The sequence below is a fragment of the Linepithema humile genome, chromosome 4 (assembly GCF_040581485.1).
Source record: "Linepithema humile isolate Giens D197 chromosome 4, Lhum_UNIL_v1.0, whole genome shotgun sequence".
NCBI classification, from domain to species: domain Eukaryota; kingdom Metazoa; phylum Arthropoda; class Insecta; order Hymenoptera; family Formicidae; genus Linepithema; species Linepithema humile.
In genome coordinates, this window is record NC_090131.1 from 10,699,577 (window position 1) to 10,816,470 (window position 116,894).

Here is a 116,894-nt window from a genome sequence, read left to right on the forward strand (position 1 = left end):
ATGTCAATATGTTGATTGAATATGGAAGAGCCGGAGAAAATGCTCGGCTAGCGGCTAATTTTTACGCCGAACGATTTCCCGAACGCGAACGACATCCGGATCATAAAGTGATTTTGAGGTGTGTTCAACGGGCTAAAGAGACAGGCAGTCTCTTATTAAATCGGCGGAACGCCGGTACAGCGGTAAACATCCGGGTAAATGAAGAGGAGAGAATTCTTCAAGAATTTGAAGAAAACCCCGGAACCAGCATTCGAAGTGTGGCTCGATTGCTCGAACTTTCGCGATACGCGGTGCACCGTACTCTGCGTCAAAACGAATTGCACCCGTATCACTATCAGAGAGTGCAACAGCTTTTGCCGAAAGATGCGGAACAACGAATCTACTTCTGTGAAGGTATTTTTATTATCTTTATTTAGTGTTTTCACCTTAAAACATGTAGCTAGATATTAATTATTAACTCGGCAAAACACACAGGATTTCTCGCTCAGTGTCGGCGGAATAATTTTTTCCCCGACCGCATATTATGGACTGATGAAGCAACATTCACACCGAATGGTGTATTCAACAGCCATAATTTTTTATATTGGGCAAAAGAAAATCCGCACGCCGTTCGAGAATGTAGATTCCAATATCGCTGGGCGATAAATGTATGGGCAGGAGTATTTGGGAACCGAATTGTAAGTAATAAACTTTTACTTATTGTTAGTAAAAGCTAAAGAAAATTTTCTTTCTTTAATCATTTATTTTGATAATTTTTTCAGATCGGTCCTTATTTCCTACCGCCTCGTCTAAATGGAGAAACATATAATAATTTTCTCCAAAATCAATTGCCTGCTCTTCTTGAAGATGTTCCTGTTCAAGTAAGAGCAGACATGATTTTCCAACACGACGGAGCTCCAGCGCATTTCTCTCGGCAAGTACGCGAATTTTTAAACGCGCATTATCTGGACAGATGGATGGGTCGAGGTGGCCCAATCATTTGGCCGGCGCGATCGCCAGACTTAAATGTTTTGGACTACTTTTTATGAGGTCACATAAAAAGTTTAGTCGATCACAGGCGTGATGGTACGGAAGCTGAAGTAGAAGCAGCAATTCGCGCTGCTTTTAATACCATCACGCCAGATATGGCGTATCATGCATCGCGCAATATTATTCGAAGAGCCGAACTCTGCTTACGAGAACGAGGAAGGCACTTTGAACAATTTTTGCATTAAAAAATATGAGAGTGGATTAGACCTACTGGGGATACCACTATAAAAAAAATGCGCCGTATTATCTACCGCAAGGTGGTGTGGAAACGATAATATTTTCCATATCATGATACAGAAAGAAGAAAGAAAAAAGTATGGCACACCCGTTTTAATAGCAATTAAAAATATTCCATTTAATATAAAAGTAATAATTTTTTTTGTCAAGAAATAATTGTTTTAACAAAAATTCGATAACACACATTATGTCGCGATGTAATAGTAATTCGATAATTTAAAATTATGTCTAGATCATAATAAATGTATGAATTAAAATTATGTTTCGACATAATTTTAATTTATTAATAAGATTTGAATTTTTCTTTACATATTTTTCTGAAAACATGTATTTTTTTGAAACTTTTGTATTAAAAATGGAATTTTATTTTTTATTATAAAGTAAAACGGAGTGTCATACAGAAGAAAATGAGAGAGAGAGAGAGAGAGAGAGAGAGAGAGAGAGAGAGAGAGAGAGAGAGAGAGAGAGAGCGTGTGAGAAAATTCAAGAAAATATTCGACGCCGTGCTGTAAGATTACGCGCCGCTCATTATTGATAGCCGCTCGCCGCTCCTCCCACTGCTTCATCGCGCGCCTAGCGACCGCGTAGCGCTGGGACGTCCTTCTCGCCGCGCGCGCTTTACTCGCACGGATTCGCTGATTCTTTTTCGTTAATATCTCCGTTATTATTTCGTAAATCAAAAAATGGTAGAGGACTTTTCTACTCGGTTTGATCTGCCCTACCTGCGTATGAGCGGTGGGGCGATTATTACCAGACACCCTGTATATAGTATTATATGTATATTTTTATTTATTATTTTGTCATATTTAGTTTATATTTATTTGACACCTTGAATACGCCTATGTTTTCTCGGACATTATATTGCAGCCTTGCGACGAAATTTCAGTCGAGGAAACAAGCGCAAGCATCGTTTGTTTACAAACTTCCGATGACACACGTACACAGACCACACGTCAGTGTAGTGAGTTACCACTACAAACAAATGCGTACACACGGACCTACACGGCGTAGGCTACGCCGATAATGTCATTTCATTTTTAGTACCATCGAAATGATGGCGCTTTCGCGTCGGAGTTTGCCCGTCACTTTAGGGGAAATCCTCTTAAGGGGATGCTGGAGTTACCGGCCGGACATTATATTTTTTCGAACAAGAATATCTTTTTATTGGTTGCATAGAATTGTAAATCCTTTTGCAGGAGTAAAGTGTACACAAAAACGGAATTCGGGCTGCTCGACTTTATTTGGAAAAAAAAGAATTAATAACAAAATTTGTTTCTATTCATTAATTTCTATTCTGCTCTTAGGATAACATATTGTATAGAGCTATCTATTTTTGTTTTTTATAAAAGTTTAACAGTTTTAAGACGCTGAATAAGAGCAGCCCGAATTGCGGACTGCAGAATAGAATGTTACGGAACCATTAAAATTGGGCTGAAAAGTCTAATGTAAAAAATATTCTTGTCCGACTATTTTTACATACGTGTGCGTCTAATATCGGTATAACAGATGAAAAAATAACAGAAGATTAGTTCCAGGATAATATCAGAGAGGCGCTATACAATAATATGCGAATATATACACGCACCACACATACGCATACACAATACATTCATACTTAGATTATGACTTATGCCGATAATATCACTCTAATTTTTAGTTCCATCGAAATGATGGCGCTTTCGCGTCGGAGTTCGTCAGGCACTCCAGCATCCTCTTAATAAAATTATTTGGAAGTAAAGTCACAAATGTGATTGCGAGATAGTCTTGTTTATGTAGGTGTTAACAGAATGTCACCACCCATACAGCACAAAACATCCTCAGGATATGCTCAGGACATCGAGGATATTTTGGTGTCCCAAGGATGTTCTGAGGATATCGAGGATATCTCCCCAAGATGTCCTAAGGATATGTAGGATATTTTGTGCTGTATAGGCATGTTCTCGACTGTCTCACAGTTCTCGACTGTCTCACAGTCGTGACATTCTGTTAACACCTACATAAACAAGACTATCTCGCAATCATATTTGTGACTTTACTTCCAAATAATTTTATTAATGATGAATTGAAACTACAATCAATCAAAGCTCTATGAAATATCTATGGAACATCTATGATTGCTCCATATTGTAAGAGGCAGAGAGGGAGAGGCAAAGAGATTGGTCAGCACGGGGTGCCGCCAGTATTGAGAACGGGCCTCAAAAGTGCGAATCAGGCTTGAGGGGCCTATGAATATCGAGAGCACGAGACGGAGAGCAGAGTTCGCGGGAAATTTTTGGAGAAGCGTAAAAAGGGACATTAGTAATCTCTTCTACGAAGTAGCGTGGGCGTAGATAGATAGAGATAGAAACTGTCGCCGGAATAGCGGGGAAATTGTGATTCGAGCAAGTATCGGGTATAACGATAGCTTGTATAGAGAACTCTGTAAAATAGACTGACTCGCCTGACGTTATAAAATTGTATTTTATTAGAACATTATATTAAGTTTTTTTTTCAAGTGATTTATTTTATTCTTAATTGCCGTCAAATAGTTAATATACAATCCTTACAACTGCGTTAAAACCTCAGAAGTGGGATTCGGTAAGAAATAAAAGTAAAAGAAAAACGTTAGAATCGGTTGAAACGAACGATAATAAAAATTTAGTAAACATAGACCGAGATATAAACTGTGTCGTGGAAGGACAGAGAGAATACGTTAAGAGGATGCTGAAGTGACGGGCGAACTCCGACGCGAAAGCGCCATCATTTCGATGGTACTAAAAATGAAATGACATTATCGGCGTAGCCTACGCCGTGTAGGTCCGTGTGTACGCATTTGTTTGTAGTGGTAACTCACTACACTGACGTGTGGTCTGTGTACGTGTGTCATCGGAAGTTTGTAAACAAACGATGCTTGCGCTTGTTTCCTCGACTGAAATTTCGTCGCAAGGCTGCAATATAATGTCCGAGAAAACATAAGCGTATACAAGGTGTCAAATAAATACAAACTAAATATGACAAAATAATAAATGAAAAATATACATATAATACTATATATATCATTGAAGAAAAATGTCATATACTTTTCTTACTTTTATCCTTATGTAGTAAATACTAAATAACTAATTAATCAATTAATTAATATATACATATACACATATATTCAATAAATAGTTATCTTTATTTTGTATTTTATATGATAATGACTGAAATAATGAAAGTATATATTATTTCAGTTATATAAAATACAAAATAAAGATAACTATATTCAATATGTATATGTATGTATTCAATAATTAATTAACTTATTTATTTATTTTGTATTTATTACATAAGAATAAAAATAGGAAAAGCATATAATATTTTTTTCCAATTAGATATATAGTATTATACATACATTTTTCAAATAAAATATTTTATCATACCTAACTTATATCTATTAGACACCTTGTATAAGTCTATTTTGTCTCGTATGTACATCATTCAGCCATACGATAGAATTTCATTTGCGAGAAAAAAGGTTAAATGACCTTATAAATTATCTGATAAAATATAAACAGACCACACGTGCAGTAAATTGCTAACTAAAATAAATACGTATTTCTTAAAATCTGTCAGCTGACGTTAGATCGCCTATGACAATATTTCTTAAAATCTGCCAGTTCACGAATAAATCGTCTTTAGCTCTCTTTTTTCTAAACTGTCAGCTGACGTTAGATCGCCTCTGACTATATTTATTAAAAATTGTCAGCTCACAATAGATCGCCTCTGACAATATTTCTTACAATTTGCCAGTTCACGAATAAATCGTCTATAGCTCTCTTTTTTCTAAACTGTCAGCTGACGTTAGATCATCTGTGACAATATTTATTTAAAATTGTCAGCTCACAATAGATCGCCTCTGACAATATTTCTTACAATTTGTCAGTTCACGAATAAATCGCCTTTAGCTCTCTTTCTTCTAAACTGTCAGCTGACGTTAGATCGCCTTTGACTATATTTATTAAAAATTGTCAGCTCACAATAGATTGCCTCTGACAATATTTCTTACAATTTGCCAGTTCACGAATAAATCGCCTTTAGCTCTCTTTCTTCTAAACTGTCAGCTGACGTTAGATTGCTTCTGACTATATTTATTAAAAATTGTCAGCTCACAATAGATCGCCTCTGACAATATTTCTTACAATTTGCCAGTTCACGAATAAATCGTCTTTAGCTCTCTTTCTTCTAAACTGTCAGCTGACGTTAGATCGCCTCTGACTATATTTATTAAAAATTGTCAGCTCACAATAGATCGCCTCTGACAATATTTCTTACAATTTGCCAGTTCACGAATAAATCGTCTTTAGCTCTCTTTTTTCTAAACTGTCAGCTGACGTTAGATCGCCTGTGACAATATTTATTAAAAATTGTCAGCTCACGATAGATCGCCTCTGACAATATTTCTTACAATTTGCCAGTTCACGAATAAATCGCCTTTAGCTCTCTGTTTTCTAAACTGTCAGCTAACGTTAGATCGTCTGTGACAATATTTATTTAAAATTGTCAGCTCACGATAGATCGCCTCTGACAATATTTCTTACAATTTGCCAGTTCACGAATAAATCGCCTTTAGCTCTCTTTCTTCTAAACTGTCAGCTGACGTTAGATTGCTTCTGACTATATTTATTTAAAATTGTCAGCTCACGAAAGATCGCCTCTGGCTTGTCTTATTCTATATTGCCAGTCCACGACAAAGCCGCCTCTGGCTTGAAGACAAGAATAAGAATTTTCTTCTAATACCAGTCTACGAGAAAACCGCCTCTGGCTTGTCTTATTCTATATTGCCAGTCCACGAGAAAACCGCCTTTGGCTTGTCTTATTTTATACTGCCAGTCCACGAGGAAACCGCCTCTGGCTTGAAGACAAGAATAAGAATTTTCTAATGCCAGTCCACGAGAAAACCGTTTCTGGCTTGTCTTATTCTATATTGCCAGTCCACGAGAAAACCGCCTCTGGCTTGTCTTATTCTATATTGCCAGTCCACGAGGAAACCGCCTCTGGCTTGAAGACAAGAATAAGAGTTTTCTAATGCCAGTCCACGAGAAAACCGCCTCTGGCTTGTCTTATTCTATATTGCCAGTCCACGAGGAAACCGCCTCTGGCTTGTCTTATTCTTTATTGTAAGATACTTTTATTACGTCATATGCTTTATGTATATATATATATAATGTATATTATATGCTCCACATTATCTATATTTATATCAAAATATTTTTCTAAGAAATTGACATCATTTTGTATACTCTTTTTACAATAAAAGTATATGATATATGCCATATTTTTTATTTCTAAAGCATGAAATATAAAGATATTTTTATTTTTTTGTGTCTATCATTTGTAAAAAAATCTTGATAAAAGAAACAACATTGATTTGCGACTTGCAATAATCTGTTTCATTATATGCTTCTTTTAAATACTTACAATTAGCCTTATTTTATGTGATTAACTTGGTATTTAAAATACGTATCAAAATCGAAAATGTATTTCTATTACAGTAGAAAAGAAACATTCTTGTCTTACAACAGAGAGAAATGGCAAAATATAATATTGTCTAAAGTACAGTCCAATAAAAACGGTTAAAATTGAACATTTTATAAAACCACTGTGATTCATGAAAAATCAGAATTATTTTTTCAAAAATATAGACATATTTCGACTGTGTGTTTTAAACTGCACTACACATTCTGTTAGGTGTATTTGTAATTTCGCGGACAATTTGTACTCTTCGCCATCTCGCGGTGAAGTGCTGTTATCGATTATCGATGTAATTCGATTCGCTTGTATGTGGCGCCCTTATCAGTTTGTTCTGATATTACGGACTGTATCTCTCTCTGTCTAAGCTATCGTCGCCCAAATTTTTGTGTGCCTCGTGTCTGAGTTACTCAGTAATAAATAAGCAAGGTTCTTTATCCTCAATAATTTCGAGTGCATTTAATCAGTCGCACCCTTAACAGGAGATTCCCCACTGCTCATCCTCGCATCAAAATAATTTTAACCAACAGGTTATGGGCCCAGGCGGTGCAAATTGAGCGAATTTCCATCGTGAGGTTAAGTTGCCTCGTGGCTGCGTACGGTTAATGAAAGTTAAAGAATATTGCATCGTAGCTGTGTTAGACAATCCGAGAGCATGTCGGGCGGAACGATGATTAATTCTACAAGAATTGAAGCTTTGTCAAAAGACAACTATGACACGTGGAAGATGCAAGTTGAGGCATTAATGATCAAAAATGATCTATGGGAGTACGTGTCCGGCGAAACCGTGTGTCCTGTGGCTCCCGACAATGCCTCCGCGAGTCAGTTGACAGTCCTAGAGCTAACAATAAAAGAGTGGAAGCGCTTAGACAGGAAAGCAAGGTCAGATCTAATTCTTTCCATACATTCTTCTCAGCTTGCTCAGGTGCGAAATCTCGAGAGCTCGCGCGAAGTGTGGCTCAAATTGGAGTCTATTTATGCTTCTAAAGGTCCTGCTCGGAAGGCCACCTTGTTAAAGCAGCTGATTTTGCAGAGAATGTCGGAAGGAGGTGACGTGCGTGACCACATGAGCCGTTTCTTTGATGCGGTCGACAAACTGGCAGCAATGGAAGTTGAGATCAACGGTGATCTTCTCTCTATAATGCTTCTTTATAGTCTCCCTTCCAGTTTTGACAATTTTCGTGTGGCGATCGAGTCCAGAGATGAGCTACCAAATGTGGAGGCCTTGAAGGTGAAGATACTCGAAGAGTATGATGTGCGAGTACAGAACCCAATCGCCGATGTCACAGGAGCTCTGGCAGCGAGGCCTACTTCGAGGGGCAAGTCAAATTTCAAGAGGAGCAAGAGCAAAAAACGTGGAGAGGCAACTTCGCAGAACCAGCCGAGAGTTTGGTGCTTCAGATGTCGTAAACCTGGACACAAAAGGCCTGATTGTCCGGAGTTAAAAAAGGATGAGTCGACGAAGCAATCTAACAAATCTAATCAGAAATCTTCGCCTGAGAAACCTAGCGCGTTGGCTGTCGACGATACGTATTTGACGTGCACTGACGCTATACCCTCCAGTCATCAAGCTTTGTGCGCTGGTGTGAAACCGTCGGCGTGGATACTGGATAGTGGATGCACTGCTCATCTATGTGGATGCAAGGATCTATTCGAATGGGTCGATGATTCTAGCAAGGGAAGGCTCAATCTTGCGAATCGAGCATCAACTGATGTCGAGGGTAAGGGGGCCGTAAGAGTCCCCATTACTTGCAATGAAGGTCGTAAGATCATTGAGCTTCAGAATACCCTATTTGTGCCAGACCTCAGAGCTAACCTTATTTCTGTTTCCAGAATTACGGATAAAGGTAATACGGTGACTTTTCAGAGAGAATCTGCTGTTGTCAAGGACAGAGATGGAGCTGTAAAAATGAGAGCTGTGCGTCAGGGTGATTTATACCTAATTCTTGAGGCTGTCGGGTACGCTGGAGTTACACACGTTTCTTCCATGAGCTTGAGTATAATGGAATGGCATGGAAGGTTAGGCCATCTTAATTCAAAGGATCTGATGAAGATGGTTGGAAATCTAATCAAGCCTGTACCCTCGGATGAGGAACTTCAGGCTGTAAAGAACTGTGAAGTATGCTTGGTAGGAAAAATGTCCGCTTTACCGTTTCCTAAAGGGAATCCACCCTGTGAAGAGGTACTTAGAATTATACATTCAGACGTGGTTGGACCGTTCCGCACACCATCGCCCAGTGGAGCTCGTTATTTTGTCACGTTCATTGACGATTGCTCCCGGATGTGTCAAGTATATTTCCTCAAGAAAAAGAGCGGAGTTCCAGAAGCCTTCAGACTCTACAAGAATAATGTAGAATGTCAAATCGGAAGCAAAGTGAAGATGCTTCAATCAGATAAGGGGACAGAATATTGTAATTCTGAGATGGCTAAGATTTGTGAGGAGAGTGGCATGGAGCAGCGCCTGACAGTCGCGCGGACGCCGCAACAAAATGGTGTCTCTGAGCGTATGAATCGGACGTTACTCAACATGGCGAGATGCCTCCTTCTTCAGTCTGGACTTTCTCGAATGTTCTGGGCTGATGCTGTTGCGACAGCATGTTACATTAGAAATCGCTGTCCTTCAAGCAGCCTTGGAGGAGTTACTCCCTTCGAAAAATGGACCGGGGAATTACCGGATTTGTCAAATCTCAGGATGTTCGGTGCTGAGGTATTCGTCGTCGACAAGGATCCGGCCAAGGATAAGTTGGCACCGAGATCGATCAAAGGAGTTTTCATTGGGTATCCGCGTGCAACGAAGGGCTACCGAGTATGGGTGCCTGAGAGACGTAAGGCAATTATTGCTCGAGACGTACGTTTCATGGATTCGGCGCGAGATACTGTCATGGATAGCCAGAAGATCTATGATCTGCTGCCAGACAAATATGGTCGGGCGTCCACAATTCCATCTTCCCCTTTTGTCCCAGGTGAGTTAGCTGAGGTGGGTCGACGATCGTCTCCACGGGCGCTTAATTTTCCATTGCAAAATGTTTCTGGTGGAACACCAATGTTATCAACTCCTCAGAATTCCCGACCGCCTCAGACATGTGATACGAGTCGGCGTGGACGAGGAAGGCCGAGAATATTGCGTACTGGTTCAAGAGGACGTCCAAGAAAATTGTATCAATCGACATGTGAAAGTTCTGGTAGTGAACAGGATAAACCGTCTGTTATGATTGAAACGGAACAAGACGATGGCGTGTTCGTGGATGCAACAGGTCTTACGAAAGAAGATACAATGGACGCTTGCGACAACCTTGACCCAGGAGCTGCTTTTGCAGGTACATCAGAAATATCTCTTCGTGAGGCAATGAGAAGCAGAAGCTCTGAAGAATGGAGGAGTGCCATTCTATCGGAGATTGAGAGTCTCGTTAGGAATGAGACTTGGAAGATTGTGAGGGCACCTCCTGGACAACGCAGTGTTGGTTGTAGGATGGTACTCACAAATAAATTCAATCCGGACGGTTCAATCCTTCGAAGAAAGGCTCGACTAGTGGCTAAGGGATACAGTCAAATTTATGGAATTGATTTCCATGATACATTTGCGCCTGTCGCTCGACTCGAGTCGCTCCGTTTGATGTTGGCTATCGCGGCTGAATTGGAGATTACAATTTATCAGCTAGATGTAGTGACTGCCTACCTCAATGGTTCTTTGGAGGAAGAGGTGTACATGGATGTTCCGGAGATGCTCGAAGAAATGCTTGAGTGGATGGTGCTTAAAGGGGCGGATCTAGAGCTAAAGGTTCAAGCTTAGAGCATGCTAGACAGTTTAAGATCAGGTGGAAATGCCTGTTTATTGCAGAAGTCTATTTACGGTCTACGACAGGCTGGTCGCCAGTGGAACAAGAAAATAACAGAGAAGCTGAAGAAGATGGAACTCATGCCGACGCAAGGGGACCCATGTTTATTTTACGCTCACCGTCATGGAAGGGTTTTGTTACTACTTGTTTACGTGGACGACATCCTTGTGGCTTCAGAAGACACTGATTGGGTTAATGAAATCAAGCAGAAGCTCATGGGTGACTTCGATATCAAGGACTTGGGAGTTGCAAGTTACTGTCTTGGGCTTGAAATTCACCAGGGAAATGGTGAAATCACCCTCTCACAGAGTGGATATATTAAAGATATTCTCGTTAAATATGGCATGGAGGGGTGTAACCCGGTTTCTACTCCTTCAGAGGTTGGATCGAACAGACCTGCCGATTATAAAGTAGGCAACGAATCGAAACAATGGCCATATCGTGAGCTCATTGGGTCACTCTTGTACTTAGTGGTTGGTTCACGACCGGATCTAGCGAATACGGTCTCTAGATTGGCTCAGTTCATTAACGATCCGCGTGCGGAACATTGGGCTGCAGCCAAGCGAGTGCTCAGATACCTAGCGGGGACAGTGGACCTCGGACTGGCTTATTCCAAGACTGGAGACTCAATGTTTGGATACTCCGACGCTGATTGGGGGGGGGGGGGGGTCCTATCGATAGACGGTCGTACTCAGGGTATGCTTTTATTCTCGGAAGGGCCGTTGTGTCCTGGAAATCGCAAAAGCAGCGGGTCGTGGCACTCTCCTCCACGGAGTCCGAATACATAAGTATAACGGAGGCGTCGAAGGAAGCCATTTATCTACAAGGCCTTCTTGAAGAGATGGAATTATCGGGCATGGGTGGCATCACTCTATACGTGGATAACCGTGGCGCTCAGCTTCTTGCTGGTAACAGTATGTTTCACTCACGTACGAAACATATGGATATCAGATACCATTTCATCAGAGATGTTGTGTCTGATAACAAAGTGGTTCTGGAACACATCTCTACAACTCAGATGGCAGCGGATGTGCTCACGAAGTCGCTCCCCAATTCTACTCACTGGAGATGCTTGGAGGAGTTGGGAGTTGTTTGGATCAAGCATAAGAAAGAGAGAGAACTCTTGTCGGAGTGCAAATTGAGGCGGAGTGTTAGGTGTATTTGTAATTTCGCGGACAATTTGTACTCTTCGCCATCTCGCGGTGAAGTGCTGTTATCGATTATCGATGTAATTCGATTCGCTTGTATGTGGCGCCCTTATCAGTTTGTTCTGATATTACGGACTGTATCTCTCTCTGTCTAAGCTATCGTCGCCCAAATTTTTGTGTGCCTCGTGTCTGAGTTACTCAGTAATAAATAAGCAAGGTTCTTTATCCTCAATAATTTCGAGTGCATTTAATCAGTCGCACCCTTAACAGGAGATTCCCCACTGCTCATCCTCGCATCAAAATAGTTTCAACCAACACATTCAAAATTCACAGAATAAATTTATTTCTGCAAAGTTGTGTATAATGTCAGTGGAAAAGTGATTTATTTGTTATTACATATACATGATATTTTCCCATTCCTCTTTGGTGTAAGACTACAATGTTTTTTTTCTATTGAACTAGAAATTAATTTTATATTTTGATGTGTATTTTAGATACCAAGGTAAACGCATAAAATAAGGCTAGTTGTAAATATTTAAAAGAAGTATATATTGAAACAGATAATTGCAAGTCACAAAATTAATGTTTTTTTTATCAAGATTTTTTTACAAAAGATGCATACAAGAAACTAAAAATACCTTTATATTTCATGCTTTATAAATAAGTTATATGACATATACATTTATTATAAAAATATATACAATATACAAATTGATATTAACTTTTTACATAGATACTTTGATGTGAATATACATAATATGGAGCACATAATATACATAATATATACACATAAAGCACATGAATAAAAGTATTTTGTAGAAATTAGAATATGAATGTATGTAATTAAATAATATAAATGTTTGCAAAAATGTTGCAAAATTTATGTATAATACATACACTTTTTTATCCTTCAGAGTGCTTTCAACCCATTTTTTTCAGCCGGGTTTCGTAGCACATAACACAAACACACACATACGCACAACTAACACACACATAACTAACCTAAAAGATTCTGTATATGACAGATAGCACTGAGAACTGTATAGCGCCTCTATCCCAAAATCTCGGAACTAATCTATAGCTCTTTTTTACCTTATTCTTTCTATATTGCACACATGCTTTACATAAATCTGGAAAAGGGTGGCGTTTTGAAAATAAGTCTCTAAGCTCTATTTTTTTGGTTTTCCATTATTGTTTCATACGCTCTTCTTCGGCACATGGTCTTGTTTTGCAGATTGAAGCAGTATAATTTTGATATAAAAGATATAATTCTTTGAGGTGACATTGTCGGTAAATTTTCAAAAAATTTTTTTTATTTTTTGGTTTAAATTTGACCAACTGCCGAAAGCATATGTACTTTATTTACACCAAAGGATTTGTAATTCTATTAAAGCAATAAAAAACGCCACTCTTTTTAGAAAATTGAAGTTTCGGTTGGTAACAATATGACTTCAGCATCCTCTTAAACTTTTAAAATTTCACGAGTGAATTTGCGAGTGCTGCAATTGCAAGAATGGAGCAAAGCATTTTGGAGAGGATGAAGTTGGAAGAATTGCGGAAGCAAGCGGAGGCCTTGAATTTGGAGGTCGCGGGAACGAGAGGCGTATTAATCGACCGAATTATGGATCGATTTGAGCAGCGGTTACAGAGAGGTAGTGATACGGTTGAAATTATGAACGAGCCGAGGCAGGAGGGTGCAGCATCCCCAACTGCGAGCGGTGTCGAACCTCTGCGTGATCCAGAAAGGTCAGTACAAAGTTCGATTAACGATCAAATGTTAACAATGATGCGACAGCAATGGGAGCTATCGCAGCGGCTTATGCAGACGCAGGAAATATTAGCGCAACAGCTCGCTTATATGGTCGCGTCAGGGCCAGGAACGCGGCAAAATTCGCGAGATAACGAACTGAGAGAAGCAGTAAGCGAAAGACCGCGACTGAATTCTAGCCAGTCAAATGCAATTGCCGGTGGAAATACAATTAGACTATTGGCTTCTCAGATACCGATTTTCGAGGGATCGGAAAAAGAGAACGTGAATCGTTGGCTCAGCAGAGTAGCGCACGTCGGAAATTTATACGAAGTGTCGGACGACATTCTTTTGCTGGCCGCAACGAGTCGTTTCGCGGGCGAGGCGTGTAAATGGTACGCTCGTCAGACTAACGAGACTATTTCTTCGTGGACGGCTATCAAAGATAAATTAATTAGATTTTTCGGTCACAGAACTCCCTTTATGGTAACGATGCAAAAAATAACGTCGAGAAATTGGGAATCGGGAAAAGAGAAATTTATCGAATGTGTTAACGATAAGCTCGATATGATGCAGACCTTGGATTTGCCCAAAAAAGATCAAATAAACATGCTAGCAACGGACGTGCGAGATTTGAATCTTAGGGCCGTAGCATTAACGGTGGTGGACGAATCGCTGGAGCAATTCATCGAAAGAATGCGTACGATTACCGAAAAAGTAGGAAATAGTGCAAATCGATTTTCGCAGAACAACGCGACTAGACTAAATACGCACAGATTTGGTGGAGGGGTCGTTAGATGCAACATCTGCCAAAGGAAAGGACATTTCGCGAAGGATTGTCGCAACAAAGCAATCATTTGCTACAAATGCCATCAAGAAGGGCATATCAGTACGCAGTGTCCACTGAGAGCACCGACCACGAACACGAGGGCCCCAAGGTCAGGGACGGAGGTAGCAGTAATAGAGGTGAGAGAGCTGGCGCATCAAATACCGCAGGTACATATTAACGCGATAAACGGACTGAAATGTAACATAAGGGCAGTGATGGACTCGGGCAGTCCGATTAATCTAATAAAAGAAGCTACTTTTACAAAGTACCTCGCGACAGTGAAAGCGAATCCGTGGAAAGACGAATTAGCGTTTAAGGGCGTAAACGATTCGAAGATCGAGATTCTCGGATGGATTCAAGTACCTATTGAATTGGATCAGAATTTCGATTATGCGTTAAATATCAAATTGTTTATCGTTCCGGATAACACCAGTGTGCGAAATATTGTTAGGCCAAGACTTTTTATACAAAAACGAGCTTAGTGTGGAAATTTCGCGTTCAGCGGTGCAATTTAGGAAAAACGACACTAGAACGGAGGAAAAATTAGAAATTTTAAGTATTGACGCAGTAAACGAGAAAAATAAATACGATGTAATTAAAGATAACGTAGAAGCAGATACCGATTTTCGTATTCGAGACAAGTTAATTGAAACATTTATAGAAGTCGCTAACTGTAAGGTCGAACCGATAGAAGACGGTCACAAAGTAAAAGTCTATTTGAAAACAGACAGCTACTTTTTCGTATGGGTCAAAAAGATTTTCATATAACGAGCGAATCAAATTAAAAGAGATTACGGATGATTTGCTAGAGCGTGGAATTATTAAATCAAGTATCTCACCATATTGCTCGCGGGTGGTATTAGTGAACAAACGGAATGGAGAAAAGCGAATGTGCATCGATTTAAGACCGTTAAATAGAATTGTGCAAAAACAAAGATACACATTTCCGGTTATTGAAGACCATCTCAATAAATTACACGGAAAGAAAGTGTTTACGAGTTTGGATTTGAAGGACGGGTTCCATCAGATAGACCTTGATTCGGAGAGCACGAAATATTTTGCTTTTTCTACACTTCACGGACAATTTGAGCTTATAAAATTACCGTTTGGTTATTCCGAAGCCCCTGCAGAGTTTCAAAAGCGTATTTTTCAAATTTTTGATAAATTAGTACGAGAGGAGAAAATTTTAATTTATATTGACGACATAATGATAGCAACGGAAACAATTGAACAAAATATAGAAATTCTGAAAGAAGTATTAATTACCTTAAAACAATATGGTTTAGAACTACGGTTATCGAAATGTTATTTTTTTAAAAAATCAATTGATTATTTAGGATATAAAGTCTCGAACACGGGTATCACAATGAGTGAACGGCACATTAAAGCCATAGCAGATTATCCAGCGCCGAAAACTGTAAAACAGTTACAAAGTTTTTTAGGATTAGCTAGCTACTTTAGAAAGTTTATTAAAGATTTTTCGTTGAAAGCTTATCCTTTACATCAACTCACACGTAAAGATGCGAAGTTCATGTGGGACGAAAAATTAGACCAAACGTTTATTAATTTGAAAAAAGAGCTAACTTCCTATCCAGTTTTAAGATTGTACAATTATAATGCGGAGATTGAATTACACACCAATGCGAGCGCGCTCGGATTCGGAGCAGTATTACTGCAAAAGCAGGAAAATAAAGCATTCGCGCCTATTGCTTATTTTAGTCAAGCGACGACAGATGCGGAAAAAAATATCACAGTTATGAGTTAGAGACTCTAGCTATTGTAAAAGCGATCGAGCGATTCCATATATATTTACAAGGCCTAAATTTTAAGGTAATAACTGATTGTAACGCTCTTGTACATGCATTCAAAAAAGTTGAAATAAATCCACGAATCGCGAGATGGAGCTTAGCTCTACAGAATTATACTTTTGAATTGGTACATCGGCCAGCGGGAAAAATGACGTATGTGGACGCATTGAGTCGCCACATAATGGCTGCGTTCCATAAAGCATATATGCGCGCACATGCGCGCAGGATATCATTTACGTATCGTACATATGCACGCATATGTGCATTTATATGCTTCACGGAACGCAATCTGTGAACAAAAATGCGCGCATAACTGCTTCAAGTCTGGGTCAAGAGCAGCTAATGCGTACATTGGCGTACACTGGCATCCTCGCTAACAAAAGTAAGACTTTTTTTTTGTGACATTTTGGATAAAATAATTTTGGATAAAATGGATTTAGTGGATTTTGATGTATTTATAAATGAAGATTTAACAATAACGATACAAACCGATCGGAAATCGGCCGAAAGAGCTTTTACAAGTTAGTTTATATATATATACATATATATCTATATATATATTATTTATATTATTTATTTATTGCACAAATTTTTTTACATTTTTATTTTTTAGATAGTGCCTATTTACAAGAAATAACTAATCAAGAATTGAATAAATTAAATATAAAAACAATAAATAGAATAATAGATTTGCCACAAAGTAAATCGAAGGACAAAAATAAAAATGAAAATTATTCTGTTCAACAAAATAAAAATAATTCTATTAAACAAAATGAAAATAATTCTGTAGAACAAAATGAAAAAAATTCTGTTGAACAAAATGAAAATGATTCTGTTGAACAATCACAATGTGAAAATGAAGGTATCGTAATATTTAAAATATTTATAAAAAAGATCTCTCTATTATTACCGCTTATAACTCTAAATTAACGCTTTACATTTTATGAAAAACTTTTTTATTTTTTAGAAAGAAGTATTTTGTTATGGGCGCAGAACGACACACATCTTCTTATTACATTATACAAAGAAAAGGAAGATGATTTAAAAAATGGACGATTAAGACAAGGGCAATTTTGGGAAATTATTGCCAAAGAAATAAGCAGAATCAACCCCAAGATTAAAAAAACTGCAATTCAGTGCAGTAATAAAATGTATTGTTTAAAACGTACTTATAAGAACATCAAAGACCAGATTAATAAATCTGGAAACGATAGAAAAACTTGGTCATTTTACGAGGTATTTAAAAAAAATTTATTTGTTTTATTTATAAGCCGAAAATAATATTATACTTAAAAGTTTTATGAGAAAATTTTTTTTAATAGGAGATGGATAAAATTTTTGGTAATCGAGCATGGGTCAACCTAAAAAGTCTGGCTTCAGAAGCTGGTCCAAGCCGATTTTCATCATCCAGTTCAACATCATCATCACCAACTTTTACAAAATCATGTAAGAGAAAAAGGGAGAATTTTTTAGAAGAATTAATAAACCAAAGTAAAATACAGCAAAAAGAAAAAAATACACGAGAAGAGAAAAAACTTGAAATGTTTGATAAATTTAGAGAAGAAAGACTTAAGATGCACGAAGAAAAAATAAGCATGCAACAAAAGTTATTGGACGTAATGACAAAATTATGTTCAGCAAATAAAAACAATTAATTTTAAGTTATTTTAAGTATTCATCAGTTTTATTATATATATATATATATATATTTTTTTTTCTCAGATTTACAATATATATTTTCTTTGAAAAAATTTGATTTGATTTTTAGATTTCATTAAAAGACAATATTGATTTATTTTTAATTAAAGCAATGTAATTGCATTTATTTTCAATATTATGTTGTGTTAATATCTGAAAGTATCTACTTATCAATATAATTGAAAGATAAAAAAAATCTTTTTGTTTAAGTAGTCTGAGATTAGACTGAGTTTAAACTGCAAGACTGTGATTAATGTGATGATGTGCAAAATATTTTTAATTTGTTATTTTAACTTTGCAGTTTATTATTTGTTAAAACTATAATTAACTATAATGCTATAAAATAAATATGTACACCAAAACTGTATAGCAATTTCATGAAAATGCATAATCTGCTTAAAATATTTTTATATTAAAAATTATAAAAAATTTTAAAATGTTTCTATGTAAGTTGCAAAAAATAAGTTATTCTAATAAAATGACATATACAAAATTTATTTATTTATTTTAATTAATGCTACAATATTGATATTATAATATTATAATTTATTTAATATAATTTATATTTTTAAATATATAGAAAAAATTTCAAATTTTTTTTTACGCAAAATGTAAGTACAAATGTCAATACAAAATTCTTAATAATAAAGATATTTTATTAAATATTTTTTAATATTACAGTAAAGTCGTTAAATAAAATTAAAAATTTTAATCTTATATTGAATTTTTTTCTTATATCAAATAAAAATTATGCATAAATATCACAAATGGTAACAAAGTATACAATATTGACAATACACATTTACATAAATATCTTTGTAATCATTTGTTAATATAAAATATCTCTGCAATTCTCTTCTTCAGCAATTATGCATTGTAAATTACAAGATAAAGTCATCCACCCTCAGTATTCTTTTGGGAATCATAATAGACGTCTTTGTAAATTTTTTGCCACATGGCATATCTTTCCGCAGTATGTCATCCGTAAATTCTTGGTTTAAGTATTTGTTGTATCAGTTATCTCCCTTTCTTCGAGATCCTTCATTTTTTTACGTGTGTTTCTTGTATTTTATTTTTTCTCACTCTACTATCTTCCTGATTTCTTTTTGAATTAACAGCAGAATTCAAATTTTGTTTTTTTAATAGCAACTTTTCAACTTTAGAGCAATTCTTCTCCGATATATTTTTTTTATTACTTCGTTGTATAAAGATCCCAATATTGTCAGTTTCTTGTATCGATATAATTCGTGGCTTTTTTGAATTTTCAGAACTTTTACAGTTTTCCTAATCCATATTTTCATATTTACCAGTATTAGTGAACTTACATGTAATTAAATTAAAATCGCATTTTTAAATTATTCATTATTGCGTTACGTTTTGCTTTAGCAGCCTCAATATTTGCATTTTGCACATTTTGTACCCGTGCAGGGCAAGGTTGATTATTTATATTTTCTATTTCATTCATTAAATCATTATGTAAAATGCAAATATTGTGCAATACACAAGTAGCAATTACATACTCAGGAATTCTTTCTACGTCTACCAGAGATAATCTATCAAATATTCTTCTCCATCTTGTTTTTAATACTCCAAACGCTCTTTCAATTGCTATGCGAGCTGCCGACTGACAATAATTAAAATGTACTTGTTTTCTTGTAAGATAACCATTGTTTTTAAATGGTACCATTAAATTTAAATGAATAGGATATGCAGCGTCTCCCACAAGATAACTTTCATTAGAAAAGTAGATATCTGGTTGTTTCATGTAATCACTTATTTGTGAATTACGCAATACCCTAGCATCATGTACACTCCCAGCATGGCCTACTAATACACTTGTAAATAATAATTTGTGAGTGCAAACTCCCTGCAAAATAAGTTAATTATTAAAAATTATACAATATATACAATATATATATATATATATATATATATATATATATATATATATATATATATATATAATTATCAATATGTAATACATAAATTTATATAAAGAAATGTATAAACTATGAAATTGTGGATGTGTGTGCATATGTGCTGTGTGTGGATTTGTATGTAAAAAATAACTAATTTACCTAAAGATTAATAGCGGAATATCTTTTGCGGCATATGTAATCATCACCATTTTCTATGGGCTTATTGATTTCAATAAGGGTTCCGTCAATAGCTCCAATAACACCACGTAATCCACTTACATTATAAAATTCATCCATTACTTCAACAGCTTTTTGTCCTGTTGGCCATTTAATGAATTGATGTGCAATTGTGAAAAGAGCAGATATCACTCTCCTCAATGCTCGAAAACAAGTTGCTTTGCCAACCCCAAATCTATCACTCACTGATCTGAAAGCAAAAATAAATCTTTATATCCATTAAGCAATGTAAGTAACCAATTTTTATAGTTAATATAAATAAATGTCAATGAATTATTAAAGAAATGTACCGAAAACTTTCAGGTGTAGCCATAAACCCCCTAACAGCACATGACATCATTCGAATATTCTGTACTCATACTGTGAATATACGTAATATATGTAAAATACTGAAAATATCCTTATAATATCTATCACAGTATATATTATTTCTCGTACATTTTCGTATATTCTCAGGATATACTTTTAATATCTCTTATAATATATTATTTTTCGTATATTTTCGTATATTTTCAGAATATACTTTTGAAATACGCGCGAATTGACTTATTAGCGGATATGAATAGCAATGCCATCTTGGATATGTAATTGCCGGCACATGTCTCTTTCCTGCGATCTCTGCGGTCTCTTGCCACATGTCGACGTAAGTATGCATATAATTTTATAATCGCAAGTAATCCTTTTTTCCTCCTTTGTTAAAACACATGAGAATAAATTTATATAAAATATATTTACACACATGAAAGATATTTTTCATAATATTCTTTCTATTTCACAATAAGATAAATCACAAGCGCAAGTTAACCTTCAAATTGGTTATCGGTTAAACTTGTGATTTATTTTATCGTGATCTAATATATTTGATGTAAAATTTATTTGTATTTGTATTTGAAGTTTTTATTGAAGCGTTGCCAAAGAAAAGCCGTAAATTATCTTCTATAAAGTACGTCTGTTTTTTGAACGCATAGACTATCGAAGTACATACGCTAATGGGACACAAAATAAGGAGTAAGTATAATTAGGCAACAATTTATATTAAGTCTTTTTAATTTAATTTGATTTTTGCTTGTTTGAAACCTTTGATTAATTATTTTTTTATAGTTGCATTACATTGATATGGATGGCATCCGATTGATCACATTGCATATATCAACGTAATGCAAATATAAAAGAATAATTTATCAAAGTATATTTCGAACAAGCAAAAATCAAAGTAAATTAAAAAAACTTAATATAAATTGTTGTCCAATTATACTTGCTCGTTATTTTGTGTCCCACTAGCTGTGACAAAATTGTCTGATATGCACTAGCGTATGTATCTCTACATGTATATTTACCTCTATATAGCTTTACCTCTATATAGCTTTTCGCAAAGGTGGTACTCTCGATTGACCATAGGCCATTCACAGCAACCATCTAGTGGAAAAATTCCAGGCACTGATAGCTGTGATCAATTGCAATGTGGTCAATTGGGTGCCACCCTATTGATATATATCAAAGATATGTATTTGTTCATATTCTTACTTGAAATTAATATTTTGTTATAGCGTTGCCACAAGGAAACGTTGCCAAAAGGAAACTGCTAAAAGAAAACATTGCCAAAAGGAAATATTGGCTTTCACTTTTAAAAAGGAATATATTGCTGGAATCTGCTGGAACATAGAGGTATACCTATACATATCTGTATACATACGCATCAGTTTCATCACAGCTAGTGGGACACAAAGTAAGTACATAATGTTGCTTGTGTGTTTTGGTACAGTACTTTTTACGTACAGTACACAGATTGATTGTTTAATTGTATAAGCATTTATGTACAAATTATATATGTGTTCATTATTGAGTAGATTTATGTTAATGTGTGTATAGGAGGAACAGATAGAGGGTATATGTATCTGTATGTGTATTTGTGCCCATAGTTATTCCAATTAATATGTTTAATATTATTATGTTCAAAAAGTATGTGAGTGAATGAGTGTGTATGTGTGTGTGTGTGTGTTCAACTACAGACAGAAAGAATGTACAATCAGGCCAGTTGCTATCTACTCGGATATACAGATACACACATATACACACATACTATTTAGACATACTAATAGAATAATATAAATGGAAATAAAATAATATCAGACATACCAATGAAATAGCCAAACACAAATACATACATACACTCACATCATCCTTATCTACTCCCTCAGCATACACACACTAATAGTACATCTGCTCAATAATGGACATGTAGTTATAGGGCGTTTGGAAACTCTCTTACACTTCTTGAAGTGATTCGGAACTCAAAAAGAAGGGAAAAAAGCTATAAACATAGGTCCCGAAATGAGTTGTTTCCAAATTATAGCCACTTTTATGTCAAAAAAATTAATTTTTATAATTATAATAATCATAATTTATTTTATAGTCTTTTAATATAAAGAGCTTTATTTTGGACTATTTTAGCGTTAAGGCCGGAGCACAGACTTTTACATAAAGCATAACGCATAAGCATAAGGAAATTGATTGGTCTATATATAAGCATAAGCAAATGCATAAGGAAATGGACCAATCAATTTCCTTATGCTTATGCGTTATGCTTTATGCAAAAGTCTGTGCTCCGGCCATTACCCAGGATGCACCACGTAGAGGTACAGTCCGCTTAGCATCCCTCTTAAAAAAATTTTTGTACATTTTTTAAAATTAATTTTTTTCCAATTTTTAATTTTTTTCAATTTTCCGGTATTTGTAAACACGATAATTAATTATTTTCAAAATTAAAGATAAACATAACTAGGTATTTAAATAGAATTAAATAAGATGTTTTAAATGACAAAAGTAACTATAACTCAGATCTATAACTCAGAAACAACTAATTTCCAGATCTATGTTTATATAGCTTTCTTTCCTTCTTTGTGAGTTCCGAATCACTTCAAGAAGTAGTGCGGGCGAATTTCCGTATACCCTGTGTGAATGTCTATACAGTTAAAAGATCAATATGTGTACTGTACGTAAAGATCCAATTACACCTAAAATAGCAACTTTTAAATAGTGCTAGAGCAAAATCTTTCTATTTTTTATAATTATGCTTGGAGACTTTTGATCAATAAGTCTCATAAGCTACAAAATATCAGTTTCAAAATATCAATTTTTGATGGTTTGTATCCTTTCTTTTTTAAAATTTTTTCAAATTATTTTGACTTTTGCAAACTATTATATTTCGGCTAAAGATGGTTCAAAAATAGATCGAAATGTTCCGGAATTTATTAAATAATATTTTAAACTAATATTACTGTGCTGGCTTATAATTACCTTTTTAATTTTGTTCTGATAAGCTTGTTTTGTGTTTTAATTTTTTTATATACAGTAATTTTAATCTAACAGATAATTATGTTGGAAAAGAAGTAAAAGAAAAAAATTTCAGATAAAAGTCATAGGATTGTAACATAATACAGTAATTACAACATTATACAATTTGTAACATGCAGCTACATACTTTTTCTGAAAAATAACTATGCGTTTTCTTTGGACTAATAGATTTATCATTAGTCTGTGTATAAAGATATAGTAAAATGATCGAAAAGTAAATAATCAATTTTTTGCTATTTTATCTTTATAACTTTTTATGCAGATGTTACAAGAAATTGATTTATATATAAAACAATTAAGATAGTTTCATTTTAAAAAATTGAGTTGACTTTTAAACTCCGAAACCTTTTTATCTAGGAGAATTTCGTTCAATTCATTTTATAATTTCTTGAAATAATTGTTATCTTAAAAATTTTTTTCATAAATGCTTCTTTTCCGAAATAATTGCCTGTTAATATTAAAATGATTCACTCGTAAGCCCGTATCAGACTACGCATTGAAGATTGAGATTAAAGATTAAATATTGAAATTTGACCAATCAGCACAAAAATTTATCTCCTTTTGTTTTTATTGGCCAAAATTTAATATTTAATCTTCAATCTTCAATGCGTAGCCTGATAGGGCTTATAGCTTTACACTCTTACTGAATATATATAATTGTAAATATATATAACATAATAAATACATATATAAATAAATATAATACACGTATATAATAAATATATAAATATATAAATAATAAATATATATATAATATAAAAAATATATAAAATACATAATTTTCTACTATTTGACTAATATACTAATCTGGTTTGCATTTATAATCATAAATATTATATCTTATACAGATATAACATTTGTTTAAAAATGGAAGTACATGAAAAACGTAAAAGAAACGATACGCCATACGTATCAAGGAGACACTTAAAGAGAGTGGCTGCACAAGAATCTGAAATTGTTTCTAGCGTTTTGATGCATGAAAGCTCGTCATATAATACGAACAATGAATGTGCAACAGATTTAAACAATGATTGTCCGATGAATTCTAAAATAATAAATATCGAACATAATACAGAATGGAATGAAAATAATGAAATATTTGAATATGAAAATGATAATGCATTCCAACAATCGGATGAACATAATAATACATCGGATGAACACAATAATACATCGGATAAACACAATAATACATCAGATTCACAACAATTTGTTAATATTTCACTTAATGAATCATCAAGTGATGTAACATTTGAAAGTAGAAATAAAAGAGACAACAGCTTACAACATGATCTTGCAATTTGGGCTGTAGAACATCAAATTACGCATATTGCTTTAGGAGCACTGTTATGTAGATTAAAGAAACATTCTTGTTTCTCAACTTTATCATTGAATGCACGATCGCTTTTGAAAACACCTAGACATCAAGAAATACGCACAGTTGCGCCAGGGTCATATTATCATTTTGGACTATCAAATTCTATTAAAAAAATATTAACATTTATAAAGGATATTAATTACATTAGAATAGCTGTGAACATTGATGGCCTACCATTATCCAAATCATCCCAGCAACAATTTTGGCCCATATTAGGCTCTGTTCTTCCATATGACAATGTTTTCATAATTTGTATCTATCATGGATATGAAAAACCAGCGAATGTTAATGAATTTTTACAAGATTTCGTTAATGAGGCTGAAGAAATATGTGCAAATGGAATTAATATAAATGGTCGGAATGTACCATGCAGATTTGAGGCTTTAATTTGTGATGCGCCAGCCAAATCATTTGTTTTAAGTATAAAAGGACATTCTGGATACCATAGTTGCACGAAATGTATCACGAAAGGCGAATATATAGAAAACCGATTATGTTTTCCACAAATAGATGCACCGCTCAGAACAGATAATGATTTCATACAAAAAATTGATGAAAATTATCATAAACCAGACACAACCTACAATTTATTAAATATACCTTATTTCAACCCTGTAACCAACGTTCCGTTAGACTATATGCATTTAATATGTTTGGGAGTTATGCGCAAATTATTAAATTTATGGCTTGCTGGTTCACTATCTTATCGATTACCATATAGAGCCGTTAACGAAATTTCGACACGCTTAGTAACTCAATTAAAACAATCGATACCCATAGAATTTGCACGTAAACCACGAAAACTAGATTGCCTCAAATTGTGGAAAGCAACTGAGTACAGATTAATATTATTATATACGGGTCCGTTGGCGTTTAAATCTGTATTAAAAAAAAATGTGTATCTACATTTTATGACGTTACATGTGATTATGAGAATATTATCATCAGAAGACTTACATAATTATTTGACCTACGCACAAGATCTGATTAAGTTTTTTATTGAAAAATTTATCAAAATATATGGAACTCAAAACGTATCACATAATGTTCACAACTTAATTCATCTTGTGGATGATGTCAAGAAATATGGACCTGTTGATAATTTCAGCGCCTTTAAATATGAAAACTACATGCAGATATTAAAAAAATATTTAAGAAAAGCAGAAAAACCTTTGCAACAAGTTGCTAGAAGATACGCTGAAAAAGAAATTTTATGTATATCACCTGCTGTATCAGATTCTGCTCAGATATATATAAATTTGAAATCGTTGCATTATGACGGTCCACTTACATTGAATTGTCGCAATCCACAATATAAAAGTGTCAAATATAATGAATTCACACTAAAAGCTGGGACGTTTGCAGACAGTTGCTGTGGATTAAATTGTGGTGCGATTATTTACATTCAAAATATAGCCTATTGTACACAACGAAACGTTCCTATACTTATCGGATATGAATTTTTGGAAAAAAATGACTTATTTAATACTCCTTGTTCATCTTCAATGCTCGGCATTTATTCTGTGTACTCACGTTCTGACTTAAGATCTTGGCCGTTAAAAAATGTAGTTCGTAAATATGTACAATTACCTTGTGGAGAAAATAAATATGCAGTTTTTCCACTCATACATATAAAAAATTTTTCCACTGACGCAGAATAATGGAAGGAAAGTCTTCTACGCAGCAAGGAAAATTTTATGCAATTGTAGAATTTGAAGATGGAATACAAATAGTTCCAAATAATTGGTTAAGTATTGATTTAAAAAAGGCTGCATGGCCAAATTTTACAAATAATAAACGATATGACAAGGCTGTTAAAGTAATGGAAGAACCACAATCTACATGGTTGAAACATCCCATTTCTAAAATATATGGAACGTATTGTAAGTATTTTTTTCATATTTTTAATTATAATTTGTGCATAATGGCAATATGTGTATGTGTATGTATGTATGTATGTATACATATTTATTAATAGAAAAGTAATGTATCTAATAAAAAATATTTTCAGCGAACTATACATTGGCGAGAAAAAAATTAAAAGATGCTGAAGAATTATCAGATCTAACTTCTAATACTGATAGAGATGAATTTTTAAAAAAATCTAGAAAAATTAGAGCCGCTAAATCGGTGGACGAGGATAATACAAGTAATGATGAACAATCAGATACTTCACTTATTTTGGATCTTCCAAAAGTTCCTGAAAAACATGCAATAATGAAGACAAAAAATGGAAAAGTTTCTCAAACAGGTAAAAGCATATAATAAAAGAATATTTAAAAAATGAACTTTAAAACAAAAAAATTAAATTTTATTATAATAATAAAATACTGATTTTTTCATGAATTGCAGATCGTAATTTAAACAGTCCTAAAGGAATATCTACTAAAAGACAAAAGTTAAATAATACAAAATCATGGATTCAACAAAAATCGCAGGACAATTTTGGTAAGTCTCTTTTTTGAAAAATATAAAATGTATTATTTTTCTAACCAATCGTATTATATATATAATTATAACCAATTATAAACAATCTTTGGATATTGAGAGATACACATACACATATTTTGCAATTTATAGTGAAATTACTCGTATAATAAAACTAACAATAAGAATATTATGGTTTCTGTACAGAACGCGGGAACGTCGCGCAGCAAAAAGCCATGCCATAGCCAATATTTCACTCTTACGAAAAAGATGTAAGTTGATTAGCCGCGTCACCTTTTGCCGCGCGGCAAGCGTTTCCGCGTCCTGTGTGCAGGAGCTATTCTATCATTTGTTTCACAAATAAACAAAAATCAACATATTGGGTCATGTATACAATTGATTGCAATTATATAATTTGAAAAATTTATTTAAATAGTAAAAATACACTTATCATATACATTTTATCTCATTTTTAAGAATTCTATTAGGTCCTTGAATAAGTTCTCGCTGTTTCTTAAAAGATGGCGTAGCGGCACTCTGTGCATGGAATTTCGTACGGAAACGCATCAGCTAAGTAGTACTATATGTAACCTCAAATTCTAGTAGATACAGTTTACCACAGTGTCAACCACGTGTTTAATTACCTATTGCGAAAATGTCTACTTTTGTGCCAAATAAAGTGTTTTTGCGGGGAATTTTATTGCACTGCTTTATTCAAAAGAAATCTGCAGCTGAAGCACACAGAATTCTTGTTGAAACATATGGTGACAATGCTCTGTCGAATACGACATGTAGAGACTGGTTTAGGCGCTTTAAAAATAATGACTTTGACCTTGAAGATAAAGAACGTTCTGGAGCACCGACAAAGTTTGAAGACGAAGAATTGGAGGCATTGCTTGATCTAGATCCATGTCAGACGCTAGTAGAGCTCGGGAAAACATTGCAAGTAGATGCGTCAACAGTTTCAAAACGTTTAAAAGCGTTAGGAATGATCCAAAAGTCATTTTGTTACATGACAATGCTCGGCCACATGTGGCAAAACCAGTCAAAACTTACCTGGAAACGCTTCAATGGGAAGTTCTACCTCACCCGCCGTATTCACCGGACATAGCCCCCTCGGATTACCACTTGTTTCGGTCGATGGCGCATGGTTTGAGCGAGCAGCGCTTCCATTCTTTCGAAGAAACCGAAAAATGGGTCGATTCATGGATTGCGTCAAAAGATGAATCGTTTTTTCGACGGGGGATTCAATTACTGCCAGAAAGATGGGAGAAAGTGGTCTCTAATGATGGACAATACTTTGAGTAAAGTTATTGTAAGCCTTATATTTTAAATTAATGTTTTTTTTTAACAAAAAAAACAGCGAGAACTTATTCAAGGTCCTAATATATTTTATTGCATATTTATAATTTTATACAAATTAAATATTTCGTAAATATAATTAAAAATATGAAGATGTGTTAACACACATTATAGTAACTATAACTGTATAATAATTATAACTATAATAACTACAATTTAATATAACAATATTGAAACTTTAATAAAGCAACAGAAATATAATGTACTTTAATATATAAGGTTTAATATTTTATATTTGAATTTAATATTTTATGGTCTATGATTTAGTATAGAAATTTTATTTATATTATAAGTGTGTTTTGATATTTGTTGTGATATTGCATATTAGATCTGATATTAAAAATTAGTGTTAAAAATAATTAAAAATTGTGATTGTACATACATTATTGCTAATAAAAATTTGATGTGATATTAAACATACTACATTGAATATTACAGTGTAATAAAAAAATTATTCTTTTAGGTGAGCAAAGTGACGATGAAAATTTACTTAATAAAGTTGTTGAGACACAAGCAAGCATGCCAAGTCAACAGACAAAGAACACTATGTCAAATTTGAATACCAAATCAGGTAATAGGTTATCTATATTCTTTTTTATTTTATTTGTTATATAAATTAGAATAAAATGTTTCCCCATAAAAATTTTTAATGAAGATTTGCTTAATGTGTTTGTAGCACACTATATGTGCTCACATACAGAACAGTCATCTACTACGGATTTAGATTCCATTAATGAATTTAATGAAACACAAGATACAAGCATTTCAATTCGACAAAGATGCCAATCCGTACAAACAATGTCTTCAAATTTGGATAATAAACCAGGTAATGTATTAACTGTGTATTCTTTTTTTAAATTTTAATTATGATTAATTATTATAAAATTTAAAGGATAACACATAATATACTGTATACTCAAAAGTATTCTCTTTAATATTTTTCTAATATTATTTTTTAAATCTTTATATAGAAAGAGACAACTTTCAACGGTTTGTTATTGGAAAGTTGATAGATTTAGAACTAAAAATAAATTCCAATGGAAGGCTTCTAAAACTCATCGCAGAAAAACTTCCTATTACTTACATTAGAGAAGAAAGAGAAGAAGAAAGTATAGACATTTTTCAAGATTTGCCGTTGAAAAATCAAAATGATGTCCAAGCAATGGAAACAAAAATAATGAATGATAAAGTTTACCAAAGTCAAATGGTGAGTTCATTATTATTTTAATCCAACAGAAATTATCTTTGAAGGTAGAACAATTTTATAATTTTTAAAATAATATGTTTTAAGATAATAGAATGATATATATATATATATATATAGAAAATACAATTTTTAATCAAAGTCTTCTAGCGTTTTTGACTAGAGCAGTGAACCTGAAATAATTTTAATCACCATTAAACTTAGTTTGGATTAATCTGCTTCAGTCGGAAACACTATTAACATTTAGTTGAAATTTTGTGTCATCACACTTTTTAAATGTTATGTAAATTGTAATTACAATAGTCATTAGATTTATTATATTTGCTATATATATTTGACTTAATCCATTAACTTAATGTACATAAGTTTCTAAAGAATAGAATAGACATGTATATACATATTAACCTTCAAACTTTTTCAATTACTTATTTATAAAATAAAGTTTTACAAATATAATATAAATTGACTTTTTTTAAATATTGTTTTCCAATTTAAAACTGATATCTTTATTTAGGGATGCTTTATATAAAAAATAATTTCCTAAAAAATAAAATATATAATATAATAAAATAAAATATAACATAATATAACACAATAAATATAATAATAATATAAAAATTGTATAGTTTTGGCTAAATACGTTTTAAAAATAATTCATAGAGAAATACGCAATATCTTATAACGCAATTTTTTATAATTTAGGTGAAACAATTGGTTCGTGTTACATGCAAAGATTTAAAAACGTCATGTATACAATTAATGAGGAAAATATTTTCCAATAATGTAGCTGTTAATTACAGCTGGTATGGAGCAAAAAAAAGGAGAATTTTTCGCAGCTGCAAATTTGTAAGATAATTATGTGTAAGTGAAATAAATTAAATATAATCATTTTATATTAATAAAATGATTTCTTATAATTGAAAGATAGATACTTGTATATTTTACAAATAATTACTATAGTTTCTTTTATTTAACGATGTAAAAAGAAAGTACACAGTAATGTTACGATTATTAAACATTCCTTTTTATATAATGAAAATCAATATACAAACATTTTTTAGTCTCTAGATTAGATTTAAGAAATTTGTTTTAAAATTATTAAATATGAACAATTTCTAAAAATATATTACATTTTTCAGACGTAATAAGAAAAGTGCATCAAAATGCAACCGATGAAGAGATTTCCGCTCCAATCAAAATTTGGTTAGCCCATGCAAAAGAACGTATGGGGAGAGCGGAAAAGGAGCAAAACGCAACAGATCAGGAATGAATGGAAACTGACGGCATTAGATCCTTGTGTCATAGCAACTACGTAGCAGTGGCCAATCCTGGTGGTTAAGCCTGGGTGTCGTTTCTAGAATTTAGCGACATGCGATCAGGGACCCAGTTACTTGTTTCCGCGCGTTTCTCGTTCACGTTGGTTGAGCGACTGAGAACTCGTACTATTTTTTTTTTGTTTTCGAATGATTTTACTCTAACGGTTATTTTTAGTCTAGTTAAGCGCGAAAGGGACACGTCGACAAATAAGAGTAAGGAATAAATCATAGCGACAAAAAGGAGCACGCCATTAAATTGTTATGCGTAATTCCATTAAGTTTAAAATCTGAGAGAGACCGTCAATACGACGGATATAGAAATATATTTTTGTTTGTTTTCTTACGTTATTTATACGTTGACTGCGCAAATTTTTCGCGAAAGCTATATGAAATGCGACGCAAAGAACGTCGGGTCGCAGCATTCTTGTTGCATCCTCGCGCAGTTTCGTAATAAAAAGATTGGCGTACTGCCTCTTATTTTCGTCGCACATTTATACTCGCGTGAATTGGTCGATCTTTCTTTATTAATTTCTTCATAATTATTTTAACTGTCTACCTGCACACGAGAGGTCTTTTAGGAATCATCAAACACTCTGCTTATATATACAGGATTGCTCAATTTATACCTGTATATATACTTCTATATATTTTATGTTTAACGTTCTAAACATTTCAAATGTTTATGTTTAATGTTCTGATGTTCCAAATGTTTATTAATGTGATAGTAGATATAAGATTATAAAAACTGTATACTTCTAGATTTGTCAAATGTTTGTATATTTCTCATTTATATGTATCTCATTGATATATATATATACACACACACACACACACACAGTTGTCTTATGTATATTTACATTATATATTATATATATATATATACTTATTATTGATCTTAATTTATATATATATATATATAAATACATTAGAAACTATATGTATATATATATAATACAAATCTTAATAAATATCGATTTATAAAATATAGAGTACAAATTAAATGAACCTAATCCTAATTTAATAAACCTAACCTAATCAATATATATGCATGATATACAAGTAACATGCTGAAAATATACTGTTGACGTACTATAGATATCCTTGGTATATACCATAAGATCTTGTCAGTATATACTACGAAGTAAAATAGACGGACATTAGAACATGCTTAGTACATACTCAGTAAGTCATAGTACGTATATCAAATATTCTGAGAACGTACGCAATATACTTTTGCGATGTTCTCCGAATATTCTCAGAATCTACATGTGCTGTTAGGGCCATAGTGACATTAATAATTGTTTTTTGGCTGGAATACATTTGTTTCCCATATTACAGTTTTTTTGTTCCAGTATTGGGCCGATTAAAAATAAAATTCTTTCAAATGATGCTGGATATAATCTGTAAACAAAATTTCATTACATTTTTATATTTTTATTATTCAATCTTATATTTATATTTACAAATTATTTACAAATTTTTTAATTACATACCGAAAATGTCTTTTAAAATCTTTAGCATTTAGATGGTTGACTATATTTTCTACGTAGTTCTGAACTTTAGGAATTTTGTTCAAATCAGATCTATCGTCTTTAGTTATTGCACTTAGCTTTAACACCAAATCTTGTTCATCATCACTTGAGTCAGAAAAGAAAAATTCCACAATTTCACTATCATTGTCACTGTCGTTTTCAAAAATATTAAATATTAATTGATTCATTTAGATCGTGACGAAAATAAAAATACCACTATGTTGCTGCTTCATAAACTTCAAATAAATATTTTAACTGCTTTATGTTATAAATTATTATTATAGGTTAGTTGCGCATAATGCGTTTTACGGAACGTTCGCGCCACTGCTCGCAGGAATGATGCGCATGATGCAGATTGCGAAACGCAGCCATTGATTATTAACGCGCCTACTCTAGAAGACGAGCTGATGCAGCGACAAATGACGGACGAGAGCATACGCGACTTAGCTATATCTTTAGAATATAAGGAGAATAAACGTTTTACTTTAGAAAATGCATTGGTTTACAGAATATATCAGGAACGATTATTATTTGTAGTGCCGCAGGTAATGGTAAATAATGTTATCCGCGTGTATCACAACGAGTTAGGTCATGTGGGAGTACAGAAGACAATGGAGGGAATCTTGAACACGTACTGGTTTCCGTGTATGAAGCAGACTGTTCGGGAATATATCCAAAATTGTATAAAATGTTTGATTACAACTTTTTCCACCGAAAGATCAGAGGGGGAATTGCAAGTGGTCGAAAAAGGGACTATTCCTTTTGAGACACTGCACATTGATCACTTTGGGCCGTTGGAAAAAACTCCGGACAATTATCGATTCGTCTTGATAGTGGTGGATGCATTCACGAAATATACATGGTTGTTTGCGACAAAATCAACGGGAACACAGGAAGCGATAAAGCATATAATGTATTTATTTAGTATGTTCGGCGCACTGAAACGAATAATTAGCGATCGAGGTACTTTCACGTCAAGAGTATTCTCACAATGTCTCGATACCTTCAAAGTAAATCATGTGCAAGTGACAGTAGCTTCGCCGTGGGCCAATGGTCAAGTGGAAAGAGTAAATAGATTTTTAAAGAGTACATTAGCTAAATTAGTAAGTTCGCCTAACGAATGGAAAGCCAAATTAATAGACGCGCAATATATTCTGAATTACACCTTTCATAAAGCAATTAATTCATCACCAAGCAAATTATTGCTGGGATACGAGCAAAGAAATCATGCGGATCGCGACTTGCAAGACGGAATTAAAGCGTTACTCGAAATAGATAATGATCTGGAACAACAGCGATCAATTCTGAGAGATTGTGCACACGAAGCTAATAGAAATTTACAATTGTATAACAAAACGCGATATAATAAAAAGCACAGAAAACCAACTTTCTATCGACAGGGCGATTTAGTAATGATACGAGACATGACAGTGAGACCGGGCGTTAACCAAAAACTTTTGCCTAAGTATAAAGGGCCATACCAAGTGCGTAAAGCTTTAAATAAAAACCGATATGTAATTACCGATGTTCCAGGGTATCAATTGTCAAACAAACCATATAATAGTATTTTGTCATCCGATAAAATTAAACCATGGATACGAGTTACAATAAAAGAATCAGAAAATTAACTTGTAGAAAAAATGTAAACGTAAAATTAAAGTAATTGTAATGTAACGACATGCTAGTGTTAGTAAAACGACAAATTGCGTTATTTACATGTGTATATATATATATATGGATATTGGGTCAAATGGATTGAGGACAATCTCATCGTCAGGATGGCCGAATTGTAAGAGGTAGAGAGGGAGAGGCAAAGAGATTAGTCAGCACGGGGTGCTGCCAGTATTGAGAACGGGCCTCAAAAGTGCGAATCAGGCTTGAGGGGGCCTATGAATACCGAGAGCACGAGACGGAGAGCAGAGTTCGCGGGAAATTTTTGGAGAAGCATAAAAAGGGACATTAGTAATCTCTTCTACGAAGTAGCGTGGGTGTAGATAGATAGAGATAGAAACTGTCGCCGGAATAGCGGGGAAATTGTGATTCGAGCAAGTATCGGGTATAACGATAGCTTGTATAGAGAACTCTGTAAAATAGACTGACTCGCCTGACGTTATAAAATTGTATTTTATTAGAACATTATATTAAGTTTTTTTTTCAAATGATTTATTTTATTTCTTAATTGCCCTCAAATAGTTAATACTCAATCCTTACAATATGATATCTATGAATATATTTAATGGATGTCGAATGGAGGTATGTAATGCGGAACTGTGGATGTCTAGTAGACATCTATAGGAGATTACATAGACATCTAATAGAGGTTTCGAATCTCCATGATGGACATCTAGTGGATATCCATTAGAGGTTTTTGTTCCGTGTGGGACTTTATATACATTAATAAACAAAGTTCCTTTTTTTTATATATATTTATATAAGGTCTACAATTGAATTGAATAGAAGGAACAAAACAAACGCTGTGTAACAAAAGTTAAGAAACATACATTTATAAGTACTTTTAATAAAAAAAATAATATGTAAATGTCTGTAATTTTTGTGATAATTTAATAAGATATTGGATAACCTTTTTTTTTCTTTTATTAAAAGTAAAAGGTGAGCCCTGGCCATTGGCCATACAGCAGGTTATAAACGCATGTGCAGGAGACACCAATAAATGGTTCCGAAGATAGGTTAGACCAGAGAGAAGCCTGAGAGGGGCCATGCCGTCGTTTTTCGTACGACGCTTTCTCTAGGCCGTACAGTAGCGCTAACTGGATCCATTTTTTGAGCCGGCGGAACTACATGGCTAGATCCACTTTTTGCTATGGTAAAACGGCCGATTATGGATCTAACACGGACATGCACCAATCAGCCGTTTTACCATAGCAGTTTTAATAAAAAAACGGAAATATTATGGATCTATTAATATGTTTTATTATAGCTGCGCATGATCTTTTTTCATTTTAGTATATATTACGGACAACAATATGAGTTATTATATTGAAATGATTTTATGTATGCGCATGTGCAATAAAATAAATTTTCTCATTATTTCGATAGAACTAAAATTGAGAATAACATTATCGACGTAGTCTACAGACTTACGCCGCGTAGGTCCGTGTGTACGCATTTGTTTGTAGTGGTAACTCACTACACTGACGTGTGGTCTGTGTACGCGTCATCGGATAGTTTGTAAACAAACGACGCTTGCAATTGTTCCTCGACTGAAATTTCGTCGCAAGGCTGCAATATAATGTCCGAGAAAACATAGGCGTATACAAGGTGTCAAATAAATATAAACTAAATATGACAAAATAATAAATTAAAATATACATATAATACTATATATATCACTGAAAAAAAATGTCATATACTTTTCTTATTTTTATCCTTATGTAACAAATACAAAATAACTAATTAATTAATTAATTAATATATACATATACATATATATTAAATAAATAATTATCTTTATTTTATATTTTATATGATGATAACTGAAATAATGAGAGTATATATCATTTCAGTTATATAAAATACAAAATAAAGACAACTATATTCAATATGTATATGTATGTATTAAATAATTAACTTATTTATTTATTTTGTATTAATTACATAAGAATAAAAATAGGGAAAGCATATAACATTTTTTTCCAATTAGATATATAGTATTATACATACATTTTTCAAATAAAAGATTTTATCATATCTAATTTATATCTATTAGACACCTTTTTTTTCGGAAGGAGGGAAAATCTTCGAAAGACCCCCGCAGCCCTTTTTCAACTACTGCGGGGGAATGCGGGATTCCCTCGCGGCTCTCGTTCTGACTTTTTGCCAGGACACCGCGAGGACCTACCCGCTAAAAACCCTCCTTCGTAAACCGTGCCTGCTCTGTGGGGTTGGGACGGAAGACCCTTGGGGAATAGCATCCCACAACCCCTAGCTGTCTCCTTTCGGAGCCGTCCTTCTCGGGCTACCCTCTGGACTTTCAGTCCAGCGTGGGCTCTCGCTTTTGTGAGGGACCCACCATTCCTCCTTTATTTCACCTTCGATGGTCGTTAAGAGGGAAAGCATGCAAAATGCCCGCCTCCGACCATCGAAGGGATATTTCTCCTCTCCTATTGGAGAGGTTGGAGAAGGGGTTACAGGGGCGGGATAGGAGGAACGTCCTCCACACCCACCCCTGCTCCCTTTTTTTCCTTCCCCCTACGCTTCCCCATCAACATGATCCGTGGATAGGAGGAGGACTGGGGCGAAGAATGTTCGTCCATGTCCCCTCCCGGGTCGGTTGTGGGAGATCTTCTCTCCTCCCCCTGCAAGGGGGGAGGTTCGATAGTGAGGGATCTCTTCGGGTGCGGGGTCCGCCTCGCCAGGAAGCGAACCACCATCATTATTCCCCATTGTGGGAACTCCCGATCAATCCTCCCCACCAACTTCCGCACCAATTTCATTCCAGCCTCGTGACTGGGAGAATCATGCCGGAACAGGACCTCCATCTAGAGGCTGTCGTCCCCAGCTCGTTTTGTTCGTGAGAACTCAATGGAACGTCCATCGTCTGGCTCTAGGCGCAAGCCATCCCACCAGTCCGTTAGCTCTCGCCACACCTTCCTATGTAAAGGTTTCAACTTTTCCCCCCGGGGAGTGACTCTCCATCGGAGAATGATTACGGAGGTGGAGTCATCCCCCCCATTCCCATTCCCCGGCCATGAGGCTCCCCGGGTGGAAGGGGTATTCCCCTTTCTCCTTTCTGCTGAGATGAGAGGGGAACTAATATTCCCCCCCCCCTCCTCTCATTCCTCCTCCTAACTTCCTCCTCTTTCGTGGAAAAGGGGGGGGAGCTGTCTTTATGACAAAGAACATCTCCCCTCCTCTTTTCTCCTCTCTCACCGCTCCGGTTAGGGGGGGCCTTGTGCTCCTCCTTTCCGGCGGTATTGATGAGGATGACGCGGAGCTCTTACGGCTCCCGCCACCCTCTCTCCTTCTTTCCGGGGTATAGGTTGGAGAAGGACTTGTAATAGCTCTCTCCGACCCATCCCTGCCGTCCTTTCCAAGAGGAGGCCTAAGCCTCCTTTGCTCTTCCTCAGACATAGGGCTAGTGGGGGTGATCCCCCCTTCCTCCGTCTCCATCGCGATATGCGATGTAAAGGGCCTGGGCCCCTCTTCCTCCTCCACCTCCATCAATGAAGGTGGTGAGGGGGATTTAGTTTCCCCCTCCTCCATTCTCTCGAGAGTGGGGTCGAGGGGAGGAGTTGTCCCCCCTTTTTCCTTCCTCTTCCTCCTCCTGCGTCTCTCTCTCGGGGAAACGACCGGGCACACTCGGTTACCTATGCGGTGGGCCGAGTGTCTGCCCGCCTCCTTGCACACGAGGCAGCTCGCCCTTCTCTGCGAGCATGCCCCGGCGAGATGGTCGGCGCCCCCGCAGTGGAGGCAGCATTTGTTGCGGTCCACCGCTGAGGGACACCGCCATCTCTCGTGCCCCCTAACGAGGCATCTATAACATCGAGGGGGGAGGGTGATATCACCCTTCCCCCCATTTTTCTCCTTATGGGCGGGTCTTAGTCCCTCCCTCCTCCAGGTCTGCGTATGGGCGTTCTGTACGTCTTGCGCGGACCGCGCCTCCATTTTAGGGGGAAGGGGTTCGGAGTCCCTTCCTTCCTAGGGCGCTTGCCCCCTCCGAATGGCGCCTGAGCGCGTTTCCCATGGATCTCCTCAAGGAGGACGAGGAGGATCCTCAAGATCCTATGGGCCTCAGCCCATAGGTTTCCTCCCGCAGTAACTTGTTCGTCCAAGGCGCCTGCGTGGCACGCCCTGGATGGCCCGTCGCACGATGACGACGTGGGGGGCACCGGGACCGGATACCTCCCTCGCCGGCCTCTGGGAGTCCGAATCCCCTGAGGCGGTAACGGTGTCTTCCTCGTCGTCATTGCGTTTCATCGAATGTAATTTTTTACAGAGTTGTCTTCTCTGGGTTTTTACTCATGGTTTTCCTTCCATTAGGACGGTTGCCTACCATGGCTCACAAGCCCGACCAGCTCGGGTCTTTTTATAGAGGTCTTACCACCCTCGCGGCCCGTCCTAGCTAAGCTAGCACCGGCCCCCGGCCCCATTAACTGGGGTTACGGTATGAGACGCCACGTCCCCCCCCTCCCCCACGTGCCATGGGGGGCCGACCGTTATGCCGGAACACCGGCGTGCTAACAAGGCTGGTCAAGCCCCGGATTTTTTTATCGAGATTTACTCCTCTATCCCGGTGGTGCGAAAAACGCACCTATCGGATCCGGGCATCCGGGCGATTGCACTCAAGGCCGCCAACCTCTACCGGCTAATCGGGACTAGTCCCTTGAGGGGTAGCCGGACCCCCGTTCCCTCCGAAGAAGGAACTGTGCTCTCTTGGCACCGTGAGACGACTCCAGCGAGCCGCCCCACGGTGAGCCTCCTCACCACGACAAGGTGGCGCACAACGAGGAGGATCCATTAGACACCTTGTATAAGTCTATTTCGTCTCGTATGTACATCATATAGCCATACGATAAAATTTCAATTGCGAGAAAAAAGGTTAAATGATCTTATAAATTATCCGATAAAACATAAACAGACCACACGTGTAGTAAATTACTAACTAAAAGAAATACGTACACAGTATGTCGAAAAAATAACGAAACTTAAAAAAAAACAAAAAAACAATCAGTTATTTTGCCAAAATTATTTCTGTTTATTCAAAATACATCCCTTCCGCATTAATACACCGCTGTGCACGTTCAACCAATGCTAGCATAGACTTTTTTATGTCGTCTTTCGGAATTGCCTCAATGATCCTCGTCACAGCCTCTTGAACTTGTGTAACGCTGTCATAAAACGTTCCTTTCATAGCCAGTTTGAGTTTTGGAAACAAAAAATAGTCACACGGAGATAAATCAGGTGAATACGGAGGAAGTTGAAGCACACAGACTTGTTTTTTCGCCAAAAATTCACGAACTGCGACGGTCCTGTGAGGTGGTGCATTATCGTGCAAGAAAAACCAACTTTCCGGCGCTCGATATTCAGGCCTCACTCGAATGATTCTCTTCCATAAACGCTCCAAAACACCCAAGTAATATTTACCTGTGACATTTTGACCGCTTGGAACGAATTTCCGAAGAATAATACCTTTGAAATCGTAAAAACAAATTAACATTGTCTTCTCTCGTGACTTCTGGAAACGCAATTTTTTCGATTTTGGAGAGCCTGGGGACTTCCACGTTGCACTTTGGCGCTTTGTTTGAGGATCATACTTAAAGCACAATGTCTCATCACCAGTTACAATCAATTCCAGAAATGTGGAGTTTTGTCTGGCTGTTTTGATGAGGTCCTTGCAGTGTTCAATGCGAGCAATTTCTTGGTCCTCATTTAAGGCGTGAGAAACAAAACGAGCACAGACTTTTCGTTTGTTTAAATCCTTTGTCACAATTTCGTGAATCATGTCTTTGGTCGTATTTAATTCCTCCGCCATCCATCTCACAGTCGAATTCGGTTCATTGGCGATCATTTCACGCACTTTTTCTACCAACTCTTTGCGATTTTTATCTTTTGGCCGGCCTACCCTAGGATCGTCTTCCAAAGCTTCACGACCGTTCTGGAATCGCTTATACCACTCGAACACACGTGTATGGGATAAGCAATCATCACCATGAACTTTTTTCAGCTATTCAAATGTTTCCGTAAAAGTTTTATCGAGCTTGAAACAAAATTTAATATTAGCTCTTTGTTCCATCGTGTTTTTGCGACGAGATGACTAATGGTACTATCACTTTAAGCGTTATAGCTTGACAATTCATTGATCGATTTCAATGAAGTTAGTCTCGTTTTGTAAATAACATATGCAGCTTTCAGAGTATATATTGTCTCAAAAGATGGCGTTAGTAGTTTTTTTTTTAATTCAAAAAGTTCCGTTATTTTTCCGACATACTGTGTATTTCTTAAAATCTGCCAGTTCACGAATAAATCGTCTTTAGCTCTCTTTTTTCTAAACTGTCAGCTGACATTAGATCGCCTCTCACTATATTTATTAAAAATTGTCAGCTGACGTTAAATCGCTTCTGTAAGATAACTTCCAGATTCGAACGCGGGAGAGCGCCACCTTCTGGCAGCTCGGAAAACGCTCCTGGCGCCTCGAGCGTAATCAATTATCGCGCAGGAAGAATCGACTAGATTTAGCGGGTCATTTGCGGAAATCCGCCCCTTAATGGAATATGCTCGAAGAATCGAGAACCTGCGTACGAACGGAATAGTTTCCGCGCGAGACCATGCGGAGCACTCTTTAAGTAGTCGCCGAAGAAGCCAGTTGAGTCGGAAAAACCACTGGCAAGCCGTTTGAGAATATTCGGGTCGAGTCGTGTTGGCTGCCGAAAGCGAAGTTGTAATTCGGAGCCAGCAATCATACGTATTCTTTATTAAATAAAGTGATTTCTCAAGTACATAGGTACAGTTGATTTATTACGGCCGATTAAATTCGAAGTCGCCCGCGCACGCGAGACCGGAAACACGTTGTCGTGAAGGACTGTCGCCGTGGCGAAGAATCTCTTCGCTTATAGTGAGAATATCTCTAAAGAACGCTTCCACCGGGAAAAATTGAAAAGTTCCCTAGTTCCCTTTATCTATATCCTTCACTTCTGACTATATTTATTAAAAATTGAGGGCCCGGATCGAAGAACTCGCTTAACGCTCGAAATCCTGTAAAAGTATTGTCCAAACGTTTCAGAGTATGAAAATTTTGAAAGTTGCAAAAATAATTTTTTTTTTAAATATAGGCTTGTAGAGAATGACGAGACAAAACTTTTTTCTATTTGCAGTTTTTTTGTTCGATGCTTATTTTTATTAATAAAAATAAAAAACTGAAAAAATTTTTATCCCCAAATTCAATAAAATTTTAAGATATAAATCGTCGTAATTTGGCCGAATTTTGTTGAAATTGTTTGAAATTTGGTGTACGCATGCAGTTTAGTCTAGCAATGCCTATAAAACAATAAAGAAGCTGAAAATCGTCTATTGTTTAATAATAATTAATTGCAAATTGAGGCCAGTCGGTACCACGTTGTTTTAGTTTCGCCGACAAAAAGTATCGAGGAAACTTGAAATTTGAGACAATCTCCAGTGAGACATTTGTTTTTCACTATTGAAGGAAGGTTTCTGGAAATTTTCAGATCGATTCATAGAAAATTTGCGGAAATATGCATTTTATAAGAAAACATGCGACGCCGCCAATGATAGTTCCGTGAGTGCTGAGCACCATCAGGCGGTACTCGCCGTTTGGCTTTCCAGGTGTTAAAACTAATTTAAAGCTCTCACATTTTGTGTTTCTTATTTTTATAATTTGCGCTACTTTGCTTTCTTTTATATAAATAGGATATCTCTGTCCTACAGCGCTCCTTGTATTAGTATTTTGTTTTTAAGCCGTTAGGCGTCTCGTATTGTTATCCGTCTCGCGGACACTTTTTCTTTTTGTAAGAAGCCAATAATAAGTCTGTCTAGTTGTACCACGCAACGTGTATAGTCGTGTTTTCTGTTGTTCACCCATCTAAAACTTTAACAGGTTATGGCCCAGTCGCGATAAATGAACGAAAATACGTATAATAAAAAGGATCGTAATTAACTCGATTAATTCGTAAGTCGAGGCATAGAAATACCCATTGTTCTTTTTCGACGCTGCATACGTCGTTAAGATTTATTTTCTTGTGCGCGTGTGAATCCCGCCATAATGACAGACACAATCGACCTGAAAAATGCGACAAAATTCGACGGCACGAATTTTCAACTCTGAAAGTTCCAAATGAAGATAATCCTTACGGCAAGCGGCCTACTAGACATCGTGGACGGAACGCTGCAAAAACCCGAGCCTACAGCGGACAATTATGCAGCATGGAATACAAAGAATGCCAAAGCCATGTGCATTTTATCATCAGCAGTGGAATATTCACAACTTGAATATCTAGTTACGTGTGAAGTAGCAGCTGAAATGTGGGCTAAATTAAGTTCCATTCACGAACAGAAAAGTGCCGCGAATAAATTGACCTTAATGACAAAGTTTTATGAATATAAAATGGCGACGAATGATTCAGTCGCACAACACGTTGCTAAAATTGAGAATATGGCCAGGCAATTAAAGGACGTTGGCGAGGAGCTGTCCGACGTCATGATCATGGCAAAGATCCTCGGTACCCTACCACAAAAGTTCAGCCCGCTAATCACCGCATGGGATAGTGTCAGCGAGGCCAATCAAACGCGAGACAACCTCATAGAACGACTAATCACAGAAGAGAGTCGTCTAAATAGCTTTGAGGATCCAACAAGCGCATTGGCTGCAGTCAAAATTCACGGAAAGGGCGGCGCTGCGCACGATGTCAACAACTCGAAGAAGGAGACACAAGGAGCGAAAAACACGAGATATGAAAAGAAGGAAATCATTTGTCGTTACTGCCACAAAAGAGGTCATGTAGAGAAGAGATGCTATAAAAAACGTGACGATACCCGATACAAGAAGGATGCCGACAAATCAGCAAAAGACGACGACACAGCAAACTTCGGTGCCTTCATGGTGTCCAACTTCGAATTTGCATCACGTGTATTACAGGACGATTCGAAAGATGTATGGCTTTTGGACAGCGGTGCTTCTAAGCACATGTGTTTTCGACGCGAATGGTTTAGCGAATTAGACGAAAATTACCGCGAGTCTGTAAGTCTCGGAGACAATTCGACGTGCGAAGTAAGAGGACGCGGTGCAATTAAAATAAAAATGTACGTTGATGGCAAGTGGCTTAACGGTAAATTAGAAGACGTGTTGTTCATACCGTCATTACGTAAAAATCTTTTCTCAACCGGTGTTTGTACTTCAAAAGGCTACGTCCTAAAGTTCGAATCAAATAATGTTAAAATTTTTCGCAATAATTCGACATTGGCCTACGGAATTAAACAAAGTAATAACTTGTTCCGATTATTAATCAAAGTCGATTTTGTCAACGAAACAAACGCGGTTTCTGTCAATAGCTTGAAAACATGGCACGAGCAATTAGGCCACATAAATTGCCAATCTCTTCGCGAAATGATAAAGAAAAATTTAATTAATGGCGTCTCGTTATCCGAAAGCGATAAGTTTTTCTGCGAAAGCTGCCAGTTCGGTAAGCAGCATCGTTTACCTTTTAAGTCTAAAGTAAGAAATAATCATAACAGAAAAATAGGCGAATTTATTCATACCGACGTGTGCGGTCCGATGTCTGAGGCATCTATCGGAGGTTCAAGATACTTCTTGCTTTTTAAAGATGACAAATCAAGTTTTCGTCATATCTATTTTCTAAAGTACAAAAGTGAAACTTTCGATAAATTTAAAGAGTTTGAACAGTTAATTTTTAATAAATTTGGAACGCGGATAAAGACCGTTAGAGCTGACAACGGTACTGAATTTTGTAACAAATATATGAGTAATTATTTTGCCCTTCGCGGAATTACACTTGAAACATCTGTACCGTACACTCATGAACAAAACGGTCGCTCAGAAAGGGAAATAAGAACAATTGTAGAATGTGCACGCACAATGTTGCACGCCAAAAATCTACCCACACGTCTTTGGGCTGAGGCTGTGAACACAGCCGTATATATATTAAATCGTTGCATTTCTTCGCAATCGCGTGACATTACTCCCTTCGAAAAATGGTATAATAGAAAGCCTGATTTGTCACACATACGAAAATTTGGAAGTGACGCGTTCGCGCATGTGCCTAAAGAGCATAGAAAGAAATGGGATCCTAAATCGAATAAATTAGTTTTAGTAGGATATCAAGGCGAATCTACTAACTGTCGGCTCTTTGATGTATCAACAAACAAAATAATAGTAACAAGGGACATCATAATTAACGAAATATCCGACAATAAACCAGACACAGAATCCGGCAAAACATCAATAAAAATTGCAAATCCGGACAAAAATATAACTGAGCTTTTCGAGAATGTACAAAACGACCAATTAGAGTTAATCAACGAAAAAGAAGATTTAAGACAACCCGAGTCAAAATTTAAAACCTACTATAAACCTCATACATGGTTATTTGTGCCTCTAATAATGTTCCTTGACCTACAAGTTCTATCTTGAAAGTGTTATGTCTTCTTTTGGCCTTTCTTTAATTTTGTTGTCCTAGAAAATCCTTATTTTTATTGATGTTAAATATACAATTCCTACATTCGTTCTTACAACTCCTACCTCTTTTGAATCTCCAAATCTTATCGAAATTTCTAGCAATAAAAATATTAATATTTAATCTATAATTGAGTTCAATTTCTATTATTTCAGATTAATATAATAAATGTTATAATATAAAATAAATAATAACAAATAAATAGTAAAAAATATTTTTAAAAATTAAGTGCAACTCAGTATTATATTTAGTATTATAAATAACTAAAAATTTATTCGAATAAACAAAAAACAATTTAAATTCAAAATTTTATTTAATATTTTATTACATATTTGACCTATAATTCGAAATTATTTAATATTCTATTACCACATTTACTTGTATTTAATGCATATCTTAATTTCAATAAGCGCAATACATTAATTATGTAATTTACTTAACTGCAGATAGATATGTAAGAGATAAGTGAATATTATTTATATAATATTTGCTTATAGCAGTCTATTTACAGTTAAGCAAATTATAATAATTAATATATTGTTTATTGAAATCAAGATCCATACATTAAATGCAAGTAGAGTATATGAGATAATAGATTATTAAGTAATTTTGAATATTTATTTTCTAGAAATACATATTTATAGAACCTGGAGCCTTTTTAGAGGTTCTCAGTAGGTACTCTTTTGAGCTTCCACATGGAAAAAACGGCAATAAGTAACAATTTTTAGTATCAAAGGAGGGCAATAGCCAATGTAATGTTATATCTATATATATGAATTAAAGCTTACATTGGTTCTTCAAATTCGACGAAACTTGTAGGTTTAATCTAGGCTAAAAATTTCGACTCGGGAAGCCGAGCGTAATGACGCGTACAATCTAAGAGACCGACGGTTAATAAAAGCGCCGGGTTGTTATGAAGCGAGTGTAGCAATTTTTAATGAACCGTTAACATATATCGAGGCAACTACAGGGGAAAATGCGAGTCAATGGAAATTGGCGATTAAAGAAGAGCTTGAATCTCACCAGAAGAATGACACGTGGTCTCTAGTTCCTTTACCTAAAAATCATAACATAATTGGGTGTAAATGGGTCTTTAAAGTAAAAGAAAATCCTACAGAAAATAGTATTCGTTTCAAAGCCCGATTATGTGCGAAAGGCTTCTCGCAAAAGGCTGGACTGTACTATACCGAAACCTTCTCCCCTGTGGTTCGCTACGATTCGATTCGTGTCCTTTTAGCAATCGCCGCACATGAAAATTTAGAAATAAGTCAATTCGACATTAAAACCGCTTTTATCAATGGAATTTTGAACGAGGAAATTTATATGCAATTACCAGAAGGAGTCGAGACAAAAGACAGAAATATAGTCTGTAAATTAAATAAGGCTCTGTATGGCCTCAAGCAGGCAGCAAGATGCTGGAATAGGCAATTCAGCGATTTTTTGCAAAAATTTAATTTTCAACAAAGCGACGCCGACCAATGCGTTTACATCGGTCAATTCAAAGGGGGGAAAGTATATCTTGCCCTTTACGTGGATAATGGACTTATACTAGCATCATCACAAATAGTATTAGATAAAATTTTACAAGCTCTTAATACCACCTTTGAAATGACCAAAGGAAACGGTAATACGTTTGTCGGAATGGAGATCGAGCGCGACCGTCCAAATAACACTATTTTTATTCATCAAAAACATTACATCAACCGTCTACTAGTTCGCTTCAATATGTCCGATGCGAATCCCGTATCAATTCCCGCTGATCCTCATGTAAATCTACGATCAGCTGATGTCGAAAACACAATGTGCCGAAACACGCCGTATTGTGAGGCAGTTGGTGGCCTCTTGTTCTTAGCCTCCGTGTCAAGGCCTGACATTTCCTACGCAGTCGGAGTCGTTAGTCGATATTTAAACAATTACAACACATCTCACTGGAATGCAGTAAAACGGATTTTCAAATACCTGAAAGAAACTTTAGACTTTGGAATCATATATAACGGAAATAAATCCGATCCAAAATTAATTGAATACTGCGACTCTGACTACGCAGCGGACATCGCTCATTTAGCGGATATATTTTTAAAATCATGGACGGTCCAGTTACTTGGAATTCAAAACGTCAGGCAACTGTGAGTCTCAGCACTACAAAAGCTGAATATATCGCCGCATGCATGGCGACGAAAGAAGCAATTTGGTTAAAAAAGCTTCTGTCTGATATCGGGCGTCGATACAAAGATGCGACCGTGATTATGATAGATAATCAAAGTGCGATAAAGCTTATTAAAAATTCCGAATTCCACAGTCGCACAAAACATATCGACGTGCGCTATCATTTCATTCGAGAGAAGCTTGCGAATCATGAAATCGATGTAAAATACATTTCAAGTCAAAATCAACTAGCCGATATTTTCACAAAAGGCTTACCACGAGATCGGTTTAAATATTTACGGCACGAAATAAGTGTTGTAAATAGAGAGACGTTATTAAATGCGTAAATCGCGATTTAAGTTCTTCGTTATACCTTACAAAATGTACAAGCGGTGGGAGTGTTAAAACTAATTTAAAGCTCTCACATTTTGTGTTTCTTATTTTTATAATTCGCGCTACTTTGCTTTCTTTTATATGAATAGGATATCTCTGTCCTACAGCGCTCCTTGTATTAGTATTTTGTTTTTAAGCCGTTAGGCGTCTCGTATTGTTATCCGTCTCGCGGACACTTTTTCTTTTTGTAAGAAGCCAATAATAAGTCTGTCTAGTTGTACCACGCAACGTGTATAGTCGTGTTTTCTGTTGTTCACCCATCTAAAACTTTAACACCAGGACTCGATTTTATAATTATGAGTCGATTTTATAATGTCTCACTGAAGATTGTTTCAAATTTCAAGTTCTCTCGATACTTTTTGTCGGCGAAACTAAAACAACGTGGTACCGACTGGCCTCAATTTGCAATTAATTATTATTAAACAATAGACGATTTCCAGCTTCTTTATTGTTTTATAGGCATCGCTAGACTAAACTGCATGCGTACACCAAATTTCAAACAATTTCAACAAAATTCGGCCAAATTACGACGATTTATATCTTAAAATTTTATTGAATTTGGGGATAAAAATTTGTTCAGTTTTTTATTTTAGTAGTATATGGCAGGTATGGGGCGTCACAACAAACCCCCACCACCTACCCCATATTTGACCCACTGACCTACATTTGGTCTGGCGTCAAAACAAATAACGTCACAGGGAGGGGAGGGGGAAAAAATGGCGGCAGTGGGTCAAACATGGCGGCTGTTGACAAGTGGTTTTTATTTTTCGGAATTGAGAAAATCCAAGCTGGGTTCGAACCTGGATCGCTGGATTTCTAGTCCTGGTCCTAGTCTGCTGGGCTACCTATAGATCTAATGATAGTAAAATGGTGTGTCGTATTTATGGCTATGGGACCTGGCAGGGAAAGGATGTATATATGCTGGGGTCGCGTCTATATGATACCCCGGACTCTCTGGCAGGTATGGAACATGTAAACAAACGGCGTTGCACAGTCGCCTCTAGTCTGCGAAGGGAAGGGATGTATATATGTTGGGGCTGCGTCTATATGAGGTACTCCGGACTCTCTGGCAGGTATGGAGCATGTATACAAACGACGTCACACAGTCGCCTCTAGTCTGCGAAGGAAAGGGATGTATGTATATATGTTGGGGCGCGTCTATATGAGGTACCCCGGATTCTCTAGCAGGTATGGAACATGTAAACAAACGACGTCACACAGTCGCCTCTAGTTTGCGAAGGGAAGGGATGTATATGTGCTGGGGCCGCGTCTATATGAGGTACCTCGGACTCTCTGGCAGGTATGGGACATGTAAACAAACGACGTCACACAGTCGCCTCTAGTATGCGAAGGGAAGGGGCGCATTTATACTGGGACCGCGTCTATATGAGGTACCCCGGACTCTCTGGCACGTATAGCGAACAAAAGAATGACGTCGCAGCGACGAATGATCATGCGACTTTTAGTTTGATATTTGGTGATGGTTAAGGGGCCGCGCGCGCGATATTACGTGTACGGGGTGAGCGTCAGCCACCCGTTTTCGCAGATTGAGCGTGCTGTAAGGATTGACAATGGCGAGTGGAGCGTGCAGGAACATGCGAAAAGGGGAAGGAAACGAATGCAAGAAATGAAATACAAAATCGTTTATTTGAAATTTTTTTTTAAGAATACATAATTGAACATTACAGTCAAAATATAAAAATATTTTATTCGACTTACTGAATACATTCTAAAAATATTATTTTAAAGCGCGCATCGAGAAATGTTAAATATATGAAAAAAATGTTTTATTTTAAATTTTTAAAAATACATCGTTGAATATTACAACAAGTACTAGTAGGTAGTTTCGTTTGCTCATTCTTTTTGCAAAGAAAAATTTTGCGATATAAGCATACTATCAGTTTGTCGTTTTGGTTATAATTATCGGTGAAAAGACGAAGAAATTGCTGAAGGCTGTAACCAAGAGACAAATAGTTAAGAAACACGCAGCAATATTGACCGCATGTTTGCGAAAAAAATCCTTGTAGCTGCTCGGTGTTCCATCGATACGTGGTGGAATTTCGTCGAAGTCGCAGATGAAATCGTTGATCCGAGTGTGGCGGGATTCCGTAACTATCGAAATATGTGCCGGTACCATGCTCGTCGATGTAAAAGGCGACCCAGTGTCTTCCGGGGCGGTCATGTTCGTCTGTATTAGCGACAATGGCTGTCGACCTCGTCCACACCCTCGGTAGTCTGTCGGCAGGATAGACTCCCGCATATCTGACATTGAGACGATGCAACGCGTGTAAGATTTCCAACGAATTCATTTGTCGCGTAACAAGACGGTGCTCGCGTGCGAGGAATTATTTGTATAGTAGAGTCGCAGGGGTTTACCTCCTTACGCAAAGAGTAGACGTTCTCGAATGATTGTGTGTTAACGGGGATGGTTTGTTGAGCGTTGCTATCGGTAGAATATTCTTCTTCTTTCTTTACGTACGGTGTATCTTTTGCAATGTAATAAAGTGATTGATTCTTCTCTTCTTCTTCCGTCTGTTTTTCTTCTTCTTCCGTAGCGTTACGCCACGCTTCGATATTGCGAATTATATCAAGATTTTTATTCTTTTTCATAAAAACAGCACTGTCGGTTTTTTCGCTTACGCTCCAATTCTCATGAGAAAGATCATCGCAGCTCGAAACGATGCTACACTCGCTGCTAGTGTTTTGAGTGACTGTCCAGCGTTTTAATTTGCAAGCGTTGCGTAACGCGCAAAGAAATTTGTCTGTAGAGCAAAATCGAAAGCCGTGGTGAGAGCACCGATGTCCGCTTTTTTTGACTTCTGGTAAATTTTTAAATGCCGGAGAAATTCCTTCTAGATTATATACGTTTCTGGAAAGTAGACGCCGCAGATAGTGTGCCTTTTCCTGCCCCCTGCTATAGATGTAGCGCGCTCGATGTGTTATTTCTCGTAGTTGTATTACGAAACATTTAAGATCAGTTTCACCATCGAACCACTCGATTCCGTGATAATTTCGCGAAAGCCAGTTGTTTTCTCATCTCGATTTATCGGGTAAATCGTCAAAGGGATAGGGAGGCGTCATAATCCAGTGTCCGATGATTGGTGAGTTAATCGCAACGACAGCTACTTCTTTCGGAATAAACTTCTCGGCGGCATCGCGGAAGCCCTGTATATCAATGACTATATCCATAGTTATGTCCAAGTACTCACTCTTTATTTTCAAACGAAGCGACGACGTTCGTGTCTCGAACAGGACTGAATCTCTTTCCGCTGCTTCACACACCATTTAAGAAAACAGACGTGAGGGAAAAATGTGTGTAGTAGTAGTGGTGGGAGGCGGGGGTTTGGCGTTATAAAAGTCTAACCGGCAAAATCGACGATAACTTGTCGAGAGAAGTCTATTTCTAGAATGTTATCGAACTCTGCGTAAACGATACAATTAACGGTCGCGGTAAGCGCCTTTTCAAATTTCACTTCTAATCGCAAACTACCATGTTTCACGAGATTCCAATGTCCGACGCACTGAGCGGACAAGTCGGGGGTAAGATCAAAAGCGAAAAAAGTGTAGCCCTGGCCATAATCCTCTCTACTTATAGAATTTCCCTCGTTTAAGAAGTGAATGCCGGTTCCCGAGAAGAGCGTGTGGTAGGCTTCGACGTAAAGGCCTTCGTCTTTCGAGAAGTTCGGTTGTAACGGTCTACTGGGAATTTGCATACCATCGGCATACAGGAGAAAAGAAATTTATACCGTAGTTTTTGAAATTAAACGGATTCAGTTTTCTATCACCATTAAACGCTCTGTTATCGACAAAACTGACTATTACACGTTTTGGCAGTTGTCCGAGTATTACATTATCTATCGATTCCCCTACGAGTCCAGCGTGAATCGTAAATGTTTTAACCTCGACTTTTGTGAGAGGATATTTGGCGGTGGTTTTACTCAACATTCTCCATGCGAGAGTAACACACCAGGGCTTATCTTTGCTCTTCTAACGAGCAGACTAGCGTCTAGAAGGCGTATTTTTGACAGTGAATTTGATTCCATAAGGCAAAACGAATCTTTCGAGCGAACGAGCCTCATTCTAACTTCCACCCCGTTGATTAAGAATTTATCCTGATTGAAAACGTCGCAGTGAAGATGACCTATGAGATCTAGCGCCTGTTCGTCTCGAATGTAACGCGAGCGTCTCAAGAGAGCCTGATTTGGGGTTTGCGACTCTAGGAGGGCGTCCATTAAACCTGGGGTATCCATATCCCACAGACAGCAGGTCAGATGGGAGTTTTTTGCGGGTGGAGAATAATTTAATAACGCCTCGATGTAAGCCCGATACGCGTAAGCGTTGTTTGGGGGCGACACGAGTTTTTGATTGAAATATACGTCGATTTGGTTGAACATGGAATGCAGTAAATGATTTACAGGGCCTACTTTGAATTCGGGGGTGCCAATGGCGGTACCGCCTCCTGCTAGGGGGGAAGATTCTACGCGTACGCGAAGGCTCAGCATGGTGTGCGTGAGATCTAGATAATCTTCTCCATGACCGGGTATGAAGAATTCTATAGGCGCGTCGTCCGCGAGCGACGTTACGGGTTTGTAATAAATCCATTGCGAACTCTCGATGCTGGTTTGTGTGAGTGGTAAAGAAAAGAGATCGAGTTCACTTTTTAAACACTCGTTTGAATGTGTATGAAGAAAGGACATGCTCCGTAAATTCCTAATTCACGCACTGATTAAGAGAATATGTCGGCTACACTACGTTTCTTGACTCGACGACGCCTCGTGGTGTCGGATGGCTTTTTGCTGTTGATTTTTCTAGCCGCTGTGCGAATTTTTTTTTTTTTTCGTTGTCTTTTTTTTCTTCGTGATTTTCCTTCGCACGCTGCTATTTTTCGACGATTTCTTTTTGCTCGTCTGACGATGAGGACGACGACGCTTAGGAACCGCGATGCGTCTTTCGTGACTGAAGAAAGGAAACTGAAGCGCGACTGTTTTCGCTGATACTTTATAACCTGTACCCTTCATCAAGCTAGTTATTTTTTCTTGGGCTTTTCTTTTGAGATTTCCACTCGATTCTTTGAAACGAGATTTGACCGCCTCCTTGAACGGTGTATTATTTTCAACATCCTCCATCACGCTAATGCCGGCGCGTAAAGCTTCTTTACCAACCGCTCGTACACCTTTACTCAGATAAGGAAGCGCCCTCCTGAATAATCCTCCGAGAAAACTACCGATTCCGTGTCCTCGTTGATAGGGTGCTCCGACGAAAACTCGTGTGATTCCTTCACTCCGACCTCCGTTTTGTATATCGTAATATTCGTAGTCCTCCGGTCTAGTCATAGCGTGCGGCTTTTCCGACTGATTTCTTCTTACTGGAAACGTCTAAAGTGCAACGTCACCGTCAGCGTTCCCGATTGGAATGGTATTCTTTTTCCGAATTGATCTTTTATATCTATTTCAATCCTACGAAAATACGTTTGTCGTAATGGTATATAATGCGGGATGGAGAAATGTTTCACTTGATTCGCTCCGTACGCGTAATAATGACCGTAATGCTGTAGCTCGACCGGTACTATTCGAAGAAGTGGAGTTTGCACATTGCCGGTTATATAAGGTTCACAAATATCACAATAAACAAAGAGTTTATCGGGAATACCGCGCAGCAATCCGTGCGGTTCGAGAGTATAGAAATTTCCAGCGCGGCCTTTTTGTTCTCTTTTAAACCCGAGTTTGATAAAAGGTGCTGTAAAAATATCTTTGGAATTAGGATTAGTTGCAGTAAGTGTTGTACAGAATTCGATTTCACTAGTTGTTAGGGCCCCACCGCAACCGAGTATTCGTAGAAGATTATCGGAAACGTTCATATGATGAACCAGATTGCATTTATTTTCATTGCATGTAATCTCGAACAAGATTTTACCACCACTAGCGTCTTCTAGTGTCAAATTAATATGCGAATTCGCATTTTTGCACGCCGAATTAATAGCGGAGATAAGTTCCTCGATATTTTTGTAAATACCATTCGGTATTACTCCTTGCGTCGACGTTAACGTCGTCCCGCCTTTCCTCGTCTCGCGACCATTTTCAATATCGACGAATCTAATGACATTTTCACCGTGATTTATGTGTAAAAAAGTAGTGGGAAATTGGATCTCGTTAAGCGCGACTTCCCATTCGCCGTGTAAGTGTATAGGATGGGGTAATTCTGTAATGAAGGAAGTGGTTGCATTGTCCGGAAAATAACGCATACTACTATTGCTGGGAAGAATCAAGAGAAATTGATCCGTCCTCATTTCGAACAAGCGGGGTTAAACTCGAAGCAGGGATCCAAGAATCAAACTTGCTGGGATAACCACGCCAGCTAGCCAGCACCTGTTTATTATTACCGCAACCCCGACTTCTTATCACACGATCGACGATAAACTCCTCCTCCTGCAAGTTTTTCTCAACCCGAGCCAATTCTTGTTTGTAAAAAATGCCGTCTATGACTTCTCCCGCTAAATCGCTCAGCTCGTACACACGTGGTTTTTGCCAATCGAGTATACGGTGAATTCGAAATATCTCCTCGCTCCACCGTGCCTCGTATCCTTTCTCGAAGACGACTTTTGCTCTACTGATACGAACGAGATCACCGACGTGGTATTTAGCCTTTCGACGTTTCTCGTTCGCTTCGTCGTCGTTGCTCCTCCATTGACGCGTTATATTTTCACGCACGATACGTGCATTTTCTCTTGTAACGACATACGGTTGCATTCTCGTGCTCGAATAACGGGTGTGATTATAGGCGTTTACGATATTCTGCAAAACATCGATGTAGCGTCGCGTATTTTTATGCGTAAAATAACGCCACATTCGTTCTTTCAACGTTCTGTTGAAGCGCTCGACGATGGCGGCTTTGACATCCGGATTGCGGGCTACGCGAAAACGAATGTCATTTTCTTCGAAAAGCTTTTGTAGCCCGACAAATTCTTTACCCTTGTCCGTTTGTAGGTATACGGGTACGCGTCCGTTACTTCTCGAGAGCACGCACTGGAAAGCTCCCATTACGGAATTACTCGTCTTGTCGTGCAATGGTTCTACCCAGACGTATTTACTAAGTACATCGATAATCACGAGTAAATACGCATATCCGTCGTTGTAACTTTTGAGATTTCGGAGTTCGATCAAATCAGCCTCCTACAGATCGTCGATATTCGTTACGTTGTAATGCATTCGTGGAAATTTCCATCGCAATGGACGATGCAGTGTGTACGCATCTTGTGCTTCGAGCCATCGCATGACATTGTTACGGGATAAATTCGCCGCGCGAAACAGATTATCGACAGCCGAATAACCAGCATAATGCGCGGGATCATAGTACAATTTTTCAAGACCCGTCATTCCAATTTATTCCAATCGAGCAGGCGTCTCGCTACCAGAGAATCCGTGTTTCTCTTAGGAGTGGAACTCGCCGTAGGACCGCTAAGTTTCGCGATATTTTGCGAAGAACCGACTGCTAATAATTTTTTATTTCTCACTAGTGTGGAGGGAATGTTCAAGTCGTAAAGTAACCGCGCAAACTGAACTCTTCCCACGGCTTTCACGGTTTTTCTATCGCGCATCGCCTCGTGTATCAGGTCTGAGATATTTGAATCTTTTACGACGTTACCGTCTATAGTCACGACTCCTTGCTCATCCCAGCTAATTCTACTCGATGATGTTTTATCGAGTAGGTGTTTCGTTAGTAAGCGAGCTTCGGCACGGTAAGATTTCGGTACATTTTCCACTATTCTTCCGACGCTTTTCATCACCTCAAGACTTGTGTCGTGTTCTTTCGGGAAGCTTCTCGTACGACTAGAATCCGGAACGAATGAGCCCGTGAGATCGTGCACCGGTACTCCTTCACGTGTTTCCAACGCATTTTCGGCTTTTTCTTCCTCTTCTTCTTCCTCGGCGTTACGCGTGTCGTCCTCTTGATTTCGTCGTCCTCGTGCTACTCGTACAAAGTGAAGATATCGCCAAAGAACCTCTTTGTACATCTTCCATCTCTCGGCTTCGTCCTTCGGATAGGGTGAATTAAGAATTTGACTCAACTCCGCATCGAGTCTGGATAAAAGGGTCCCGGGAATTCGCACGGAATTATTATTATTAGCGCTTTCGTTGTTCTCCGATGTGTATTCCACCAGAGGTACACCGTCGGTAGTCGGCTGCGGATGATGTAATTGACGCTGCATTCTCTCGAGATTTTCCGTAGAAATTAAAACCATTTTTTTCGCTCTTTCCATAACGCTCAATATTATTTTCTTTCTTGTGTTTTAATCCGTCGCCCTGTCTATAATTCGCGAAAATAAGGCCTCTAATAAAGGCCTCTAATAAACGATGGTATAGGATAAGAATCCACTTCGTTGTATCAATAGCTTTCTTATATTCTTCCAATTTCCACGCTTTGACGCGATACGACACAGCGCCGTTTTGTATTTGCTCAGACGATTTTTTTTACATCGTTCGAGCGCAACGTTACCATTGAGTGTGTTGAAAACGCATTCGCAAATACAGCAAATAAATTTTTCATCCGCGGTTCGCAGGAAGGAGGTGCGTTGATTTTTGTTCAGATGACACAATGCCTCTAGAAGACAAACGTTTCTCTTTCCGATCGAACGTCTAGCGGTTTTCGTTGCACTGTCTGACGCTGCTACCGCTTCTTTCATCGTGTGAAAGTCTCTCGCAACTGACGTCACGCGAACGCTAGTACATACTTTTTATACGCTTGAGAATGATCTGCACGGTACGTAGACCTAATGCAACGCATCGTCGGGAAAGATGTTTGTCCGAAATCGATATTTGTCCGGAGTCGATTGTTTCAGATCGAGTAATAAATATCCGTGAGGGCGTGAGGTTGCGTCAAAGTATGCTTCTTCTAGAAACTTTGGGTCATGGGGGTACACTTGTCGCGCGAGATGGCGAATTTGAGCGCGATCGCGCGGGTTCTTGAAGACGACTATGTAGTTAGAATTAAGAGATATGTCGCGCTGCCCGCGTCCCTGGTGAAATAGATTTTGCGTAATGAGTATAACACTGAGATTCTTATGATGACTACCCTTTGTAAAAAGATCCACGATTACGTCGCACGAGGATGATTCTCTCATAAGATCGTCGATTATCACCAATTTTGGTGCGAGAGGATCGCAAGAATAATCGTCCGTTTGCGGTAGCCCTTCGCGAAACTCGAATATATTTCTCTTTATTTTATCCTCCCCTCTTCCATGTCCTCCCACTTTCTCTTTTGTTTCCGCAAACATGTATTGTAGTGTACGATATGCGTCTTGCCATTCGGCGTAATAAAATAAGACTCTTTCAAAAGAAACATCGGCCATTTCGGGTAAATATTTGAGAAAGGATTTTACAAAGACCGTTTTACCACAGCCGGTGGGACCGCTGACAATAGCCGTCCAAGGATGTTTCCAGCGTACGTCCATCTTGTGAAATGAACACCGCTCGTGTCTTCACTAACATAAAAAAAGCCCTGCAACGGTACGATGAAGTAAGCTTACCATCGCGGCAGGGGGCACTCCGCGGCGGAGGTGCGCGCGCGCCAGCGTACTTCGCGGCGGTCTCTTACGAGTTGATTCGGACCGGAGAAGCTGGACAAACGTAAATGCTGAACAAGCGGAATTGTTCGCGTTAGCGCCTGCGCGCGCGGGGGAGTGAGTTTATGAGCTTATGATACTCCCCCACGATGAAAAGCTGCTTTCCACGGAAAGAATTGGGCAAAAATAGTCGTTTTACGTGAATGTATGTGGGGAGAGAGAGAGAGAGAGAGAGAAAGGGGAAAATAAACTTGGAGAAAAATCATTGGAAAATTATTTTTTCAGAATATAAATACAAAGCAAAAACGATACAAAATATAAACAATTTTATTATTTCTTAAATCTTTACATGACTTTTTTCTATAATTTTATCATTTTCTTAGCCTATTTTTATTCTATTTTTACAACACAATTTTTATTTACTTTTTACAAAAAAATTTATAAACTTTACATATATGGGGAAAACGTGCGTGCAATTATTTAAATAATAAAATAGAGCGAAGGAACAGCATCGTGAAATAACAATTAGCGTTCGGATAAATATCCATAAGGGACGGAACAACGACTGTCGAGAAATCTACGTTTTAGCAACACGGGTGTGCAAGCTTTCACTTCGTCGCGTGTTATTATTTCGTGAAAGGCTGTACGTCGAATTGCTCTGAAACGTAGATTTATCGAACGCGATTCTACCGTTGCCGACTCCGTCCCTTCCTCCTCCTCCTCTTGACCTTCTCGCTCTTTACGTAATAATAATTCCCTAATACTATTAAAATTAACTAAGCGTGAGTTTTCGAAATTTAGAGTTATGCCCTTTACTTTGCAAACTTCTCGCGTTTGCCCTTCCGCTGTGCGAACCACGTATGCGTAAAATTTTGGACCACCCAATACAAACGCCTCGATATAGCTACCGCGACCATAGCTCTCGAGTTCGTCCGTCATATCGCCTAAGAAATTATCTTTATGCACTTCGTATTCATCGGAGACACCGCTGCTCACGTAAATACACGAGTCGGTATCGTAATATAAAACGCGACGATCCAATTTATCTAAATATTCGTATAATACAAGACGCGCCTGTGCCGTCGTGAAAGCCGCTATAACCACGTTAGTAAGAGGCGAGGGTACGTCCAGCTCTTCTCGTAGTCGCCACGAAACATACATCACTTCCTCGTTTACGGGTAATATTTCGATTATCTCATGCTGAGGACTCGTGAGTAAACTCGCTAAACGCTGTTGAGTTTTTACGATCTCGGTATTCGGCAGGTTGGATTGTTGACCAAATTTCCCCCAAAAAGAATTTAAACATAGCTTCGCGACCGAGCGCAAACCAGGATTTTTCGCGATGTTTTGCTTATCGAGAACGACACCCTTGGTTTTCTCGTAGTCGCGAAGATATTGTTCTTTAGACACGTCATCCTCACACTCGCTCGGCCATCCGCTGGATTCTTGTTTCAATTTTAAAAATGTGTTTATATATTCTGTGAATAATCCACCCTGCTGTGTATCGGGATCGTAGCGAGCTGTGGTGTATTGCCAAATCTCACAAACCCTCGTTACGAGATAACCTTTGTCAATGGCTTTGCGCAATTCAAGCAATACCCACGTACCCTCGAATTCTCGCTCGGACGGCTCGTGGGTACATTCATTGTGTGAAAATGTTTCGCAACAACTGCGACACAATGCGAATAGCAGCTTTCCACGCACGCGATAGGGTAATACGGGGTGAAAGAGATCCTCGGAGGGAGTACCCTGCAACGCACGAGACCTTCGACGGAATCAAAATTGTAACACGGACTTATGCCAATTAGAGTCGAGCATTCCTCCGCGACGTACACCGTGGGATGTCCGATCGGGAAAACCCCGGTCTTCAGTACGTACGGGTACAGAGAACACACATCCACGTAACGTATCTTCTTCGTATCCGTAATCTCGTACCGCGTCACGATGTTCCCCGTACGTCCACCGTAGAACGCATCGCGCGGGTTGAGAGGCTCAATTTCTATCATCGGGTGATTTTGTAAAAATTCACGCATTTCCCTATTTTCCATCATTTCGCGATCAAAGACGCATTCCCACTTCTCTATCACCGAATACCCCCGTCTTCGAAGACGATACGTTGTTGCGATGGTGCGCTCATAACGCAAATCAATCGTATCGCCGCGTTCGTTGTTTACCGTTAGTTCCCTATCGCGATTAATCTTAAAACACGGACATCCGTGCCAAAAACAACCGTGGAATTGCAACACGTGATAGTGTGTTATACCGTTTTCCATCGACTCGTAATAACCATCGACTAGCGTGCCGTCTTGCAGACGATATTCCCGAGTGCGTCCTGCGTGGGTGATGTTATGTCCGAGCTCGCGCTTCTTCCACATCAGCCACTGAAGCGCCTTCCGCGATTGGGTATTCGCGCGTCTGTACCCGCCCGGTGGAATTATTCCAATTTCTCTTTTACGTAGAAAGTTTTTTCTAAAAACCCTCATACACGTGGAAGCGATGGTTGTGCATTCCTCGAACGGACACACGCGACCACACTTCAAGAAAATCTTTCTAAAAGACATACACGCGCGTCTCAGAATATTCACGTCGTTGCGACAGTAACGCAATATCTCGCATTCGAAATCAAACACATAATTCGTACGAATCATTTCCGCGTGCCACACTAAAAACTTTTCTCGCTCGTTCGTATTCATACTATCGGGTGAATAATATCGAATATCCGGCAACGGACCGACATATGACTGATTATTGTTGGTATTAAATAAATGCGGAAAAATGCCTTTGTCCGAAGTATTCGTCAGGCCAAAAGCCTTCGGTAACTCCGATAAACGCATTGGCATATAATTAATACTATCGATAAATTTCGTATGTCCCACTGTTAGTACTACAATTTTCGTCCCGTTTAAGATTACCCGCGGTTCTAAGGCGGTTCCGCTCTCAACAATATAACGTAGGATAAATTGCGCATCGAATGCTTTCGCGTTATGAGCTATACAAATTATGTGTTTAAAATATTTAGTCGGACGTGTCGCGAAATCTACAAACTCTTTTACAGGATCACGACGAAATATGTATTCACGAATACCGCACCACCGACAGCGCACCGAAGTATCCTCAATCTCGGCACACGTTTCGCAAATCTGTTGCGCGACGCAAAGTGTAGGTACGTGAATATTTACACTCGCGGTACCTCGAAGCGTGTCATCCTGTCGCGTCTCGAAATCGTAAAACACGAATGCGACGCGACTTTCTGTTTTAAGTACACACTCACCCGCGTTTTGTTGTTGCTCTCCTTCCTCTCCCAAAATGTGCTCCGTGTCGTTAGTACGGAAATTAGCTTTGTGAGGGAGAGGAAGCATGTGACAAAGATGATTCAACGGCTGAGCAGAACGACACGTTGAACAGTAAGTCACGCCGCATTCGTGTTGTCTATTACGCTCGATTAAACGACCGCATTCTTCGCAAAAACATACGGTGCTGCAAACGCTACGAGACGATTGCCCATCGTATGATTTTTGCGCACGATGATGCTCAAGACACGCGTGATTGAAAAATTCGCGATTACAATTTTCGCAATGAATACGCTTTGCGTCGAATCGCTCGCACGAAGGTACCGCGTAACACCGAGGGCATTTATTTGAGCATCGGTGTCCCCCTACATCGCTGCGGTAACCGACGTTACACGGTACGCAATAACCTCGGCTACCCGCGGCGGCTCTTAAATTTAAAATAACGCTGTAATGCCGTAATTCAGCGTGATGTAATAGGTTTAAACACATGACCGGTTCGCGATGTAGTGAGGCTAGTATCGCATTTCCATCAAATAAGACTTTACCCCCGTGACCAAAAGTTTCCGCGCTATAAACCATTATCGCGATGTTTTCCGCGGCTAGATATTGCTGAAAATGCTCGATTTCACGAATACCGCAACCCTCTTCTGGAATTGTAATACCGACTTTCCTCGTTAAATCACGTGCCAACTCACGTTGTAACGAGGAATGACGGTATCTCACGGCGTTCCATCTTTCTGGTAGACTACCCGTACGTAAATTACCACGTTTATTGTAAATTTGCGCCGTTACGAGTGCGCGAGGAAAACATAAGTTATCCGAGTTGGATATCATTAAAATCGAGCGTTTACCAGCGATATCAAGCGCATTACCCGCACGACCCGTAGGAGGAATGACACGGAAAACGTGGATATTGAATTCTTGCGCTACGTTCAAGCCCCCGGAGCTTTGAGCTAACGAACTCACGAGGTTCCAGATATTCTCGTGAGTCAAATCACGAGATGGTCGGAACGAAATACCCGCGGGCCCGTGTGAAAGATTCGGGGTATCGAAACTAAGTCCGATGTAATCATCGGGAACACAGGAAAGTACCGCGTACGCGTGAAGCTCGCGAAACGCGTTTTCTAACCACGCGTAAACCTTCTCCCCCTCTGGTAATGATCGAAGGCGAAAACCAGCCTCTCTCCCTACTACACCGAAATTTCTAAACTCACGCATGTTTTTCCTTATTAAATCTAAATAATTAAAATTATCCCCGTTATGATTCGCAATCTGTTCCGGCGCACCAACCTGATTCTCCGGAAACAGCGCTTTTTCCTCCTCTTCTCTCTCCAGTCTCCCCTCCCCACGAACTCCTATCTCGTTGTCGTCGGTTTCTTCGGCTTGATTTTCCGCCGATTGCTGCTGCTGCTGCGTGTTTTCTTCCATTCCTCCCCCTCCTCCACCAAACTGAACTGGAAAAATCGAAAACAAACGAATTAGTTTATCTTTAAAATTATTGTTTTTACACTTCCATACTCGAATTTTACGCGTTGTTAAAATTAAAAATAGTAATACATTTCATATTAAATTCTCTCACCTCTATACAGGATTATTCCCTTTCTTGTTCACCGTTGATCGTGTTGATCATTGATCACTAATATTCCGGTGAGTAAGAAATTTCCGGGAAAATAATTCCTAAAAATTTCATCCGGCTAGAATAAAGGTATTCGAGCATGAAAAAGTGTTATCTATGCAAAAATGTATAATTGTATTTACCTCTTTCCCTCAAAAGTTCCTTTAGATTCTGTTCTTCCGCTCCACTCAGCTCCTCCCCCGTATCTTCCTCTTGCACCTCATCATCATCATCCTCATCCTCCTCCTCCTCCTCCGAATCTTCTATTATTATTGTATTTTCACCTTTTTGGTTAAACTCTAAAAAATTCACTATTGTTTTTTAGCGAATAAAAAATTTTTATCCATTTTCTTACTGCGATAAATTTCTCATTACTCACCTGGTGAAAAAATCTCTTCCTCGTCAAATAAACTCACTTCGTGAGTTCCAACTTCTTCTTCCTCGCTCTCGCTATCCAAGTTAACGAGAGGTGGCTCAGGTGTGAGCTCGATACGTGCACGCCCTAAAAACATTTAATATTTTATTATTTTAAAAAAATTTACCAGTATGAAATGCTTATTTTTCATAAAAGAATGTGTGCTAAGACTCACGTGAGGGTCCGGCTTCGGGCGAAGTATCAGCCCGCTGCCTTATACCGTGAGGAGGAGTATACTCTTCAGGGCGTGCAATACGTTGCACTCCTCTCACCCCCGCAATCCTGCGAGGCGATGCGTTCCAATGTTCTACTCCTAAAAGATTTTACTCTCTCTCTTTTAATTTTTGAAAATTATATATACATATATATATAATAAAAATTGGAATATAAACTCACTGTTTTCACTCGCTTTCGAAATCGATCAATGAAAATAAAATAATAGAAAAGCTATATGCCCACCCGCATCCTCCACTTCTCCATCACCGAAAATACTTCTCATTTCGATAATTTCACCCGCGTAGATTGCAAGTCTCTGATAAGAGGCAAAATGCCCCAAGCGAAATAGCACCGCTAGCACTGCACTAGGACACACCCCCGCAAATTTCGCAAACACTTCAAAATTTTTTTCATCGTTGTCTGATAACAGCGATAAATATCTGCTCACATCGAGTCCGCACAAAGCGCGTGACAGTAATAAGCATGTCTCGGCGGTTTTTCTTAAATTCTCAACCATTTTCGCGTACTCAAGATAATCTCGCCCGAATTCACGATACGAAAAAACACGACGCGTGTTGTCCACTACACTGAGAATTTTGAAATGCGATTTTTCCCCGTCTCAAACCTCCTATTTATACCTTCAGTCGGATCAAAAAAATCAATCGACTTCAAGTTGTACATCTTTCACAAAGATTTCCGCACATTGGCGGCAACTTTACAAGGTGTATATTACTTTAGTGTTTGAAGGGTTTATCCATAGAACTTATATACATGGAAGGAGAATAGCATATATCTCCCGTGATCCAAAAGTGTACCCAACATCTGTGCGACAAGGAAAGATAGAACATGACTTTTGTTCGCTATGCGCATGTGCACTGTCTGTACCGCGTAGATTTGAAACGCTTATTTTACGTACATATATGTAATAATCAAATTCTGAAAAAAGTTTCATAAATATTAATCGTTTATAATAAATAGTAATATTATATATATAAATATTACATATAAAATATTACTATTTAAGTTTAAAAATAATTTGTAATTATTTATGAATATAAAATACAAATGAAAGAAATATTCTATAAAAAAAAAAAAATATATGAATTTCTTATCATTTATTTATCAACAGCACAATAATTATAAACTATATTTATTATAATTAGAAATTATAAAATATTACAATATGTGAAAATCTATAATAAACTATGTGGAACAATAAACAATAAAACAATAAACAATAAAATTACATGTGTTTAAAATGTATTAATTTAGTATACGTATGCCGAAGATATTCTTTTTTATCCTCATGGGTAGCGCGTTTTCCTTCATGATATAATCGGATTTGTACATATATATTAGAAATTTCTTTTATTAATTGATATTTATGATTATCAAATTGATTTTTGCGAGAAGCATTTTCCTTATGATTAGTCATATGCGTGAAAACTTGATCGTAAATAGTACGACATACAACATTAGTAATAAATTGTTTAATATTTTCTTTTGTAAAAATAAGATGACTGTATTCTCGAATGGCACGTTCCGCAGAACGTGATATTTCTATGACATCTTCGGAAGGAAGAATCAAATTACCTCTATTTTTAATAGCAGTCAACTTCGAAATTGCTTCGGCATTGCTAGATATTAAAAATGTTGCACATACATTACACATGTTTTTATTTCGTAGCAATTTCTTTACCACGAATCCGCTGATGTGTGCCACTACGTCTTCAATAAAAGGATTTAATGACCACCAAGTAGACAAGTAGTCATGGTCAAATAAATCGACAAAAGTTTCATCTTCTTCACGAGAATAACGTTTGTTTCTGCCATTAATTCTTACGGATGTAACGAACAATATCGGGATATCATTAGGTACACAGTTACCACGTTCAGAAGCAGCAATTTCGTGTCTAACTATTAATCTTTTGTAGCTGGACTCGAATTGTTTTGCACTAAGATTGTCATTAAATCCCCCTCTACTTCGAATTGCGCTAAAAAAAGTTTCTAAATGGTCTTGGTTTAATTTATAAGTTAACAAATAACGTAATCCGTGACTTTTCAATTCTTTAAATAACTCGAACATATTTTTAAGACATACAATAAAACCGAGAAAGCCAGTTTTCCGATTGCCGAATAAGATGGATTTATTTTCATAATCTTTTATTTGCATAATGTAATTTTCGAAGGTGTTAGCGTAACTTTTTAATTCATCAAAATTGTCTTCAGTAAGTGCCACATTATGTTTTTTAAATCCACTAAATTTAGACCTCACATTTAGCAAATCAAATGCATCGTTAAATATTTTGCAGAACTGTGCTGTCTGTTTCGGAGATTTTAAATAATTCGGTCGACATTTTTGAATGAATTGTAAAGCACAACTGACACTTTCACTCAACGTTTGCGCTGCCAGTTTGACCTTCATTCGATTTTTTTGAAAAATAATATGCTTTTTCGTTAGTTTCGTTGCAGCTTTTAAACCTTCTTCTTCTTCCAGTTTCTGAGAAGAACGATATCTTCCCACAAAATGTCTTCGCCATTATTTCTTAAAATTAATTTGTCACCCAGAGTGTTTCTTATCAACTTCAAAGCATGACATGGATCTAAGAAACAATAAATCTTTTTCTGCGATGCTGGATCGATGAAGAAAGGTTTAAAATTTTTGCCAAATTGAAAATTTGCACCTAAACTGGTGCACATATTGATATTGGAACTAGCTCCATCAAATGTCAAAGATCGAACAATAATTCCCGAATCATGGATCAACTCAAAACATTTTAGTAATAAACTACTTCTTTCTGATCCGGTTGGCGACTTTATCAAAAAATAACCTATTGGCACTTTCCAGTGGCCATTTAGCGCAACAATCATAAATACTAACGCTTGATTCGCTTTTGGAGGATGATCAGAGTCTTCAGTTCGAACACTATGTATACCGAGATCGACATATCCGCAGTATCGTTTTCTATCGTATACAATCTCTTCTCGAATTGCAATCTCGTCGACTACCAAATTACATAAAATTGGCACTTCACTATGTTCAACCTTACACTTCAGAGCGTGAAACACTTCATCTGTAAATCCGGGTCGTCCATTTAACGCAGCGTACCATTTACGAATAGTGGAAGGTTCAGGTAAAAGGTTTTTGAAGATTTGTCTTACATATGCATAAGCTTTCGAAGAATAAAAACTTAAAGTCAAGGCAAACTTTCTTAGTTCTGCTGAGTATTTTTTTCTTAATCCTTTCTTTCTATTCAGTATTTCATGCATAATCTTAGGACAATTAACCTATATGTAAATAAAAATCACAAAACCACATTAATATTATAATAATTTTATTATTTTCTTTAGCAATACAATACATATTGCTTAATGTCAATAATGTATATATATTTAATAAAAAATGCCTACATTTCAGCCTATACATATAAAAAATTACGTAAATATCAATTCTGTACATTTAAATGAATTATGAAAGTAATACTATATAATTACAAATTCTGAATAACTCTGCTAAAATATAAATCTCGTATAAGTAAAAAAATGCATAATTTAAATAGTTTTAAAAAATAAAGAAGATTTCTATAATCTACGTATAATCTGTATAAATATATAGTATTTTCTTTATTAGTGTTGGCCCTTTATGTAATTTTGGAAAATGAGAGAAACTTTCTACTTAGATAATTAACTTGTAGTGTAATTAATAAGTATATTGTGCAAACTTACCGTTAAACTGTCAAATGCACTTTCAGAAATTAAATTCTTTTCTTTCAACTCATTAACTAAATTTTTCATATTTTTAATACGTGCATGCAATCGGTTTCGTGAATGTTGCAACGTCCTAATTGTTTTTTTTTTGTTTATCAATAACTCCTCTCGCTAAAGCTACAGTTCGTTTTGCTCTTCGAGGTGTAGCTAGGTGTGGACTTCGGATATCACCAACGTAGCGAGGTTCGAAAATCGTTCTTGGAGGTGTTCGACACGTGCCTGCTAACGTATGTAATAAATTAATAATATTACTATTATATGAAGTTAAGTGCTATTAATAATATCAGTATACTGAATTATATTTCAACAAAAAACGTTGACATGCAATAATAAATACCTTGCACGAATTCATTTGCAGATCCTTTGTTGCTGTCAGCAGTGTACTGCACCGAAGACTCATTGCAATGAGTATCGACATCAATTGGATCTGAAAAACAATTTTATGCATTGTGTTATTAACAATTGAAATATTATTAATAATATCATAATTTTAAAAATGTCATTATTTCAATTTATAATAAAATATTAATATATTTTCTTGTATATAGTATGGATATGACCAAACAGAGAGTTTATAGGGCATCCTGTATTAAAGTAAAGTAGGTTTGGTAGTGATTACTTGATCAATGACGCAGATCCAAAGTCAGTGTCGAATGTGTCTTTTAATGTCCCTTAGATTGTTTGGTCATATTCATCTGGTATATTGTGTAATTATTGTATAACATTATTATTATTAATATTAGTATATAATTAAAAAACTATATACTTTTATTAACCGGATAATTCATCGATCTCAAATTAAACTAAAATATTTGAAACGTATTTTGATGAAATAAATTATATGCATAAAAATTATACCTTCAATCAATGTACATCCAGTAACTTCTTGACAAGTATCAACAGGAATCTCGATTTCAGTAGTTGGCTCGATTTCATTCACATTAATTTTTTTCATTAGCGGCTCATATGTAGATTTCTTGGCTATATTTGATCTGAAATTGAATTGATCATATAATTGTAATACACTGAATACATAGATTTGTAATAAAGATTATAGGAAACCAAACAGTTATTATTTATATTTACTTAAAAATAATTAAACTTAAAAATTGTACCTTTTCTTTGATTTTTTTGGAATATGAATTGATGGTATTGCTCCTGGAATGACAATATTGCAATTTAATTTTTATATAATATAATATTATATATATAATATAATATTTACAAGAGCAGACAAGGGGAATACCACGGTGGCAATAGATAAACCAAAATATATAATAGATATGGAAAAAATATTAGATGATAAAAACACATACAACACAATACAGAAAGATCCAACAAATAAATTAACGACAAATTTAAGAAACGTACTAACACGATGGAAAAACCAAAAATACATTGATGAAAAAACATACAGATGTCTATTAGAAACCGATGGTGTTCTCCCGAGAGCATATGGTGTGCCAAAGATTCACAAAGAAGGAAATCCACTCAGAATCATAATATCTACAATAAATAGCCCTCTATATAAAATAGCAACATATTTACATAAAATTCTGAACGACAACATCCCTAAACCAGAAAATGTAGTAAAAAATAGCTATGAACTAGTAAAAAAACTAACAGGACAAAAATTTAACACAGACCATAGTTTAGCTTCATTTGACGTAATATCACTATTCACAAACATACCAATAGAAAAAGTTAATGAAAGCATCAGCAAAAGATGGGACCACATAAAAGAAAAAACTAACATACCACTTAAAGAATTTTTAATAGGAATCAATTTAATACTGAATTCCACTTATTTCACATTCAACAACACCATATATAAACAAATCTATGGCACACCCATGGGCTCACCATTGTCACCAATCGTGTCAGACATGGTAATGCAAGATTTAGAAAGCACAGCAATTAAACTATTAAATTACAAACCCAATATATACATAAGATATGTAGATGACATCTTAATTGCAACAAGAACAGACAAACTCAAAGAAACATTGAACGTTTTCAACTCAATAGAAGACAGACTGAAATTCACCATAGAAATAAGACCAGACAACTCAATCAGTTTTTTAGACACCCTCATTACAACAGAACAAAATGAAATAATTTTCAATCACTACCAAAAACCCACAAATTCAGGCAGATTATTAAATTTTAACTCAAACCACCCAATACAACATAAAAGAGCAATCATTAGCAATATGACAGATAGAATCTTAACATTGTCACATCACAAATTTCACAAGAGCAACCTCAATAAAGCAATAAACTCATTACTCGAAAACGGATACCCACTAAAATTTATTTTCGAGAACATGAGAAATAGGATTAACAAATATAATAATGACAAAAAAAGTACGGTAAACAAAGAACATAGCAAAAAAACAGAAGAAAAAGAAAAGAAATATTTCACTATATCATACATGAAAAATGACACAAAAAAACTAGAAAAGAAAATCAAAGAACACGGATTCTCACCCGCATATAGTTGCCACAATAAATTAAATACATACATAAAAACCGGTAAAGACAAATTAGAACATAAAAAACAAAATGACATAGTATACCAAATAAATTGCAGTCAATGTGAAGCCACATACATAGGACAAACAGGTAGACAATTACAAACCAGAATAAAAGAACACCGTAAAGATATAAATAAAAAAACGGGAACACTATCAGTAATATTAGAACATAAAATAAAGTATAACCATGAATTTGAATGGGACAATGTTAAAATATTAGACAAGGAACCAACATACAGAAAACGGTTAATATCAGAAATGATACACATAAAAAGACACACACAAGCAATAAATAAACAGAGTGATACGGATTTCCTACCAAATACTTACTTACCTACACTGAGATCACTCCCTCCAATCAACAAATAATCATACCATCAGTAACGATCTCTCAAGACAAGACGACTCAGTAAGAAACGAACAACACCAAAAGTAACAAGTCACAATAAAAATCAATCCAGACAGTCAGAAGAATTAAGGTGAGAACGACTAACAGCACACACAATTTAATTAAATAAGAACAGTCAAACTAAGAACATTAAACCAATAAATAAAAATCAACAGTTGCCATGTCTGACACACGAGGAAAAAGCAAGGGGTGGACAAAAAGTTCGTAAAAATGGACAAAAGAGACCTACACCAAAAAAAAAAAAAAACAACCAGTTTAAATTTTGACTAAGAGACGCAACAAAAATTAGATTGTAAGTAAAAACAGCAATAGGGCAGAAGAAGACCCAAAAATTACAAGTAGTCAATTTATATGTAAGTTTTCAGTAGTAAAAACAATGTAAATTTTATCCGTTATAGCGCTGAAGAAGGCCCAAAAAAAGGTGCCGAAACGTTCGACAATTAGATGTAAGATATACGACAAACACATGTAAAATATATTAATAAATAGCACCTAGAACAAGCTAAGGCTCAATAAATAAGCGTGTATCACCATTTTAAAGTTTTAATTTAATTTTTGTTGTAAATATTCCTCCTTGAAATGATGCGAGCAAAGGAACGTTGCTGTATTAAGAATCTCTTCTTTGATTCCACAAAAGGATAACCATTGATCTTTAATACTCTTTTCTTTCGGAAACCTGTTAAGAAGTAACACATTTGTTTTAATTGTTAATACTACAATATTTCATCATACATAACCTATAAAAAATTAATTTTAATTCTCACCGATGATAAGATGCAGTTTTGCTGCGATTGCCACATAGCACACAGTACACACCCATTTTCTTCAACTTTTTTAAATTACACGCACAATGCAAAAATCATTAATTTTTACAAATTTTGATGTTCGTACACGTGTTGTACATTACGTGATCTCACAAAGCTTACAAAGATTGATATAAACAGATATTAACACAACCTTACTATGGCTACGCATGCGTTCTTACAGAAAGAGTAATAGAATAAGACAGCACTATATATATTTGTCTCACTTCTTGGGTACAATTGTTTGCTCTTATTCTCCTTCCATGTATATAAGTTCTATGGGTTTATCAGACAAAAAATACCCTTCGGACGATGTCGATATTCTTTTCTTATAACTTTTTATTTAATTGAGGGTTAGTACGTGAGCAAAACTTAATTTCGAAAACTCACAGTAATAAACTTTTACGTGTAATATAAAAAGGTTTGCATATGCTTACCCTATTGTAAATTGCTTCTTTTTTTAACGGTACGGACATTTCCGATCTTTTTTTTGTCTAACCCTTTAGATCCCATATGTTTAAAATGTAATTTTTCCAGGGTCCAGGTGTAAATAAATAGTTTTATTGGATTGGAGATTTATAGTTTTAGAGATTTTTAGGATGAAAGCTCGTAAAAATTCCGTTGACTGCAATATTTTAATTTTTTCTCATTCCTCAGTCCTCAGTTTCTCTTCCTTTTGTACCCTTTGACTTTTTTCCGAATAATTGTAATGCGAGACTGTGCAGGATGTAACAGCGCACGAACCGATGTCCTTACTCCTTCTTTTATCAACGGTCGTTTTTAAGAGAGTTTGAGAAAATGTAGAAGCAATAAACATCGTATCCAATCAGATGACTCAAAATTTTTATGCGCACGCATTTTCCCACTACTTTTCCGATTTTCTACTCCATGCGATTGGGAAAATTTTAATCATTCGTTTTTTGACATTCGAACGTGCGGATTCAGCAGCAGCAGCAGCAGTAACAACAGCAGCAACAATAAAGAAGATACAGCATTTTTGTATTTCATTTTGTGTCTACGTGAAAACTAGTATCATGAGTAAACGCAAAGAAATTTTAAATTCTGAACATCACGAAGTGCGCGGTAACGTTTCCGGAGCAAGATACTTCAATGGAGAAAAATTTGAGCAGAATTATATGATGTTAGCCAACACTACTTACGGACTCAATTCTTCATATACGAAAAAAATTCATGTTGGGTTGCAAACTTCAATCAACGATGACGAGTTTGATTTCCAACCCGCTGTTAAATTTACTTCCAAGGGAGCCGAGGGCATTTGCTTCAACATGGTGGAGTGGCAGCAATTTCAAGAAAACATGGAACTTATGACTGATTATTTAAATGGAAATAGTGTTAAGTCTAACTCTATTATTATCAAGAAGATAATTATAAATTTCACCACCACCTATGGAGCAAGAGCCCTGCTATTGAAATATCAGGAGCAAGAAGAGCCTTCTTCGGGAAGTAACTTGGCTGTGTAAAAGAAATCATCCATACTCCGAAGAAACCACGAACATATTCCTACGCAATAGCAATGCAAAAGACTACTTTTCTCGGACTGGAAAACTTACTCGATTGCGTAAACGCTAATTTAAATCAGTTAAATATAATCGCAAACAGTGTTAATAATTGCTCTAAATATCTTATTAATGAAATACAGGTAAATTTACCCAACAAGAACTTCATCGAAAGTAACATTGTAAAACACATTATAAACACTAATTGTCACGATATTCAACATAATGTACGTTTGCAACTAAAAGATTTAACATTTCTCGATACGTACTTTGAAATAATATTTTTAGAATTAATTGCACTTTACTTCAATCAAATTGTACGGATAATCAAGTTGCAGCGAAAATTGTAATCTATACGAACGTACATTTTTCTTACATATACGGATTTGTTTATGACTCTCTGAATACTCTCCAAATAAACGAAATAATTTTGTTTATAACGTTTAACCATGTACTTTTAAGAAAAATTGTTGCAAATAAACATATTTTTGTATTCCATTTCTTGCATTCGTTTCCTTCCCCTTTTCGCATGTTCCTGCACGCTCCACTCGCCATCGTCAACCTTACAGCACGCTCAATCTGCGAAAACGGGTGGCTGACGCTCACCCCGTTCACGCAATATCGCGCGCGCGGCCTCTTAACCATCACACCAAATATCAAACTAAAAGTCGCATGATCATTCGTCGCTGCGACGTCATTCTTTTGTTCGCTATACGTGCCAGAGAGTCCGGGGTACCTCATATAGACGCGGTCCCAGTATAAATGCGCCCCTTCCCTTCGCATACTAGAGGCGACTGTGTGACGTCGTTTGTTTACATGTCCCATACCTGCCAGAGAGTCCGAGGTACCTCATATAGACGCGGCCCCAGCACATATACATCCCTTCCCTTCGCAGACTAGAGGCGACTGTGTGACGTCGTTTGTTTACATGTTCCATACCTGCCAGAGAGTCCGAGGTACCTCGTATAGACGCGGCCCCAACATATATACATCCCTTCCCTTCGCAGACTAGAGGCGACTGTGCGACGTCGTTTGTTTACATGCTCCATGTCTGCCAGAGAGTCCGGGGTACCTCATATAGACGCGGCCCCAACATATATACATCCCTTCCCTGCCAGGTCCCATAGCCATAAATACGACACACCATTTTACTATCATTAGATTTATAGGTAGCCCAGCAGACTAGGACCAGGACTAGAAATCCAGCGATCCAGGTTCGAACCCAGCTTGGATTTTCTCAATTCCGAAAAATAAAAACCACTTGTCAACAGCCGCCATGTTGGACCCACTGCCGCCATTTTTTCCCCCTTCCCTTCTTGTGACGTTATTTGTTTTGACGCCAGACCAAATGTAGGTCAGTGGGTCAAATATGGGGTAGGTGGTGGGGGTTTGTTGTGATGCCCCATACCTGCCATATACTACTTATTTTTATTAATAAAAATAAGCATCGAACAAAAAAACTGCAAATAAAAAAAAGTTTTGTCTCGTCATTCTCTACAAGCCTATATTTAAAAAAAATTATTTTTGCAACTTTCAAAATTTTCATGCTCTGAAACGTTTGGACAATACTTTTACAGGATTTCGAGCGTTGAGCGAGTTCTTCGATCCGGGCCCTCAATTTTTAATAAATATAGTCAGAAGTGAAGGATATGGATAAAGAGAACTAGGGAACTTTTTAATTTTTCCCGGTGGAAGCGTTCTTTAGAGATATTCTCACTATAAGCGAAGAGATTCTTCGCTACGACGACAGTCCTTCACAAAAACGTGTTTCCGGTCTCGCGTGCGCGGGCGACTTCGAATTTAATCGGCCGTAATAAATCAACTGTACCCATGTACTTGAGAAATCACTTTATTTAATAAAGAATACGTATGATTGCTGGCTCCGAATTACAACTTCGCTTTCGGCAGCCAACACGACTCGACCCGAATATTCTCAAACGGCTTGCCAGTGGTTTTTCCGACTCAACTGGCTTCTTCGGCGACTACTTAAAGAGTGCTCCGCATGGTCTCGCGCGGAAACTATTCCGTTCGTACGCAGGTTCTCGATTCTTCGAGCATATTCCATTAAGAGGCGGATTTCCGCAAATGACCCGCTAAATCTAGTCGATTGTTCCTGCGCGATAATCGATTGCGCTCGAGGCGCCAGGAGCGTTTTTCGAGCTGCCAGAAGGTGGCGCTCTCCCGCGTTCGAATCTGGAAGTTATCTTACAGAAGCGATTTAATGTCAGCTGACAGTTTAGAAAAAAGAGAGCCAAAGACGATTTATTCGTGAGCTGGCAAATTGTAAGAAATATTGTCAGAGGCGATCTAACGTCAGCTAACAATTTTTAATAAATATAGTCAGAGGCGATCTAATGTCAGCTGACAATTTTTAATAAATATAGTGAGAGGCGATCTAATGTCAGCTGACAGTTTAAAATAAAGAGAGCCAAAGACGATTTATTCGTGAGCTGGCAAATTGCAAGAAATATTGTCAGAGGCGATCTAACGTCAGCTAACAATTTTTAATAAATATAGTCAGAGGCGATCTAATGTCAGCTGACAATTTTTAATAAATATAGTGAGAGGCGATCTAATGTCAGCTGACAGTTTAAAATAAAGAGAGCCAAAGACGATTTATTCGTGAGCTGGCAAATTGCAAGAAATATTGTCAGAGGCGATCTAACGTCAGCTAACAATTTTTAATAAATATAGTCAGAGGCGATCTAATGTCAGCTGACAGTTTAGAAAAAAGAGAGCTAAAGACGATTTATTCGTGAACTGGCAGATTTTAAGAAATACGTATTTCTTTTAGTTAGTAATTTACTACACGTGTGGTCTGTTTATGTTTTATCGGATAATTTATAAGGTCATTTAACCTTTTTTCTCGCAATTGAAATTTTATCGTATGGCTATATGATGTACATACGAGACGAAATAGACTTATACAAGGTGTCTAATAGATATAAATTAGATATGATAAAATCTTTTATTTGAAAAATGTATATATAATACTATATATCTAATTGGAAAAAAATGTTATATGCTTTCCCTATTTTTATTCTTATGTAATTAATACAAAATAAATAAATAAGTTAATTATTTAATACATACATATACATATTGAATATAGTTATCTTTATTTTGTATTTTATATAACTGAAATGATATATACTGTCACGTCCCGGATGGTTCGTGACACGGTTATTGTCTATTTTCTGGAGCAAGAGGCCCTTGTCGTTGATCGATGGTTACTCGTCTCCCGAAAACCATTAAGTGTCACGTCCCGGATGGTTCGTGACACGGTTATTGTCTATTTTCTGGAGCAAGAGGCCCTTGTCGTTGATCGATGGTTACCCGTCTCCCGAAAACCATTAAGGTGGATTATTTTAGCCGCTGTCACCAGTTTTATTTACGTGGTTTGCTCCACAGGTGGCCACTGCAAGGACGCGGAGCTGTCGTTACTAGGTTTAACGTCGCAGTCGGCCTGTTGCAGGATATGTACGTATTTCTACTTTAAAATCAATAAACCAAATTTTGATTTATATTATTTAAATCATTTTATTTTGTCCCATTTCCTTATAGGTAAGTATGTGAATATAAATCTTGTCTTAACTTCAGTACGTTTTCTTCCCTTAGATTATACGGGAGACTGGCTAGACATTCATAGCAAATTACATTTGTTCGTCTGTCGCGTTTTTGGAAATAATAAAATTTCACGCAGTATATGAATTTCTTAATATAAATGTTTTTGATGTCTAACTTAAAGCGTGGGTACAGTTCTACAATAGGGCGATTTCTTTCGTTAATGTATAACTGGTGTAACATCTATTGGGGAAATCATATTTGTTTTAGTATTAGATAAAATTCTTCGGGTATGATATTATATAGAATTTTTATCTTACCTTGATAGTTTGATGATATATATACAGGGTGATTCAAAATAATCTGATGTCCTCGCAATGCCATATTCTTGAGCGAATTCTGAGACGATTTTTCCTTTTACAAAATTTTGTCCGAAGTTTAGTTTTCGACTTATAATTGAAAATAGTTTACTACTTACGAGTCCGATACAACGGACAGACAGGGACGGTGTAATGCGTCATGAGACGATAGTAAACACTTGACAGTCTCATTATACGTTGCGCGTCCCTGCCTGCCCGTTGTACCGAACTCGTAAATTGCTACCTATTTTCAATTATAACTCGAAAACTAAGCTTCGGACAAAATTTTGTAAAAGGAAAAATCGTCTCAGAATTCGCTCAAGAATATGGCATTGCAAGGACATCTGGTTATTTTGAATCACCCTGTATGTACCAGTTATGTGGAAATAAATAAATTCTAATTTCCTTTATATAATGGGCTTTGACGTTATATTAGCCCTTTGTATGATAATAATAATGTTACTTCTTTGAAGAAATTTCTAAGAAAAATAATAATAATGTTAAATGGGTTTTATAATAAATGATTAACTTGTTTCTGTGTCTTATAAGTTTTCTGTTTGTAGGAATAATGTGTAATTAGTGGTGTGCATATATGTATATATATGTGTATTGGGTACACCATGTATGTATGAGTAACTTATTATAGTCAAATAAGTGAAATTATTTAATTAAGAATAAAACTTTTAACACGGACTGTCTTCGCGTCGGTTTGCTTGGACTGTACCTCTGTTACGTGCCGCAACTTATAGTTTCTTATATTACTCTTTTTTTATTCGAACCTTTAAACCTTTTTTATCTTTACTCCTTCTTGATCCTAAACACATGACCCTTCGATGACTGCAATAAACATAAACGCTGTCCCTATGTCTAACGCATATTTTCCTTTTGACAAAACCGCTTCCTTCCAATAAACATTCCGCCGCTACGATTTTCCTACAGCACCTTAAACGAAGATCATTCTCGCCAGTTCAGTTCTCGATCAAAGCTCAAACCAGCAACATCGAATAAAGACTTTTTCCACAAACGTGTCCCGACTTATTCTAAATAATCTATTACGTAGCTATACGCTCGTAACAATTGGTGGCAGCGGTGGGATTGTTTGTGTGTAAAAGTGCGGAATTTTTTACTATAATTGAGCTGATTGCTGTTAATTAATATTAAGTGAAAGAAAGTTAGAGACCCGGAATTCGAGAAAACTTCGTAGCCAAGCAAGACTATCAAGTAGAAGAACCGAGGTCAATCATAACTTGGTGCTATCCTGACGAAATTAACGGGAGCACATTTCGATCAACCTGCTGAGATCCTGTCTGTTAGCCGATAAAACCACGACGTGTAGTTTACAACCTATCCCGAGGAAAAAGGCATCAGGACGCTCCTGGACGAGCACAGCAGCTAACGAAGGAAAAGGACAGCAACAACGAGACTCCGTGGACGGCCAGCACGAAAAAAGGTCAACCCTCATCATCATCTCATCTACGTCATCATCATCAATTCATCTATATCTACCAGCGGCGTGAAACCATCTCGTCATAGATATGCTGCGCATCGTACTTCTGTAAGTCTATGAATTTTGTAAACTTTAGAGACACTAAAGCGCATTATAATACAGACAGTTCGGAAAGTAGTTCGTCGATTAGTTATATTAGCGATAATAATTCTAAACATAATCACGTAATCTCAAATCTAGAAACAATCAATATGAACGATCGAACAGAAACGGTAGAGTCAGCGCAAGGCGTAGATCATTTTGGCACAAATCTAGAAAGTCGAAGATCCTCGACGAGTAACAGTAGCTATTTTCCCGTCCGTAATAGTTTATCGCTCATACCTGTTTTTAATGGGAAAAATATTCCAGTGACGCAATTTACAGCAGATTGTAAAGGAGTTAATGACTTAGTCGAGCCAGACGATAGGTTATTTTTCTTTAGATCGGTCTTACAAGTTAAATTAACGGGAGATGCCGCGTTAGTGAGAACAATCTATACAATAAATAATCTTGATGATTTATGCAAAGCATTAGAAAAGGAATTCGGAAATTCCAAAAGTTTTGACCATTGGGAAGTGGAAATTAATAAACTTCAGCAAAAAAGAAATGAATCCATTGAAGATTATGCTACTAGAACCAGAAAATTAAACTCTGAAATGATCCTTGCAATTTCTAATTACCCTGATCCAACAGCAAGAGCAGGACTAAGAATCTTTGCAATGAATAAATTAATTACTCATTTCTTAGGCGGATTACACAATCAAAGGGCACAACTTCTTTTATCACAAAAATTTAACACGTTAGAAGACGCAATAGAAAGTGCAACTAGGTACATTACAACATCTAATTATCATTCAGAAAGATTTAGACAAAATAGATTCAACGATACATCGAGAATAACTTGTAATTACTGCAGGAAAATAGGACACACAGAAAACGAATGTAGGAAAAAACGTTACGATTCACAAAATGCCTCTCGTGAAAATCAAAATTCTTGGCAAAATAACCAATATAATAACGTCAGACGCGAGCAAAATTTTTCGCGGAATAATAATCCAAACGGAAGCAGATTTAACAGTAACCAAAATTTTTCTAACACTAACTATCAATCCAACCGGTTTAACCAACCCAATCAATATAATCAAGCGAATTATCAACATAATAATAATTTATCTAACAACCTACCTAATAATTCAACTAATAATTCACATTTAAACTACCATGGCCAAGCGAAAAGCGCGCAATGTCAAGGCCAAATATCGAGTCGCGCACATCCGATTCAATCACTAGAACAAGAGCAAGAACATATACAATCAGAACAACCTCAAGAAATCTTATATCAATCCCATTCGAAGAGCTTAGAAATTCAGGAGACAGATTCTTGTTAGATACAGGCGCTGATATTAACATCATTAAAGCTAACGCATTAGAGCGCGATACACTTGTGTATGTCGATGAAAAAGTAGAAATTCAAGGCATAACCGAAGAAAAGCAACAAACTCTCGGAACTGCATACTTACATTCAAATACGGGAGTTCACGAATTTCATGTAGTGTCCAGTAAATTCCCTTTGAAGGAACAAGGAATTATAGGTTCTACATATCTGCGTCAAGAAAACGCGAAAATTGACTTCAAAACGCGAACGGTAACAATTAGTAATAATCAAAGATACCTATTAGAATTTAGTAATCGAATAACGTTACCGAGTAGAAGTATTTGCCCTGTGATGTTACAAACGAAACATTATAACATTGATAATGCATTCATAGATCACAAAGAGTTAGAACGTGGTGTTTTTCTAATGAATAGCATAGTAAAAGTGAATCACGCGGGAAAAACGTATACATACGTGACAAACACGACTGAAAAAGAAGTAGAACTAGAGTTACCTGAGATCGATGTAGAGCCAGTGGATATTACCACGAGCCCGAGGGACAGCCCTACATATAAGATAGACTCGGTAATCTCAAATAATGTAACAAAAAGATTAAAATTATTAAAACAGAATTTAAGATTAGATCATTTAAATGAAGAAGAAAAACAGTCAATACAACCTATAATTGAAAATTTTAATGATATATTCTATTTACCGGGAGATCAATTAAAAGGTACTAATAAAATTACACACTCTATAAATACGACAGATAACATCCCTATAAACGTAAAACAATATAGATATCCACCGATCCATAAAAACGAAATTAAAAATCAGGTAAATAAATTATTAGATCAGGATATTATTCAACCGTCTGTTTCACCGTATAACTCGCCGTTATGGGTAGTGCCGAAAAAACCCGACGTTGATGGTAACAAACGATGGCGGTTAGTAATAGATTTCCGTAAACTAAATGAAAAAACAGTTGGAGATGCATACCCTTTACCTAACATATCAGATATTTTAGATCAATTAGGCAAAGCCAGGTATTTTTCGTGTTTCGATTTAGCCTCAGGCTTTCATCAAATTCCCATGGATCCGCAAGACACCGTAAAAACAGCCTTTAACACGCCTAACGGTCATTTCGAGTATAAAAAAATGCCATTCGGTTTAAAGAACGCCCCCGCGACGTTTCAACGCCTGATGGATAACGTTTTAACCGGACTACAAGGAAATGTTTGCTTTGTTTATTTAGACGATATCGTTATATACGCACAAACTTTAGAAGAACATAAACAAAAATTACACCAAATTTTTGAACGAATCAAAGAAGCTGGTCTTAGCTTACAGCCAGACAAGTGTAAATTTTTCAAGCGCGAATTAACATATTTAGGCCATATAATATCAGATAAGGGAGTTAAACCTAACCCAGAAAAAATAAAAGCAATCGAGCAATATCCAGTTCCTAAAAATCATAAACAAGTAAAACAATTTTTAGGACTTGTAGGGTACTATCGTAGGTTTATTAAAAATTTCAGCAAAATTACAGAACCATTTACTTCGCTCCTCAGAAAAAATGTACCATTTAAATGGGAAATAAGGCAACAAATTAATTATGAAAAACTAAAACAGTTACTATCGAGAGAACCTATTTTACAATATCCAGATTTTGATAAAGAATTTTTATTAACTACTGATGCAAGCGATGAAGGAATCGGTGCAATCTTATCACAAGGTGAAATAGGCAGCGATCTTCCCATTGGTTACGCTTCACGAACATTAAATAAAGCAGAAAGAAATTACGACACAACGGAAAAAGAACTTTTAGCTATTGTCTGGGCAGTGAAACATTTTCGACTTTACTTGTACGGTAAACCATTTAAAATTATCACGGATCACAAGCCGTTAACTTGGCTCTTTAATGTTAAAGATCCATCATCCCGACTAATGCGCTGGCGATTAAAATTAGAAGAATATAATTATAAAGTCGTATACAAAGAAGGAAAACTAAATACAAATGCAGATGCACTTTCTAGAAATCCGCAAATAATGACCTTTCAGATACAAGCTTCAGGTAGTAGCGATGCGAATTTGAGCTATAGCTTATTTTTACAACACGCACTAAATGATTCATTGTGGGAAACAGATAATATAATCCCTCAAATTTCAGGTAACATAAATATATTTCAATAAATATATTTATACCTATGGTTCACCTAAAGAATTGTTGTCCGATCAAGGTAGTAACATTTCAGGAGAGTTAATGAAAGGAATTGCAAAGATCTTTAAAATCAAACAGGTAAAAACAAGCGTTTACCACCCTCAGTCAAATGGAGCATTAGAGCGCTCACATCACGCGTATTAGCTGAATACCTTAAACCATATATTAATCAAAATCAAAATAATTGGGATTCATTTCTAGATGCCGCTATGTTCTCTTATAATACCGCTTATCACGAAGGAACAAAAATATCTCCGTACGAACTAGTATTTGGACGAAAACCGCGACTTCCTTCCGTACTTGTAGAACCGAGACAAGGAATCACTCATGAGGAATTTCTCGCAGATTTAACGAATAGATTGAATTACTTAAGAAAAAACGCTAAGAATAATTTACAAAAGGCTAAAGAGTCAGCAAAAGAATATTACGATAAGAAAATGAAACCATTAGTTTTAGATCCGGGAGAATACGTTTATGTATTACACGAAACGGTCAGAACAGGCAGTAAAAAATTGTCTGATCAATACGACGGACCATTCCAAATTACACGTAGACTGAACGATGTAAATTATGAAATTAAAAGAGGCAAACGCAATCAAATCTTGCATGTCAATAAATTAAAACGCGCATATTTTCCTTTACAGAATGTTGATGTCGATGATGACTAGTTCAGAGTCTTTTGAAGCCTTTACTAACCAACCACTAACGAGACTGGTAGGAGTCTATTTTGAAAACTTAGGCGACCTTCTTATTTTTAGAGACCACTGGAAGTTTATTAGTTATGTAAATCTTGCGCCATTGGAAGAAAAAGAAAAAATATTGAAATTTTACGCGGAGAAAATCGAAATCTTATGTTACAGCAGATACCATATGTACGGAAACAATATAACATGTTCAGGACTACAAGAATTAGAACGTATTAAACGAAGATTAATAACATTAAAAACAGAGCGAGAAACTATCAACGACATGGTAGGACGATTTGATGACGAAATCCGTTTCAACAACCGCGGAGCGAGAGTCAAACGTGGTGTATTTGACTTTGTAGGACAAATTTCGAAAATTTTATTTGGCACACTAGATTCATCCGATGCTAATTACTATAACGAACAAATAGATCTCGTCTATAACAATTCAAAACAGCTAACAGAATTATACAAAAAACAAATCAGCATTATGCGATCCACGATTAATCAGTTTAGTCTTGCCTTTGCAGAAAATAAACATAAATTTGAGGAAATTGATTTTAATTTGTATAAACTTAACGACGAATTTTACAAAAACACGGGAAAATTAAACGCATTACAATTAAACATCGAAACAAATTCATATTTGTTAGAATGTGCCGAATTGATGTTAGAATATGAACTAGATTTAACAATACTTACCGATGTTATATTACTAGCGCGCCGAGGATTACTCCATCCGAAAATACTTACACCTAGAGAATTATTTAATAATTTAAAAGATTCACATTATATGACAAACAACAAAAGATTACCTGTAACTTTAGACCCTAGCCAACTTAATAACCTAATCGATGCTAGCAATTTAAGTATATTTTATAAAAATCATAGGTTAGTTTACATTTTCGAAATTCCATTAATCGAACAAAATGATTTCATTTTATACCATATGATTCCATTACCGATCAAACAGAACGAAGAAAACGTTTACGCATTCATAAACCCGCTACACTCGTACATAGGACTCAGAACTGACAAACAATTGTATACACACTTAACCGATCGAGATATCACAAAATGTAAAAAGATTAACGACGCAATGATTTGCAAACAAACGGACCTATTGTACCAGATTTCGACCGTCCATACTTGCGAATCGGAACTACTGAAATCCGCTAGATTAGAAAACATATTGAAAGAATGCGATATCCGTGTAATAAAACTTCATAATACTGTCTGGTATCAATTACAATCTGCGAACTCGTGGCTTTATACTGCGCCGCGGGAGGAGACCCTTCACATTTTATGTAAAGACGACAAGCCGCGTCAAACACAACTACTTTTAACTGGTTTAGTTAAACTATCCCCGGAATGTGATGCCATTTCGGATAATGTATTATTACATACCCAAACTATAAGCATAATCGATACCATTGACAAAGATTTTATTCCTAACGTTAATCTTAGTACAAACAAATTATGCGAAGATATCAAAGAAAGTAATGTTAATATTTCAGAGCTTCAATTGTTAAACATTGGTAAAACACCTCACTTAGATATTAATTTGTTAAAAACAGCTAGTTCTAGTTTAAACGAATTATATAAAGAAGCAAATGAGATAGGCAAACATCACCGAACTAAAACCTTATATGAAAAGACCTTGAGTTGGTTTTATTATATATTATATACTATGATAGGATTAGTTATTATCTATATAACGGTAAAATGTTCATTGATTAGTAAGTTCGTTCATATTTTTAAATTATGTTGTATACCTAAGGAAGGCTGCGTTCAGTATTTTAACAACTGTTTTAATAATAATATAACCACTCGTAGTGCTCATCCGACAGCTACGCAACGCGAAGTTACCTTTATATCGGTACCGACCGACAGCGAAGAATCCCTTCGTATCGAAAGAGAGGGACATGGAACAAATAACGAGATCCGACGTTCTCGCTTTCGTAATAATCGATTGTCAAGACTTGAACGCGTGTAAGACAAAACACAACTATTGTATCGTTTTAAGGAAATTTAACATTGCGAATTAATGACATAGTATAAGAGCCTATACATGTGTATGTTAGAGTATAAGACTACGTTATACCTCATTGTTTAGAACATCGTTGAATATTAATTTTTCTGATCATTGTAATACTAGATTAAGTTACTGCGTTAATTTAGAAATAAGATCTTAAATGTATTTTTCTACTTCGAGAAAGATCTTCATTCCTAAGGGGGGAGATGTTACGTGCCGCAACTTATAGTTTCTTATATTACTCTTTTTTTATTCGAACCTTTGAACCTTTTTTATCTTTACTCCTTCTTGATCCTAAACACATGACCCTTCGATGACTGCAATAAACATAAACGCTGTCCCTATGCCTAACGCATATTTTCCTTTTGACAAAACCGCTTCCTTCCAATAAACATTCCGCCGCTACGATTTTCCTACAGCACCTTAAACGAAGATCATTCTCGCCAGTTCAGTTCTCGATCAAAGCTCAAACCAGCAACATCGAATAAAGACTTTTTCCACAAACGTGTCCCGACTTATTCTAAATAATCTATTACGTAGCTATACGCTCGTAACACCTCGCGGTCTCGGTAGGGATGCGGTACAAAGTTCCGCACACAAGGAGAGACCGATTACTCTCACGAACGTCGACAGCGGTGGGATTAAGATAGAGCTCAAGCGGTCGGTTAGGTGGGGCGGCCGTACGAAGATCCGCACATAAGGAGAGACCGATAACTTGCAAGTAATTTTTATGCACTCTTAATTCACGCTCAAGGCTACCGCTTAGTAGCAGAATGGATAGAGAATGAAGGAGCGACCGGTAACCGTAATCTCTATTTGCGATAGCTAAAGAATTTCAATACGATAATCGCGCACTGGCTCGACGTTAATCTTTGATTGTAAGGTCTTAAATAAAATTATTTAGAATAATATTCTTACCTTTATAGTACTGTTAGCTCGTTGTAATTATGTCTGCTGTACTCGTACCTTTACTGCTTTTATTCTTTATACTTCGTTTATTTTAAATACGTTAAAATAAGATGAATAATTCATTAAATCGTATTTTGATTATAATATTTATTAAAATAATAAGAATATAGTATATAATAATAATAATGAATATAATTAAATGTAGCATGGATTATATAAGCTTACGAACTTTAAAAGAAAATATTATTTCTTAAATTCTAATGAATACAATATATTTGATTAATAGTAATGGTTAATATAATAGTATAGTAAATGCAAAAAATAATAATAATAGTAGTAATATGATTATTATAACGATTCGTAATCGATTCTATACTTTAAATCTTTTCAATTATACCTTTCAACTTTGTTTCAATTTGTTTCAATCATTTGTTTAACTTTGTTTCAATTATTAAATTCGCGGGACTTAAATTGGCTATTCTGCCTTACCGCGTATGTACCAAGTCTTTTTATGACTTACTTTAAAGCACCAACTTGTGCTATAACACGTTTATTCACTTTGACAATGCACTAACTTGTGTGCGACTTTATTCTCGAGTGAGTAACTGACTGATCTATTACTTATTATTCGCTTACTAGTCACTTGTTAAATCACTGCCGCAAGTGCAGGGGCTTGCGTTTATATAGGCCTTATATAGACGTTCTTTTTACTTTATTTTTTATATGATAGAAGTAGTGAAAGTGCAAATTAAAAAAAAAACAAAATTGTTAATTAAAATTAATTTATTTCATTATAATAATATAATGAATAAATATTTGCTAGAATAAATAAAATAAATGAAAAAAAAAGTATAATAGACAGGGATCGAACCCAGGTCGACAGCGTGATAGCTCAGAGCCTAAGTGCCCGAGCTACGCCGCCATCTCGACAATTGATCCAACAAGACCGGAATATAAGGGACGCCATAAACTTCAAATCGATTTTTCTCAAAAACGGCTGAGCGTTGCGCCCTATCCTTTTACTAAAGTACTCTTCTGATAGAGTACTATACCATATAAAAATTTCTTTGAAATCGGTGACCCGAAGTCCGCGTCCTCCCCTTGTAAGGGCGTTTTAGCAGAAAAGGTAAAGTTCTTGCAGTATTAGATTTTTCTGAGAATTACAAGTATGTTGTGCAAGATGCATTGCAGGCGTTCCATTTTAATAATTTACAATGTACTGTCTTTCTTGTCGTGTGTTACTATAAAAAAGAGTTAGAACTTGAACACAAAAATTTTATTTTTTTGTCGGATAGTACACTTCATGACACAGCTGCTGTATATACTGTACAAAAGATGCTGATTCCTGAATTAAAAATAATAATTCCTGAGTTAAGAAGAGTAATCTACTTTAGCGATGGAGCAAAACAGCATTTTAAAAATAAATATCAGATGATGAATCTAATGCATCACGAAGAGGATTTTGGTGTTGCAGCGGAATGGAACTACCATGCCACTGCACATGGTAAAGGTGCTTCAGACGGTGTAGGTGCTGTGTTCAAAAGGGAAGCTATGCGAGCTAGCCTCCTTAGTAAACCGAACGATGCCATTCTTTCATTCGAGAAACTTGTTGACTGGGCTCAAAAAAATTCTAAAAATATTAGTATACTGTCATATAATGACAAAGAGCACCAAAAGACAAAAAGATTTTTGAAAAAACGATTTGATGTAGCTCCACCAGTTTCAGAGATTCTGAGAAATCACTGTTTTGTCCCAATCAACAAAAAAATGGTGATTAAGAGATATTCCAAAGCTGGTAATAGTTCGACTTTTTCATATCAAGATTTTAAAAAGTAGGGGGTAAGAGCTCAGGCGACATCAGAATCAGAGGTATCTCTAGTATCAAGTTTTATAAAAATCTGTCAATTTCCTAAATTTTCAATATTTTTGGTTTTTATATTAGATCTGACATTTTCAGTTTTCGAAATCCGACTTAAGATTTGTATTTAGCTGGCCGTAAGACTCTTTGTTCAAATTTTATAAAACTCCCTTACTTTAAAAAATTTTTCAAATTCTTAGTTGCCATATTAGATCCGCCATTTTGAATTTTCGAAATGCGACTTCAGATTCGTTATTAGCAACCCAAAAAAGTCCCTGATACCAAGTATTATAAAAATTCGTTAATTTCTAAAAATTTTCAAAATGTTTTGGTGGCCATATTAGATCCGCCATTTTGTATTTTTGAAAGATAACTTTAGATTCGTATACAGTAACCCGAAAAACCCCTTGATACCAAGTTTTATAAAAATCAGTTAATTTCTTAAATTTTTTAAATTTTTGGCGGCCATATTGGATCCGCCATTTTAGTTTAGACTTATGTGACAGTGCACAGATAAACAGAGTACTCGAAAGTGTTAATTGGAAGAGAAAAACGTCGAATGAATAATCGCTACACTTGAATAATTACCGTTCTTATTATTTTTTTTTGGTTTTCTGAAATTTTAAGTATGATCCAATTGAATTTGATAATTTTGCCACGCGCCATTGGAAAGCTTACATTTTTCTGTAAATTTTAGGATTTTTTTAAAAGTTTTTAGATCAAATATGTTTTAGATCAAATTTTTAGAATCAAAATGGGCAGCATGGGTATAAAGTTGAGAAAGAATGCCCTATATATATTAATTAATTGATTAATTAGTTATTTTGTATTTACTACATAGAAATAAAAATAAGAAAAGTATATGACATTTTTATTCAGTGATATATACAGGGTGTCCCAAAGTTCGCGGCCCAACCATCGTGTACAGATAGAGCGGGTCAAACTGAATAAGTAAGTCCTTTACCACTTTGCGAAATTTTCAATAATTAATTAGAAAATAATTAATAAAGATCCGCCAATCCGCGCAAATATTCCCCGAGCGCCGAGCGCGCGGCGAGTAGGACCCATCCAGCATAGCATAATACAAAGCGCGGCAGAGCGGTGGGAGGGACGCTCTCTTGGCTAGCTATGCACACTACACACGAGCGGCGCGTGTATTATGCTATGCTGGATGGGTCCTACTCGCCGCGCGCTCGGCGCTCGGGGAATACTTGCGCGGATTGGCGGATCTTTATTAATTATTTTCTAATTAATTATTGAAAAGTTCGCAAAGTGGTAAAGGACTTACTTATTCAGTTTTACCCGCTCTATCTGTACACGACGGTTGGGCCGCAAACTTTGGGACACCCTGTATAGTATTATATACATATTTTTTATTTATTACTTTGTCATATTTAATTCATATTTATTTGACACCTTGTATACGCCTATGTCGTCTCGAACATTATATTGCAGCCTTGCGACAAAATTTCAGTCAAGGAACAATCGCAAGCGTCGTTTGTTTACAAACTATCCGATGACGCGTACACAGACCACACGTCAGTTTAGTGAGTTACCACACAAACAAATGCGTACACACGGACCTACGCGGCGTAAGTCTGTAGGCTACGTCGATAATGTTATTCTCAATTTTAGTTTTATCGAAATGATGAAAAAATTTATTTTATTGCACATGCGCATACATAAAATCATTTCAATATAATAACTCATATTGTTGTCCGTAATATATACTAACATGAAAAAAGATCATGCGCAGCTATAATAAAACATATTAATAGTGTGATGTCCCGACAATGGTAAAATTCAAAAAACAAAACATTATTAAAGAGATCTGTACAAATCCATCTAAAATTCATCTAAAGAGCAAGATTGAAGTTATGATTATAAGTGTTAATTGTATTATTAGTTATAAAATATTAATTATATTATAGCTATAAGAATACTGCATAACTGAACAATGCATTGAACAAATAAGCGAAGAGATAAGAATAACATAAGCAAAGGCAGATGAAATAATTTCACGGGAGATTAAAAGGCAACAACGGAAGCAAGTCGGCTTCGTCCAAAAAGGTTACCAGACACCCATCTTATCCGTCGGCTATCTTCTATAAACGAAAACGAGCTGCATATCAACTTCCAGCCAAACGATATTCCAACGTATCAAGAAGCCGATGTGACGATTAAAAATCTATGCGATACTCTCGAGAGCCTACTCCCCACCACAAGAGGACCAACGTACATTATCGCTCGTGAGACAGTTCTCTTCCAGCAGACTCACTGTTAGGTCAGATTAAGTTCTATATACTATTTTTCTCTGCATTGTCCAGTTGAAAACACTGAGTTATTTGATTCATATTTAGCAGTGTAATATCTGCATTATTAAGACGTATCTATAAGGCTTTGCTTCTAATTAAAATTAGGTAAGCTAATTTAATCTATTTTTATTTGATTTTATTCATATCCTTTCATACGATGGATCATTACCTCCTGTATCCCTAGTAAACCCGGTGAACGCAGGGTGACTAAAAAATAAGGAGGCATTTCAAATTTCGCGCTAATAGTCGATATTACAGAATTTTCTACACACGTCTAGTGACCAGACGTAACATAAAAATTGGTGGCAGCGGTGGGATACGATAATGATCTATCGTTCAATAATTTTGTTTAATAATAATATTTCAGTGTAAGTACTATATTCCACTGTGTTGTGATTTGTGAATTTAAAATGTCGCACGGTACTCGCTCGCAGGGACCGGTGTCAACCGATGCCGAAATAGACATTAGGCAAAAACATCTCGATGAACGTGAAAAACAATTACGCGCACAGCATCAAGCTTTGCTACGCGAACGCGAGGAAATAGAAAAACGCGCTACTGAAGCTATTGACGCGAATTCACTTATGCAAGTGCTTTTTAAAATACAAAGTAAACTCTCTCAGTTACAAAAATTGCCGGAACAAATAAATATGTTAGAACAACGCGTGAACGAAACTTCAAGAACCGCATCGGCCTACGAAGAGTATCAAAGCATGCCGGCGCAGGACGAAGTGCCAGCATCATTTCCGATTTTAAAATTAAAGGATGTAGCTTCCAATATCCCTGCGTATGGCGGTTATAAAATTTCGGTATTTCAATTTGCCCGTGCTTGTGAACGTGCTCGTTCTATCTATTATTCTCTGTACAGGAGCCTCAGCTAGTACAGTTTATTATTAATAAATTAGAGGGTGATGCGTACCAAGTTGTTCAAGGAAATATGTATACGCGTGTTGTCGATTTATTAGAGAAACTAAAAGCTATTTTTGCACCGAATAAGTCAATTGCACAATATCGAGGTGAACTTGCTAATACTTACAAATTGCCGGCTGAAACAATTCTTAAATATGCGGGGAGAGTAAAAGATTTGAAGTTTGCTATATTGGATGGAAATAGACGTCAGGGAAAAAGCATAAGCCGTACTTTCATAGAAGAAATAGATGGAGAAGTATTAGAAGCTTTTATTAATGGATTGCCGTCTAATATAATAACTCGTATGGAACACCGGCAAATAACCGATTTAGATGTAGCCATTGAGTGGGCCGTCAAAATTTCAAATAATTTAGAAGTAGAGAAATTACGCGAACGTCAATTTTCGCAGAAAACTGCTCCTTTACTACGCTCTGACATACAAAGTATAGAATCACCGCACGCTGAACCACCAAAGTCAATTTTAAAAAATCCTAACACACTGATTCCGTGCCCTTGGATTAGACCACTAATTCCGGGTGTACCAGGTCCAAATTCTCCTGATGTGTGTCGATACTGTAAATTTCCGGGGCATAACATATCAAACTGCAAAAAGCTAGCATACCGAAACTCTGTACAGAATCCGGAAAACTTAGAAAACCGCCCGATAGCGAGCGCGGCCCGGGATACGGCTCATGTTACAGCGCATCCGATAAGTGTACAGGCAGAACCAATAATAAACGAAGGATGAATAATTCTAACGCAAATAATCAGGTCTCAAAATTTATTCTGGATGCAACAATAATAGTGGCAAACCCGGAGGCAGCCACTTTTTTTGCCAAAAATAATACTAACTTGTAAAAATTTACAAGAATATTGCAAATTTATGATTGATTCAGGTTCTGCCATAAATATAATTAAGTCTAAAATCTTAAGAAACACTCCCATAGATTTAGATGATAGATTAATTTTAAGAGACATTACTAAGGTTCCTGTCGAAACACAGGGAGCCGTAATTTTTGCAGTAGCCGGTAAGATAACAAAGTTTCACGTAGTGCAGGATAAAGTACCCATCCCGAGCGATAGAATTCTTGGCTCTGAATTTAAAAAAAATAATAATGCTATCCTAAATTACGATAAAGAAAGTTTGATTATTGGAAACATGTCAATTCCATTTTATAACAAAGAGAAAATAATAGTACCAGCCCGAACTGTGTTACCAGTCTCTTTTAATATTACTAATCCTGAAAGAACGGAAGGATACGTACCGCGTTGTGAACCCGTTAAAGGATTATATCTTGGTGAGGCACTTGTTACTAATTCACAAGGCAAAGGGTATTTAAAAGTATATAACGTCACTGAGCGTGACTACACAATAATAGACTGAAGCCCATGCACTTGATAGATTACTATTCTACCAATTTAATTGACTGTGTCAATTCTACTGACTCCACTGATTTTTCTGAATCCACTGAATTAAGTGACCTCACTAAGCCTATTAATTCCACTGCGCTTTGCTATTTCAATAAATCAAACATTGAAGATACAATTCCAGCAATTGAACACCGTTATAATAAATTAAAAAATCTAACAAACTTGAGTCATTTAAATGAAGAAGAGAGGAGACATGTAGAAACAACATTAGAAAAGAATATGGACTGCTTTTTCTTATCAGGAGATAAATTAAAATTTTCTAATATCACCAGTCATTCCATTCCTACCACTGACGACATTCCTATTCATGTTAAACAATATAGATACCCGCCAGTCCATAAAGAAGAAATAGATAAACAAGTATAAAAATTACTGAAAGATAACGATTCAACCTTCCTCTTCCCCATATAATGCACCTCTTTGGATTGTGCCTAAGAAATCGATCGGAAAAAAAGAAAAAAAATGGAGAATGGTAATTGAATTTAGGAAGTTAAATGAAAAAACTATCGGGGATGCATACCCCCTTCCAAATATAGTAGAGATCTTGGATCAGTTAGGAAGTGCTAAATATTTTTCCATATTTGATCTAGCACAGGGCTTTTATCAAATTCCAATGAATCCGAATGACAGAGCTAAAACAGCTTTTTCCATCCCGTATGGGCATTACAAATATTTAAGAATGTCATTCGGTCTGAAAAACGCACCAGTCACGTTCCAAAGACTTATGGACAGTGTGCTGGTGGGTTTACAAGGAAACAAAGTATTTGTCTATCTAGACGATATTGTTGTGTATGCCAGATCCTTGGAGGAACATAGAATAAAAATTGAAAAATTAATGCAAAGACTAAGAGAAACTAACTTACAGCTTCAACCCGAGAAATGCCAATTTTTGAGACACGAAGTTGTATATTTAGGCCATGTGATCAGTTCAATGGGGGTTAAACCAGATCCAGATAAAATCATAGCAGTAAAAAACTTTCCTATACCAAAAAATCAGAAAAATATAAAACAGTTCTTGGGTCTAGCTGGGTACTACCATAGGTTTATTAAAGATTTCTCGAAGCTTGCCAAACCTTTAACCGATTTATTAAAAAAAGATATACCTTTTACATGGACTCCCTTACAGGAAAAGGCTTTCACTATCTTACGGGACGAACTTTGTAAAGAACCTATTCTCCAATACCCAAATTTTAACAAATCTTTTATCCTCACAGTAGATGCTTGTGGATATGCTATTGGTGGTGTGTTAAGTCAAGGATCCATTGGAAAAGATCTGCCGATAACATACACTTCCAGAATCTTAAACAGCGCGGAGAGGAATTACTCGACTATAGAGAAGGAGTGCCTTGCAATTGTCTATTGTGTAATCTACTTCAAGCACTATTTATACGGACGGCATTTTACAATCCTAACGGACCACAAACCTTTGGTTTGGCTGCATTCCATAAAGGACCCAAGCTCTCGGCTATGGAAATGGAGGTTAAAACTATCCGAGTATGAGTTTGAGATAAATTATAAAAAAGGGAAAACTAATACTGTCGCTGATGCTTTATCCAGAAACCCGCCAAATGCTATGATATTTCCTTTAAATAAATCGCTTTCTTTTCATCAAACTGCTATACAATCTTCTAGGCTATAGCCTAGCTTCTAAATACGATAATACTGCTCTATTACCAATTACTAACCAAACATCTTCTTTAGCTTCTTTAGCTATGGAAAATCTAATGGAAAATGCCTTACCGATATATCCAATAACCATTAACGAACTCCCGTCGCTCCTTTCTGATCTTCCACACTCAGACATTGAAATGAACTCGGATGATGAGCAATCGACAAGTACGGAACCCGACTCCGTTGATGATGATGACGATGAACAACTTTTAAGGATAAGAGAGACTCGCGACTCTTTGTTAATGCAGAAAGATAATTATATCATTTTTGTAAATTTAGACGGTACATCTTTCGATAAGGGTTCTAAGGACTATCAAAAAGCAAATAAACTTCCGCAATATAGTAATCTATCTATCGGGAGAGCCCGCGTAACCGACATAAGTAACAAAATTTTAGTAGCCCTCGCGGTCAAAGCAAATAAACACATCCAAATTGAACGTGACGAAATAATAAATTGCATGAGATCTTTAACTGACGTAATTCAAGAACTACAAATAACCTCTGTTAGTATAGCACAAACAGACTTTTATGACAACATACCATGGGTTTTTGTGTATAGAAATTTAAAAAGATTTTTACTCGATCAGCCAATAACACTAACAATCTGCAAATCCTTGATACGTTTTCCTGAGATAAGCGAGAGGGAAAATTTAATATATGAGAAACATGCAACAAAAGTAGGAGGACATAAAGGCGTGAATAAAACTTATAATAGACTCCGTCAGAATTTTTATTGGCCTATAATGGAACAGGACATACAAACCTATATTCAAAATTGCCGAAAATGCCAAATCAAAAAATTAACCAGAGTTAAGACTAAACAGCCCATGTTGATAACCGGACACTCTGGGAGCCGCATTCGATAAGATTTCAATGGATATTATGGGTTCTTTGCCTACTACACAAAATAATAATTCATACATACTAACCATACAGGATCTTTTAACAAAATATTCAGTAGCTTCACCCTTGATGAGGGCAGATTCCATTTCAATAGCTGAAGCATTTGTAAAAAATTTTATTTGCATCTATGGGACCCCGCGAGCATTATTAACCGATCAGGCTCCTACCTTTTTTACTTCTTTAATGAAAGCAATCGCTTTACATTTCAAAATTAGACAGTGCCGTACCACCGCTTACCATCCTCAGTCGAATGGTTCGATCGAAAGATCACACCACGTGTTAACAGAATACTTAAAAATGTATACTAACAATAATAATGAATGGGACGAACATTTAATGACAGCTATGTTCGCTTATAACACCTCTGTGCATGAAGGAACTAACTATACACCATACGCTTTGGTCTTTGGACATATCCCTAGGGTACCTTCCTCTACCTCTATTTTAGAAGAATATATGGAATTACCTTATCAAGATTACTTGACCAACCTTTTTAATACTTTAAAATCATCTCAAGAAATAGCCAGGGGAAATCTAATAAAATCAAAAGAAAAAAGTAAAAAATATTACAATCAAAAAATAAATGTCCAAAAATTCAAGATTAATGATAAGGTTTATTTATTAAAAGAACCCATGAAGGGCAAATTTTCTGATCAATATTCGGGACCCTACGAGATCGTTGAAATGTTACCTATGAACAATGTAAAAATTAACTTTAAAGGAAAACCACGCGTGGTACATGTTAATAAACTAAAGTTATCCAAATCTGCGCATACAATTGAACCGGGATAAAGGAAAGTGATAATTAATCATGACTTAAGTTGTAAACACAGCCCAGATTCCCGGATCTACGTATAAAAAGAATATAGAAACGCGTTATAATGATATCATTAGTTAACCATTTAAAATCATTAATTATTAATTGTTATCAATTCATTGTATTAATTAAAATATTTTACTCACAGGCAAGTTTTGCCATCCTACTGACTTCAACCTTGCTCTCTGGTATGAACGCCATTATTGCATGCAATTGCGGAGGAAGCTACCTCAACGTAACCACAATTTCTTTACTAAGATCAGGTGAATGCGATTTGAATATAGACACACCGATAACTACGACTTCATATATACAATTACTACAATTAGCCAGCTACACACACACCGAAGTTATACAATGTAAAGTTGAGATCATGCGAACCATATACCACTGCGGCATGCACTCTCATATTGCAGCTGTGCATAATGGATACGCCAGTTACTTACAAGAAACATCACGCAGTAGATGCGTTCAAATGCATAGGGAAGGGCTTCTCAGGATAGGAGAATCAGACATTATAGACGGATTAAAACCTAATAATACTTACTATCGTAGTGTCACTGTAGCAGGAAAGATAAAAGTAGACGGAACTTGTAAGGGCGTTCAATATTCAGACTATTACGGTACCTGGGATGATGTAATAGTTCAAGCCACAGTAAAAATATTGTTAAAAACCGCTTATGTATCAGTAAAACTAAACGCAGGAAAAATAATACTAAAATCTGGCACAATTTGCGATTTGAGCGAAGAAACCTGTGTAGACTCGGATGATGGATATACGTTTTGGCAAAGCATGCCAATAACAGCTTGCGGGTTTGAAGCATATGATGTTTTATTTAAAGAGACTGCTACCAAGTTTCAAGGGTTGTTAGGCGCACAACACACTATTATATTCAGTTTAGAGACACAGGACACGACTTTTGCTCTTACACAAACACGTAAACATACTACTTGCGGATACACATTACTTGGAACAGAACATCCCAAACTGTTCATCTTTGAGACTGAGAAAGGAAACATCTTTAAGACAATGTCAAAGACTGCCGTAACAAATTTGGACATGTTCACCTATGTAAACTCAAAATTTGTGTATGTGGAGAGGCATATCAGAAATCAGATAACCTCTCTTTACCAGGACATAATATTGCAAAAATGTGAACTGGAGAAACAGGTAATTCAAAATACCTTGTCTTTAGCAACAATATTACCTGATGAGTTTGCATTCAGGCTTATGAAGATGCCTGGCTATATGGCAGTCACAGCTGGAGAGGCGATCCATGTAATTAAATGTATACCTATTAAAGTAACTGTCCGAAAATCAAACACTTGTCATACAAAACTACCGATCACTTTCAAAAACACCTCATTATACATGACTTCAAAATCACGAATCATTACTAAACATCATACACTTAGAGACTGCAACTCCCTTCTTCCAATATTTTACAATATTGACGAAAACTGGATACAGCTAAACCCAACACCTGCTATGACAACACCGCCACAGGAAATTAAACCATTAACAAAACTCTCTTGGAAATACTTGGCACCCAAATCTTTGGCTACTAGCGGTATTTATTCTCAACAAGACTTAGAAGAATTAAGAGATCATATTATGTTCCCCGCTGAAAAAAGCGCTGTTTTACATACCATCGCTCGAGGCTTTACAGGACAATCAATCCCTTCCGATACCGTTTCTTTACAAAATTTGTTAGATGAAAATTCCTTGAATAAAATTTACAATAATACTTTGTCAAAAATATGGAACGGATTTACTACTTTTGGCGCTGCAACGGCCGGAATATTTGGAATATTTATAATAATCAGGTTAATCAAAATAATATTCGATACTCTAATTCATGGTTATGCACTACATGCAGCATATGGATGTAGTCTGCATTTACTAGCAGCAATTTGGAGCTTTTTCACACACTTGTTATTATATCTCGCTAACAAAAAACAGAACCAATCAGAACCAAAGCAAGAAACACATGTAAACGAGAGCGCTGCGAATGAAACTACACACAATACGCCAACGATAATAAATGCACAACCAACAGAAACACACGCACAACTTACACAAGCCATACCCATAGTCTATTCGTTTCGATATTTACGGGCTAAATTAGATGGAAGTGAACAAATCCCTTAGTAAAGTACTATCGGTATTTGTTACTTAAGGGGGGTGGTGTGATGTCCCGACAATTGTAAAATTCAAAAAACAGAACATTATTAAAGAGATCTGTACAAGTCCATCTAAAATTTATCTAAAGAGCAAGATTGAAGTTATGATTATAAGGGCGGAATTCATAGATGTTTCTTGAGTTTCAAGACAAGCTTAAGCTAATGCTTAAGATTATGATTGATTCATAGATATTGCTAAAGACCGAATGTAAAGCTGGAACTTGAGACCATGCTTAACAAAGTAAAACGTGTTTCATAGTCAAATCTTAAGTACGACTTAAGATTATTAGATGCACAGTCATGGCTCAAGCCACATCTTAAGCAAGCTTTAGTCAAGTCTAGTAAATAGTGGTCTTAAGATAATTGTGAAATAAAAAATAGTATCGTAAATAGTGTTGTAAATTAATAAAATAATATTTAAGGTAAATATTTCGTTTTATATATGTTAATGTATACTAATATTAATTATTTATTATACATATTTATTATTGTAAGTTATTTTAGGTTTTAGATTATTTTAGGTTATTTACATTTTAGGTAAAGACATTATGGCATTATTTAATATATTGGGCCAATTTGATATTAATTTATTTGATTCTGATACCTCTTCTGATGAAGAAAATAACGACATATGCATAATACGTGAAAAACGATACGTACGTGATGCGATAAATCCATTTACACATTATCATGAACAGGAATTTCACATAAGATATAGGTTTTCAAAAAATGCTGTTATGCATGGATTACTGCCTCTGGTTATAGATGGTTTAACAAAACCTGATATGAGAGGTCTTCCTATTAAACCAGTTCTTCAATTGCTTATTTGTTTAAGGTTCTATGCCACCAATAGTTTTCAAGTAAGTTCTCTATAAAAAAAAGTTTTCCTCATAAAAAAATCTTTCCAAAAAATTGTTTTTTTAAAAAAAGTTTTCTTCATAAAAAACCTTTTCAAAGAACTGTACTTTCAAAAATATATTATATTAAAAAAAAGTTTTTCTCACAAAAAACCTTTCCAAAAAAAGTTGTATATATCATAAAAAACTTTCCAAAAAGATTGTATTTCCAAAAATATATTATAAAAAAATCTTTTTAAAAAAATTATATATATTTATTATAAAAAATCTTTCCAAAAAAATTGTACTTTTAAAAAAAGTTGTATATATTAAATAAAAATTTGCTACATATTCTGTCTATAAAAGAGGTGATATCAGAAAATGACGCCAAGTTTAAATAAAGAACTTTTCAAAAAAAGTTGCATGTATATCTAATTATTTATTTAAAAATGATATTTATGTTTATATCTAGTTAATTCTTCTTAAGTATACTTTTTAAAATAATTGCATCTGTATCTAGTTATTTTTTTTATATCTGTATCTAGTTAAATAAAAAAATTTTTCAAATTTAATCAAAATAAAAAAATATTACAAAATTTCGCAAAAAACTTGGCGCTGCTATAAAATAGCCTTCATTGCTCTATAATATTTTAAGATGTATAATAATATTTTAAAGCTAAAGAGTAAACTGTACAGAATTTTATATTTTATTTCATTCTCAGTCAAGTCGGGCCAAGAGAATAGAGTCAGGGTGGATATATGTTGAATAGATTGATTCATTCACTGTTTTCGTTTCATAAATTATTTTCCCGTGGTCACTGCAAGCAAAACTTCAAAGTGTAATATGCGCTGATAGCTAACTTGTATATAACAACGCGCTGCATACGAAATGCAGCGATTATCTATAAGAGTGTAATGTGGAAGGGATGCTTTAGCAACAATTTTAGTTAACTTTTCTTCCTTAAATATGTGATAACATGTCATTTTTATATTTATTTAACGACTATTGCGCAACACAAGTGCGGTATAAACAATGCGTCATGCAGCGCGACGCATATAATATGATACTGATGACTTATTTTTGAAAGATGCGATTTCGGAACATAATAAAATCATATATGGTTAAATTCAGCGTAAAAAATGCTACAACTTTTGTCATTACAAAAATTTTGAAATTCGAAAAAATAATACCAAGGGGTAAGAGTAAATTAAAAAAAAATTACATTTTTTGAAAATCCAACTACACAGTTATAAAGCCCATTACAAGCCATACAACTTCTACTTGAAACATTTTTTTATATCTCCTACGGTTTTGGCGATAGTTACACACAAAGAAAAAACTCGTTTTTTTCAAAAGGGTGTTTCACCCTTTAAATTTGAGTTAGGGCCGCTATAAAAAAATACGTGTCTTCTCAAATTGTATGTTTTACAACATATTTCAAGGAGAATCAAATCGGGAGGAGACACTTGTGAACGTTCCTTTTAAGAGTGTGTCAGTATGTGTGTTGCTACACTTCTGCACTTCAAGACGAGAAAAATTTTTTTTATAAAGAATACTATTATTTTGATATACACTATCTCTATTCGTCTCCACAACACGTTACATATACATTTTACGACCGATATTAATTATATCAATGTGATTAGTATCATCAAAGCTGCGAGCTGACAGGTCTGAGCGCCGCCATGTTGAAAAAGGACAGACATCTTTTAGAAAAAGAAAGGAAAGAAAAAAGACGCTCTTATGCGGGAATCGACATTTCACGGGATGTAGAAAAGGACAACCATGTCGCATTTTGATGCTTCTAGTTGACAAAGGAAAAACTTATATATTAGAGAAGGATGACGAACAGACGACGACGACGACGACCAAGCTTACATAAATTTCGGCATATTTCGACTTTGGCAAACTTTGGCAATTAATATATTTTTTTAGAAAGCATGTACAAAAAAAGTAAAGATACTTTTATTATGTAAATCGCATGTGCTCTATCGATTGAGCCTATTATAAATTCGATCGGTCCACGCATTATTGAGATATGAAAATCTCGACTCCTATCAGCTCATGTGCTCGCGTAAAGATACACGGTCGGTCTTGCGCTGCGCGTGAACTTGGCGCGAGACACTACCGTGTCTCTTGATATTACATCTATTTAATCATAAAAAAAAACATAATTGCATTATATTGTATAAAGTATTTTATAAAATAATTGTATTATATTGCTTTATAATTTAGAAAGTAAATGGAGATCTAATGGAATTGCCGCAACCAACAATTTGTAGAATTATATTTCGAGTAACTATCATATTAGCATCTTATCTAAATGTTTACGTCAAATTTGTGACAAATCAAGCAGCTATACAAGAAAACCGAAGATTGTTTAAACAATTAGGATACGGATATGCAGGTATTGGACTTCCTTGTATTGATGGTGCAATAGATTGCACTCATATCAGATTACACAGTAATAACTTTGGACGATTAGCTGAAATGTATAGAAATAGAAAGGAATATTTTTCTTTGAACGTGCAGGTAAATTAATGAAAACTATTTATTATTTTATTTATTTTTGTTTTTTATAGTGTTATTTATGTATATATGTGTTATAAGGCCACTGTAGGACCACAAATGGAAATTTTGGACCTTGTCCCAGAATGGCCAAGAAGTCAGCATGACAGCAGAATTTTCCAAAATTCTAGAATTTTCATGAGATATCAACAACGTGAACTTACAGGAACGTTAGTTGGAGATTCTGGATATCCTTCTCTTGCATTTCTTCTGACGCCATTTAGAAATCCACAAAACGAAGAAGAAGAGAGGTAAAAGAAGTAAAATAAATTTTTAAGTTTTTAATTCTTTCCACAGTCCTCATGATTAATGACGTCAAAGAAATAAAGAACTATTAGAAATCTTATAATCTTTTGTTAAATAAATAAAATAAAATTTATCTTATTTATTACTAAAAAAATTTTATTGCAGATATAATGAAATTCATTCAAGAACGCGAATAGTTGTTGAGCGAACATTTGGAGTATGGAAGAGAAGATTTCCTTGTCTATCTAAAGGTTTAGCTTTAAAACTTGTAACGTGTACTGGAGTTATTTCAGCTTGTGCTGTTTTACATAATTTATCACTACGATTTAAAGATGTTCTTCCTGAGAAAGAAGAACCCGATGATGTAATAATTGAAAATAATGAAGAACTCTATTACAATGAACCTCAGCCTGGAGATGGTTTTATTGTAAGACAAAACATAGTTCGAGAATTATTTCATTAATTTTAATGTAATAATATTAATTTTTAATTTTATATTTCTGTATTTACACAGTTTTTACATTTTTTATATAATCTAATTAATTACATTATTCAAATGTTATATTAGATTGTATTTGTTTATTTCAAAATTTCTTTAAATGTCTTGATAGCATTACTTATAACCAGGATGTTATTGAAAAGTCAAAGATCCATTACTGATGATTTCTAAATAAATTTTGATAATAAATATATTTAAAAAATTTATATACACTCACCCGAAAAAAAAGCGGTACACTGAAAATGTGGGAAAAATTCATCAAATTTCAACTGACGATAACTTCGTAAATAATAAAGATAGAAAGTTCTATAAAATATGGAAATGAAGCTAAAAATCTCTACTTTAAGAATCAATTTATTTCAATGTTGCAAAATAAATTTATTGAAAATGGCGGATGACAAAGCGCGAGCATGCAAAATTGAAAAATAATGGTTCGAGTTTGCGACGGTGCACGGTATAAACAAAAAATTGTAGCTTATTGGGATCAAAAGCGTACGAAAGTACAGAGTCTCCTCTTTAAAATGCTTTTTTATGCATCTCGATACGATGATTTTTCGCCGAGAGATTCGCATTTGAAGAAAAAGGCAGATTCTTACTTCAAATGCGAATCTCTCAGCGAAAAATCATCGTATCAAGATGCATAAAAAAGCATTTTAAAGAGGAGACTCTGTACTTTCGTACGCTTTTGATCCCAATAAGCTACAATTTTTTGTTTATACCGTGCACCGTCGCAAACTCGAACCATTATTTTTCAATTTCGCATGCTTTTGCTTTGTCATCCGCCATTTTGGAGAAAATTGTTGCACATTATTGCGTTATGAATTTTCGAACACTAGACATCCAAACTTTTAAAATGGTTTTTAAAAAATCCTGCTAGCTGTATTACGTGCCGAGATATTCAATTTTGAACCAGACCGAATTGCAAGAATAAGAATTCCGTGGTCATCAGCTCCGCGGTATTTTAAAACTCCAAACTCTTCTTACGGTTGTAAGTGTCAATTCTGCTTTTAGCGTTACCCAGGATCAACGGCGTGGACGTGGCAGAAATCTGATCCCGTGTGTGTGTGTGTGTGCGTGCACCACTGGGATAAGGACCTCATGGCTCGTCAGGTCCACGATATTTAACGACTCCAAACCCTCCCGGTGGTGCGTGTACAATTGCGTGTGCGCGCGCGTATATTAATAATGGGTATGACCTCCTCGTGCGCGTATTACCTCATTCATGCGACGAGGTATACTCCTTATTAATGTTCTAATTTCAGACTGCGTAATGTCATTCCACTCTATTTCAAGAACTCTTCGAAGTTCTGGCAATGACTGAGGAGCAGGTATATGATTTCGTACTTTTCTGTTAATATTGTCCCATAGGTGTTCAATGGGATTTAAATCTGGACTCATTGCTGGCCATTCGAGTCGATTTATGCCAACTTCATCGCAGAAATCAAGCACTTTTCTCGCAATGTGCGGTCGAGCATAAACAAAAAGTCAGGGCGGAGAAATCACAAAAGATCTGCAGACATCTCTTTCGGATGCAAAACAATTGATTGAAAAATAATGGTTCGAGTTTGCGACGGTGCACGGTATAAACAAAAAATTGTAGCTTATTGGGATCAAAAGCGTACGAAAGTACAGAGTTTCCTCTTTAAAATGCTTTTTTATGCATCTCGATACGATGATTTTTCGCTGAGAGATTCGCATTTGAAGTAAGAATCTGCCTTTTTCTTCAAATGCGAATCTCTCGGCGAAAAATCATCGTATCGAGATGCATAAAAAAGCATTTTAAAGAGGAGACTCTGTACTTTCGTACGCTTTTGATCCCAATAAGCTACAATTTTTTGTTTATACCGTGCACCGTCGCAAACTCGAACCATTATTTTTCAATTTTGCATGCTCGCGCTTTGTCATCCGCCATTTTCAATAAATTTATTTTGCAACATTGAAATAAATTGATTCTTAAAGTAGAGATTTTTAGCTTCATTTCCATATTTTATAGAACTTTCTATCTTTATTATTTACGAAGTTATCGTCAGTTGAAATTTGATGAATTTTTCCCACATTTTCAGTGTACCGCTTTTTTTTCGGGTGAGTGTAGTAATAAAACGGTAAACAGTAAATTATTAATTTTATTTTGTCATTTTATTGCACTTCCATTGTTTATTACATATTTGTTAATAATATATGTATTTATATATAATACTGATACAAAAAAAATTACTCTTTTATTAATTAAATTATTTGCTGCATTAAACTTTGTCATAACATATAACTTTTGAAACAAAAAATATAATTATATAATAAAATTAAGTAAATAAAATAACAAAAATAATGCAACGTAATAACGTATATCTTTTATATATTAATCAGACTTAATTGGCAAACAAACTTAATAGTTAAAACGTATATCTTTCATATATTTATCAGACTTAATAGTTAAAATGTATATCTTTCATATATTAATCAGACTTAATAGTTAAAACTTATTATGTATGTTTTCCAGCAAAGGACACAAGTTAACACAAATCGACCCAAGTATCACCCTATCTTTGTTCGATATTCAATGAGCAACAGAGAGAATAATACTTTTGTGTCGCTTGTGTCTCTTGGTGGAAAACTACCTATATAAAGTTTATTCCTGCTCATCATCTTCCTGCTGATCATCAAAGATATAATGTTCTCCCCTAAAATTAAAAAAAAGTTTTAAAATAATAATTTTTTTAACTGAAAGGCAAGTCAGTTCTTACATTTCTTTCTGAGCACGGAATTTTGCTAATTTGACTCTTTCTTGCAATTCTTTTTTTTCTAAAGACAACTTTTCAATTGTAATTTGATTGATAAACTCTTCTCTTTTCTTTTTAAGCTTGCATATTTCGATTTCATGATTAATTTTTATGTTTGCCAATTCTATTTCTTTTTCGCATATTAATGTCGTTCTTTCAATTTTTTGCTTCTTTGAATTGGGACATGGTATGACTTTTATACGTTTGTTTTTTTTTTAATCTAAAATTGTATTTTCTTTTTCGACAATATATATATCTAAAATATGATTTTTAGTATGTTATAAATATGAACAACTTTTAATTATAAATATTTGATATTGTCTTACCAGATTCATTACTGGACCATTTTTCTGTAGATACTGCATCATTTGATGCACATTCAATTTCCATATTGTCATTTACTTCTTCACTTACTAAAATAAAAAATATAAAATTAATAATAATTATTTTATTTATATATTTGTTAAAAAGAATGTTATTAGTTTAAATTAATTATTTGACTTACTAATGTCAGATTCTGGTTTATTAGATGTAGTTAATAATTTTTGTTGTGTTTCCCTGTGCTCTCTATTAGTAATGTGATCAATTTTATTCAAAGAATTCTGCTGAATAGCTTTCAAAACTTCTCTTTATCGATCTATAATAATCAATTCAATCGTTTTTTGTCAAATATAATTTTTTTAGATATATATATATATATATATATATATATATATATATATATATAATATATCATTTAAGGATAGTTTATATATAAATACCTTCAGACTCCTGTATAGAAAAGTTACTCGAAGAAATAGTTGGTGCTGTTGTCATTAAATCGGGAACAATGTCTAAAACATTTATATCAACTTCATCAAATTTTTTTTCTGGTCCTCCTCCTGTGAGAAACCTTGATTGTCTTTCAGCTGTTAATATGTTTTTGTTTTGTTGTTTTATATTATACCAATACTTTTTCAATTGTTGTACGTCTCTCTATAATATAAAATATTTTGTCTATATTAAAAAGAATTTATAAAATTGATGTTAAAATAATAAAATAAATTTAATACTTTAGTAGAAATTAAGGAAGAGTTATTATATTCTTCCTGAATAATCGACCAAGCCTCTGATTTCTGTTTTAATGTGGAAGAATTGGTACCTTTTGATTCAATGACAAGTTTGTATTTTTTAGTATCTCAAGAAATACTTGTTTTTCCAACTCGGAATATACAGATCTTTTGGACATTGTCTACCTAAAAAAATTTTTTTTTAATAATTAAAAAACGCAAAGAATTTTTGGCTACGTTACAATAATATAGATAAAGTTAAGTTTTTTCCGTTTAAATAAATTTAAGTAAATAGCGTATAATAGTAATATTACATAATAACCTTATAATTTTCATCAATTTTTACTCTATTTTTGATTTAGCTAATAAATTTACCTTTTATTAGAATCTGGACAATGCACTTTTGTCAACTCACTGAAATACACGTTTCTTTATTTACGTATTTATTTTCTTGTAGATCTTTAATGTCATTGGTCAAATTTTTCAGAATCCCGAACATTTCCGAAGTCATATGCTTAAGCATGAACTTAATCAAGACGATCTTAAGCTCGAACTCGTGTTCTCAAGATTTATCTATGCATCTGAAGCTATTTTAAAGCCTTGTGTCCACGATGCTAGAACTCGATCCGAGATCTCGGTCCGAGTCCTCGAACAATAATATTTATACTTGGCTGAATATAGTTAGCGTTGTAATCGAGTTACGATTCTTTACGATGATTTTCTGATCTATGTTATAGAAAACTCATATCTTCAAACAACCACCAAGTTGGTTTATAGATATCATCAAGTGATGCACCGCTTGATTTCGAATGTTTTATTTTATTTAGATGGTCCAGATATTGTGATCTTAAATTATTAATTTTTTTTTTTTGCAATTTTAGTTGTTAGTGGTTGTCCTGTTAATTCTTTGTACTGATTACAGATTATCTGTAAAGCTTGATCTCGTTTTATACGATTATGATAATCAACACTTTTTGTAACATATAAACAAGGATGTTGTTGATATAACATTAATAAAATTTTAACATTTTCCTTATTATCCATTTTTTATTATAAAAGAAGTTTTTACTGAAAATCAATTTTATATATTATTATACTTTTCTTGAAAAATAATATGTATGTATAGGTTATAATATATTTTTAATGTCTAATTTAATCTGTATTAAAACTAATAATAACTACTTATGTAAATCTTATTAATTATTAATTTTATTAATTTATTTTATTTAAGAATTATATTTCTCTTATTTTTTCAATTCTATAATTACTTACTAAAATATTATTTATATTGTTCACAGTATCTCGTATCACTATAAGTATCTTATATTTTGTCTTGACAGATAGTAAAAGAAACTAGTAAAATCTAATAACTTGCAATAACTCGTACCGAAAAATGGGACGCAACGCATTTTTTCGTTTAAGCTTCTTATTCGAGTTTTGCATCTAAATTCAGTGTGTACATGATCCGAGTTCTAGTAACTTTCCCTCAGTCCGAGATCTCGGACCGAGTTTTAGTATCGTGGACACAAGGCTTTAGACGATCTCAGATCTTAAGACTGCCTTGGTAAAGAGTGTGCTTAAAGCCGGTATTCATAGTCAAAGCTCAAGATAATGCTTAAGACTGTCTTATTAAAGATTATCTTATTTAATTAAGATCACCTCAAAAATGATATAATTCATAGTCGCGATGTAAGGTGATCTTTGTCGAGAAATTTTTATTTAAGTAATTCTTATTTGATATAAGATTATCTGTACGAAGATGGACTTAAGGCAATGCTTATTTATGACTCGGATGTTTCCGTAATATTTCCATTGGACTTACCAATAGAAATGTCGCATTTGAGATTCAATTTTCTGAAGTTATACCATCTAGTTTTATATTAGCCATGACTCAAATTTCAGTGTTTCACAAATTAAATAATAGTGTCAGGGAGATAATTTTATCTAAATCAATCTAAATCAAATAGTGAGAAAAGAAAATTGTAGCTAACAAAATGTAAGTAAAGTATATTTATATAAAAATCAAAACAATTAAATAAAACGCAAACAATTAAAAGTTAAAATACGAGTCTATTAACTTTTAATAACCATATCAAACTTCTCTGGATTTAGAACATGGTTTGAGTTTTATTTAATTATTGTGACTTTGAATTATTAACAGCCTTGGAATATATTTTATTCTTAATTTAAAAATTATTTATTTAAAGTTTTTTGTAATTAAACCATTATTTTATTTACAGAATGTCGTGCAAAGAAAAAACTCTTAAAAGGGGTAAACATTACACAACTATGGAGAGAAAAGTATTTCTGCAAATTCTACAAGAATATAAACACATAATTGAAATAAAAAAAAGCGACAGTTCTACATTGAAAGACAAAGAATGTGCCTGGAGCGAAATTTGTAATAAATACAATCAATCAACTTTAATTTGTGAAGAGGTAAAAACTACAACTAATAGTGCATCAACATGTAATAATATAAAATATTTTAATTTTAGAGAACAGTACAACAGTTGAAAAAGTTATGGACAAATCTAAAACAAAGCCAAAGAGAAGCGTTAACGAAAGAAAAACAAGCCCGTATGACAACTGGTGGAGGACCGGAAGAGGCAGAAGCAACCATTGACCCTGATATTCTTAATCTTGCGCCTGATCTCATGAAGACAGCTCCAGTGTTCTTTACATCCAACATGACAGAGACAGAAATTAATGGTATGTACGAAACTTTTGAATTAACATTAAAATTATTAAAAATATAATTCTATCTTTTCAATTCTAATAACTTTTATTTTTTCTATACATTTTAGATAAGCGTGATGTTACATTTGATGCCATATCTACTCAAAATTTAGAAATATTTGATATTGATAATGAATGTTCCATAAGTATACAAGACGAAAATGGTTCTATAAAGATACAAGATGAATCTTTTATAAATATAAATGACAAAAATAATAAATCTACAAATGAAGAAATTAATACTTTGCAAGGTATTTATGTTATATATTTGCACATTAACATTTGTATGTAAGTTATGTAGAAAAAGTATTTTATTTTTTTACAGATACATTTGTTATAGCAAAAAAGAATAAGAAAGAATCTACGACTTTATGTGATTTTTCGGAAGAGTCATCAAGTCATCAAGTATTAAAAAGAAAAATTGACAACACAAAACGAAAGAGCAGAGAAACAACAGAATTACTAGACACAGAGGAAAAATTAAAGATACAGCGTATACAATAGGTAATGAGTCAAGAAGCTGTATTAGCACGTATTAGACAAACTCATGAAGAAAACATATCTAAAATGAAAGAAGAACATTTGAAAGAAATGAATTGCATGCAGTTACAACATTTAAAAGAAATACAAACAATAGAAATACAAATTAGTAGAGCAAAACTTAGGATCACAGAATGTTCATTCGAAGATAAAGAAAATATTAATTGATACGTATAATAAACGTTTTCTTTATTTTCTAATATTTATTTTATTAGATAAAAGTTTAAATAAGTTATATAAAATATAAGTTTACACATATGCAATGTTTTCAATACGATTGCAATATTTTAAGAAAATTTTTAAATATATAGATATATTTAGTTCAAAGATATCGTCTTGCCAAAGATGTATGTGATAAAAGATGTTTGTGTTAGTTGAAAGATATGTTTTTATATTGCCAAAGATATTTATAATAAGATTTTATTTTAATAAACAATGTTTATAACAAAAAATGTTAAAAATATTTTATGCTCAATATTATATATTATGTTTATTACGTTATGTGCTGTACATTTTTGAAGTACAAAATACAATTTGGAACAAAATAAAAATATGTCTAAGAAATATATGTTATATATGATTAATATACCTATACACTAATAATAATATACATAATAATGGGATATACTTAAAATGTATTTAAAGGAAATTTTATCTAAATAGTCGTTCGATAAGAGCATTTCTTACGAGAAAGCCATCTCCAGGCTGCCAGTGAGGCTGGATCTCTGAAACTTCGTTATTTGCATTTTCTAATTCTTCATCATCATCATCATCGTCTAATTTATCATTAAAAATTAATGATAAATTATGAAGAACAGCACATGCCACAATGATTGTTGTAGACGTAGACAATTTTGTAGTAAGCCCTTTTGACAAACAAGGAAATCTACGTTTCCATATACCAAACGTTCTTTCTACAATTATTCTTGTTCTCCTATGAATTATATTATATCTAAAATAAAAAATATATTATTAAAAATTATATTACAACTATTTAAAAATTTTTAAATTATAGTTTTAATTAAATTAAATTCTAGTTATTAAATATGCATGCAATCAACCTTTCTTCTTCATCTGTTGTAGGATTACTAATTGGCGTAAGTAAGAAAGGCAATGCGGGATATCCAGCATCTCCAACAAGCATTCCATCCAATTGACCTTGTCTATATCGCATATATATGCGAGAATTTTGAAAGATTCGACTATCATGCTGGCTACCCGGCCACTCTGGAACAATATCTAAAATTTCCGTGCGAGGTCCGACAATAATCTGCAAAGAAAAAAAATGAGATAAAAATTAGAGTTTTTGTTTTATATATATTTATTTAATTCTCTATAACGCCGTATAATCTTGAAGTCACATACTTATATATCTGTATTTTTTAAATATTATTTTAATTTTCCGCAAACAATTTAGCATCTTAGATAACATATTATTGTTGTACTACTCCTTTATAAGATTAATATTAAGTTACTCAAACGGGTATATGTACCTGAACATTTAAAGAAAAGTATCCTTTCCTATTTCTAAAAATTTCGTCAATATTTTGAAGTCTTGTGCGCACTAGACGAATATGTGTGCAATCTATTGCACCATCAATACTAGGAAGGCCTATGCCTCCATTACCACGTCCAAGTTCTTTAAATAATCGTTTATTCTCAAAATACGATTCTTCTGATGATGGCATTTTTATATATCGGTTGATATAGCTGGCTAATAAAATGGACACTTTAAATACAATTCGTGACATTGTTGGTTGTGATATTGTTATTATATCCCCTAAAACAAGCTGCAAAAGATAAATATATATATATATATAAAATCTTATATAATATATATTAAATTTTGTAATAATTTAATGTTATATTGCATATTAGTGTGTATATATATGTAATTTTTACTATACATATATATGTGATTACGTACCTGAAAACTTGCTGTTGAATAAAATCGCAAACATATTAATAATTGTATAATAGGAGATATTGGCAAACCTCGATTGTTTATTTTGGCAAGTCCTTGCTCTATTAAAGGAAAAATCCCAAACAACACGGAATTTTTGGAAAACCGAAATCTTCTTTTAAATTCTATTTCACTATAAAATTCAAAAGGATTTTGAAAATCACGAAGATAACGTTTAGGAGCACGCCTTATCGCATCTTCTACTCCTTCTTCGTCACTAGAAAAATTTATATGGAAATCCAAATTTCTTGGATCCTCTAAATTCATTTTAAAACCAAAAGATACAACCAAAATGCAATAATATGTTGCTCAAGAGGTCCTCGGACATCTCTTGGTAAAGATCGTCTTATTTGTCAGTGTGTACGTGAAATGACGTGAAATAAGATGGTCTTTAATAACTATGAATTCATGATTAATAAGATAGTCTTAATCCCATGCTTAAATGGATTTATGAATCACGTTAAGACGTTTTCAAATAAGATTATCTTGAATAAGATGCTCCTTTAAGAATTTGCTCAAAACCCGCCTTTCTTTTGACTATGAATCTAAAGACCACCTTAAGACCGAACTTAAGGTGGTCTTATAAATAAGTTCGGACTATGAATACGGGCCTAAGACATATTTCGAGCAACGTCTATGAATTCCGCCCTAAGTGTTAATTGTATTATTAGTTATAAAATATTAATTATATTATAGCTATAAGAATACTGCATAACTGAACAATGCATTGAACAAATAAGCGAAGAGATAAGAATAACATAAGCAAAGGCAGATGAAATAATTTCACGGGAGATTAAAAGGCAACAACGGAAGCAAGTCGGCTTCGTTCAAAAAGGTTACCAGACACCCATCTTATCCGTCGGCTATCTTCTATAAACGAAAACGAGCTGCATATCAACTTCCAGCCAAACGATATTCCAACGTATCAAGAAGCCGATGTGACGATTAAAAATCTATGCGATACTCTCGAGAGCCTACTCCCCACCACAAGAGGACCAACGTACATTATCGCTCGTGAGACAGTTCTCTTCCAGCAGACTCACTGTTAGGTCAGATTAAGTTCTATATACTATTTTTCTCTGCATTGTCCAGTTGAAAACACTGAGTTATTTGATTCATATTTAGCAGTGTAATATCTGCATTATTAAGACGTATCTATAAGGCTTTGCTTCTAATTAAAATTAGGTAAGCTAATTTAATCTATTTTTATTTGATTTTATTCATATCCTTTCATACGATGGATCATTACCTCCTGTATCCCTAGTAAACCCGGTGAACGCAGGGTGACTAAAAAATAAGGAGGCATTTCAAATTTCGCGCTAATAGTCGATATTACAGAATTCTCTACACACGTCTAGTGACCAGACGTAACAATCATTGAGTTCTATAACATACTGGAGCGAGCCTTTCAGGAGTGGGGATGTCTCCATCGGTTGAAAAAGACAGATAGATTTACGTGAGGCTAGTCTTCCTTGTCCAGCGTATGTTTTCAGCATAACGTAAAAAGAGACAGAAATTCTCACATTGCTATATATGTCCTTTTCTAAATCGCGGACGCAGTTTTCTTTGTTCGGGATAGGAAGGCTCGCTCCAGTATGTTATAGAACTTAATGGTAACAATAGATCCATAATATTTCCGTTTTTTTTTATTAAAACTGCTATGGTAAAACGGCTGATTGGTGCATGTCCGTGCTAGATCCATAATTGTGGATCTAGCACAGACATGCACCAATCGGCCATTTTATCATAGCGAAAAGTGGATCTAGCCATGTAGTTCCGCCGGCTCAAAAAATGGATCCAGTTAGCGCTACTGTACGGCCTAGAGAAAGCGTTGTACGAAAAACGACGGCATGGCCCAAGATCTATAGAGAGAAGGTTACCTCACGCGCAAAGAGGGACGCGCGGCAAGAGGGGCACATGCTGAGCGGGGTGAGCGGCAAGAGGGGCAATGATGATCTCATCGTCGAACAGTAGCTGTCTCTCTCGCACGCTTTAGTGTTTTCTCTCTCGCTCCTATAATATAAAAATGCTTTGAATTTTTATCGAAAAAATACTTTTATTTTGTAAAATATTGATAGCACTGGAAATTGCGTAATAAAAATTAAAAAGTAAATTAGAAAGGCGCTATAAATTACATATATTGCAAATTATAGCGCTAGATATTTAACGTTTATAATGTTAAATATCGCTGCAACAGATGCATTTGTGATACAAATTGCTTTGTACTCGTATTTAGACTGTAATATCAATGAAAATAAAATATAATTTGGGGATATACACAAAAAACATCATTTGTAAAGTAGTAAAATAAAAGAAAAAATAGTACATATTTAAAAATTATTTTTAAAATAATATTTACTGTTTATATGCATTATTTACAAAAAAAAAATACTATAAAGAAATTTATTTTTTATATTTAATTGTGAAAACCTCAAAAATTGTCAAGAAATTGTAACTGAAATTCAAATGTAAGTACAATTCTAGGATAATATAAAAAGCATCATACACAAATTTATTATGATACAAACTTAAATAATGAAATTGTAATCTATGTTTCAACATTGCAAATGTGAATATTTATATGATAAAATTTACAAAGTGTTAACAATTTTCAAATATTTGCTAATAAAATATTATTGAAATGTTTCTGTTGAAATCTTAAAATAATTCTTTAAAACAAATATGATGGGGTATATATTAGGGATCATTAAATATGCGGCAATATTGTGATTATAAAATTTTATAAGTATCTATAATAAAAATTAAGTATAATAAATATAATAAGTATATAAGTATAATAATAAAATTTTATTTTATTGCTTTTTATTGGGACTTGCACAATGGGACATTGGGACATACAAAATGAAATAAACAACACACAAAGTAACAAGTCCCAATAAAAAGCAATCCAGCCAGTCAGAAAAATTAAGTCAATTAAGAACATTAAACCAATAAATAAAAATCAACAGTTGCCATGTCTGACACTGAAAAAAGCAAGGGGTGGACAAAATGTTTATAAAAATGGACAAAAGAGAACTACACCAAAAACAACCAGTTTAAATTTTAACTAAGAGACGCAACAAAAATTAGATTCGCTGAAGAAGGCCCAAAAAAAGGTGCCGAAACGTTCGACAATTATATGTAAGATATACGACAATCATATGTAAGATATATTAATAAATAGCACCTAGAACAAGCTAAGGCTCAATAAATAAGCGTGTATTATCATTTTAAAGTTATATCATTATGTTGTAATATTGATTTTTATTTTTATTTAACATCTGACAGGAGTGGTACGAATTCATAAACCGGAAACAAATGATACACAGATTGCCGAAATCATATCGAGCTGGCTAGTGCATGCTAAGTGAGGACAGCAAAGAGCAGAGTATGTATATTCATTAATAATAAAAAATATATAATACACATATAATAAAAATATTTGTAAAAAAATTTAAAGATTTGTTCTAAGAATGCATGTTATAAATTTTATGTTAGTTCTCGATATTTTTTAGGATAAAAATAAGAAAGCAACAGCAGCGCGAAACTGATGATGGCAACGAAAAAGATATGTAGTATATTAGCCGTCTATGGACACAGAACAAAAATAGTAATATCATTTTTTTCATTTCTGTTGTTACCGGAGAGCTCTCTGTGATAAATATTTTATCAAGACATATAGTATTTTTGTTTGTTTGATTTGTTAAAAATATTTGTATAATTTTTTATAAACATAATATAAATAAATACAATAGAGTATAAGAAATATCCAATAATAAAATGTTTTATTCAATTTTTATAGATTTTTTGCAAATTATTTACTTATATATTCTTTACGAGATTTCTTCTTAAAAAATAAAAAAGATGAAAAAGAAATATTATATTAATTTATTCAATTATTAGCAAAAAATGATTAGAAAGTATAATATTTAATCAATTTTTTGCTAATAGTTGAATAAATCATTATAATATTTCTTTTTATAAGAGTATTAAAAATAATATTAGAAAGTCCCTAGCATGTTATATGAATATTAATACAACGTGCTTTACAAGATTTCTAGAATGTTAATGGAGTCAATTAAAACGAACATTTTTATGTCGCTGGGAGGTTAATGGCAGCTTTATTAATCTCCGTGGAATGTTACTATGTTACAATTTAAGATTATTGTAACCTTTTAGGAATGTTGATGTGCTATGAGGAAGATAAAACGCAAATGTTATATATCATATGTTGATGTCAATGGTTTTCATAAAATATGATATAGATAAAGTAATATTCTTATCTCTAAAGGAGAGGAGAGATTCGACCGGCCAGGGAAGAAAGCCACAATTTTCAACAATATCTTTAGTAAGAATTTTTCTTTGAGTGATAAACTTATTACATTGCCAGAAAACATGGTCAATGTCTTCTGGTGTCCTGCAAACAGCGCAGTTTGGGGATTCCACAATATGGAAACAGAAGAGGCTAGCATTAAGTGAAGTGTGACCACTACGTATCCTACAGATTGAGATGATTTCTCTCCTGGAAGCCTTAAAGCCATGAAACCATGGTTTTCTATGTCTGAAGTGAAAGGACTCGAAATATTTATAACCCTTGATTTTACCCTCATTTTCACAAGAAGTAAACAAATTATTATACATTGTGTCTTTATTGAGGTTTTTGAAATCCAATATAGGAATTTCAATTTGAGAGTCCCTTCCCGAGACCATTGCATTCTTAGCATAGGCATCAGCTTTTTCATTGCCTGGGATACCCCTATGGCTTGGAATCCAGAAAAGGGAAATTTCCTTGTTCATGTTGTTTGCATTTCTGAGTTTGTCTTTTATAAACGCAAGTAAATGCGAACTTTTATTTGGTAAGAAATCCGAGATTAGTGCAGATAGAACCGATTTAGAGTCTGAAAAAATTGAGAAGTTCCTAGAATCAGATCTCAGACAATACTCAACGGTCTCCAAGATCGCTAATGTCTCTATAGTAAATGTGGATAAAAAGCCCACCGATCTGTACTGAAAAATTTCCTCATCTGCAAAAAGCCACAAAAACTCTGAATCAGGCTTTTTGGAGCCATCCGTGTAGATGCATTTAGTGCAAATTGTCTCGTATGCGAAAATTTTTTCAAAGTCCTGCTGAACAGAGCTGGATTCACACAGCTGCCTACCCCTGTCGAAAACCACATTGGGAACATAGAACAGGGAAAGCCAGTGTTTAGAGTACCCTAAAAATTTTGGGCTTGATTCCAAAACTCGAAGAATGTCCTGAAGTTTCCTAAAAGATGTAATCAGAGTGGATTCGTTAATTCTTTGAACATAAGTAGGCGTATCTCTACTTTCAATAATATTGTCCATGATTTCTTTTAGGGGATGGTTTGACCACGTCCAGATTCTAGAAACAAAGTTGCTAGACAGATATGCCCATCTTTGCATCAGAGAAGGTTCCCTAGCCTCAGCCAAGAGAATGTTAGTAGGAGCCCAAGGATAAGCGAATCGCTCGATATTGGATCCTTGATAGGAGGTTCATTGCAGAGGTAGAAATGCTCTGAAACAGAAAGGTGCCATACTCCAGTCTAGATTTAATTAACGACCTGTAAATGATGAGCATAAGATCAGGATCCGCACCCCACCAAACGTGTCTGATACAATTAATAATCTTTAGAGGAGTCTGACAGCTTTCTTTAATTTTCTTAATCTGAGCGTCCCATCCAAGATTTGCCTGAAAAACCAAGCCCAAAAATCTAGCGTGCGATGAATTATCAATCACATCTTTTCCAATTTGTAATGAATGTAGGCCAGGTCTTTTAGCCCTTAGTCCGGGTTCAAAAACCACAAATTTTGTTTTATTTGTAGATAGTTCTAAGCCTATGTTTTTTAAAAAGTTGCACACTGAGTTCAAAGCCTTCTCTAAGGATTGAAGAATGTATGGAATACGGTTGTCACACCTATAAAAAACAACATTGTCTGCGTATTGTAAGATCTTGACCGGGTTTTCTATAGTGTATTCCAGATTCTTGGTGTATATGATATACAGTAAACTTAAAACACTGCCTTGAGGAAGGCCTCTGAACACCGATCTTATCTCATCTATACTGCCAAATTTGAAGTGGACCCTTCTGAATGAAACCAGGTTGTGGATGTATGCCAACATTTTGCTAGAAACTTCAGCTGAGGATAATTTATTAATTAATATATCGTTAAGCACGTTGTCATATGCCGCTTGGATATCCAAGAAGACGGCCACGGAAAGACCTCCCTTATCATGGCAGAGAGTTATGTCCGAATGTATAATGGACAGATTATCTATACAGGATCTGCCTCTGCGGAAACCGTATTGAGTATGAAATAGGAAATTTGTATATTCAAGCCACCAAGAGAGACGGTTACATAGCATTTTTTCAAAAATTTTGCATAGACATGCAGCAAGTGAGATTGGCCTATATTTTGTACCTTCTGCTTTTGGGATAAAAAAAACCACAAAGTCCTTCCATTTCGAAGGATAGGATTTTTCTATATACATTCTATTAAATAGACGAAGTAACAGTTCCTTCAAAGAAGCTGGAAGTTTAGAAATAATTTTATAATCGATACCATCGATATCTGGACAAGATTTTAACCTTAATCTTTTCATCGCAAAGTCAAATTCTGAATCCTCAAAAGGCAGGTCCAAGAAAGATTCTTGTTGGTTAGCATGGATGAAATTTGGTTTATTAGTCGGAACCCAAGGAGGGGTAATCTCCTCTATTTGAGAAAGGATAGTATCGATTTTGTCTGGATCGTATTTGTTACGAGTTTCGGTGTAGTTAAAACGGTACTTAAAACGTTTGATTTTATTCCAGATATAGCTAGGATTCGAATCCTTTCTGAGACTCTCGCAAAATTGTTTAAATTTGTCCCTTTTAATTCTTCTGAGGTCAATTCGTGCGATGGATTCCATTTTTTTAAATTCTAAGAAGTCCTTCCTCTCACCTGATAATTTAAATGTGTTAAGAACAGCTTTCCTGTTAGCGATTAGACTGTCACATTCCTCTTCCCACCAAGGGCAAGAAGGGAATTTTTTATTAAGCTGATTTGAGGAGTTTTTCTTATTGCCATTGACATCATTGACACAATTCCTTCTTTTTTTATATGAGCCTCCTAAAAGTGCCGAGGTGATCCCGCTAACAAGAGAGGAGTAAATAATCTGTATATCCTCACCTGTTTCCATCAAGGGTCCTAAATTTTCCTTCAATAACTCCCACTCATTTAAAACTGCATCCCAGGTTAGTCTTTGTATTATGTAAACGAGGTATTCGTTTATGATTGATCTCTAAAAGAGGATTTGAAGCAATATTTATCAAGATGGGATAGTGATCGCTTCCCCGTAAATCGTCATCCACACTCCATGATGCATCTAGACCCAAGCTACAATGGATAAGCGAAAGATCCGTAACAGATTGACTGTTATGGGCAAAATCACAATGAGTCATATTTCCATCATTTAAACACACATAGTCTTTATCTAATAAGGCTGACTCGAGATTTAGGCCGGATTGACAATTGAACACGTCCCCTCATGCCACATTGTGCATATTGAAATC

The 116,894-nt window shown here is 35.4% G+C and overlaps 7 protein-coding genes, 1 long non-coding RNA gene and 2 pseudogenes across 8 annotated transcripts; 5 read left to right on the forward strand and 5 right to left on the reverse strand.

Moving 5' to 3' along the window:
• Nucleotides 1–19,136: 19,136 nt before the first annotated feature.
• On the reverse strand, nucleotides 19,137–20,953 carry LOC136999234 (putative nuclease HARBI1; annotated as a pseudogene).
• A 612-nt stretch (nucleotides 20,954–21,565) lies between these two features.
• Nucleotides 21,566–31,668, forward strand: LOC136999233 (uncharacterized; annotated as a pseudogene).
• Nucleotides 31,669–51,191: 19,523 nt separating this feature from the next.
• On the reverse strand, nucleotides 51,192–51,950 carry LOC136999344 (uncharacterized). The gene has a single exon (XM_067353051.1). It carries the CDS (start codon nucleotides 51,948–51,950, stop codon nucleotides 51,192–51,194), a length of 759 nt encoding a protein of 252 aa, XP_067209152.1.
• Nucleotides 51,951–65,649: 13,699 nt separating this feature from the next.
• On the reverse strand, nucleotides 65,650–70,089 carry LOC105678003 (uncharacterized). The gene is made up of 3 exons (XM_067354145.1): nucleotides 66,975–70,089; nucleotides 66,454–66,543; nucleotides 65,650–66,335 (listed from the first exon to the last, which is right to left on the reverse strand). The coding sequence occupies exons 1-3, from the start codon at nucleotides 67,069–67,071 to the stop codon at nucleotides 66,190–66,192; spliced, it is 333 nt and encodes a 110-aa protein (XP_067210246.1). The 5' UTR covers nucleotides 67,072–70,089; the 3' UTR covers nucleotides 65,650–66,189.
• Nucleotides 70,090–80,980: 10,891 nt separating this feature from the next.
• On the forward strand, nucleotides 80,981–85,268 carry LOC136999663 (uncharacterized). The gene has a single exon (XM_067354141.1). The coding sequence runs from the start codon at nucleotides 81,033–81,035 to the stop codon at nucleotides 83,067–83,069; it is 2,037 nt and encodes a 678-aa protein (XP_067210242.1). The 5' UTR covers nucleotides 80,981–81,032; the 3' UTR covers nucleotides 83,070–85,268.
• Nucleotides 85,269–94,212: 8,944 nt separating this feature from the next.
• LOC136999664 (uncharacterized) lies at nucleotides 94,213–97,083 on the forward strand. Its single transcript, XM_067354142.1, has one exon. It carries the CDS (start codon nucleotides 94,295–94,297, stop codon nucleotides 96,071–96,073), a length of 1,779 nt encoding a protein of 592 aa, XP_067210243.1. The 5' UTR covers nucleotides 94,213–94,294; the 3' UTR covers nucleotides 96,074–97,083.
• Nucleotides 97,084–97,163: 80 nt separating this feature from the next.
• On the forward strand, nucleotides 97,164–100,811 carry LOC105669879 (putative nuclease HARBI1). The gene is made up of 3 exons (XM_012363076.2): nucleotides 97,164–99,474; nucleotides 99,553–99,761; nucleotides 99,922–100,811. The coding sequence occupies exons 1-3, from the start codon at nucleotides 99,196–99,198 to the stop codon at nucleotides 100,217–100,219; spliced, it is 786 nt and encodes a 261-aa protein (XP_012218499.2). The 5' UTR covers nucleotides 97,164–99,195; the 3' UTR covers nucleotides 100,220–100,811.
• Nucleotides 100,812–100,820: 9 nt separating this feature from the next.
• Nucleotides 100,821–104,694, reverse strand: LOC136999668 (uncharacterized). Its single transcript, XR_010889981.1, has 4 exons — nucleotides 104,457–104,694; nucleotides 103,794–104,267; nucleotides 103,538–103,669; nucleotides 100,821–103,445 (listed from the first exon to the last, which is right to left on the reverse strand). It is a non-coding gene; the product is annotated as an uncharacterized lncRNA (long non-coding RNA).
• A 1,263-nt stretch (nucleotides 104,695–105,957) lies between these two features.
• LOC136999666 (myb/SANT-like DNA-binding domain-containing protein 3) lies at nucleotides 105,958–107,855 on the forward strand. The gene is made up of 5 exons (XM_067354144.1): nucleotides 105,958–106,077; nucleotides 106,322–106,520; nucleotides 106,580–106,793; nucleotides 106,889–107,071; nucleotides 107,161–107,855. Exons 2-5 carry the CDS (start codon nucleotides 106,323–106,325, stop codon nucleotides 107,322–107,324), a joined length of 759 nt encoding a protein of 252 aa, XP_067210245.1. The 5' UTR covers nucleotides 105,958–106,077; nucleotide 106,322; the 3' UTR covers nucleotides 107,325–107,855.
• Nucleotides 107,856–108,008: 153 nt separating this feature from the next.
• Nucleotides 108,009–111,263, reverse strand: LOC136999665 (putative nuclease HARBI1). Its single transcript, XM_067354143.1, has 4 exons — nucleotides 109,288–111,263; nucleotides 108,854–109,150; nucleotides 108,422–108,630; nucleotides 108,009–108,312 (listed from the first exon to the last, which is right to left on the reverse strand). The coding sequence occupies exons 1-4, from the start codon at nucleotides 109,588–109,590 to the stop codon at nucleotides 108,012–108,014; spliced, it is 1,110 nt and encodes a 369-aa protein (XP_067210244.1). The 5' UTR covers nucleotides 109,591–111,263; the 3' UTR covers nucleotides 108,009–108,011.
• Nucleotides 111,264–116,894: the final 5,631 nt, after the last annotated feature.

Bases quoted from the DNA above. Each gene is read 5' to 3' on its own strand.
- LOC136999665 (XM_067354143.1), bottom strand. From the start codon at position 109,590: ATGAATTTAGAGGATCCAAGAAATTTGGATTTCCATATAAATTTTTCT. The intron at 108,631-108,853 runs GTACATATACCC...TTTTCTTTGCAG, and splicing joins ACTTTTCTTTAAATGTTCAG to ATTATTGTCGGACCTCGCAC. The intron at 108,313-108,421 runs GTTGATTGCATG...TTTTTATTTTAG, and splicing joins ACAACAGATGAAGAAGAAAG to ATATAATATAATTCATAGGA.
- LOC136999666 (XM_067354144.1), top strand. From the start codon at position 106,323: ATGTCGTGCAAAGAAAAAACTCTTAAAAGGGGTAAACATTACACAACT. The intron at 106,794-106,888 runs GTATGTACGAAA...TATACATTTTAG, and splicing joins GACAGAGACAGAAATTAATG to ATAAGCGTGATGTTACATTT. The intron at 107,072-107,160 runs GTATTTATGTTA...CATTTGTTATAG, and splicing joins AGAAATTAATACTTTGCAAG to CAAAAAAGAATAAGAAAGAA.
- LOC136999344 (XM_067353051.1), bottom strand. From the start codon at position 51,950: ATGTCCTTTCTTCATACACATTCAAACGAGTGTTTAAAAAGTGAACTC.
- LOC105678003 (XM_067354145.1), bottom strand. From the start codon at position 67,071: ATGAAAAAAATTAATGTGAATGAAATCGAGCCAACTACTGAAATCGAG. The intron at 66,544-66,974 runs GTATAATTTTTA...ATTGTTTTTCAG, and splicing joins TGGATGTACATTGATTGAAG to ATCCAATTGATGTCGATACT. The intron at 66,336-66,453 runs GTATTTATTATT...ATACGTTAGCAG, and splicing joins TGCAAATGAATTCGTGCAAG to GCACGTGTCGAACACCTCCA.
- LOC136999664 (XM_067354142.1), top strand. From the start codon at position 94,295: ATGCGAACCATATACCACTGCGGCATGCACTCTCATATTGCAGCTGTG.
- LOC136999663 (XM_067354141.1), top strand. From the start codon at position 81,033: ATGTTGATGTCGATGATGACTAGTTCAGAGTCTTTTGAAGCCTTTACT.
- LOC105669879 (XM_012363076.2), top strand. From the start codon at position 99,196: ATGGAATTGCCGCAACCAACAATTTGTAGAATTATATTTCGAGTAACT. The intron at 99,475-99,552 runs GTAAATTAATGA...ATGTGTTATAAG, and splicing joins ATTTTTCTTTGAACGTGCAG to GCCACTGTAGGACCACAAAT. The intron at 99,762-99,921 runs GTAAAAGAAGTA...ATTTTATTGCAG, and splicing joins CAAAACGAAGAAGAAGAGAG to ATATAATGAAATTCATTCAA.